At 43.2% G+C, this 126,908-nt stretch overlaps 9 protein-coding genes across 15 annotated transcripts in view; 7 read left to right on the forward strand and 2 right to left on the reverse strand.

Moving 5' to 3' along the window:
• Positions 1-2,660: 2,660 nt before the first annotated feature.
• On the forward strand, positions 2,661-8,392 carry syf2 (SYF2 pre-mRNA-splicing factor). Its single transcript, XM_079174994.1, has 7 exons — positions 2,661-2,710; positions 3,010-3,111; positions 3,230-3,355; positions 4,670-4,787; positions 5,936-6,026; positions 6,587-6,685; positions 7,951-8,392. Exons 1-7 carry the CDS (start codon positions 2,693-2,695, stop codon positions 8,114-8,116), a joined length of 720 nt encoding a protein of 239 aa, XP_079031120.1. The 5' UTR covers positions 2,661-2,692; the 3' UTR covers positions 8,117-8,392.
• A 2,672-nt stretch (positions 8,393-11,064) lies between these two features.
• Positions 11,065-14,252, reverse strand: rsrp1 (arginine/serine-rich protein 1). 5 transcript variants are annotated; one of them, XM_079175158.1, is made up of 5 exons: positions 14,158-14,252; positions 13,080-13,629; positions 12,804-12,979; positions 11,560-11,634; positions 11,065-11,422 (listed from the first exon to the last, which is right to left on the reverse strand). In XM_079175158.1, the coding sequence occupies exons 2-5, from the start codon at positions 13,606-13,608 to the stop codon at positions 11,264-11,266; spliced, it is 939 nt and encodes a 312-aa protein (XP_079031284.1). In that variant the 5' UTR covers positions 13,609-13,629; positions 14,158-14,252; the 3' UTR covers positions 11,065-11,263. The 5 variants fall into 5 exon arrangements, 3 of the variants coding, with proteins under 3 accessions (XP_079031284.1, XP_079031282.1, XP_079031283.1); XM_079175156.1 differs by having other exon boundaries at positions 14,044-14,252; XM_079175157.1 differs by having other exon boundaries at positions 14,030-14,252.
• Positions 14,253-21,189: 6,937 nt separating this feature from the next.
• On the forward strand, positions 21,190-22,897 carry mgst3b (microsomal glutathione S-transferase 3b). The gene is made up of 4 exons (XM_079174129.1): positions 21,190-21,419; positions 21,548-21,670; positions 21,968-22,040; positions 22,579-22,897. The coding sequence occupies exons 1-4, from the start codon at positions 21,294-21,296 to the stop codon at positions 22,677-22,679; spliced, it is 423 nt and encodes a 140-aa protein (XP_079030255.1). The 5' UTR covers positions 21,190-21,293; the 3' UTR covers positions 22,680-22,897.
• A 995-nt stretch (positions 22,898-23,892) lies between these two features.
• On the forward strand, positions 23,893-26,854 carry tmem50a (transmembrane protein 50A). The gene is made up of 7 exons (XM_079174115.1): positions 23,893-23,971; positions 24,490-24,595; positions 24,821-24,933; positions 25,400-25,467; positions 25,693-25,785; positions 25,949-26,009; positions 26,110-26,854. Exons 2-7 carry the CDS (start codon positions 24,494-24,496, stop codon positions 26,153-26,155), a joined length of 483 nt encoding a protein of 160 aa, XP_079030241.1. The 5' UTR covers positions 23,893-23,971; positions 24,490-24,493; the 3' UTR covers positions 26,156-26,854.
• Positions 26,855-26,902: 48 nt separating this feature from the next.
• On the reverse strand, positions 26,903-29,931 carry rhd (Rh blood group, D antigen; the record flags this gene model as incomplete). The annotated part of the gene is made up of 10 exons (XM_079174720.1): positions 26,903-27,084; positions 27,276-27,349; positions 27,628-27,707; positions 27,798-27,925; positions 27,996-28,133; positions 28,233-28,405; positions 28,572-28,719; positions 28,944-29,094; positions 29,298-29,484; positions 29,781-29,931. The coding sequence occupies 10 exons, from the start codon at positions 29,929-29,931 to the stop codon at positions 27,058-27,060; spliced, it is 1,257 nt and encodes a 418-aa protein (XP_079030846.1). The 3' UTR covers positions 26,903-27,057.
• Positions 29,932-31,173: 1,242 nt separating this feature from the next.
• Positions 31,174-43,257, forward strand: maco1b (macoilin 1b). 2 transcript variants are annotated; one of them, XM_079175328.1, is made up of 11 exons: positions 31,174-31,394; positions 32,757-32,898; positions 34,039-34,165; positions 36,257-36,380; positions 36,854-37,032; positions 37,836-38,427; positions 39,277-39,435; positions 39,631-39,813; positions 39,909-40,029; positions 40,664-40,838; positions 40,928-43,257. In XM_079175328.1, exons 1-11 carry the CDS (start codon positions 31,315-31,317, stop codon positions 41,128-41,130), a joined length of 2,085 nt encoding a protein of 694 aa, XP_079031454.1. In that variant the 5' UTR covers positions 31,174-31,314; the 3' UTR covers positions 41,131-43,257. The 2 variants fall into 2 exon arrangements, with proteins under 2 accessions (XP_079031454.1, XP_079031453.1); XM_079175327.1 differs by having other exon boundaries at positions 37,839-38,427.
• Positions 43,258-46,438: 3,181 nt separating this feature from the next.
• ldlrap1b (low density lipoprotein receptor adaptor protein 1b) lies at positions 46,439-74,015 on the forward strand. The gene is made up of 9 exons (XM_079174452.1): positions 46,439-46,660; positions 59,158-59,300; positions 60,059-60,171; positions 62,738-62,852; positions 63,908-63,980; positions 67,397-67,492; positions 69,683-69,816; positions 70,178-70,212; positions 72,626-74,015. Exons 1-9 carry the CDS (start codon positions 46,576-46,578, stop codon positions 72,762-72,764), a joined length of 933 nt encoding a protein of 310 aa, XP_079030578.1. The 5' UTR covers positions 46,439-46,575; the 3' UTR covers positions 72,765-74,015.
• Positions 74,016-75,869: 1,854 nt separating this feature from the next.
• Positions 75,870-88,799, forward strand: LOC306707385 (galactocerebrosidase). Of its 2 annotated transcripts, none has more exons than XM_079174824.1 (17): positions 75,870-76,025; positions 76,180-76,248; positions 76,322-76,385; positions 77,468-77,581; positions 77,887-78,026; positions 79,264-79,302; positions 79,531-79,658; positions 82,368-82,523; positions 82,863-82,987; positions 84,018-84,145; positions 84,340-84,429; positions 84,511-84,600; positions 84,689-84,833; positions 85,271-85,451; positions 86,018-86,181; positions 86,787-86,863; positions 87,974-88,799. In XM_079174824.1, exons 1-17 carry the CDS (start codon positions 75,885-75,887, stop codon positions 88,118-88,120), a joined length of 1,998 nt encoding a protein of 665 aa, XP_079030950.1. In that variant the 5' UTR covers positions 75,870-75,884; the 3' UTR covers positions 88,121-88,799. The 2 variants fall into 2 exon arrangements, with proteins under 2 accessions (XP_079030950.1, XP_079030949.1); XM_079174823.1 differs by lacking the exon at positions 79,531-79,658 and adding an exon at positions 81,255-81,385.
• A 14,529-nt stretch (positions 88,800-103,328) lies between these two features.
• Positions 103,329-126,908, forward strand: part of LOC306707056 (gephyrin-like) — a 31,057-nt gene continuing 7,477 nt past the window's right edge. The window contains exons 1-20 of the mRNA XM_079174345.1: positions 103,329-103,419; positions 106,564-106,642; positions 109,642-109,699; positions 110,117-110,209; positions 110,952-111,046; positions 111,209-111,275; positions 112,295-112,594; positions 114,728-114,829; positions 116,466-116,603; positions 118,412-118,454; positions 118,805-118,942; positions 119,117-119,209; positions 120,529-120,584; positions 120,983-121,102; positions 121,204-121,262; positions 121,899-122,052; positions 122,165-122,286; positions 123,142-123,229; positions 123,435-123,508; positions 124,695-124,759. Of these exons, the coding sequence (XP_079030471.1) occupies positions 103,356-103,419; positions 106,564-106,642; positions 109,642-109,699; positions 110,117-110,209; positions 110,952-111,046; positions 111,209-111,275; positions 112,295-112,594; positions 114,728-114,829; positions 116,466-116,603; positions 118,412-118,454; positions 118,805-118,942; positions 119,117-119,209; positions 120,529-120,584; positions 120,983-121,102; positions 121,204-121,262; positions 121,899-122,052; positions 122,165-122,286; positions 123,142-123,229; positions 123,435-123,508; positions 124,695-124,759 (2,008 nt within the window). The 5' untranslated portion in view covers positions 103,329-103,355. The remainder of the gene's footprint in view (positions 103,420-106,563; positions 106,643-109,641; positions 109,700-110,116; positions 110,210-110,951; positions 111,047-111,208; positions 111,276-112,294; positions 112,595-114,727; positions 114,830-116,465; positions 116,604-118,411; positions 118,455-118,804; positions 118,943-119,116; positions 119,210-120,528; positions 120,585-120,982; positions 121,103-121,203; positions 121,263-121,898; positions 122,053-122,164; positions 122,287-123,141; positions 123,230-123,434; positions 123,509-124,694; positions 124,760-126,908) is intronic.

The raw sequence follows: 126,908 nt of genomic DNA on the forward strand, positions 1-126,908 counted from the left end.
CAGGCCTGGTTTGCCTGAGTGGAAAAGTTAATATCGAGGAGTGACTGTTCAGCATTTTTGGGTGGCCCCAGCACATGTGAGATCCATGCCGCACTGCACCAAAGTTTAGTATCCCTTAACTGGCAATGACAGCGTTGCTTAGATCCTCACATTGCCTTGTCACGAAGCCAGTTTGGATTTCAAATTTAGATCAAGCCAATCTCTGCTGTAACATGTGAAGCTGTTGTCGGACCGATGACAAGCGCTGGCACAGGAATGAACAGAAAGACTCTTTTTCCTTTTTTGTGTTGGTGTTGTCACACAATATGTCTTTGAACTTAAAGGTTCCTCTATCGTGCAAATATTTCATATTCTCTAGACTGATTGATGTCAGTTATAATGCATGTGTTTGCGTAGCAGGTCCCCGAACACAGTTTAGTTATTTGAATCCCCATCAACTAAAATGGAAGCTACTAAACTGTACTTTGGGTTCATGCGTGACAAGAACATTAAACGTGACGTTACAATCTGTCCAAGCAAAACATGTTGGCGCTTCAGGGGGCAGTGAGTGAATGCACCCTGAGGGCAGTTAAGTTTACTTAAGAGAGTACTTGAGGACTGTTAAGGATGTGTGGGCCACGTCAACAGAGAGATTAACAGCTATGGAAGACAAAGAACACGCCCATAAGACATACCGTAAAACTCTCCCGCTCGCTTTGTCTTGATGTCTGGAAATATAAAAATCATCGACACGACTCTATTCCTGTTGCTTTACAACTGTTCTGCACTCTGCCATTGTAGATTGTAATTAAATAGAGAGGAAGTGCTCATTTGCTCTTTTCCCTGTTGCTTTGCTGTTACCCTCTCTTCATCTGAGAGTCATTTATTATGGAGATGTTTTCTCTTTTTGCATGGCAATAGTAGAGCCCTGCCCATTACTGGAGCCAATGATGTTTTGTTCTGTTGTGCTGTGCTCCCATCTGGTTTCCAGTGAAAATGCATCACTCCATTAACATTGCCTGTGATCTAGAGGATGCTTTAATCTAAGACTATAAACTCCACTTAATTACATCCTCCAAAAGAGCTCTATTAGTATAATGCAATCAAACGGGGAGCACAACCATTTTAGCAAGTCAAACATGCCTCGAATGGCTCTGGAAAGTGTTTACCTTTTGTTTTCTGTTCTGATCATAGAATCATATTTGGAGGTCCAAGGCCCTGATTGATACGTGTGTTTTTCTGTGGGTCAAAATAACATGCATTGCTGATACATATGAGATTCCATTTCTCTACAGCAAAAACAACCGTAACATTTGAGTTATGGGGAGTCTGAACGGACTCTCTGTGTGGCACACTGATGACTTTGTGCTTGACCTTTCATGCCTCTCACTGTATAACCTCCAGTCATATTCATAATTTCTTCCTGTGTGCATCGTGCCAGTTTCCATTAGCAGTATTTTTCAATGAATTCGAACTTCAAAGGAAAGCAAGATGGCCCAGTTTAAAATTATATACAAAGAATTTCTGTAGGATTCATGATGCCTGGCAATTCCTTTTGCCGCGGTGCTAGGATGAAAAGATCTTTACATTAAGGCAAATCATTGAAATAAGAGTTTCTTGTGGTGCTATTACAGGTTTAACATTGATTTTATGTCTAATAACTTGGCTCTGATGACATGATACTGGTTCAGGGTTGCTAGTTTTCAGATAACTCCAGACAACACTTTCTGAACATCATCTCCTGTCCTATACTTTTTTTCTTATGTTGTTGATATGTTGTTGTTTCTTATGTTTTTTCCAAGTGTCTCAATTATTATTGTTGATAATAATAATAACTGTAATTGATATTCATATTAGTATGATTTGTATTATTAACATTATTGATTTTGTTATCATTATTTCCATGCCTGAAAACTCAAAATAAGATAGAGAACATCTGTTGGAGTTGTGGGAAATGACAAAATACCATCTGTTTAACAAGAAAAGGCCTCCAGCTCTTTTGGAGAGGAATGATGTAAAAACTTCTTTCACATGACAGAATTTTCTGAATTGTCCATCGTTACTGGGAAGACCATTGGCATGCCTACTTAGTTACACACTTAGTTATAGCAGTACATTACATTTTTGTGATAGACTCCTTTAGACACACCACGGACGCATATTTCAAAATTCTTAGCTAGAGTAAAACACAAAGAGTCAGCTTGTTGAATTGTGCACAATGTCATACAAAAAGTTGTCGTTGACCTAAGAAATTGACTAATCGATTGGTTGATTTAATCGACAGTTCTGTAAAAAAGTTAAAATATGTCATTCAGCATGAAACAGCACCAAAATGACTAATCGACTACAGGTTTTAGTCATCCAAGACATCATTGGTATGTATATATATATACATATTATGTGGGTGTGTATATAAAAGAGGGGGGAGGGAGAGAGAATATGAAGAAAAATGAAGGTTATCTTATTGGGCAAAAATCAAGTAAGGTTGTAGAAAGGACTTTTGTTATTGTGATTTGAATCCACATTGCAGAAAGCTGTTTGAAAATAAAATCGATGCAGTAATTTGTATTGAAAGAAATGGAGCCCTCTCGCACATTTTATATTTCTGTTTAAATATTTTCTGACCGAATAATAAAGTCTAAAATGTTTATGTTCTGCGTAATATCCGGTGTGAACGTCACACTTCCTGTTTCAGCCTCCGTGCAGTGCAACAATGGCGTCCTGTGTTGAGGTTCGTAACTTCTCAATTTTAATGTCAAATTACCCAATTTATTTTATGTTGTGTCAAAATACAGTCCAATAATATAATTCCTTTACGGGCGATGTGTCATATTGCCGGCGGAGAGCGTGTTTCTGTTCCTCACTTGTTGTTTACAATCTCGCGTTGTGGTGCTAAGCTAACCGATGCTAGCGACTTCTAACTACCGCTAGTGCGTCACCATTTTGTCTGTAAGAGTCGGTCGTTAAACAGTCTCGTTTTATAATGTAGTATCCAAAGATAACGATAACGCTAACCGTCGGTATTTTCAGGAGTCTGCTACGGCCACAGAAGAGGAGGAGCAGACTGAAACAAATGCCTCCGAGAAGAGGGAAGCGAGACTACGGAAATTCCGAGAGTTACATTTCAAACGGGTGAGTTAAGAGTTTTAATTAAGTCACATTTACGTTTTAGAGGCCAACTCTTGCGTCATTACCGTGTACGTTTATTTCCGTGCACAACGTGTCATCGCGTGTTGTTCTCCCGTTGCAGAATGAAGCACGTAAGCTCAACCACCAGGAGGTCGTGGAGGAGGACAAGAGACTGAAGCTCCCGACTAACTGGGAGGCTAAGAAAGCCAGGCTGGAGTGGGAGCTCGCTGAAGACGAAAAGAAAAAAGTATTTAAGTATTCAAGTACTTACAAACTCTATTGTACTGTGCATATTCAGAATGATGACGCGATGTCCCTGATCAGTGTCAACATCTATATGTTGACTTGAAACACAGATCAGTTCACCGACTAAGTCATCTGAGCACATCCATGTAAGATGTCATTTCTCTCTTCACATTGACATGCTTGTGATGAAGCTGAAGTACCATAACATTATTTCTAAGGATCGGCGTAGTAAAGATATTTAGTTGACACCCTGCCTTTAAGTTAATACACCCCTATAATCCCTATGGCGCTCTGGGGATGCATATATCCAGAGCATACATTTTGTCACTGCTTTCTCCTAAGCCAGGGGTCGGCAACCTTTATTATCCAAAGAGCTGTTTTGCCCTATTTTCCACCAAATAAAATTTGTCTGGAGCCGCAAAAGCTATTTGATGTCAAATTTCTCGCCACATATCAAGCATACAGGTAAGCCAGCATCGTTGGCAGTGAAAGCAAATTTATACGTCCCCGCAAAATTAAACTCCATTTTCCTCCGTGACTTTTCTTCTTTTGGATTTATCCATTAATAGTCTACCGAGGGTGGAGGTCTGCAAATCATGATCAGCCAACTACAAGGAAAGGCACTTTACGTCGTAAGATGCAAGTGGCGGATCGTGTAGCGCGGCCGTTTTTGAATATATTACCATTTTACTCGACAGGGTTCGAATCCAGGTTGATGCGATCTTCCAATAAATATATTTTCTTCAATGTATTTCTTCATATGTGGCTGTGATGTAGTGCTCACTTATACAATCGTAATCCCCGCAATATATATGAGATGTGGCTTTTAGATCTCCAGCAATATGTTTGTGAATGTTTGACGAATCTGGCAACAGAGACAGAAAACAGCTGCTGCTGTTACGCGAACACAACACACACAGAAGGGAAACCAGTAGGTTTGAAAACCAGTAGGACGTACCACTGCATGCCCAGTGCACGTAAATAGTCACGTGATATTCGTTTTCGGACGTTTTAGTCTGGATCTCGAAAACAATGCTGAAACGCCGTGTGGATGGAGATAGTTTTTGTTTGTTAAAACTCGTATTAAACGTGTTAGTGTGGATGTAGCCTCAGGGAGCTGCAGCAGACGGGCCAAAGAGCCGCATGCGGCTCCAGAGCCGCGGGTTGCCGACCCCTGTCCTAAGAGAATGATGATGATTCAAAACATCTCCACCAGTGCATCTTGAATATTGCCACAAACTCAGCATAGGGGCAGTTTACTCACGACATATCGAATCATTTAAACATACGTAACGTATTTGTGCTTTTCTTTCAGGAATGTGCTGACAAAGGGGAGGACTATCACAGAGTGAAACTGCTTGAAATCACAGCTGAAGATGCAGAGCGGTTTGAGAGGAAGAAAAGGAAGAAGAACCCAGACACAGGATTTGCAGGTCGGTGCAAAACACACCATTAATAATTAAAAACAAGCGCCAATGTATGCAGCTCAAAGTCATGTGTAATACACTTCATAAAATCCTGTCAAAAACAATATTTCAACTAGCCTAGCAGCTGCCACTCAGCAGCGATGCACTCAGCAGCGTGTACACTGGTAGTTCCGGCAATAAAAGCTGTTTTGAGAAAGTGTGAGTTACCGCAACCACGAGAGGTCCTTGATCATGATCAGCCATAACTAGCCACTCAAGATATTACAGTTTACGGTAGCAGAATATGAGATTTAGCCGGGATAATCCCATTGAGGTTTTTAACATCTTTTCCTAAGGGAGTAACCAGCACCACATTGTTTTGCTTTGCAATGAACTTTTGTTGGTAGAAGGAACCAAAAGGATGCCATCTTTTAATTACACAACACATGTTGGCACCAACCTCATATTCACTTAAACAAATAAACAGCTGTCTGAAATAATAAAGCTCTAAGTACAGACTAAAGAATGTGGCCGTTTGAAAAGACATCTAAACTAATACACATTTCTCGATCAATCATTTGTCCCTTTCGCACCTAATAGAATCATTGTTTAACACACTGAAGTGGTTGTCACTGATTGTATTGACGCTGGAATGTTATCGTGGCGTCGGGAAGTAACTTGGAAGCAAACGGCGATTGAATCAAACTGCTTTATTTTAGGCATGACACCACAGAACCTCAGTCTACTCATTTAGTAAATTGTAATTTAATGCAGTTTACTCTTGAGGAAACAAGCGGTTCACCGTGGGTTCTGCTGTGCCATGGCATGTTTCCCCCACTTCCACCAAACAGGGAAGTGCTGCTGCCTAAGTCCTATGTAGCAGCAGTGTACAGAGCAATACTGGTTGCATGTAAGGAGCTCTTGGGATCTTAGTCTTTGTTGAACTGCTTGGAATTTAATCTCCTGAGTCTCATAAATATGACTTCCATCTGTTGCATCAAAACCTCTGAATTAAAACCTGTGGGGAGAAAATTATCACCAGAGGGGCCTCGAGAGAGGAAGGGAGTCTAACCAGCCGCGGGGTGTGTTGCTGAGCCCGGTGCCTGCTTGCTGTTTGTTCCGGTAATTATTACTCAATTTTTGTATTGCTCTCCGTCTCACACAATGGACTGCAGGTTATGCTGAGGCCCAATTCCGACAGTACCAGAGGCTCACCAGGCAAATCAGACCAGACATGGAAAGCTATGAGAAGCAGAGGGAGGATTGGTGAGTGACCAATACTGTATTTGTGCTCTTTATCCAGATAGACAAGACGGCTCAGCAGGGGAAGAAATCTGGCATTACTCTTTTTTTGTGCATTCCTACCAACGGGGGCCATGAGGAGGATGGCATGAGACCTCCGCTATTACGAGCGTAGCTGTAAAATCTCTCGTCAAGTGAAATGAATTGTAACATTTTGTCGTAATCCGCTCAGGGTTCACTCATCACATGTGAACAAAGCATTTTCTATATGTGAAGTCGTGTACCCCCTCGTTTGCCCCAGGGTCAGTTTTGAAACACTCCCGGAGTAATTTCAAGAATTTTTAAAGTGCAACGCAAGTTGGAAGAAGAGTTTGTTGCCTGCAGGTTATTCACCCTCAAAAGACTGTTGATCATGCAGAGCCGTGAAGGATGCACATACACATTTCCCCCCCGCGGCCACATTAGCTGCTTTCATTGGTATGACCATCATCACAATGATGGAATAGAGAAGTCTGTTTTAAGTATGTTCAAATTGTGATTATCTCTGGTTGTGCGTGTCTAATTCCTTTGCTGCTGCTCCACAGCGGTGAGGACTTCCACCCCACGTCCAACAGCCTGATCCATGGCACCCATGTCCCCTCAAAGGACGGCATTGACCGCATGGTGGAAGATGTTGAGAAACAGTAAGTCACACTCGAGAGAACAGCTAGTAAACGAGAGATGCCATATCCTCTCCTGACCCTCGCTTTCACGTCATCTCGCCCTCAGTCTGCCCATGAAGTATGTTTGACTCACTGGGCAGACTGGCTCTAACAAGAAGCGCTCAACCAGGCTAACAATGAACTGTAAAGAATGCCGGTCATTAGTCCTATGTAAAGAGTGTCATGCCCCCATGACTTCAAGTTTAATTATGATTGGCTTAAAGTAATACTTCACCCCCAAAATGACCATTTGTGTATCACTTACTTGCCCCAGTGTCCCCTTGAGTTCTTGAGGAGAACTTTATTTTTCTCACATGCCTCCACAGTGAACAGAGAGAAGTCTTGTCCTGTCGCATGCTCAGTACTTCAAAAACGCACGGCATCTTCGCTAAAACCGTAATATCTGAAACACTTTGGACTCTCACGGTCGAGTAGCGTGTCCGCGCAAGCGTGAGACGGTTTTTATTTGACCAGCGTTAACTTTTAATTGATATAAAAATGCTCACTTTGTGGGTGAAGTATTCCTTTAAGCAATTCTAACACCACCCCCTAAAAAAGACAGTGGGTACATTCAGGCCTTTTTTCCGGCACTGGTACACCACAAACAGAGTGTGAAGTCTGGGAATATGAGATTATCTCACTCACAATAAATGATGAAAGGAAACGGTGACTTTGTGACCTCTTTGCCAGTTTAGGAAGAGGGGGGGTGGTGTTTTGTGTGAACCGGGGCCTAGCTGAGCTGAAGAAGCCCGCCCCTCATACAGAGTGTTTCTCAGGGTCCTAGTGGGGGCACAGCTCCTGATCAGACCGGTGCCTTATGTCAAACTGATGGTCCATACCATAGTGTACGTGGCTTTCTGAGAGCTACCAATACCTTCACTCTTCTACTGTTTTTCCAGGTTTTTGTCCCCTCTCACCCCTTTGTTACCCTGTTTTTCCCCCTGAGCCCTGAGCTGTTCTATATTTGAGACAGTCTGAGGCTTGTGTTAGAGATGCGACTGTGGGGCATTAGACAAGGGTTCAGTTGCCAGGGTATGACGCATAACAATGCTTTGAAGACACATCGAATCAAGACCGAGAGCTCACAAATTGACAGTATTTTCCTCCCGAGTATGCATGCATTTTCCATCGCATCTGTTTGCCAAATTTAAATGCACACCCTCGAATTATTGCCTGTAGCCAATTATTGTCATTGGATATGCCGTTTATGAAGTCCTCCCTAAGCTGCTTTTATTTGCCATTGTCAGGATAGAGAAGCGGGCCAAGTACAGCCGCCGCAGGGCCTACAACGACGACGCAGACATCGACTACATCAACGAGAGGAACGCCAAGTTCAACAAGAAGGCGGAGCGCTTCTACGGCAAATACACAGCCGAGATCAAACAGAACCTGGAGAGAGGCACAGCTGTCTAGAGGGTCCATCACCTCAGCGGGCATGTTCATGTGCAGTTTTGTCTTCATTCAGGAGATGAGGATGCTTATTTTTCTTCTCTTTACTTGCTGCATAACTAGAACACGTGTATTAAAATGCTAAAAATGGATTCTGTATTGTAAAGCGGTAGTCTGACATTGTTATATGATGCTGAGGTTATCTGTAAGATGTGTGGTGTCATTTGTACAATACTAGAAGTTAAAACAACTGTTATGATTATTTTTATCCTTTCTTTTGAAATAAACCACTTCCAGTTATCTTGCACACTTGTTTGTGTTTGTTTGGGCTGAGTGCGTGTGGTCTCATGATGGGATATGTTGTGAGCGTGAGAATGATCTACCGTCGAGTACCATCAGACCTCGGGGCGCGTTTAGCCGACGATGCCAGCCAAAAGCATGCTTTTAGGTGCACAAAGAGACGAGGACCAACAATTGAGCAATTCAATTTCCTTCATTATCGTCTACATCTCAGTCTAACTAACTTGCCCCAAGCTGCGACATGAGCAGGAAAGCCTTGTGACTGGAGAAGAGATAACGGACAACAACAGGTTCCCATGCCTCAACTTCTGTCAGTGTGAGTCTAGGGGCATTGCCCCCCCCCCCCCCCCCCCCACCAAACACTGGTTTGTGTAGTCACACCAGCACTGAATCAAACATACCATTGTATACATATTTAGAACAACCTGTTCCATCTAATCTGGATGAATGAATGGTTGAAGCCCACAATAAATGTAGGATGGTGTGCAAAGTTGCCATGACACAAGTTGTTTATGTTTCACTGATGAAGGGTGGGGGAGGGCTTCAGGTGATTGCTTTGATACCTGACTCTGCTCTAGAGCGTTTAAGGGAGTGGATTAAACGTTCAGATGCATGATTATATTTTTTCTTATCTGATTAGCCCGTGGGACGTTGGCTGGGACTCGTACGAGGAGCAACACTGCATAAATTCACTGTGGTGTGTCACAGAAAACTCTGACACCTTTGATTGTTGCAAGGCCAACCGCCTGTTTATAGTGTTCCCCGTGATGCAAAATGGGTATGATTTAAACCCAGCAAGCAGAGGAAAATGTCTGGATGAATAACAAGTGTTAAGAGGTGAGTTTTTCCGTAGACACAGAGGCCTGCCAGTGGGGAAGTGGGAATTCTTATTAAAAACCTAGAATAAACAAACCATGTGTGATGACTTCATGAGGATGACTGTTACGTTACGAGTCTGTCTTGTCAAACTTGAGACTACACTATGATTTGTGTGCATATTGATGATCTTGATGCGTATCAGTTAAACAGTGCTCCACCCTCTGCTCCAGTCCCACTTAACACTCACGGCGTTGTGTTTTTGCATGTCTTATCTACCGTCAAGGTAATTAATCAGGATTACAGGTCAGTTTACAGCAGGAGACACACAGTCTGGGAGTCGGGCGTAATTAAAACTGTGATTTTTACCTTTTTATTACAACAGATTTTAACATGCATCTAAATAACAACCTTGACATTCAAATTTACTACCCACTTAATAGATAGTTATCCCCCCCCAATAGATAAGTTACCTTCTGGCAATAATACACCAGTATTTTTAACACGGGCCGAGAACCAGTCAATGGGAATAGACACACACACACACACACGCTTTAGGGTAAGTAGCACAGCAGCCACAACAGCAGGATATATCGAGTTACTCAAGGAGGAACATGTACAAATCATGTGTGAGCAGACAGATGATCACCTAACATCAATCACCAGCAACTGAGTCCCATCAGCAAACCAAAAAACACTGTTTAGTGAGTGCAGCTGTGATAGATTGCCACATTGTTGCAGGTGTAATACACAGCAGATGTACAATAGTAGGAAAAGCACAGGTGTTACTAATAACTATAACGACTACTCTGTGGCATTCAAGTGACCCAGTGAGCACAACGATGCACTACATCAGGAGCCCACAGCCTATAATGTTTATTATTTAACACCTGTGCTTTCACTACTGTGACAGGTCAAAGATGTCTTCCATTTAAACCAGACAAGAGTTGCCATTTTGTATCACTTTGTTCCTATTTAAATCAAAGATGTTGGTGGTGATTCACATCAACCTCAGTCTAAAGCATGACCCATCCCTAACGACGAAGTTATGAGCATGAGAAACCAATAGAAAGTGTGATAATAGTGACACCGTGTGGTCATCATAAAGAATGCAAGTGGATTTCGATCCATTCACAAGCACTCCGGCTGCAGAGTAGGATCAAAAAGTCCAGGAAACAAATTGTGTATTTTTGCAATGAGGCAAATGTGCCACTTGATTGTCTTAAATGCCAAATCTCTGTGTACCTGTTTATACATATACTACATTTTGTTGCCTCTTACTCTCAGGCCTTTCTCACGGCAGACATTTTGACCCCTCGTGGTAGGAAAACAGGTGTTGGGCCTACTACTGATAATGACGGCTCCGCTCTATTCTAGTGTTCCGAAGAGTGACAGTGAGCAAGCATGGACAACACCAGGAACCGGAAGTTAAAGCACCAAAATGGAAGTCGGCGAGTATTTATTTGTGTTTACATTGTGATTTAGTCCTTTTTTTACATTTTAAATTAAGATATCAATCAGATTTTAGCATGGCTGTCGTATCCTACGTAAATTATTTGATATTAAGTATTTTAAATACATTCAGTAGCACAGAGTTGTGTATGTACCCATCCTTAGTATCTATCATTATTTACTGGGATATTTAAGCATACCATGACTTTACTCTAGTCACTGGTAAGTAGTACAGTGTATTCCTGTATGGATAATTAACCTCGTCACTATTAGAGGTAAAACCTCATTTTCCACGGTGTATTTAGTCAGTGTTGGACTCTGAAGCCTCAATAACTTCCCATTTAAGCGTTTCCCTAAATAGTTATTCAAGGCTCAAGCAAGTACTGAGACTAATAAGACAGAAACACTTTTTATCAAATAAATATCTTTATTGAAGCACACTATACAACAAAGTGGAAAAAAACCCCACATAATCCCACCTGATCGAATTCTTCACTTCTTCTCACATAACCTTTTCATCTGAAATAAAACTTCTGCCATGAAATGGTCAAACATATGTACAAAGTATTTATAGTATTCACAGCGTCCATGTACTCTGCCACACTAGGGTGACCCGGCGAGTGTGTGTTTTCGTGCCCTGGAGGCGTGGCCTGATTTGACTGGCTTCCAGTGGCCATAGGGCTTCCTGCTTTCATAGCTGTCCATTCTGGAAGTTACCTTAGCACCGGATAGAGCTGCTGCTGTTGGTTTCACCACGGTGTTCTATCGGGACAACATCAGGAGAGAAAAAGACGTTAGGACACATCGATGTATTGTCGGCTTGATGTAAAGCAGTGTTTGGCTCTTAACATCAACAGGATTAGACAAATCACGAATAAGCTGCTATTTAGGTCACTTACATTAATGCTGAAAGAGATGGTCTTCCTTTTTGGGGACATCCTTGGGCTGAACATATCAAGGTCCTCATCATCGCTCTGTTTCAAAAAGACAAAGAAAAGCAGACCTAGTGAGCTATATGTGTAGCACTGATGCGGTGTGCTTTCAGTTTGTTATGCTCTTACAGATAGATTATAGTTCCCACTGGTAATATTGTAAAGCACTTCATTGCATAGTGAATTATTTAAGTGTTAGTTTCAACACTAACACCCCCCCCCCATCCCACTGCTGTCAAAGACTTGGCTCCGCCATTTAAAAACAGACATTGAAACAGAATAAAACAAGAAAATGCAAAAAGAAAAGAAAAGTATCATAGTAAGAAAGGATGTCTTCTCTGTCTACAGTGGCAGAATGATGGCGACGTAGGTTTCCCAGCCCTCAGCACACGGCTGGTGAACCAACTTATCTTTGGCACACGGAGAGGAGTTCTTCGTCTGTTTTTAGCTCTCTTGACAGGGATAGTCACTATAATGCAGTCCACACGCCTTTGCTCCATCAGCGAGTGAAGGATTCTGCTAAATAACAACGACCCATTTCAACTTCAAGCAGAAATACATTGGAAATGTCAAAATTCTACTGATCTCTATCAAGTGGAGTCAGTGTAATAACAACATCTGAATTGCTCATGAAGCGTCTATGTGAGGGAATTAGCATTCGTATTGACTGTGTGCATCATGTCTGATAATCTGCATGCGTTTGTCTGATTGCAAACCTCCAGTTAACTTTAGACTTTGTGAACATTGCAAGGGTTATCAGATAAACTTTCACGCAAACACGTATTGTTGTCACCTAAGTCACATGACAGCCCTTTAATCCCAGGTGCCGATGAGTCAAGGAGACCACTGTCATGTTATCTATGAAGACAGGAATAAATACAGAGAGTATGTATATTCCCTCAGGGGTCCAGAGGTTAACACAAGACAGGAAATTCAACACAGCATGAAGCTAATCAATAGACACCTGTAGACATTGCAACAAAGATAAGAGTAGATCAGGCAAAGTGTAACTTTGATCAAATTAAGTGACAGCTAAGATCAACTTATATTATTAAATCAACAGAATTCTCAACAAACCTTACCTTGTGTTTACATGTAGTCCTAGATGGGGGAGAAACTTCTGTCTGTTTAATAGTAATCTGTGAGACAGCCTGATCTTAAGCGTGTATTGTGTTCAATGTGAAGCTGATAGTCACTCTCAAGACACCCACCTCTGACAGAGTCTTTTCAGGGTCTTGTCTCACCCATCTTGACTCTGGCAAAACCTGTTTGGACTCCTCTGCTGGCTCTGACAGGATTGGTTTCACAATCTCCGGAAGCTCGAGCTTCTCCACTACTACGATGGTGGTAGCATTGGCCTTCGCAGCCTCGATGTGTTTTCCTTTATCTGGGGAACACACACACACACACAAAAGAAGATTTAATCACTTGTAAAATTCATAATTTTTGCCAGAGTAACAACTATTTACCTCATCAATTCAACTCACCATCACAACTCAAGTTGACAGAATGCTCTGAAGATCCGGACCCTGAGCTGCTTCTGTGGTTTCTGGGTGGGGACTGGGAAAACCTGCTCACGGCCCTTCTGTGCCGGCTCCGACGGCTGGATGGCTTGGAGCGGGACCTGTTGCGTCGGTTGTGGGAGTGCGTGGAGGCCGAGGGTGAACCGCAATGGGCCCTGTGGCGCCGCGCTGGGGATCCGCAGCCACGGCCATGCCTGCGATGATTGTCACAGCGACAGCGGGAGGAAGGTCGGTGGCAGCGGGGGTGAGAGCGGGACCGGCGGCGAGAGGAGGACCGGCTTCTGGACGAAGACGAATGAGACCGGTGACCTCCTTTGTGGCCGTTACGCCCCCTGTGGCGGCCAGAGCCGGAGGAGCGTCCGCTGCCGCCGCTGCTTTTGGACCGTGAATGGGAGCGAGATGAGGGGGAGCTTTTCTGGTCAAAGATGACATTGATGCCGTCATTCTGACGAACGTCGGCAATCTCCGAGTGAGAGTCTTCTCCTTTGGTCATTGTTGTATTTTCTGCCACAAGCTGAAATGAGACATACGTACTTTAAAAAAATAAAATAAATAAACCCCCAGCTTTTTACAACAATTAGTAGACCATAAATGTGCTGGTCATATTACAAAGAACGTAAGTTACACAGTCTATGTTAAAGCCTACAGGTAGTGTTGCACAACAGGTAGAGTATCGAGTAGAGCAACGGCTGAAAGAGGCCTACTAGCCAAAGCTAGCTTAACTTAGCTCGAGCTAACATCTGTAATCGCTCCAAAAGACGCCGTATGCAGTCCGTTTGCTTATCATGAAAAAAAGGTCGACATGACCTAAACCTAAACATTACAGGACACTACATATATATATTCACAAATAGAAGACACGCGACACGTTAACTCGTGCTATTTTGGCAAAACAGTTAGCCATGCTAGCTTACGTCATAGGTCTTACCAGGCCGACGGTAGTTTGAAGCCTTTGTTCCGATAACGTCGACGTAAACGCTATAACGCAAACGTTATAACAAAAGAGTCCCTCTTATAAACCTATAACGAGACGATTACTTACGAATATAGCTCGAATGGATAGAAATATGTTAGTTTGTAGCTGAATATTAGCGAAAGCGCGATCGTTGTATCTTCCTCGAAGTTGATCCGGCCGTCGCCTTTACTCGTATGAAGAAACGCGGTTTGCCTTGTGGGTGGAGCAACGGTCTCTGGAAATTTCCAGTCACGTGGCCCTGTTCTTGTTGTTGTGTCTCGTGGTGACTTTTAAAATAGCACAAAGTCCATTGCGATAAGATAACACTGAAAATGCTGTGATCAGATTTGTTTTCAATACCTCTATCCAATGTTAAAATGTCAGCAACACTGTTCAATAAATAAGACTGTAAGGTCTTTGGATCTTTTTATAGAAATGTAACATTAAACAACGCTTAGCTGTGGTTCAAACCAAATGAATCAAACTCTTGCTGTAACTGGCATTCATTTAAACACATCTTTTCAGATTCTCCATGATACACTTGATGAGTCTCATGTTAAACAATGTGCTTCTGAATTTCGCAAGTAGTATTAGCAAAGCCCCGAGGGCTGCTGGGTAGTTGAGTTTACAGAAGGGACTGGATAGTTCACATTCACTGTGCTGGTTTCAAGCCCAGCTGTCCTGTTTTCCTCGTGGCTTACTACTTCCCCTCTTTCTCATAAGACCAGTACGGACCTTTAACCTTTATAATCCTACTGGCTTAGTGGTTTAAATGTATACTATATATATCAGTATATTTATATAGCCGTGTATTGTATACCTGGGTCTTCAGCGCTGTCCTACTACAGTTGAACCTCCTCCTAATAACCTCATTATGACACCACGGCTACGGGTTATTCTTTTTTTCGTGTAAGAACCACATATTCACAGAACACTGCAACATTTGACAGGTGAAATAAAATGTTACATGAAGCTCAACATCTATCAGGGCTACAAATACACTAACTGCAGAGTGCAGATACATGAATACGCGCATAACTAGTAAGGATGCAGGTCTGTCACTATGACGCAGCATGACGGGATGCTTCGTCATAAACGGGCAATGCATTTAGTCAAAATCAATGTAATTCACTCAATGACAAGAACAAACTCACAAGAACTAGTCACATATAGTTAAATAAAAACAAAGCAGGTAGAATAACATAAACCCCAAATAACACGATTCAACAGGCCTAAAGCACGCATTCCGCCACACACTTGAGGATACCATTAAAATATTATTCACATCAGAGGGAACAATAGTAACCATATCATAAAAACGACATGATAGAAACATTAACACAGTAGTAAAGCTACTGCAGATGTAAAAAAAACTAAAGCAGTTCACTTACTAAAGCTGCTGTTCACTATTTAAAGACAAAGTCCATCCTCCTTTCTAAAGAGTTTAATCCCACGATTGTACAGAACATCGGTTAAGTTCCAGCAAGAAGTCCTTCTCGATTCATGGACGACATTGAAGACAGTCGAGCCTCCCCAGTTGTATTTCTTGAATAGGTTTTAAAGTGTTTGAGGGCTGAAAATGTCCGCTCGGCAGAGGCAGCAGATATTGGGATTGTCACCGCCAAGCATGCCAAAACACAAAAAATCTAATGTCACGTTAAAACTTCTTACATATCTGTAAACTTCAACTCTTACTACTACAGAGTTCTGCTAGCTAGTTTCACAACAGTCAGACTAGCCCACTGACCAATCAAGCCACACGTTAATGATGACGTACTTGTAGGCCAACTAGAAGCTCTGACATAGAATACACCCAACATGTCAAACTAAAGATCTGATTGGTTGAACACTAAACAATCAACAATATCGTCCCCATTTACTTAAACTGCAAAGGGATTCACTTGTAAGTCTGAAGGCCTCCGGGCAGATTGTTTTACTTAGAGACAGCATAGGGGCGAAATCTGATTGGATAAAAGCTCTACTTAAAAAAAGCTGTGCTGGAAGCAGAGCAACTGAGGAACACAGTAGCTGTGCAATGAGAAAATAAGATAATGGGATAAAATATTTATAATACATGTAGTGTATTTATGAAAAATAATGAAATTATACAATAGCTATAACTTTGGGATTCTGTCAGTGTATAGGCCAGCAGAGAAGGCCTTGCTTGCCCAGACGGCTCACCACTGCTATATACTGTGATTACAGCGTTCCTCGTTCAATTCTGGCTGGGAAACTTTGTTGTGTCATTTTCCATACCTCTCTCTCCTCTCATGACTTGTCACCTCTCTACTGCCCACTTATAAATAAAGGCATCATTCCATATGAAGAAATAATGAAATCTTGTAGAATAAATTCTAAATGTTAAAGCCCATCCTATAATCAGACAATATAACAGATCAAGCACAGACATTGATGTATTTTGGAAACACCCAGAAATTACTGCAGTGAAGTATTTTTCAGAACACAGCTTTATAATCTGACTGAAAAGTGAAAATGCTTCCACTCTTTAATATTCTTAAACAGGTCATTTGTAATTGAGCTGTGTCGTGGCCTCTTTCGACTGACATTTAAAGCGTTGTATTCCACAGCTGCAAGCATTATGATATTTAAACTGATTGAATAAACACACCAACGCTGCTTACGACCTGCAACGTTATATAAGCACAGGAAGGTGTACAAGCACATGTCTGTTGGGAAAAATCACAGAAGCTCAAACACAACATTATATACACAGGAAATAATCTATTACACAGTAACCATGAGCTAAACTCAGTACTTTGGATACTACAAAGCTGAAATAGAGCTTTCTAAAGCACTATTGCACTGAATGAAACCTCAAAGCCCGTCTGTGTGAAGTTTGCTCTCATTGACCCAAGTTGTAAAGTAGCAGCATGCAGCGAGGCGACAAAACCACTGCCGACAACAGACGACAGCCAGAGTTCACGTGTGTTTAACTAACAAAACACAACCAGCGAATAGAAACACAACGTTTCAGTTGCTCTCTGTCTCAATACACGTGATTTAGTTGAAATAGCGGAGCTGTCCTTTCAGCACCATCATTAGAAACAACGAGAGACAACACACACACTAACAACACACACACACTAACAACACCTGTTTGACATTAAATGTACTCACGCCAATCAAGCAACTGTATCGCTTAGCAACAAGCACCTCAGAATAAACCTAACACTTAAATATATTGCAAATGTCAAATGAAATGAGTCAAATTCCTTGTATGTGCATGCATATTTGGTCAAATAAAGCTGATTCTTAAGGGCTGTTTTACTGATGTGGAAAAAGTATTTATACACACAGGATGTACAGAGCTTTAGGGAGACTTTCCCTCGGGATGGTTTTGAAATGGGGAACAAGTGAGTGACAATGGATTTGAAGCTCTTTAATGCTTTAAGCATTCAGTGTATAAAAGGCTTGAGGAATACTACAGTTGGTAGTATTCCTCAAGGTAAACACCTCCAGTGCAGAACGATCGATCAAACAGAAGAACAGAAAGTTGTGTTTTTGCCCCCATAAACTAGCCAAGTGATGGTGTGTTACTGCAGAGTGTTAGAGAAGATGTGCATCTTGTACAAATCTCAGAAAAACAATATCAAAATAAAACCAGACTTCATATTCAGTGTTGCAGTCATTCAGCAGTGTCTGTCATCCCTGAGCATCTTACAGTAACTCCACAAAACTCCACCTGCAGATGAAGGCCATGTGATGTGACTGAAAGCTCTGGAAGAAACCTAGTAAGTAGATCTTGAGTTATGAATTCAAACAGATGAATTTACCAGTGTGAATACCAGTTTACATTCATTATAGAGAAGTCTTTATCGCCGTTATATATGGATTTGCTTTAGATGCAGTTTTCTATTTTTAAAAAATAAATCTTTTGTTTTTATCAATAATTCACGTAAGGTGCTCTTTAACAGACATGTTATAACATGTTGTGAGCTATAAAGTGTATTCTCTGCTTGTACTTGTTATGAACCTAATATATTGTGCAGCTGTCTGAGAGAGAAGAAGGCGAAGACGACCAGCGGGTTGTGAAATGAAACTCTTTCCTTTGACTTCTCTGACGCAGACACAACAGTGAGGAGCTGTTTCCATGGTAATAACTTCCTACAACACCAACTGACCGAGCGGAAACAGTTCATGTGATGGTGAGAATGACACCAAACAGTTCAGCACTAGAGGTGCTTTCAGTTAAAAGATGGAAATCATTCCGAGGCTGCTCATGTATTTAGAAAAAGACCAAGGGAAGACTAGAATGTACAAATATTTGGGTGGAGTGTAGTATTTTGTAATGCTTCAGACTGGCAGTGCTGAAGTACGTAAGATCAATTAATGTACAACTTATGTCACATCATCAAGTATCTGTTTAAAGCAGAAATAAGTGTTCTGTATGAGACTCTGTGGACGGCCAGTGTATTTGTGAATAGTGAACGTGACACCACCATGTGGGGAGATGTAGTAATTTAATTCTGACAGTTCATTGAGCGGAGCACGTTAGAAACACATTCACATGTAATAAAATCTATAAATGATTTATAACTTAATAAATGTGTTCTTGTTCTAAGGAATCTCATTTTCATATTTCGTGTGACTTAAAAAATGACACCACAATATTAGGAGAAGCACAAATGTCTTCCTGCAGCTTGTGTTTGAGGTGGCTCAGCTGCTCCATGTCGATGCTGCTGCCACCGCACACGATCACCAGCAGGGGGCCCAAGAGAGCCGGCAGCCGACCTACAAACAGAAGAGTAGTGCCACAAGACTGATCATCTTCTCCAGAAGTTTCCGCTCATCGGAAAGGAATTACTATAATAAGTAATCATAATCACTGTTTTTAAACATATTCTGCAGATATGGCTGTAGTCTGAAAAGCTCTGCTATAATGAACAAATGTAAAAGAAAAAGAACGACGAGAAAGCAAATAGCATTAAGAGCTGCCACAAGACACGTTTGCAATGAATTGTCAGACTGTCTCAAACATGATGTCACTGTTGCATCAACAAATGGAAGAGTTGTAGCTAGAGAGGCACTAACAAGGAGGTTCAGTACACGGACAACGGAAACAGGGTGGCGAATAAATAAGGGTGCTGATGACTCCGGAGTAGGCCCAGCCCTGCACAGGCCAGCCACCCATCTGGGCCTCTGACCCCACCGTCTGTCAGTGCGTGCCCTCCAAACAAGGCTCCTACAGTAAAGCCGAGTGTGTCGAGCACTGCGGGGTGGTGAATGATGGAGAGTTGATAAAGGACATGTAAAACACACTAAAAAACATACACACGGCATGTGATAAAAAAAACCATATCATATGTCTCTGCTCATTTCCAGAGAGAGAGCTTCTGAAGGCAAACTGAGTGAGATGAGGAAACATCATGAGGCATGTCCTCAATGTCCTGCAAATTTCTATCAGTGATGCATGCGAAAGGTCACTCCACAAAATGTGAGGTATAAATTGAAAATGTTATGTTTATCATGTTTTTTGGCTATAGTATATGTTTATGTCTAAAGTGACTAAAATACATGTTTGACTGTTATCATGTGGAGTGGAGTGGTTACAACCAGGAAGGGGGGCAGGTTATGTTACCATGATATTTTCCAGTAAATTTAAAAAACAACCGTTTGGCATTAAGGCATTGGAAAAATTCAAAAGTTTCTGTTTGAAATTGCTCTAGGTTTGACAGTTTGGAGAGGAAGTAGAAGCTGTCCACTCATACCACAAAGTACATGTCCAAAGCCAGTGAGTAGCAGATTTCAAGGTCTTCATCATTTTTGTGACTCATTCTCTCTTCAAGTCTAATCCTAAGAAGTAAAGCAATGGGTGACAGGGTTAATATATTACAGTTAGCTGTCATCTAACACAATACAAAAAAACAACATTGATTATTAATATTGTACATTATTGTACCCGAGTATAGCTTGTATTTTCGAAAATAAATTGATAATTTATTTGAAATATTTATTGAAATTTGTATTAATGGATTAGAAATGTCCCCATACAGGATATCATTTCTTGGAGTTGCAACACCTTCCAGAACATTATATAGCAACATAAGATGAATTGCAATACTTTTTTACATTTACATTACGTTTTTCAGTTTTTAGAATTTCTTTCTTTATGCAAGTATGTTTACCCCAGCGTTCCTTAATATTACCTTGCAGGTAGTCCACAATTTTGATTTGTCAAATGTCAAACATTGCAATGCTGTGAGCCATTAGACTCAAACATGATGTCACTGTTGCATCAACAAATGGAAGAGTTGTAACTAGAGAGGCACTAACAAGGAGGTTCAGTACACGGACAACAGAAGCAGGGTGCCGAATAAATAAGGGTAAATGTTGATTTGTCTGGCAGGTAGCTGCTTTATTTATTTTTTAAGCTTTGTTTTGATGGACCCCACTGTTCTACAGGAGGAGGATGAGGGAGAGGATGAGGTCTGGGATGGGGACCCTCTCACCCTTGACGCTGACTCTTCTGATGATGAACTAGATGAACCTCTTACAGACATGCCCCCTTCATGCTAATCCCTTGCAGTTTGGGAAACCAAAAAACATGTTTTTTTTCATGCAACATGAAAGTATTATTTTTACCTATTCTAAAATGATGTATGTTATTATTTCTGCATACTGGGTTTTATATTGCATTAATTGGGTTCGACTGGAAAGCTTTTGTGCATCCAGTGAGCCAAATTACATTATTCATGTGTGATGTTAGTCCCCATAGTAACCATTTAAATAGATATAGAGACTCATTTCTTTTTTTAAACTTGACATCACTTTATTAAATGGCCTGTTGCGACCTCTAGGATGATCACAACTTCATCAAACTGTATTGACAATAAAGGGGTTTCTGAGCACTTTCCAGAACAGAGGCACTTGTCATCCAATCGCCGAAAAATTCAGTTCTTGCCAAAATCTCCACGTGAAAAGGTTTAGATACCAAAGTCCACATAATTGTGAGCAAACAGCGAACTTCCCACCTGCAACTAAAAACGTATTAGTATTATTATGGTGGTGTTGCCCTTTAAATGGGTTATGGCATGGGCGGGTAAGCGATCTCGCGATATTTTATGTAACCTCGACTCCTGTTTACTGGATTGCGTCCTGCCTCCAGTCTGTCCTACCACTCCGCTTGGATAAGAAGTCACAGATCGTGTTGTGTGCAGGCCACCGACTTTTGACAACTTGAAACGCAAACATATCGAGCAGGCATGGACATTTTGACTGTGTTGCCGTCCCACTTTGGCTATGCCATATTCACCTACCTCTACAGCTGGATTATGCTGGGCTACTTGGCAGTAAAAGTCGGGGGTGCCAGGAAGAAGTACGACGTCCAGGTACTTTGACTTTGCTTTAGCGCACAATCATTTAAACAAGTGCACGCGAACTTAATAATAAACGCTCACAATTGCATTTCTGGTTATTATATAATGTGGGTTTTTTTCCTCTTCTTTCTACTTTGCAGTATCCCACAATGTACAGTGACAAGGAGCAGGTATTCAACTGTATCCAGAGAGCGCACCAGAACACGCTGGAGGTGTACTCTCAGTGGCTCGTCTTCCAGACCATCGCCGCTCTTGTCTACCCGGTATGTATCATTTCTACACACTCCATCCATGCATAGAATGACTTTGTGCGTGTGGATCTTTTGACCACGCCATTTAGGGCTTGGTAGTCAATTATTTTAGGCTGCTATGATTGTAACCTCACGCTATGTCAAACTGGTGGGAGGGGCAAACAATCCTCATGATCTTTGGCATGAATTCTCCAGATAGCAGAGTCAGAGTGATTAGGCATTTTCTTTTCCCCCCTCAAACTGGAACTTCCTCTGCATTTTTCTTCTAACTGTTTGTAATTCTTTCTTTGTGTTTGTGTATCATCTCAGCTATCAGCATCGGTGCTGGGGGCTATTTGGGTGACCAGCAGGTTTTCTTACGCCTGGGGCTACTACACAGGAGGTAAGACTGACATTCTGTTCATGTGAAAGGACTCAACGAAGGCCAAAAGGCCCTGAAACCAGTTCGCCCACTCTTCTTATCTGTCTAATAGATTTTTTTTTACCCAAATATTTCTATAGTGGCATAATGCATTGAAAATACAGACCACCAATAGTATTTATATGTAGCCTGTAAATGTACGCAGTATAATAGTACATGGGTCAAAGTGAGTGTAGGGGATCTTAAGGATTAAAGCTCAATCTAGCGCTGCACTGCTAGTAATCACAGAGGTGACGGTTATTATTGTAGTATTTGTATTACTCCTCGCCTAGTTTTGTTTAATCATTTACAGAATATAGCATTGAGCAAAAGATAATAAACGGAAGACATGCCTGGCTGAGGTCTGAATTATGGTAATTGTTTAAGATAAGTGGTCATTGAATGTATTATCAACAACATGTCAGTTATTGGCTTGTGAACAAGTTTAGTATTCATTGTTGTTTCATATAATTCTGCTTTGGTGAAAGTTTGCATTGTTCTGTTCTACGTTTTATTCCAGATCCGTCCAAGAGGATGCATGGTGCCTATGGCTACATTGGATTCTTTGGTGTCATCTTCCTGTCCATATCTGTAGCCTTGCAGTTGCTTGGAGTCTTTTAAGACAATTGCCATATTGTTCACTCATTTATACTGGCTTGCATGGCATTATCTAATGTATCAACTCTAAAGTAGCTGTACAATTCTTTGCATACTAATTTCAAATGATGATGCCAAACACATTTTTGTGGACCACTAACTTGCTACTTGATATCTTTTTATTCCATCTATTCGTTGTGAATGTCTCCATGTGATCGTCAATAAAGTAGAGTAGATTTGCAGTTGCAGGCATTACATTTTGTGAATAATGAATAGGTCTGCAGCATGCTTGAAGGCCCCATGTGACTCACACATGATGTCCCAGGCACAGGTCTCAGATCGGATTATACAGCAAACGGCTTCAAGAACACCAACAGGTTGTTTTAGCAATCAATAACAGATCTAAGAGAATGTTCTGTTGATTGTGTCAACTTCTTTCCTCTGAGATAAAATGTAAACTTTCAATAAACAGCCTGCTTCAAACAAGTTTTTAGCTGCTCGGCACCAGCACCACTGAAACACAGATTAAGCAAATAGGCCTATATTCAAGGAAATTAAATGCTCACACCCTCTAATATTTAAGTATTGTATTATTCGGTATTTTTTAAATATTTATTTTAATTATTTTTAAGTACTTATTGTTTTAGATATATGATGATTTGGTCACAAATGTAACCTACTTTTGTATTACTTTCAGTATCAATTCATGTGATTGTGTCTCGTCCACAAACTGCTCTTCCGCAGTGCTACCTTCATGAAGTAGAATTAAGCTCGTAGTTAGGCGTTACACGTAAGTAACGTGTGTGCTGCCATTTTTCTGAGGGGGTGGGGAATAACTACGAAGTCGGCTTTATATCATTTGGTTGTAACATAGGTAGCACCAGGGGTGTATCAGCAGAAGGGTTGCACATATATTGAGTACTGTATTCTGAAAACTGTTGCATTACACCGAAGAAAATGCGCACAGTAGGCCATGTTTTCTGTGTCATCCCTGTTAGTGTGAAGTACGAGGTGACACTGCCCGCTCCCATGAGCTCATTTATACGTCACGTCTTTTTCACATCCAAGTAATTGAACGTATTGATATCCCTACACACCACCAACTAGGCCTGATACTTTTTGAGTAGTCCATTCGCTTGCAATGTTGCACAAATTCCCATGTTGTTCACAACACCTGAATGCAACATTATCAACGGCGTCTCAGAGGTTCCCTCATCAAACGAGTGTGTGAACTGCGCATGTGCAGGACCGAGCTCTATCGGAAGCAAAGTCGGGCTTATCGAGGGGGGTTCACATCAGAAAAACGAAAATAAAAGGTATGAAATCATTTAAAAGAATGACATTAACGTAACAACCCAGTCGTTCTGACGGGGCGTGTGTTTTAGCTCGGTAATGCTGGTGTCTTTGGAGTTATGCTGTTATTTCTAGCAACTTCGTAGCGAGAAGAAACCTTCAAGGAAATGTTTGCTAATATCAAAGCGATGAACAAAAGAATCCAACGAGGCGACACAGCCCTGTTGTTAGCTACTGTAAAGTTCAGTGTCTTTACAATTACAAACTCCGACAGCCTTATTGTCGACTAGCGTAGACGTCATGGAGCTATAGTGTATAGATAGTTGGTAAATAAGCCAGCTAATTGAGCATCATCCGTACAGTACAGCGATTGCGCACAAACATAAAACGTTAGCCCACTTTTTACAATGTTGTCAGGTGGAGGGGGAATGTACATTGTCAGTTTTATATATATATATATATATATAATAAACATTTGTGATATCGAGAGGAGCTTTTGATGTTGATTTCACGCATTGTTGATCGTGACGCCCTTTCGCAGAGTCATGTCGGGTTTCCTGGACGGAATCCGGTGCGGAGACTGCGAGTGCAATGTGGACTGGGGAGAAAGAAGAAACACCATTGCATCTGTAGCCGCTGGAGTTCTGGTAGTACCCCGATGGTGTCAGTTATAAAGGCAGATACACACATAGCACAGGCTACACTGATCTGTCTTCCTGGTGTTTGCCTGTAGTTACTAATTCCTACTGTACGTGGAGCTGTGGGTTCCTGATTTAAATGGCCAGGATGCAGATTTCTTGCACACATTTGTTGACAGTCATGTTCCTACTAACGGGTGAAGTCCTCGGGCTGACTGTGTGATCTTGTTCTAGTTCTTCACTGGCTGGTGGATCATCATCGACGCTGCGGTGAAATATCCCGATGAAGGCCAGTTCCATCATGCCTACCACACGTGTGGAGTCATCGCTACAGTGGCCTTTCTCATGTGAGACCCGACTCTCCGCACACTGATTCCGTCACAGGAAATGTCTGATTCTCCAGTGTGACCAAACGGTCTCGTCACAAGTTTCAGTTATTTGGTGTTTCTTAAGCTTTAAGCCACATCTCCAGGCCTCTTTATTTTCCCCGGAGTCGCTCAATTTGTCACAGAGATGCTCCAGCTGCTGTCATGTGACCTAAGTGTCGAGCTTCTGATACACCAAGGAAGTGGACCCGGTGACGGTAATGTTTTGGTCGTCTTGCTGTGTCACCGCACGTTAGATGCTCCAGTTTGTGAGTTGAGGCCTTCATAATATGCGTATCCTTGTTACAGTCTTAAGGAACAGGCCTACTTATCGTACCCACTTATTACCGTGGGGGACGATGAACATAAGCGAGCGGTTGAAAGTAGCTTCGGACAAGTTTTGTAATGATTGTTGTTGTTTTTTGATCATCTCATTGGACACATCCAGGATAAACGCTGTTTCGAATGGCCAAGTGAGAGGAGACAGCTACAGCGAGGGCTGCATTGGACAGACAGGTGTGTATGATAGGATATGACGAACTTCTCTATACTGCTGTATCATACATTCCTATTTATAATGATGTTTTCCCCCACTGGGTATTTTAATACCGCCACCTCTGGTTTCCACAGTACTTGCGCCCTCATTTTAAACCGTTTTCTTGTTTCGCCGCTACGACATACATGCAGTAAGGTACAAACCCAAATAAAGTAACGCACCCTTTTCTTATCTCTGCTCCGCAGGCGCTCGAGTGTGGCTCTTCATCGGCTTCATGCTGGCGTTCGGCTCCCTCATCGCCTCGATGTGGATTCTGTTTGGAGGATTCGTAGTGCCTCGTAAGTCAGTCATGCAGTAACTTCATTGACATGCACTGTACACGGCGAGCAAAGTGCTGCACAGTCCAATCATGAGCAGCTCTTCATTTACTAAATGTGGTGTTCTGTCAACATGTAAATGCGGGCCTCATTTTGAAAGCTGTAAATCTGTTGTCTCTTGCAGAAAAGCCTGTCGTGTACCCGGGCATTGCTATTTTCTTCCAGAATGCGTTCATTTTCTTTGGGTAAGTCAGCGGTCCTCAGCATCAAACTCATGCTTACACATCTGCAAAGATGTTTTGTGGACATATTTGTCTCATACTGTCTTCTTGTTCTCTGATTTAGGGGTTTGGTCTTCAAGTTTGGACGTACAGAGGATCTGTGGCAGTAATGGACTCTGTGTGTCTTCACGTCCACTGTTTATACACTGCTTTCTATATCGTATGAGACGAGACGCTTTAGTGGTTATTCACTTTATACAAACAGCTTTTTTTTAGCTTTCAATGTAACATTTTTAATTTATGTTTTTTGCTGTATACTGGCTAGATCATAACTAAGCACAAGTTCTCATAGTTTCCTCCAAAATAATATTTTCAAATGTGGCTCAACATATTTAAATGTGTCTATTTGCACTCAGACGGTGTGGCCATGTTGTTGTTCTAACTTCTGTAAAACAAAATGTATTTTGGAAGCTTTACATCTCTGAAATGTCCACTTTGGGTATACTTTACTTTCACAGCATCCTTTAATTTGAACAGTCTTTTTAAGTGGAAACATAAATTATTACAATATATCTTTGAGGGCAATATTTCATAATACAGTACGCATTTCCTGAATTTAACCATTAGGCTTGTTTGTGTGTTTCCTGAAATAACAATATGTCAGCTCTGGCACTTTGCAGCCATCCAGATTTATTGTTGACGTTTAATTAGCTCACACTGCTGACATGATGTCCACAACGGTTTGACAAACTGTAGGTTGTTGTACATGTACTGGAGATTTGTATTATAACTCTCACCCACCTGCTTGTGTAACATCCGAACCATGAGGTCAGTTTCTGCCGACCATGGCAGCATTAAACAGACATACCGGGCAGAAAATGAGTCTTGCATTCATGCTTCCACAGTTCCGGGCTAGATTTGTTTTATTTTATGTATCCCAGTCTTTCACACACAAAAACATCTAATAGCTACTTTTCATGAGGGTAAGAAACTGTATGAAATGATATACACTGACATGAATGAACACCAGAAATTGTTAGTTCTTCCAGGATCCGCTTCTTTCTCCGTCCTCTTACTTCTTCACGGCAAGATGGGGAAACTGCATGAAACATGAAAATATTTTTGCACAATGCTAATTTAAGATTTGACCTTCAGTATGGCATGGCACAACACAAGACCAAGTCCATTACTGTTTAGTATCATTCTTGATAATTCTTGATCTTTTCGGTGCGGATATAGAATTATGTTCAGCTAGATATTTGTTTTAAGAAGATCGTCTTGATTGCCTACCTTCCAGAAAGCCTGGTCATCAAAACATTTCTTGTCTTGAGGCGGTCTCCAGAAGTTCCACTTGAGTAGGAGCCCTTTAATAAACAATGACATAAAAAGAAATGAGGAAAGCTTACAAATGGCAAGTCTACTGCACAATACAGTGTAGATACCCCTGTGGTTGTCAACCTGTATATTGTTACGCACTATAAAGACAGGGGGCCTCTGCATTTCACTAAAACACAGAAAAGCTAAAGTAGGACATGTCGATGGCATTCTGTTGCGACTGAATAATTGAGAATGGACCTTCTGTCTTCTGGTTTGATTGTGCCAGACTGTTAATAATGGAAACCTTACTCGAGAGAAGACTTACCTGTAATGATTCCCATGGACAGACTTAGACCGATGGTGATCAGGAGAGTATAAATGTGAAACACAGCAAACCGGATAGCCCTACGAAACAAAGCACCAATTACACAGGGCGTCGCATCCTTTTGTGTGTGTGTGTTGCGATGCAATTTCGAGTGACGGTTGCGTTCTTACGTTGTGTGATCGTCACTGGCTTTTATCTGTAGCAGGAGATGTGCCAGCCACCCCAGTAGACCAGGGAGTCCGTGTGTGCTCAGGACAGCACAGGTGTCATGGCACTCGAATGCCAGCAGCATGTGCGTCTGGAAAACAAGATCTTATGATGAGCTGTGATGGCTTACTTCAGGGGTACGTGGTGGTGGTGATCATCACCTTGAGATATTGCAGTCCAATGGTTGATATAACAGCCGCAGTGAATCCGATTGCCATGGCTTCCCAAGGCTGACGAACCGCTGACATGGAAACCCCAACAGCAACACCGCCAGCGAGGATGCATGACTGCATATGGATCTGACAGAGGAGAGGAGATATACGCCCCGTTATGAAGTAATCACGACTCTGTTCATAGAAGAGAAAGGTGTTGCGTTAACACATCAAGTGTTAGAATACCGGGTTGAGTTTTCCTCTGGGGCTGGAGAGCGCAGACAGAGCAGCTGCTGTTACAGCACTGACAGCCAGGGCCAGGTAGGTGCTGCACACGGCCCCCAGCTTCCTCCCAGGACTGTGATTGTCCACAAGGACTGAATTAAAACTGGGCCAAAACATCCAGAGAAACACAGACCCTGGAGAACGGAGAACATCGGCTTCAGATTCTTTGTTAACATGGTGGATTCATACTAACGCAGGGTTTGAACTTAAATCTCCAGTTGAACAATCCCATTTGCTGCGCCATCCAACAAAAAAACACAATCTAGCAGCAACATCAGAAAAACATAGCCTATGCCTTACCCAACATGGAGAATAATCCTGTTTGCCGGTCAAATTTCTCTTTTTCGAAAGGCTGCAGGGATCCTTTCCGAAACAGGATCCAGGTCAGCGCGAGTCCAAAGAAGGCCCCGAAGATGTGAAGCAACATGATGTTGTTCACTGCCGGGACCTAGAGTTAGAAAACAGGTGTACCCACTGTGCAACCGGTTAAGGTCAAGACCTCAAACCCAGATCTATCATCTTCTACTCCCCTGTCCTCATCTCCGTCTCTAATGGATGCTTTCCAGGATGTCAAGGAACTCATGTTTGAATAAGCAAATGTCTACGTGCTGCATTATGTATGAAGGGAATGCACAGGGCCTGAAGAACTGATACAAAGGATTGAAAGTTCACCTTCAGCAGAGTCTGGAGGAGCCACTCATTCAGGACAAAGCCTGACACCTCCAGCAGGCCGATGAGGACGAGCTGGACAGGGTTGGTCTTCCCTTGCACGGCTCCAATTGAAATAAGGGCCGAGGCTGCGCACATCTCAGCAACCACCAAGCTATATCAAAACATTGACCATTGACTTAAATATCAGATCTGTGAAATGTGTATTTATAGTATTTTCTTAATTTTATTTTTGTCGTTTGATACATCTCTGTTCAATTGGGTGCCATTTTATTTCGCTATACAAGCTGTAGATACTGGGACAAATGTATTGCACTTAAAAAAGTGAGAAAATGACTGCCTCAGCCGGTGACATACCTTCTCAAATCTGCCCTGATCTTTCCTCTGTAATACCAGGATTCAATTCCATTGAGAATGACAGCCCATTGGGTGGCCATGACAGCTACAAGAAGGTTGAATCCAGAGGCACTGTAACCATATCGCACTAGAAAAGTGCACAAGAAGCCGAAACCTAGAATCACCATCACGTTCACATCCTGGAACTCTGCAAAAGCAAGGAAATAGTACAAGCTTTACAAAAAAAACTCTCACATACTTGAATCACATTTCAGTTCTATACAATAGTCACTTCTGCTGTGTTTCAGCTAAACCAATTGTCAACCCTAGGTCATCTGTTCCTAAAGAACCAACAACTGTTTGATCTTATCACTGCCCAACAACTGCCGCCCCTCCCCATACTCATGGATCCTAGTAATTATTTAGCTTTTTAAAGAACCTATAGTTTTAAAATTATGTTTCCTTGATGGGTTATTCACCTTTCCAGACTCACTATAGGCCTACCTGGGTAAAAGCTGCTGAAGGTAGTCCCATCTGCTTTACTATTGCTTTCGATCTCAACGTAAACGGCATATATGACTATGAAGCCTATCTGCAGAAAAAGCAGCAAAGGTGCCAGACGGGATCGCAGACTCGGTGCGTACTGAGGAGCCATTGGAGACGTTCCCTGCGCACTGCTATTCCAACTGATGCAAGTGTAAGCCCCAGCGCTTTGGGCAGGGCGCAACCCTGAACACATGCACATCTTTTCGTATTTATCAGCTGCTTGGCAAGAACTGGTCTTTGACTGACAAGCCTTGCCTGATATCGGACAGAATCGTAAACATGTTACAACTCGGTGGAGTGGGTTGATTCACAGGTCTGGACCCAGGCAATGACGCTTTAGTCATTTCAGACAGACACCAAACAATGCAGCCCCAAATCACAAATGGATTGAGGTCATGAAAGATAACTGAATTAAATTTAAATATATTTTGCTACTTTTAAAAATGCTGTTTACAAGAAGAGTAACAGACCAAAATGCAGCATTATTTGCCTATAATAGTACCATATTTAGACAACATCGAGAGAGTTAGCATTAATTGGCTAATTGACAATCCCAAAATATGTATGACATGAAATAATACAGATCGCACAGTAAATAGTTGTCAATTGTATTTGTATACATTATTTCACTTCGGTTTTGGCCATACATCTTTAAAAATAACCCTCTTCTTCTTATATATTTATAATGACACTTTGTTTTGGTCATGAAGGCAATGGTAAATAAAAATATCGGGGCAAAGTTCATCACATAAAAAGCAACGACAAATGCAAGCCACACTTTCAGTCAAACGCACCTGCGCGCGTCCACTACACGCACATATTTCAAGCTGGTAACAAAACATAGAAGCTTTGGCGCACAAGGCCTTGGGTCAGGTCTGTCAATGAACCCCAAACAAAGGGACTGATATACATAACCCCGTATGCTGGAGGGGCTGTTTTGTACCTCGCACAAAGGGAATTTTGTCCTAAAGACTGCATATTTTCTGCCTATAATAAACCGAAGGCAAAAACCTCTAAGAAAAAACCCCGCCTCCGCGGTCAGCACATTGGTCAATCAGCGATGTCCGATTAGTCCACAACAATCTGATTGGTTACGAGCAGACGTTTCCATACACAGTGTCCCACCCTCGCGCTCCTCTGTTCTCTTTGGTGTAGGAGACCTGAGCGACCGGCCACGGTGCAACGTCAATGGCTCATCTCTGGATCCGTCAAAGAGATAGGCCTCGGCGGATAGAGTTGATTGGATATACCAGCCGTCTGACAAGTGGACGCACGTAAAGCACAGCGCGGTCTGGGCTTATTGAGTCTGCGCTAACAGAAAAAGAGGAGGTTCCCGAATAGAGTCCTTTATTTATTTCTTTGTTTCCACTGGGGGGAAATAATAACAGCGACATATACCGCAGGCACTTCATTTATTATATTTGTCCGTATACACAAGAAAACTGGATAAGATTACAGTGGTTACTCGAAGGCCAAAGCCAAGGGGAGGAGGATGAAGCGGCGCAATGCGGACTGCAGCAAACTCCGACGGCCGTTAAAACGGAACCGAATCACTGAGGGTATATACGGCAGGTAACTTATGTGCAGCCCGACCGAGGGGTCCTCCTCACGACAACAATGGGGGGCAATGAATGGGGGTGTTTTCCGCTTGATAGCTGCATAACGTGGAGCTTCCTAACGTCTCTACTGATATCAATGGACTGCCAACGCTAGCTAGCTTATTACCCTAGCTAGCTTCTAGTGGTAGCATAGCGTATGCTAGCGGGATGTTTTCGTACATAAGCAGGTAACGTTAGCTGTTAAGCTAGTCATAGCGCTAGGCCCCAAAACAGCCTGTTTTGCACCATGTCACAGGGTCTCTTTCATAGCAACGTTACTGTTTCTAATAAGCTGCACGGTGTCCTTCGACACTTCTTCAACAACACTGACTATCTACCGTCTGCTGACGTCAGTTGTCACCTGCTAGCCGTGTCAAACTTAGCAGCTTCCCTGTTAGCTGGGGTAACTTACGTTAGCTAGCACAACTCCAGCTGTCTGGTTATTTCTAACCTCACCACATGCGCCTTACATCTCCAGTAAAGGCGTAACATATGCTAACGTTCACTGTAAACACGAGTTGGCTGCAGGCCGTTTGTCTGACTTCTGAAGACCTCGTGTTTCGCTATTCAGACAACTTAAAAGTTGCTTAGTTGTCCTTCACAGCCACATCTGACAGGTCCGAACAGTTAGCTCTATGTGACATCCCATGTATCTCATAGACCAAACATTAGAGGCACCTTGTCTCACACGTGGCATCCAGACGTAGAGATGTGGGGCAGTACTTGAATTATTGAGCAGCTGACCCATCACAAAACAGCCATGCTTTCAGATCAAAGGACACCCCTACTGTGTCATAAAAATGTCAACTGCGATCAAATGTATCTATTGTATCAAATTTGAGTTGAATTGTGACACTAGGAAAGAAGCGGCAATAAATGAACACCTTCTGTGAGTAAATGTAATGCCCACCACACTTGAGAAAAGTACATATCGTAGTTTGGCACGGTTGCCATGTCCAAATGTTCAAAGCATCATCACAGAAGAACACGTCACATTATGTACGTGGACCTCTTCCAGAATGTCTTCACAAGTCTCTTACATTTCTGCGTACTTGTTCTGTATATATGCAGTTACATTTTATAACATCTGCCACTTATAATAAGTGCAATGCACACAGGCATTTCATCTGTTGAACAGCAGCAAAAGGTGCCAGACGGTGCAACCGTCACTTGATTCTCACACACACACGCACTTATAATAAAGCAGAATCTGTTTTGATGGTTTGCCACATATTGACTGTTAAATACGACTCCCATTCTTGTTAACACAAATCATCATTGCCAATATAAAGTACCAAAACATTTTGTGTAATCAAATGTTTCTTATCGTTTTCAGTACCTTCCTGTACCTGAAGTTCCTGGTGGTGTGGGCACTGGTGCTACTTGCAGACTTTGTACTAGAGTTCAGGTTTGAGTACCTCTGGCCATTCTGGCTCTTCATCCGGAGTGTATACGACTCCTTTAGATACCAGGGGCTGGTGAGTGGCTGTGTCCTTATATTTATTATGATTCCCTATAAGTGACGAAAGAGCATAGCCACTTCTTGTTTTGTTTTTCTGTTCACCACTCAACTTTTAGATATTGCACTAAAACAAGCAAGTGCAGACAGACTTAGATTATCAGCACCATGGTGCTGCTGTCACCGTCTCTGCATTTACGTGTGAAGTTAAGTAACCAGGTCATTGTGGCCCTTCTGCAGTAACTTGATTTCTTAATGTCATGTGACCAAGAAGCAGTTAAACAGTAGCTAGATAGCAGTGCGGTGAGATGAAAGGAAACATTAGTACACATAGTAGTGCATCTTTGTGTCCAAAGTAATAATTGGATCCAAAATCAGGCTCAACCTGAAAGATCAAAAGTCGAACCACTGTTTGTCATTCACCACAAATGTTTATTCGCCGACACGTGCACAAAGTGAAGATGTCTCTCACACTACAGAACCCGTCGTTTCACTGCATCGTCTGTCAAAATGCTTCGACCTAAATGTAAATAACTTATTGCTGTAGTGTTGTGTATCAGATATAAACTTAACATATGTCAGCTTTGATTCAAAGACGTTTCATCTTTCAGTCAGTCCGTCAGTTCTGATGCTATGAGGCAGCAAACAAGGTCATCAGATTTGATCAGGCTTGCACGTTATTAGTATTCCTGGTATCTAAAGTTTGTACGGTAATGTTAATCTTATCATAGTTTCATTTTGCCGTGGGTCCATTATTGATGCTGTACAGCGTGTTCTCATTGAAATGCATTGTGTGTGTGTTTGTTGGTGTGTCTGTGTCTCACAGCGATGCAGAAAAGGAGAAACAAAAATGTTATATTCGCATTACCATTCATGGTGCTATAATTCAACAATGAAACGTAGTGTTGCATCACCCAGAACGAGATCACTCCCATTATAGCGGATTAAGATTTGGTAGCCAGCCCTTCTGTGAACAGGCGTCTCAACATCTTAAGGCTTGTTGTTGGCCTGAAAGCGTTTCCTTTTTTCTTTGTGTTGTCACAATGTTTTAGGTTTCAAGCATGAAATATTAACGAGCACAAACAACAACCTACGTCTGTCCTTGCTGCATATGTTGCTGGTTTATCATGATCTTAACCACGTCTCCTCTCTCCTCCAGGCCTTCTCAGTATTCTTTGTGTGTGTGGCGTTTACCTCGGACATCATTTGCCTCCTATTCATCCCAGTGCAATGGCTATTCTTCGCTGCCAGTACTTATGTCTGGGTGCAGTATGTTTGGCACACAGGTAAGGCCCTCCCACGTGTAGGTGTCTCGATATTTGTTGGTATAAACTCTGGATAATGTCTGTGATTAACGGGGCTCCTGCTCTTAACGTTCCTCTCATTTGCGTCTAGATTATTTCTGTTTAACAATTCAAAAAAGAAGGAAGGAAGAAGCCGTCTGCGTATTTACAAGATGGGCTGAGATAGATCATTCTTTCAAGTCACAGACCACACACACATTCTTAGAACTGGCACTATTTGGTTTTGTTCTTCCACTTTGTGCTTCGGAGGAAAACCAGGTGTGAAAAGTGTGGTGCAGTTCCCATGCACATTGTGTTGTGTTTGTTTTTTTTACAAATAGACTTGCTTCTTAGAATATTGTGTAAGCGAGCTGCACTCTGCGGATTAGCTGTCAGTCTGATTTAGTGGTATCCCCCTGCGTTGACCAAAGGCCAGGTGTCAGATGGAAATCCTAGTGCCAGTTGGGGGAGGGAGCAGCACAGTGGTCCCCAGTCGCTTCACTCCCCAGTGATATTCACTGTAGTATTAATACCTCTGACCACTCCACAGCCTGCTGGGGAAATGTTCTCGCTGTTTATTGCATTCAAGGAGACTATGGGGGTAGTGTCTGTGTTCTTACCACCCAGTGCGTTCAGTGATAATGGTGGGTCCATAAAGACTTTATTAAGGTGTAGAGAAGTTAAAGGTTTGTGTAGAATGATGGTCTACACAGGTCTCATTTGTACGGACAAAATAGGGCCTAAAAGAGGCGCCCGCCACTTCCCACGCAAAAGTAGTGATCCATAAAAACAAAGTTGCCGGGAGAATGTGCGCACCTGCACGGAAACACTGACTCATGCCTACAAACCTTTTGGAGACACGGGAAACTGGCAACGCAGGTGGTGAATTGAGCGGCTTCATTACACGTATAATGATGCCTCTCACACTTTTAACTTCGCTTCATATCACACGTTACATTGCACTTATAGATCCTCTTTATCATAAACATTCAAACCAGCAGTGTTATTGGTGCGTGTACTAGTTAGCTATAACTATTCCATAAACACTGTTTCAAGTGTAAAAGATAAAAATCAACTCAAACCTTTTTAAATGGAATTTTGCTTAATCTTTACTCAGCGCTGTCTTTAGCGCAGAGGAGAGGGCTAAACTACCAACACTTGTGGTCAGCTGTGGAGCAAATAATCTAATACTGTGCATACATCTCCAAGTACGATCTCAGTTTTCATGTGGTATTTGTGAGTAGAATCGCTGCGGTGCGCACAACTTTATTAACAGATGGGACAGATGCACACACCATCTCCAGTCACCTCACCTGGCAAATCGTCACCACCTGCACATAGGGATTGTGTGAATTAGCAAAGTGTGGAAATAAAGCCAGTGACTGCTCTCCTCATCACAACGCCATAAGAAAACATAAATGAATAAATAATCAGTTTTAATCAGAGTGGTGGATGCCACTGATTGTCGTGATCACTTTGAAAGCAGTTAGTCTGAATGCTGCAAACATAAACAGTGCGGTGACACTGGTAATGCTGCGCGATAGATACTCTGGCACCGACATTGTTAGTACCGCGTAAATGGAAGAATTAGGAGGGAACGAGTGTTCAGGGAGCCCTTCATCCAGAAACAGCTGATCTTCTGTGTAAAACGAAACTTTTCTTGGTCTTCTTCTTGGATTCACCTTAAAGAAGCACTGACCAGCAGCTGATTGCTATGCATCAAAACTGATCAGGTGCTTTGCGTTGACCATTGAATGTGGGCGTGTAGAGGGCGGGATGTGAGGCTGAACTACATGCACACATTTACAGGTTGATTTGGGGATTTATAAAAGGAAATGTGTGTCCATATTTTCTTCAAAATTGTTTTCTGTCACAAAGATGAGCTCAGGCGCCTTGTTGTAACACAGACGGACATTAAAGAACTTTGCCTGAATACAACATAAAATAAAGATTTAAGCAGTTATGAAAATATAAGTAAACAATGACCAAGCACTCGGTTCCAACTTTGCCAGTTTTTGGTACTCATTGCAATGGACACAATTCAGGAGGTTCAATGCCCATTTCTAACATCTTTGTCCTGCGTTTTTGTTTCAGAGAGAGGTGTCTGTCTCCCCACCGTGTCTCTATGGATACTCTTTGTGTACATAGAGGCGGCCGTCAGATTCAAAGACCTGAAGAATTTCCACGTGGACTTGTGTCGTCCTTTTGCTGCACACTGGTGAGCCACCTGTTCTGTATAAACCAGGTAGAACTTAATAAATGCACTTAAATATGCCTTATTGTACAAGTAGGAAGTGTGGAGACGTTTGCTCTGCCTCGGCCAAACGCAGTTTTTTGCGCCACAGAAAACTGTTTGCTAAAGATTTCTGTGTACATTGAAAGAAAAAAGAAAAAACACACAAAAAAACAGTTTCTCTTGGATTCTCCACTAGACTCTACATATTTAATAACAATCCTGAAAGAGGTTTAAAGTAGCACCTCTACAGTTTAGGGTCTGTGTATTAGGCTAAGAGAGACATGAACCCCGAAGAGCTTCAAGCTGATTTTGTCTGTGCTAACCTGTGTTTTACCGTGAAGTTGAGCTGCAATAACTAGAGACCATCCTGGGATGGGATCACACCAGCCGTGACGCCAAATCGCTCCGACCCAACAGTACACTTATGAGTGTACTTCTTGTGTCCATCTCCGTAGCATTGGCTACCCGGTGGTCACGCTGGGCTTCGGCTTCAAGAGCTACGTGAGCTATAAGATGCGCCTTCGGAAGCAGAAGGAGGTACAGAAGGAGAATGAGTTTTACATGCAGCTTCTGCAGCAGGCCCTGCCTCCAGAGCAACAGATGCTCCAGAGGCAAGAGCGAGAGGCAGAGGACGGTAAGAATCAAACACACATACTGTGTGTGTGTGTGTGTGTGTGTGTGTGTGTGTGTGTGTGTGTGTGTGTGTGTGTGTGTGTGTGTGTGTGTGTGTGTGTGTGTGTGTGTGTGTGTGTGTGTGTGTGTGTGTGTGTGTGTGTGTGTGTGTGTGTGTGTCAGTCAGGAAATGTGAGACTTGCATACAACATCTACTAGGACTGAACAAAATACATCCCATTATTTGATTTATTTAAGTCCAGGAGAAACACTTCCTAAGATATTTTGAGTCCTCTTCATATGATTTAATGGATTTTGGCAATAAACATGGAACCTGGAAGTGGTACTGTGTTTTCAATCACAACCAGGCTCGTATCAAGTTTGTGTTGGTTTGTAACGAGTCTTGTCCAACGTACATTTGCAGCATTTGCCTCGCCAGCCAAAGTCTGTGGTTGAAGGTGTAAACCTGCCTCGCAGTTTAAACAAACACACCACATCACATAATGATCAAGAAGCTCTGCTCATTGGGTGGGATTAGGCAGAGATTTGAATGGAGCTCGCAGAGCAAGACGTTGGTGGAGGATTGTCAAAATTGCAGCCGGCAAAAAGATTTTTCCACCAGCCAACCAATACGAGAAAAATAGATCACTTGAAATGCAACGCAGCGTTGTGGTTTTGTTGTGCAGTCATAGGCAAAGTCAGGTCATTTCACTCAAGTAGCACTTAACCAACCAACGTGTGACTCCTCACAGTCGCTGCTCACATAAAGTCACGGTTCATAAATAATGTATATCTCCTTCACTTCCCCCCTTTTTATTCGCGCAGCAGCAGCGGCAGCAGCAGCAGCAGCAGCAGCAGCTACTAAAGGAATATCTGAAGTAGACACGCCTCCAGTGTCACAGAATGGCGCCCCAGCCAATAAAAAGACATCGGCAGCACTGCCGGAGTTAGAGTATAGGGAAAAAGGGAAAGAGGGAAAGGGCGGCGGCGGGGAGGCTAAAAAGCAGCACAACAGCAACAGCATCCTGCCATCGTCAGTGGACTCTAAACTCCAAGAGATGGAGTATATGGAGAACCATATGAACAACAAGAGACTGACCACAGAGCTGGGCAGCACGGAGAACCTGTTGCTCAAAGAGGACAACAATTCCTCTTGCTCCTCCTCGTCCTCGTCCTCCTCCAAAAACTACAAAAACGCCAGCAGCAACGCCGCGACGCTCAACTCCTCGCCCCGCGGCCACAGCGCCACCAACGGCAGCGTGCCCTCCTCCGCGCCGGCATCCTCCTCTTCCTCGGGGAAGAACGAGAAGAAGCACAAGCTGGCGGTGGGGAAGGGGACGACGGGCGGCTCCCACAGGGATCCCACCGACAACTGCATCCCCAACAACCAGCTGAGCAAGCCGGAAGCACTAGTGAGGTAAGAAGTGCACGCTCGGACACAGACGTGTTCATCCAGACACATGCTCATTACGACTACGCTATACTAACAAATACACTAACTAAAAATAACTATTCTGAGAGCAAATGCAGATCCCCCTTGGTCCTGGTACCAAATGTTTGAGAGCCGAGGAGCTCTGCATTAGGAAAACACAGCTGACCTGTGGCGGGGGGGGGGGGGGGGGGGGGGGTTTATGAAGTGCACCAGAGTGCCGAGCCTAAACAGATCCATCAAAACAATCCGTCTGTGACATCCTCAGTTGTGAAAACACATATTGCAAACAGATGGTTGTTAAGAGGGTCTCTTGCTGGTGGCATTCAATTGGGCTGAGTGATTAAAAAAAAACACATTAGAATTATGATTTAATAACGGATCGTCTTTCAGGTGTTAAAGTGGGTTTAGTGTAGGTTTGGTGGAAGGAAATATGAAGGCTCTTAGAAATGACGCTTTGAGTTATGCTGAAAGTTTGACTCGGACTGATGATAATCTGTCTTCAGAGTAGAACATAGAAATTATTATGAAGCTTCCTTCAACCCGCTTTCAATTCAGAATGAAGGCCAACACTCGGAAGCATAAAGTAAATGTGTAGTTTTCATTGTTATTTTATTTATATGGCTTGAATATGACCATACTTTGGCTGCAGTAATAATTCAGGGACTGCTTTCCTGCTACCGTGGTCTGGGACGTGTGTGTGTAATCCATGGGCGGACCGTTAGGCCACAAGATCTGGATTTATGTGTCCATGACAGCCTACATGTGTTGATGTACTGTATATGTGAAACACCAGTATATAAATCATGCTCTGTTCATTCTCCCACCCCGGGACAGGTTGGAGCAGGATGTGAAGAAGTTGAAGGCCGACCTGCAGGCCAGCCGGCAGGTTGAGCAGGACCTGCGCAGCCAGATCGGCTCGTTGGGCAGCGCTGAGCGCACCATACGCACCGAGCTGGGCCAACTGCGCCAGGAGAATGAGCTGCTGCAGAACAAGTGAGTGGGGCCGCTATTCGTTTGTGATAAAGCAAAGTCACATAAGAGATCCTTTTTTGATTTCGGATCACTAATAACTGGGTCATTGGCATTGTCATTGGCATGACAATAAGCCCTTATTGTCATGAATGAAGGCTGTAGGGAGAGAGCAGTGTTTCCTCCTTGTTTATTTGTGTGTTTTCTGTGCACTTGCAGGCTCCATAATGCTGTGCAAGCAAAGCAAAAGGACAAACAGGCCGTGGGCCAACTGGAGAAGAGGCTCAAAGCAGAGCAGGAGGCCCGAGGCACCGCCGAGAAACAGCTCGCAGACGAAAAGAAGCGGAAGAAGTTAGAGGAGGCCACAGCAGCCAGAGCGGTAGCACTAGCAGCAGCATCCAGGTAGGGGCTCATCTGACCACTTCACCGCTGACTTGTCGCTCGTTTCTTTTAAGTTATGGTCTGTTGTTATAATAAATCCAATATGCTTTTTTCAGAGGGGAGTGCACAGACACGCTGCGGCGGAGAATCACTGAATTAGAAACAGAGTGTAAAAAACTAACAATGGATATCAAGCTAAAGGAGGACCAGATCAGAGAGCTGGAATTGAAAGTTCAGGTAAGGTTTTTTTAATTTGTATTATTATTTTAAGTGTTTATCTGAACTGTCACCATCAAGCGCAGTAAAGTTTCTCCGGTATTGTTGCGTTTGAATGCACTCGTCTCGTTCATTTGGTCACGTGTAATGCTGTTATGCTAGCTGCAGTAGCCGGGGTTACAGCGTAGGATTTCAAACTTCAAGCAATTTATTCAGAAGCTTTTTGTTTCTGCTCAGCGATTCGTGAAAGCTTGGATTCCTGAAATGTGAACCCTATCGCGCGTTGTCTTGTGTACAATGCCAGTTCTGCTTTTGTCACTGCACGCAAATATAGCTAGTGTGAGACAAAGTGTCTCAATAAGTGTGACAAAGCTTCACAAAAAAGACAGAAGTGGTGCAGAAAAAGATCCAACAAGCGTATGTCTGTATCATGAGCGAGCGTTTCTCAGAGCCCCACCCCAGTGCTAGTGCCCCAGAGCTACTGTAGGTCGTACAGGGGAACCTCCATTTGTCCTTCATGCAGCACTGAATGAAATGGAGTTCACATCAGTTATGACAATGAATCACATTTGCTCTGTCACCAGTTTTGCTAAAGCGTCCAATCACAGGACAGTCCCCTCCTGACTCGACCCTGACTGTATCTGTTCTCTCGCAGGAGCTTCATAAATATAAGGAGAATGAAAAAGACACAGAGGTGCTGATGTCGGCGCTGTCAGCCATGCAGGACAAGACCCAGCACCTGGAGAACAGTCTGAGCGCAGAGACCAGGATCAAGCTGGACCTCTTCTCTGCGCTGGGAGACGCGAAGAGACAGCTGGAGATAGCGCAAGGTCGGTCTGATTGCCGTGCTCGGCGTATTTATTTAAAAAGAGATTGTGCAGGCGTGCTCATGCTGACCCGTTGGTTTGTCTGTGTTCAGGTCAGATCCTGCAGAAGGACCAGGAGATAAAAGATCTGAAGCAGAAGATAGCCGAAGTGATGGCCGTCATGCCCAGCATCTCCTACACAGCCGACACCAGCAGCATGAGCCCCGTGACCCCCCACTACTCCTCCAAGTTCATGGACACCAATCCCTCCGGCCTCGACCCCAACGCCTCCGTCTACCAGCCCCTCAAAAAGTGAACGCTTCGTCCCGCCTCCATCCTCCCCGTCATTTTTATTTCCCACCTTCCAATCTGCGCAGCACGTCTGCGGCTGATAGGTTGTTGTTGTTTTTTTCTCCATTTTTTTTTATTTTTCTCCTCGCCAGGTCAGAAGGATGTTGTATTGTGACTGTATTTGTTGTAGTTAAAACAAAAGACAAAAAAAACTTTAAACGGACATCACATGTCAACTAGGAAGTCGCAGTTTTTTTTTTTTTTGTGTCTAGTGAAACCTCACAGAATCGGGTATGTATCTTCATCTCAAGGGTGTTGCCCCCCCCCCAATGCATCCACCTGCCTCCGGTTACCTGGGGAATAGCTTCCTTCTTACTTTAGGTTGATTTTTGCCTCCTAAACCGAGTTCTCCTTTATCGTGCCGTCATGCAGCCTGACTTGAATCTCAATTTCTTTTGACGGATTGTTTTCTCCCAAAATAGTCTGGCGACATCTGTACAACCTGAGGAATGTAGTGCACAGTTGGCACAGACTCTCACCCCTTGTTTTGTTGTAATTTATTTTTTAAGGCACCAAATGAACCCTGATTTCAGCTGCTTTGAGGTATGGTGGTAAATCTTCTTTTTTTTTTTTTTAAGTATATTGTGTGGTTCTATTTGTTCACTCTTTAAAGATTCAAGTGTTGATTGCAACAAGTTGGAAAAATATATTGTGTTATGAGCAGAAACATAGACCTTAAAATGATATGAACCCAAGCAGCTCCTAAAGTTAGTCCTGAAGTGAGTTTTTGAGTTGAGGAAAGTAACAGAAGTGTGTGTGTGTGCGCGTGAGTGTGCGTGTGCGTGTGTTCTACAGGTGGACCGGCTTCTCAGTACTCTGCATAGTCTTTCATCGGTTGTCATGATCACAGTGCCTTGAGTTGAGGACAGAAAGTGAGTAATGAGATGCGGCCCGACCCTGATGAATTAGTTGTGACACATCTGGCTCAGCTGGACAGGATCAGAGTTTGACCTCTCCTGGTGAAGTGGGACAAAGTTGCCTTCAGTTGCTGATTTGGCTTTTGGGCTCTCTACCAGCGTCCACACCGGTAGAGCAGCTGCTCCATCGTGTCCACGTGAGGGTGGCTCTGCCCCCTTTTAAGTAAGTCACATTAACGGATACGGTAGACTGCACCTGATTCATTGTACTCCTATTTGCCTGTTCAGTATGGCGACACGATGTTGCCCACCACAGAGTCTGCTGTTTACACGTCCGCCCACAGAAGCTCATCTCTGCTGCTGTTAAACCCCCAAATCCCTCGGTTTAGCTGCTGCACCCCCCCCCCCCCCCCCCCCCCCCCTTATTGTTTTTGATTCCCCAATTAAAAGATGCACTGTAGAAAACACTCGCTGTTAGAAAGGGAAAAACCGTAAAGATGGACTGTGCAATGTAAACAAAGCTCTTGAAAAATGCCAACTTTAATATAACGGATAAATGATTTTATTTAATGAATCCTCTTCAGTTTGTGTGCCAAGACTGGGAATGCTGGTTTCCTCGAAGTACAGTGTTCAAGAATGTACTGCAAATACATTGGCTGACGTGTTCGTCAAATATCCAGTTGACTATCAGTCCATGAAAGTTGTCTGTTAAGCAGGTAGAGAAAGCGGTCACCTGTTCGTAGTAGACTGTGTAGTTAAAAGTAAGGGACTAGAAAGTCACATTTCTTTTTGTGAATGTTACAGTATTTGCAACTGTTTGGGGGAGGCGGCTGTTTCTAAAGCAGCTTCCCTCCCTCCTGTTTCTGCTGGTATTGTTGTTTTTTCCTGCAGGGAGAGAATCTCTAAAGTCCGATGTGGTTTTCACCCTCATCTGAAATGGTCATTGTTGTGCGCGTGGTTTTCACCGACTGTACATGGAGACGCTTTTCTTTCTTTGTTTTCTTCTTTTCGCTCAGATTGCTGTCGTTGGTTCCTGGGGAAGAAAAAAAAAAATGTTGTGAAAATGACAGTTCAGTCAGTTGTTCGCTCAACTGATTGTTGAGAGTATAGAGAAGTGTTTTGTTGTTTTTTTTGTTTTCTATGCCCACAGTCACTGCTCTGTTTTTCCCCAGGTCTGACCTTGGCTGTGCTCTCGCTCTGTGAGGTTTACAAGGAATAAACATTTTTTCTTGCAAATTGAATTTTCTCTGCTTGTTGTTGTTGTTGTTTATTTTACACATTAAGTTACATTTATTTGCTTTCCAAACTTTTGTCATCAGGGTTAGTTCAGCTTTGGCTTAACACAAAGCCTGTTTCACAAGCTGAAGTTGTGGTGTTTAAAAGAATTTAGGAGGCAGGGTACATTCTAAAAGAGGCTATTGAGTTGCATTATGGGAAGTGTAGGATCCAGTGTTTTTGGAGCTTGACTACTATCTCTGCATCAGTTGCTTCAATTGTGACCATTCTTTTATCAATGTGTGCCCCATAATGCATGTATGGCATCTCAAAAATACCATTTTCCTTCATTTCATTGAGTGATTTCTCTATGACTGACTACTACATTAATATAGTCAAAGTAAAAATATATAAATGGGTTCTGTTATTTGCGATGTGTAATTTGGTTTTCTGGTTTTCTGGTATTGTAAATCAGATGCACTACAGCTGTTGCCACTAGGAGGCAGTGTTGATCCATGTCATTTTGGGTTGGGAGAGATAATCTCTGTCCACAGTCTCTGGTTTTTAATTCTGTCAAGAACCACTAAGTCCCTCTTTTCAGGACCAGAAAATCTCATTTAGCTCTGACAAAAGGAACTTATGAATAATGTGTTCATGCAAACCACTAATCGCCGCTCATCAAAACACGGTGACCAGTGGAACTCCCACTAAAGCACACGGCAGCATCGGGTTGGTAAATGAAGTCAGTAATGTGCACCATGTAAATAACAATATTGAAGCACATCGTCCTCCACTTTTCAGATCTGGACATGATTACTCTGCGCTATGCTGACCTCTGGGCTTTGGATTTCAGTCAGTGGCGGAACCAATAAATGGGAGCACATTTTGGGGCTGCCATGCGTTTTGATTGGAATGATAATTCATTCATCTAATGCCCTTGGACATTTTTTGGGAGGCAGATAAAGAATCCTCATGCCAAGGCCGGCGACCTTTCAATGCACGACAGAAGCCCTCACCCCCTCAGCATTCTGTCCCATGCCACTCTTCCCCCAAATGCGCTCCATTAACCTGTGCAGCGAGACACGTGGGTGAAGCTCCTCACTTCGTTTTCTCTGCATCAACCGGTGCCGAGCTTGTCCATCAATCTGTTTCACACTCAATCCTCGGCAGTGTATCGCTCTCCTTGTCATAATTTGGCACCGCTCTGTTTGGCAGAGTCCAGCATGTGGAATTAACAGATTATAATAGGTCTTTTTCTAGCAGTCTGCATTTGGCACAGCTGTACTGACGATGCCATTAGACCTCACTAATCTTCAGTAAATCCAGCTGTTTGTAGAGAAGAAGAAGCCATGGAATGAGAAATTCCAGGTATGGCCCTGGTGTTTCTCTTGAACTACTCAGTGAACGTATAGGACCATGACAAAGACTTTCCTTGTGGGTGAATAGACGTGTGCATAGATATACTTGTGCTTGTCCTCATGTATAAATAAATCCTTTGTATTTGTCTTTCATCTCTGTTGAATGTTGCAGTTGTGCCCCTCTTCCCTCCTCCTTCCCAAACACACCTCCTGTACCCGTGTTGTAGCTGTAAACGTCGAGGTATGTCTTGCATGCTTCAGTAACTGGCAGATTTACTCGCAGAAGACTCCGCTCTTTTGTCTCCAGCCTCTCAGTGAAGCATGGCTGCAAACAAAGAAGCAGTGATTTAAAAGGAATGCACCTGCCAGGGAACAGAGGGGTGCTTTGGTTTACCCTGCTACCCTGATGTGGTGATATGTCTCCCTTGGAGGCATTGTTTGTGCAGAATAAACTCAATACTATGTAATTGCTAACTGAGCTTCAGATTGCTAATTTGTCCTTGGGGATATATTAGCCTGTTGCACTCTTGTATATCCGAGAAATGTGGAAGTGCAAGATTTTTTGAAAGCCATTCTCCTGAGTGACTCATTTAGTGTGTGGTGACGATGGAAGCTCAATGGAATTCAATACAGACATCGAGTTTGGTGTCATTTTTAAATGTATTATAAACAATTGACCCGACACAATACACAGGTTTTCGGCGCCAACCCCCAAATAATATCTTTTGATGTCATAGTTTGAGGATGAGGACCACTGAACAAAGTGCTTAATGTCGTCTCAACACAAGAATAACAGTCAGCAGCAACATTATGTAAATTTAGATGTTATCAAATAATTACTAAATAAGACTAAAGTTACTGTGAATATTGAGGTTGAACCCCAATCTCAAAACTCTTGACAGAAGGGGCTATAAAAGGTCACAAAGGGTCAATTGGATCTCTTGAGACATTTTCAACCATCAGAATCGTTGTTAGTGGACCGTATCTGGTCCTTTTGACCATTCAACATGTATTTTGAATCATGCACAACAAAAAGATCAATGTGAAGTGAATTGCTCTTGACTGCCTAGCAGGGTTTCCTCTTCAGGCCTCAAGAAATGAGGCATCTTTGTCAACAGTCCAGATCTCCCTGACCTCATGTTTCTTTCATCAGGAAACCCCCTTTTTCCTCCACATGGCCAGCGGGGACTCCTTGGCTTCCATTTTTTTTTAAATGACTCACTGACAGTGTGTATTTTCCAAGGAAGGACCCTCACGGCCTTTTCCTCCCTTGATGCTGTTCTCTTATGGGCTGTCAGAGCACTATAGGGGGGCTATAGGGAATCATACATTAATATCAAGTGAGTATGTGACCAAATCAGAGCATCCTGCTGACGATACATATGATTGTGGAGAATGACCGTACCGAAATCATTCATAATAACAAAATATGTTTTTTTATTATGATAAAAAAAAAAAAGGTGAGGCGACTGAAATGAAGTATCTTTTCCGCCCTCTAACCTATTTGTGCTCGTGACATTAGCCTGCTGACATTTCCAGTGGATAGACGTCGGATCTCGAGGCTCGTAGTAATGGTAGAAGCCATGTGGCTGAATTAAACATCAGAGGTGTAACCGCAGCCCGTGATGTGACTGACAAACCATTGGTCACGAAAAAAACACCGGTGGGAGTGAAACGCGGCGCCGTGTTTTAACAGGAACAGCACCGCCCGCTCGGGCTGCAACAACCACCTCCTCACTCGCGTGACTCCACAACCGGGCGTCACGCACATTATCCGGTTCATTTACATACAAAACGCCGCCCAGGGGGACGAACATGATAATCTACCATCGACTGAAAGCTATCCGCGCGGAGGGGAGGAAAAAACAGCAGAAAAAAAGTTTGAACGGGAGAGGGCTGTTCTAAAGGAGGAGAAGTGTTTCGACACTACACGAAACAGGCGCTCGTCGGGCTTTTTGCCCCACTTTTTGGATTTACGATATGGACGCTTTGAAATCCGCTGGAAGGGCAATTATACGGAGCCCCAGTATCGCCAAACAGTCGTGGACCGCGAGCAGACATAAAAGTGAGTATTCAGCTGTACAGTGCATTGCCGTGAAGGCGTTAGCTGCTGCTAAATTTGGCTAAATCCAGGCTAACTTGGCTAAACCGAGCCAAGCTAGCCTCGACCAGGAGCTAACGTTACAGCCGGTGTTTACTTAGCGCTACTTTACAACTCGGCTGTGGACGTCAGCTACAGTTGTTGAGGAGCCAGGATAGCTGTCAGTGTGCGGGGGGTGGGGGGGTGCTTGGTCGACACATTCACTAGAAACACGTATATTTAAACATTAGAGCGAGTATTTTAAGGCACAAATGGTTTGTTATGGTTTTCAACTTGACACTTAAACTGACAGCAGCGCCACGCAGCCCGTAAACTGACTCCTGTTGAGGCTTCTTCCTCTTTTCTTTTTTGTTTATTTTTTTTTGCGCACAGAGAAACAAGTTCAGCTCCTGAACTGCGTCTCCGCATATTTGACGAGTCCAATGAGTTTCTCCTTTTGTATTCACTCTGGACCAAAAGCGTGATAAAAGTTAGTGAAATCCTCTGCCACGTCACTCTGGCTGTAACACGGTGGTGACATGTACAGGAGGGGCTCAGCGGGGAGCTGAAATACATATACATATATATATATACACATAAATATGAATACTGTGATGAAGAAGTGAGGGAGTCACTGGAGCCAAAAGGCATGAAAAGATGAGTGCTCGTCTTCCTGGCAACGCACTGTTGCTAGGCGATATACTATGTGAAACAAAAAATAAAAACGAGAGGCTGTGTGAGGATGTGAGGAGCGGTTGCAGGGACAAATTATTATGGGGGAGCCGATAGTTCATCGAGTTAGGGGTTTAATCATTGGGGAAAGCCACGTTAGGTTTTATTTCACATGATGCCTGTAGCTACAACCACGATGTGTGCGATGATCCCCAGGAGGCTGAGCACGGTCCACAGGCTGATCTCACTGTGATAGCCGTCACATAGACCCTTTAATGTTTGCTCTACACAAAGGGGGAATGTCGTCGCCCCCCCCCCTTTATATTTCATAGACAATAGAGCATGGAGATGTCACACGTGCACAGTGCAATCGATGCTTTGTTTTGGTCCACCCCTCTCTGGGGGGAGTGATGCACATGGTCTGCATGGTCCGACCAGACAGTGGTCACTGAGGACTAATGGCCAATCAATCCCTGCTGCTGGAAGCCCAGGCTGATGGTGAGCCTCATCATGACTCTACATTTAATCTGTGGCAACAGACACGCACGCACGCACACACACACACACACACACACACACACACACACACACACACACACACACACACACACACACACACACACACACACACACACACACACACACACACACACACACACACAGAAGCTGGTCCCGTGACTGTCGACCAATGTGATATCTAGCATATAATTTCTTCACCCACATGGCTTATTCATACGAGCTTCCTGTTTTGTCTGCAATCAAGTAGCTGTTTATCTTCCTCTTTTTTTTTCTCTCAATCTGTTGCGGTAATAATTGTCGGTTTAGCTGTGTTTCAGTTGGCACCAGTGAACTGCAGAGTCATGAGTAAGAAGGCAACTTGTTTCATCTTGTAGTGTCATTAAGCTTCTGCTTTAATGGGTGGATCCTGCTTTTCTGCATGGGATGTATCCACATACAGTACAACTTGTAGTAATTCCTTTTAATAGTGTGACTTCTGGTTTGGGTTGTATGTGTAGATTTAGACCGGTCCATAATTTGAGACGGCATGTCTCCAGTAAGGTTGTCTTTCTTTCTCTCTCTCGTGTGTGTGTGTGTGTGTGTGTGTGTGTGTGTGCGTGTGTGTGTGTGCGTGTGCGTGTGCGTGTGTGCGTGTGCGCGCGCGCGCGCCTGCGCGCCTGCCTGGCCTCGTCAAAGCAGCCGGTCTTCTGCATTCATTGTCTCTCCCACTGTCAGTGTGGGATCCTAACAGGTTCCGTTGTTCACATTAAACTGGCCCATGTCTCTTTTAATGATCCATGCATGTCTAATATTTAAAGCAGGCCAACATTAGCACCTTGTTTTTCGTTGCTTTTTTGTTGCGTTGTGTTGTGCCGGAGTCTGCACGAGCAAGATTGTGTCAGCGATGTCATTTCCTGTGTGGTTTTGAAACAGCGCAGTTGTCTGCTGAGCTTAACAAAATGTTCCTGTGTGCTGCCCTCCCTTTACATCTGAATAGTTCCCATTTTAAAGGGGGGGGGGGAGTAATGGTATGTAACATCAACCATATTTTTAGGTCATGAAGACCTGTTTTTTCTCTTTTTTTTCTCTCTGTCTGAAAAGTGTGGGAGGCAGAAAATCCCTGTCTGCATTGAAGTGAGACAGCTCCCTCCCACAGATCCGTCTGTTCTGTGGGGTTGTCAATATTGAAGCAGCGACATATGAGGATGTCGGTCCACCCATGCAGACGGCTAATGACCGCCGTGTGATCTTAAACCATTGCGACTGCATCATTATAACCTCAGATGTGGATGCTAGATGGTGTAGCTGTTGACTAATTTGCATATTTTAACATTATTCAGATAGTGTCACTGCAGTGACGGACGTGGTTGGTGCTAAATTATACATCTGTAGCTGTAATGTATAAGGTATAATTGTTATTGAAAGCCTCAGTAGGCCTGTAAGTCTCTTTTATACCCTAAGTAGCCTACCCTTTGTTTTAAAGAATAGACAGTGTATGTGGTCTGCACTGTCCAGACCCTACTGCACTTGCACAAAGTCACCCAAAAGCGGGCTGCGAGGCTGTAATGGAGATTGCTTCCAGCAGGACTCCTTTATGGAGTTGTAAAGCCCTCACTGATTTATAGACCTGTTTAGATCTTCCCTATCTGTAAGCTTCTGTGTGTGTGGAGTCTCGTGTGGATAGGACTGCACAATCATGCTCAGTCACTGTTTCTCCTAGAGGACAACTTTTAAATCCTGCAGGGAAATGGGTGTTTGCCTTTCTCTTGTTTCAGCTGACACGGCACGACAAATAGGATACTTTTTAAAGCTCAGAATTGTTACTGTGACACCAGTAACTGGCACAGGCCAAGTTGAGCGGTAAACTGCAGAATAATTAATTTGTGAGGTAATCTACTTTCATCTCTGCATTCGGCTGCCTGTGATTAGAGAACTGTACATCTATTCCTGTGTTGTTATTTCAGAGTAAACACTCTCTTTCTCTCTGTGTAAACTGCATGAATTGCTCCAAAAATACACATTCATTGCTGAGGCTAAATTGGAAAACCAACTTCGCGATAAGATTGTTTTTTTTATTTGTTTTTTTATTCAAGGAAATAGACAGAACATCACATCTTTTATTTGCCCCACTTGTTCACATTATCGACTACTTTTTGAAAGATTATGGCATTCTGTGAAGCCAAAAGGGAATTCTGGGCAGGATGCACGGCGGCTAACCAGTTCACCTCCCCGGTAAGAAATAATTGATGTAATCTCCTTCAGCCATATGTGGAGACATATGGCCGGTGTGCTAGTTCTCAGTTCTTCAGCCTCATTGTCAGGAGGAAGACATATTGGTGGCGAAACGAATTACAGCAAGGAGGAAAGCCCACAAATCAGAATTATGCATATTCAGACGGCCATCTGAGCCGGGACAAAGTCACGCTGTTGGCCATTTTATTTTTAATCTTGTTATGCCCGGTCCAGGCATAACGATGGGTCTCGCTCTCTCTCTCTCTCCCACTCCAAATAATGACCAGTGCTGCTGCCATACAGCCGGAAGAGAAAAGAGAGAGAGAGAGAGAGAGAGAGAGCACCGGCCTCCACAGGGTCCTTCCTTAAATCCAGCCTAATCAGTCCAATCACCAGCAGATCAAAACACAGACACAATGTACACACAGCACCACCCTCAGGCAGGGAGGAGAACAGCATTCATGTTCGTTATCTTATGACCTAAGTCGTAACCAGTCTGTTCTGAGCGAGTGAGTTAATAACACTAGATTGTACTGCGGGCGTGTTAAGGCCGTGGCTCTACATTGCTGGTCTTTTGGGTGTTTAGTCAGTAGATGTGAACGAAACTCAAAAGTGGCTGATGAAACTTCCCCTCCCCTCCCTCCCTCCCACACACACACACACACACACACATTGGTGAGCATGTAATTCAGGTAAGACTTGCTCTTTTTTTTTAGCACCAAAACGTCCAAACAATCCCCGTCGTGTCCCGTCAGAGGTCTTGCAGTCTCATGGAGGCTCACATGACGCACCCTAAACTCCCCAGGAATGCAGGGGAGGGTTGTTATTTTTATGAATGGAAGATTCCATTACCGCTCATTGACCGTCTTTCTACCCTCCTGTGTCTGCCACTGCTGCCAACAATGACAAGTCGAAACGTGTCTGTGCAAAGAGGCACGTGGGAAAAAAAAATATCGGAGTGAGGCAGGGCAGAGATTTGCAGAGGAGGTGATGCGCACATCTCCAAAATCTCAGGGGCCCATTGCGCAAATCTGTGGTCGTACTGTGTGTCGAAACTGGTTCAACAAGAACTATGCGCCTCTGCCCCTGGGGCAATATGTGACTAGACAAGGAGTCAAACTGTCAAGGTGAGCGAACGGTTTATTTACTTTTCACTTTATGCCGTTTTTATTGTACTTGGCCACAGAGCAGCTAATACCCACTACAACATGGAAATTATATATATATATATATAATGTGTAGGCATGTTGCTAATTTGCATAGACTGAAGATATGACAAACCATTTGCATCCCTATTTGCCGGTCACATTTCAGTTGCAACAGAAATTCGCTCCTCCCGGCTAGCGTGGCTGTGCACAGGGTGCTTTTTAGGATCAGTTTCATAACCCGGCCTCCTGCTGAGAGTACATTGTGGCCTCAGCTGGTCATCAGCCGTAATCCCTGACTGGCAGCACTACTCGTCTCTCCCCCCCTCTCCCTCGCCTCACTTAGCCAATACCGAAAGACATGTCTCAATGTTATGACTTAAACCGTGACTCTTATCCACCGCAAACTCCTGAGAGCATGCAACACCTCCGTTGTGTTATTGGGAGTCCTTCAACAACATAGTTTTTTTTTAAGAATATCATAAGCCTGCTGGTGTATGACTTGAAAGAGGACACAGGCTGCTGGACATCAAGGATCCTCACTGACTGTTCATCTTATTTACTTTGTATCGATTTCTCCTTTAGCTAACTGGCCTGTAGTTTATGTCTCTGTGGTCATTTGTATCGATTGCTGTTTGTGTATCTCACACAGAAAGCCTTTGACCTGGTTTTTCCCGATAATATGTGAAACATTTCCTGTATCCTTTCCACAGAAGCGGACGTTTAAGAAGGGTAACAATAGAACCGGATCAGGCTTTTTGTACCAGGCAGAGACAGACAGTGGTCTCCTCACTCAGTCTCTGTCCTCTTAACAATGCTCCATCTCAGCGGTTTTCCCCCGAAAAATGGTGACGACGGTGCTCATCTCTGACCTGCACCGACCACGACAGAACAGAACAGAACGGTTACACAAGACTCAACCACAGAAAACAGTCTGCAATAGTGGATCTTAACTTTTTTGCGGCATAGTTAGAGGTTGTCCAAGGCGCTCTCTTAACAAGCTTTGTGCTGTGTCTCTGTGTATCCCTGCAGGCATCTTTCCTCATCTGAGTCTGCAGTTTCTAAATTAGCCCAAAGTGTCCTGATTGCAATCTAATAATGCAGGAATAGGTCTTTTTTTTTTTTTGTGCACGTGTCTTGAACCACAGACCGATGTCAGCTAAGGCCTTAAATGAGCACACTTTGCTTTGGTGTCTGTGATTGCAGTTAAGCTGTTCCGTATTGGGAACTAGTGATCTTTTAGACTTCTGTTTACAAAGGTTGTTAGAGATTTGTTTAGAGTGTATTGATACTGTCCTGCTGCTGGAAATACTAGCTCACCAAATGTGTATCAATCCCCTGAATTGCACATAAACCCACAACGCTTCTCCTTAGTTAAACACTGATCCCCTTGAGAGGACCACATGAGGGTCAGCTGTAGTACACACCTTTTCCCAACATCCCATAGTGACGCACATCTTGAAACCGAAGCACGAAATGAGGCCCCTGTTAGTTTGCCAAGTGTCGGTGCTTGGTTTTCCCCGGGCCAGATGTGTTTTTAGAACAACAGAAGCCCCGGAGCAGATGCATGCATTAGACTTGTTCAGGAGAAGGTATGCAGGTTGGTGGGCAGCAGTGTGTCACAGTCTGACACAGTTTGGGGTCCAGAGGGCTCTGATGTAGGCGCCCGGGATTCTCTCCCCTCACGCATTGGCTGATGCCAATGCGACACCACGCGGAGAGCTCTCAATGCTCAGAGCCTCCTTTCAAACCTCGACAAAGGGGGAAATTGTTGATGCAGCAGGCTCGACTCGTGGAGCCTTTGACTGTTGACCCGATGGTCTTTATTTGTGTCTTGTTTGTTAAACCAAGCTGGGCCACCGCTGCTGCTAGTTCCCCTGCGACCTTCCCTAGAAATATAATCATTCGTTCAGACTCTGTTGAATATGTAACTTCTGTAACCTTTCAACGGTGCGGTGGCTTACTCATACTCACAGCTTCGCTGACATCATCTGATGTCAAGAACAAGGACCGTGAAAGGATTTCACTGCGAGAACATCGACGCCTACTGCGTGACGTGACGGTTAATCACCGCGTAGGTCTCGAGACCAAACCAAACTCCCATCACCTGCTCACATTTCTCACCTTCAAGTTGGTTTTTGGTCGAGAAACGTCTCGCTGACTGCGAGGAAGAGCGTCTTCATCCTCGCCTTGTCTCGTTCCCTCTGTTGGGCTTTTATTTAAAGACTCATTTTCAAGCAGAGGAAAACTATTAACATTGGCAAGAAGGAAGCTAGATCGCACTGATGGCGCTGTGGTGATTAGCGCACACCTCCCTCTCTGAGTACTTTATCGAGCCTGCACCCACAGCACAGCACTCCCACTGTTTCCACAGCGATTACACTGTTGCATCTCCCTAATTGTCCGTTACATTTGTTGTGTGAATTTATGGTGGGAACGTTGACTCGCTGCCAACATTTGCATATGCCTGGTATTTATATTTCATGATCGCCTCACTTTCTCTTTCATCTGCTTCTTCCCCTCACTTGTGAACGCCTCGCAGCTTCCGCCCGTCTTGCCCCCCCCCCCCCCCCCCCCCCCCTTCTGAATGTCCGTCTGTCGTCTTCCCTTCTTAAAGCAGAGGCAAGGCCAGGAAGAGCCGATCCTCTCTCCTCATTACTATTGCGGGCCTCTCAGACCCTCCCGTGTCCAAATCGCCTGCTTCATCTCCTCTGTGTTGGCTTTGACCAAAACACCGCTTCCACCACCCCGTGTCATTCTTTGGTGCTGCGCGGGCTCATCCCTCAAATCCCTCTTGATTATATACTTCCCGAGACCTCTGTGCCGTCTTGCCTCTCCAGATCTCTGGTTGCAATCAAAAGGGCGCCACCGCCTCTGTAGTTTCAGCTTCATTAAAACTTCATGAAAAAGTCTCGGCTTCTGCATCGACTCAAGTGATCGGATGTTAAAGGAAGCGTTTTCGTCCACAGCGGTCTGATGAAGGCAGCCTGGTGTGACCCGTGGAGGTCTGTCTGGAGTCCTGCTCACAGGTTCATTGATGCACGCAGCTCCGATAACCTGCCTGGATGTTGAACACTGTTGGTAGCACACAGTACAGCCGGTAGTGGCCGTGGCTGGAGACGGTTGGCTATGGCGTAGGCCCAGTGTTGAATAATTACCACCGTCAAAGAGGTTGTTTCCAGTTTGGCTTCTTGTCTGTTTGTCAGCAGGATTACAGAAAAACGACTCCCCAGAATTCCATGAAACCTTTTGGAAGCTTGTAGCACGGGCCAAGGAAGGAGCCGATATATTTTGGGTCGAATTCACAAATTAGCTTTTGGTTTCACTGCGAGGAAAGTGAAATTTGAAGGCCAAATTAGCTTTTGGCCTTTTGAGGAGCTCTGCGCTCTTCCAATATCTTTTTAGTTCTTTTAGTTTTTGAAAATATATATTTTATATTGACGTCCTTGAAGTGGTAATTCAATTTAAATACCACCGATTTTTAGGAACTTGAAATGTGTGTTAAACCCATTGAGCCAGCAGACACAGTATTTGAGGTGAGCGAGGAAGTAGCTGCACGTACTTTTTGTTCCGCTTGTCTTCTCCTGGCCGAGCACTGAGAGGATGGAAGCAGGTTTCAGCCTGACTGGCAGAGTGGACGTCACACTGGCTGTGTGATTACAGGCCGATTACGCTGCCTTTGGTTTTTTGTCTCGGGTTGTGAGGACGGCACGCTGCTACACTAACTGTTATCACATTACACAATTGTGGACAGTTAAAACTAGCTAGCCTAAAGACAAACATTTCATAAACGCAAAGGAAAAAAAACGACCTTTTTGAGACTTCCTGCGACTTCTTTTCCTGGACAGATATATAATATCTTATGTTTAGTGGTTAACATGAATCTCCCAGTGTCTTGCTTTGAAGGCAAGTCGGCCTTCAAAGCATCCTTGATGAGGCTCGATAAGCCCTCAGTGTAAATATCGTACATGTTCATGAATATTTGATATCCTGCAGCTTACCTGAACAACCTGTATATGAAGTGTGTTTCAGGGTTTTCTTTAAGGCCGGAGTGTGTTTTTACACACTAAAGCCCAACAACAGAGCAAAGACAATGGTTACAGTTCTGTCTGGGGGGCTTTTATGTAAGAAAGTCTTTATTTAGACCAGTTTCCCCCCCCTGATGAGATTAGTGTCATCTGGGACTTAATCCAAGGTTGACAGATGCTGGGAGTGGTGAATTCTTTTTTCTTTTTTTTTCAATCCCCCATCACATCGTCACTATTTGTTCCTGTTCACTGAGTCTCCTTCCATGTTTCTCTGGTCTGGGGTGAGCGTCTCTGCTGTGGCGTGGTCTGTATTTATGTAGTGGGTTTGTGTGTTTTTAGAGGGGGGTGAGCAAGTCTTCCAGAGGCTCCAAGTGCAGCCACGTGGCCCCGTGAAGACCAGAACAAGACCCAATGACCCCCCACCGGGTCATTATCCACATTATACTTTGAAGATAATTGGCTAAACAAACCCCTCACACTTGGAAGCAGCCCCCCCCCCCCCCCCCCCCCCCTATACCTGCCTCCCCCGAGCCCATCCCCTCCCACTCGGCAAACCTCGGTGCTCCCTCCCCGGCTCTCCGGCTTATTTACAGGCAGTGTCACCCGGGCGAGCGGCGCTCTTTGACCAGCCACAGCTCAGTGTAGCGCAGAAGCCTTTTGAAGTTTGCTCTAATCAGCACCGCTGCTGCAGAGAGCCGCCGTGGAGGGGGGGGGTCGATTGGTTGTGTGAATGCAAATGTGACCAATATGAAAATGGATTATTATTCCATACAAAGCAGCACTCTGGGTATATGCGCCGGGTTTAAAAATAGCTCTGGTTCATGAGTTGCTCATTTGAACTGTTTTTAAAGAAAGCTGATGTTTCATTGCTCGGTAATATTGCACGTTTTTTTGTTTTGTTTTGGCATAATAGTCATCCCCTCGTGTATTTCAGGCAGCAATCCCATCATTTGCGTTGTCTGGTCTTACAGTAGCCTCCTCAGGATCTCTCCCGATGGGGGATTCCTAGGACTCTGCAGTCAGGGGGAGCTGCTGGTCCTCCCCAGAGACTTGCCTCCTGCAAGCAATAGTATGTGCGGGTGGAGGCACAGAGGCTTGCTACTGATACCTCTGCTGGACCAGCACGAGTGTGTTCTGTGTAAAGACATCTCTCCTAAGCCTCGAGTCGCTCGGAGCGTTTTCAAAGCGCTTTTTACATCCTGTTCAAACCCAGTGAAGCGGACCTGTCGGCAGTTGTTGATTTTTGTAAACACCGAAAAAAACCTCTCAAGTCGGCTTTTACAAACAGGAGCTCGCACTAAAGGTTCAGAATTCTAACCGAGGTTGAGCCGGCATCCCCCCCCCCCCCCCCCCCCCACATCATATTTGATTAGCCGTCCACAAAAGTCCTAAGTGGCCACACCTCGTAATGGACACTCGTAGACTGCTCGGTGACTTGATTCAGGTCGTGAAGGGGAGCTAATGATTCCTCACCGCGGGTTATATTACAGCGAGCGTGCTACTTATCCGGGGACTAATGCAACCACGGGATCAGCCTGATGTGTTGCCCACACTTAGGAGCTCAAAGACCTTGAACCCAGAGCGGGTGTTCACTTCAGACTCCTCCATTACTTAAGTATGGGTTCGGTTAGAGCTGCATTTAGACACATCCACAACCACTCACCGTTGGCTTGGTTTGTAATATTATAGGTTAACCTCTGCCACGGTTTCCAAGTGGTTCCCTAAGCCAAGTGATGGTGTTCACAAAGTATAAATTAATTTAAATAACTTTAAAAATAGTTCACTTATGGGCTGACTACTGGCTGTCAAGCTGATGGAGTGTGTGGTTGTAACATATTGAAGTCTTTTGTTGTACTTTTTCTTTTTGCTACAGTTTTTTTTAAACAGAGTGAACTGGAAATGCTAATCAATAATAATCCATAATTAAACGCTATATAATGTTTGCAGGTCAAATGCACTTTTCATTATCAATTAATCTGCTGATCTTTTTTTTAGTCTTTGAATTTTCAGAAAATAGACAAAAATGTCCAATAAGTTCGAAACCCCACAATATTTAGTTTCTTTACTATTGCGTAAGACGAAGAAAAGCAGCAAATATTAACACTTGAGAAGCCGGAACCAGTCATATTTTTTTTTCCAGTGACTTTAGTACAAGTATATGCACCATATGAAGGCCAAACTATTCATTGAAATATTCCAACAAAGCACAGGAGTCTATTGTGTTTTCTGATCCTTTTAGAGGAGACCAATGGATTCCTCTACTCACTATCACACACCTCGTAGTGGCAGGTCCATAAACCTTTTATGAGCCGAGTGAGGAGAAGTTAGCTCGTTTATTGTCGGACCAAACAGCTGCATACTGAAGAGGCGTTTTGTTGCCTATACGTGAACTTTTCACTCTGAAACCCCCCCCCCCCGGTTTGAAAGCGGCTGATTGCTGCACATCTATTGTGGACTGTCGGCGGAATTATAACACAGGTCTTAATGATTTGGCGTCATATGGAAGAAGGCCGCCCCCCACCCCCCTCCTCCATACTGATATCATATGAAGAGAAGCACAGCGCCTCGAGCAGCTCGCCAAGTGATGTCCTCTGATAAAAGAAATCAAAAACCACAGCCCGGAGTTTGATTCCAAAGACAGAATGTACAATACTGAGTCCTGAATAAATGTCATCGTCTCGTGCGCTGGAGGAGATAATCTTTTATGAATGACTTCGCCGGCAGTAGTTTGGATTGTAAATGAGTTCTGGCAGACAGTCGAGAGGGAGCAGTTCTATCTCTTCAACCTGTATTTGACACCCAGTTTAAAACCACAAAGACGTGTTCGTTCCAAATAGCACCGCAGACGTTCTGGTTGTTTTTCTCCTACATTTTGTGTGGTGATTGAAAAGTCTGTTGTTGTTTAAGGTTAGATTGCAAAAAAAAGCACCAGGTCAGCTGTGAAAAACATTCACCTCACAAACCTAAATTACAGTACGGTACCAGCGATGACATAATGTACAGAGTCCTCAAAGACTCATTTGGATAAAAGATGTTTAGTTTGCTGCCCGATTAACCTTTTTTTTTTTTACCTCGTTGCAATTCTGTTGCCAAATTGAAACAAAGATGGCGTCAAGAAATAACGCGCTATGAAGCCTCCAGCTTTTCTTGGTAAGACCCGCTCTGAGCTGTCCTGTCCGCAAATCACTCGAGGTCAATGTCCAACCTCAAGCAATTGCCTCTGCCTCAACCGGCTACAGAGAGCGGATCTTTCCAAAAAAAGCAGTGGGATTCATAATTATGTGGAAATAACAGACCACAGTTATAGTTTTTCTTTTTTTAGTTTTGGCTGGTGGATGCTGCTAATTTCTAACCTTGACATAAACCCCTGCTTCCTCTTTTACATCATGAACCAAACAAAAAAAATCTAAAGTTTTTATTGTCAGTTATTTAATGTTTTCATACATAATAACAAACTTGGATTTCTCCCGCAGAGACGAGTCATTTATGGAGTTAATATCGCTCTACCATGCCGTCCAGTTTATCAGTACTACAACTCAGATCACCATGTTAACTAACAGCATGCTAAACACATTTTGTAATTAACTTTTAGCCAGTGGAGTAAACATTCCATTGGAGCACATGCTCTTCCTGCCAAGAGGAATAGCTAAAAGCATGTGCTGCACACACACACACACACACACACACACACACACACACACACACACACACACACACACACACACACACACACACACACACACACCCATAATGAGGACTTGGTTTGGCTGTTGTTGTGTCTGATACAGCTGAGACGACATGGCACATGTCTGACAGAGAGTCTCTCAGCCCGCTGTACAAGAACAAGCAGCGCGGGGTTTGTCGCTGATGAGCAGAAGGGTCACCGATGCGTGTTTCTCATCCGCAGAGCTTCCAGAGAACTGGACGGACACGAGGGAGACCCTCCTGGAGGGCATGGTGTTCCAGCTCAAGTACCTGGGGGTCACCATGGTGGAGCAGCCCAAAGGAGAGGAGCTGTCTGCAGCTGCTGTCAAGAGGATAGTGGCCACGGTGAGAGACACACTCACACACACACACACACACACACACACACACACAACTGGAATAGCATCTAAAATCTCTTGTCTATTCGGAAAACTACTCCCAGAAAATGAGTTTTGCTCAAGCACGTATAATACTTTCCCCACATCACCACCTCCTCCACCACTCGGAGTCATCCAGTAGTTTTCTCCCGTCTGTGACCTGAATGACCCCCTCTGTGAAAAGTGACCGGTTGGCTGCCTTCTTTCCACCCCGAGGCACGGGCTGACATTTTAGAAGAGGATGCAATTAGTTTAGACACTGTTGCTCCGTATGTGGCTCAGCCAGCTTCATCATAGCAGAAAAGGGTTTTGTGTTATTGGATCTGGCAGCTCAGTGGATAATGAAGTTAGCGGCGGCAGAATGGTGGGACTGGAGACGCGGTGATGTGTGGAGAGGAAGGCCGAGGCTCTGATTGGGCCTAATCTGTTGGCTGCCCTCGGTGTCCCTCTTAAAAAGGATGTTAGGCTGCTGACTGGCATCATACTACGTCATAGATGCACTTGGGGGGGAAGTAATGTTTTTATATTTACTTTTGAGCTACAGTCTGGATTCCGTGTTATCCTGGTCTGATTTAAAAACATAGAAATGAAAAAATAGCAGCATTTACATAAATACAAGGTTGACACTTAGCTAGATTGGTTTTGCTTTGTTATCTCTGTCTCACTCACATACCCTCTTTTCTCTTTGTGGCCTCCACCCTTTCTGTCTCCTCTTCTTCCTTCCAGGCTAAAGCCAGTGGGAAAAAACTCCAGAAAGTCACGTTAACGGTCTCCCCGCGAGGAATCATCCTTTACGACAGTGCCTCCAACCAGCTGATAGAAAACATCTCCATATACAGGTCAGTCCTCTTTAGGCTGGAACACGTTCCGTGTCCCTGACTCAGTTGGGGCGGCCCCAGTTATGAAACACTCTCACCCTAAGTGTGTCCTTATCGCCCACAATAAAATAAAAGTTGTTATTTGCTGTAATCCATCACGGGACGGATACAAGCGCAGGTGTGGTACTCTAAGGCAGTGTAATGTGTTTCTGTGTGTGTGTGTAAGAGAAGAGAGTACTCTGTCTATCGGCAGTGTGTCTCATCAATCTCAACACTCTTGGGAGCACTACAACAGCTGTATGTCTGATCTTTACTCACACACGCACACACACACGTTCTCTCTAGTAAATGCCTACAGATCTCACTTGCCTGCCACAGCCTGCACGCTGAAAGCTGCCTCGCCTCTATTGGCCTCGAGCTTATGATCCAAGCTCGAATCTCTTTTTTCTAAAATTCCACATTCATGAGTCTACATATCAAGGAGAAATGGGACTTTCCATCATTTTTCCCCGAGCATGAAAATGCTTATGCTGAATAATTTGGCCCTGAAAGCTGACAGATTGAGGACAAGTCTATGAGTATACATAGTTGATCAACCGCCTCCTGACCGTGCATCTTAGAACAATCGGGATGGAGTTCATACAGGATTGATCTAAAAATCTGGGCTCGTCACTGCTGGGCTGTTGTCTCAGAAGTAACCTGAGGAACGTTGCACACAAAAGTCAACAAGTGTCTTACATCCAGACACAGTGAGATGGAACTGAACAGACACTGGTCAACATCACATTCACTGACAGTTAGCAGCTAACGATTGATCTGATGATTGTTGCCCCTCACAGTTCCTTTAAGTCCTCGTTCAAATTGATTGTTTTGCTTTGACCAACAGCTGTTGAGCTGATCCAGTAGCTCTACCTAATCTTCACACTTTAGTTGGCGGGAACCAGGGAATCGTTGGCATTTAAGACTTGAATGATCAGTTAATCATCAAATTTGCTGATACATTTTCAGTCTCTTGATTGATTGACTTATCCGGGGGCCTTCAAAGTCTGACAATGTCCCACATTTAGTTAGCATCAGTGCCGAATTAGCTAGTATCATTTCCTGTTTGCAATATGCACACGGGTGTGCAGACAGCCATCACTGAATTGGTTGATTCTGAAGAAAGCTTAAAAACATGATGATTCTCAGGCAAGTTTTGGAATATAAAGGAGCGTCTTCTTTGGGGGGGTAAGATTTCTGAGCATATTCATGGGTCTTTATTTGAATTGCTCCGAGGAGATGATATAAAATATGTGTGTCCTGTCCGTGTGTACAGATTTGACTGAGTTTCGGCTCTGAGGAAAAAAATGACAGAAAGTACTTTATTGGCCTCCAAGAGCTGTTTGTCACAGCCGCTGCCCCGGTATCTTTCCCCTCATCGCACATTTCACTGAACTGCATTAATGGATTCTCTCAGTGGAAGAGTGGAAGGTAAATACTACAGCAATTAAAAGCCCGACTCCGCGAGGTGGGTCCAGCTGTGACCTCGGGATGGTGTGGAGACAATAAAGCAGCTGGTTGTCTCTCCAGCTCTCCTCCCTGGACATCTGCAGAGAAGATGGACGGCCAATAAAAGAAATGGATTTTCCTAGACACCCTATTTCCCCGACGCTCTACCTCCCCAAAACATTTCACCGTAAATCTCGTGTTGTGCAGACTGCAGCTGCGGTTCTTGAACCTCTCCAAACTTTTCCTCCCCCTCTTTTATTCATTCATTTATTATATCCACACCTCATATTCCTCCGTCACTAGTTAACCGAGCGTGTTGCTCTCCCACAGACAAGTCTGAGCACAGCGCTGATGATTTCTCGGAGTGGAAAGGAAGGACAGATGGCAGACATTCATAATTGCCTTCCTCCATCGTTTTGTGTCTGGCTGCACAAAATTGCCAATGAGCCCGTCACTTTGGTATCGAGGTAATAACACCATGATCAGATAGTGGAGAAAATCGTATTTGTGGAGCATTACGGCCTAATTCCAATCTCTGCTCGGCACCTGAGACGGACGAGCGAGACTGGTACCTTCCTCAGGCAGAGCTCAGTGCAGTAGATGACCTCCCACACCAGGACAAGTCTTTTCATGTGCCTTACAGGGACCGGGCCCAGTCAAAAACATGTCCTTTAGAACTGTGCGCCATGGTCGTTAAGCAGGCGGACGCAGTGGGAGTGTGATGAAAGAAAGCAGGAAGGAACGCCATCCCATTGGCCAAACGGCACAGATGTGTGCACACAAGTTCAGTTCACATACATGAACGCCGTCCGGCTCTGTACCTGCACACAGCTGGGGGATGTATTTGATCATGTGCAGAGCTGTGAGACTGTGATTGCAGCTGCCTTCAAGAATGGCAGGAATTTTTCTTTTCTTTTTTATCGCAGTTTAGAGAAATGCTAGATTGGACCGTTTAGTCAGATTGCTGATATAGCTTAAGGGCTTAGTGTGCAGATTGAGTTGCACGATGGCTCCACTCGATCTGTGATGATTCTATTAAGTCTTAGAGTTTTAAAGCGTCCGCATCTGTGTTTTTTCTTTCTTTTCTTTTCTTTCTCAGAATATCGTACTGCACGGCGGACAAGATGCACGACAAAGTGTTTGCCTACATCGTCCAGAGCCAGCACAACGAGACTCTGGAGTGTCACGCCTTCCTCTGCACCAAGAGGAAAATGGTACGTTAAATGAGTGCAAGTACGTGTTGCACAACTGCTCGAATAACTTGAGGTTCACACATCAACTCATTGAATCTAAATATAAGATGTAATGGGAAAGAGGTTGCCCAGCTCTGTCCGAAGTCAACAAAATCATCATCTTATTGATTCTTCAGACAGTTACCGGCCAGGCAAAGAAATATTCCTGCATATATCCCCTTCATAAAACCACAACTTGTTTCATTTCTTTGTATAGAATAAAGAAACACATTTAAGGAAATAGCCACGCTATCTCTTTCCTTCTGCTTCCAGTCTTATTGCACTAATGAGCTATTCAGCTGCTGACCGTGGCTTCGTATTTAGCATACAGACATAGAGTGATATGTTCAATTGATTCTTAGCAAGAAAGAACATCAGCAAATTGGCCAAAATCTTGGACTATTCATTTTAAAGTGGTTACGTTTACATGAATATATAGTGGAATAAAGCTGCAGGCTGTAGCTACAAATGTAGAGCAACCGATTCTTCACGGTGCAGGATCCTGCATTCAGGTAATCCATTCAGCTTCTGCTGCTGGCAATCTGCGGAAAGCACTTCATGCAGGAAGTTGCAAGGAGACCTCAGAACAACTGCCCCTCCGGTTTTTTTTTTGTACTTGTATGTATGCAAAAGACCAAGTACTAAGTTCAGGAGAAGGATGAGGAGTGAGAACATGAAGGGCGGGGAGGCTCTCTCGCCCCTCTCTGGCATTCTCTCCATCCCTTGGAGGTTTGCAGCCGCACCCTCCTTTTCCTTCCCCTCACTAATTTAGTTCTGACCAAAAGGCCACGTATCCTCCCGGTTACATAAACAACTTCGACATGGAGCCCGCGGGCTTCTCTTCCTCCTGCTCAAGTGTCTGAAAGGAGCCTCTTCCGTCGTCGGTCACTTCCTGTTTTGTTTTTTTTAACCACGGTCACAGCTCTTCGTCGTCCGCGAGTTTCCCCCCGTGTGCATGAGATGCGTGTGAGTACGACTCATTCTTTCACACCCTTCCTGCTGTCTCACTGCCGCTCTCTTCTGCTTCCCTCCAACAGGCCCAGGCGGTCACCCTGACAGTGGCCCAGGCTTTCAGAGTGGCGTTTGAATTCTGGCAGGCTGCCAAGGAAGGTACGCATGGGAGCACGGGAGTGTGACGGATGAGTGAATACGCTCCTCTCTTCTCTTACCCTCTCCATTTACTGTACACACCCTGTACCTCCCTTCTTAATGGCCAAACAATGGTCCTGTATTTAATCCTGAGGTCTTCCTGGTCATGGCCTTGACACCCTCTTCAGGGAACATGTGAAATGGTGGAGAATTGTTCCACACACACACACACACACACACACACACACACACACACACACACACACTCTCACTACCATACAGTAGAGGAATGTCCTCATTGATTGAACCAGTTTCCCCCCAGAGCGGTTAAATCATCACCCATAAATCACAGAGACCTTTTTTCTTTCTTTCTTTAGTTTAGTGACGCCTCTTTATCACAGACAACTCGGTCATGGTTAAAGACTCATCTGGGTATCGACATGGGGAGGGGGGGGGGGGGGGGGGGGGGGGGGGAGAGGGGGAGAGGTTAGACTGGGGCAGAGGTGGGCAGGCCGGAGGTAAATCTTCTCCGTTTCCTTCTACAGTGAGAAAAGGACTTGGGATTTTCCCCGGATATATTTCATCTTTACTGCAAAAAGCAATGTTCCTTTTCTCCTCTTCATTCCACCTCTTTTTTTAAAGAGTAGCCTGCGCTGAGGAGATGAGCAGACAGTGCTTGTTCAGGCGCCACCTTGGACACAGCAGGCTATCAAGGTGCCGTGTAAGGGTGGCGTCACACGCATTCTTTCTCACAGCTCAGCAGAACACGCGTGTAATTTACTGCATGTATGACTCCAGAGTAAATGAGCGGCCACATAATGACCCCCCCCCCCCCCTACAATCTTTTCCATCTCTACATGTTTGTCACCCTTGTAGTCGCCCTTTTGAATTTTTAGTGATAATCCTTTGTTGCTGTCTTGTCTTGTTTTGCACCTGGCACCTTGAACCCCACCCCACCCCCGTTGAGTTATTTTCTGTTCCCTCTTCCCTCCTCCCATCGCGGCACTCGCTTCTGCTTATTATAGGGAAGGGAGCCGGGTGAAGAAGAAGAAGAAGAAGAGGGGGATGGGGGATGAGGAGAGAGGCCAAGGGAGCATGAAAGGCGGGGCGGAGCGAGGAGTGTCGGGGTTGTGGAGTGTGTAAGAGAGAAAGGAAAATGATTGTGTGCGTGTGCCAGTGGGAGCTCAACACCCTGACAGACTCGGTGTCAGTGCCATTGATCCTGTCTCACGCGAAGGCGAGCTTATTTATTCAGTCCTTTAGAGACACACACTTGCACCGTATGACAAATTCGAGCAGCCTCTTTTTTTTTTTTTTATTTACTCCACAGTTCTCCCTCTTCTTAGTTTGTGTGGGAATGTTTTCATGTGGGCACATTTCCATTCCCCCCCCCAACATCAAGGCCACGGGCTCCTTGCCTCGTGCCTCTTCACTTGGAGGTTTGTAACTTTGAGTTGAATATTTAATCGTCTGCCTCCTCACTCTTTCACCTCCTACTTTTTAGTCTCCCACATTTCTTTTCTTTTTTTTCCCCCTCATGTCTTGCTTGCTCACCATTCTTCACCTCTCCTAATAAGCCGTTTAATTTGCCGAGCGGCTCTCTTCTAGTTCTTCTAGTGCGCTGATGGAGGAGAACCGATGCGTAGCTGGTTGGAGGTTATGGGGGGGGAAAGGAAGAATATTATTTATATCGGTGCTCTTATGTGGCAGAGAAGAAGAAAGGGAGGTAGGGTGAAAAAGAAAATCCTTGTGAGTCTGTTTCATTAAAGTTACAAGACCCCGGAGGATCAGGGCAGGAAGAGCGGGGGTATCTGCTGTATGTCTTGTCTAGTGCGCTGCTTTCTGCTTCTGCTTCTCACAAACTCTCCTCCACCACCCACAGTGGTTCTGCAGAGCCCACCACACATTCCTGACCCACATTCCTCTGCATATTACTGCTCCCATCCCTGTTCATAAATCTGTATTCATAGAATATTCACTGTCAACACTACAGCTAGCTTTGAACTCTCATATCTTCTTAAAGTTGCTTCCGTGTTTAGCAGGCTGAAAACTGCACACTGGAAAGGCAATAGGGGGAAAGCGGGTACCCATGGGAAGGTTTTGTAACGCTGCCATCACTAAGCTACCTGGGCTCATGGGAAATGGCATATATATATATATGCCATTTACAGTATATATTTTTTTAGATCAAGGATGATGACGAAATGAAAAACACCTCCTTGCAGTCAGTCTTGTTCGACAGAAATCTCCTCCGTAGCCACAGTATTGAAAGCTTGAGTTCCAGTGAGTCAGCGTCTCGGCCCCTCCGGGAGTTCACACTTGTTCAGAGGGTCTCGCTTGAGCATCCGCTTAACCTTCACATCTTGGGACACGGTGACATTTTAGCTAGTATAGGCACAGTGAGTAGACCGGACCCGTATTCATCAAGCGTCTCAAAGCAGGACGTCACTTCTCAGGGTGACGCTTTTTCTTTTTTTGTCATGCTTCTCGAACCAGGAGTAAATACTTAATAACCTAATAAATCACTCCCATCTCTCCTCAAGAGGAGTCCTAACCTGTCAGAAGTTGCCTGGAGATGGCATGCGAGCAGAGATATTCTGTATGGAGGACAGTACTTATTGAAACTCGATAACATTTGAGACTGACTTTGTGCGCGATGCACAGGAAGAAGACGCGCTGTCCCTGCAGAAACGGGACATCCTCACAATGTGTCTTTAACGAGCAAAGTGCGGCTGCACAACAGGGATGATTACGTCTGAACCAGGTATAGCATGAGTATAATCGGAGGTCATGAATCAAACTTTGATGGCACTTATGCGCGCGGTGAGGGAGGACTTAACTTAATTACAGCAGGTAAAATATTTTTATAGGGCCTTATGTCATTCCTTTTAGTAATAGTAGTGCAGCTGTAATGTTTGAAAGGAGAAGATACACCATTACATCGCACTGCGTTCACATTGTTACAGTGCATTTCCCAAAAGTCTGTGACGTTACAGGAAAAGTTCCAAATCTAAAGTAATTGAGAAACTTCCTGTTACCGGCTGCCCGTGGTGAATCGGCACTTTGTGGAAAAGCTTCCTCTCCGCAGGTGAGACTGTTTGGAGAGAGCAGAGCCTGTTATCCATCTGACCCAGATGCCATGCCCACTCTATGTAAATGCCGCCGCGGCTGCATTAACTGCGGTACGAAGGATGTGCGCTGCAATCGTGGAAGCCCAGGCCCTCTAGGTTTTCGGCTGGCAGATGGCTTGAGTAATGGCTTTCACCTTATCTGCCAATTTACTGCTGCTGACTTGTTTACACTCATTATATGCTCGGTTAGGGAGACATTTTCAGGCAGCCAGAAAAGTAAACAGCTCCTCTAGTCACTCACCCCGTGGGTTACTAGCTCCTGAATCATAATTCACTCCTCTTGTTTTGTCCCCTCTCCCCGCACAGAGAAAGAGAAGCGAGTGAAGTCGGGTTCAGACGGAGAAGGAGCCAGCAACTCCCAGTCGGACAGCTCGGCCAGCCTGGGCAGCCTGAAGGCAGGAGGTGAGTCATGTCACCCATCATCACGTCTGTCTCTCTCTCTCTCTCTCTCTCTCTCTCTCTCTCTCTCTCTCTCTCTCTCTCTCTCTCTCTCTCTCTCTCCTCCTCACCCTCTCTGTCACAGTAATCGTAGCCTCGGGGAGAGGGAGGAGAGTATTCAGCCGCTTGTCAAAGCTTTGCTTACAGTGAGGCTGCAGGTCTCTCTGTTATTGTTTCTCACTAGCTTCATTACAATCATCAGCAAATTACACTTTTAGGTGATGGTGTATGATGACGATGATGATTTTAAACCCCCCCTCCCCCCTTGCCGTGTTGTAGATCCATTAAAAACAACACATAATAGAGAACTGTTCATGGACAAACAGCCACATTGTGTGTCTCTCTGGAAGCACAATTACAGTCCTGTTCGTATAAAGAGCATGAAAGAGGCCTACGTGTTCTCATTGTTCAATCAGATTTACTAAGATTCCAGGACTTGAGAAGCCATGACCCGCGTCTCAACATGCTTTTGACATCCAGTGAGCCAAACGACCTTTAGGCATTATTAGCGCCATGTATTGTCCACAGCCAAGAGACAATGAGATGAGGAGCATCCTGTTGCCAGTGGCACAATGGCTGCACACTTATTCCTCATGATGCATTCTCTGTGTTAGTCTGTCCTGTGCGTGCCTCTTCCCTGTCACACTCCGTGAGCGTCAGCCGCACTCTGATCCATTTGGTACTGGAGCTTTCGGTTTTTTTGCAGGCAACTCTGAAAACATCCGCTTTGTGCTGAGCTTCCCCCAGTACCCAGCTAGGTGGCCTCCAGCCAGAGAGAGATCTCTCTAAATCCGTCCTGACACTTTATTTGGGGGCTGCGGCCCCCCCGAACGTGTAAAAATGCATTTTTATGGCCGACAAGGGTTTTTAAGGATGATTCCTAGTGAGAAGTGTCAACAAAGCGACACAAGAGGCTCGGTGTGTGCTTTTTGGGGACCAACTTCATCCCACTGACCATTCGGTGGGTCATTGGTCTGCCAGCGCGCTGTACTTCTGTAAAGCAAATTGCCGTAATTGTACAGCAGAGCTAGAAGCCTCCGAGTGCCTTTTTAGAGCGTGTTTCTGTCCTGCCAGAGGTTTTCAGCGCCGGCCCTAAAGCAGCGATTGGGGACAGCAGAGCTTTAGAGCGAGGGGAAGGTTGTACCCTTCACTTTGGTCTGATCACATGGCACGCCGCTGTGTCAGAGGGACTCTCAGGACCAGTGGCGTGTTCGGAGGCGAGTCGGCTATACTCATGAGACATGGTAGCCTCGTCTTCCTCCCTGCGACCAGGCCTCGTACAGTGCCTTCAAAATACAAATACACTTCTAAGTGCCCGCTTGATAATGATCAGCCTTTCTAAGTCTTCTCCTCCTTCAAGAGGTTCAATGTGGTGCTGCAACAAGCTCATTGTTGTCATCAGTGCTTTATGTGTCAGTTTCAAACGTGTCATTTAGCTTGAAAGAAATGACAGAATCAATTGACCAGTGATCAAAATAATTGCTCATTTAATTTTCTTCCAATCGATCAATTGTTGTAGCTGTAGTTAATTGTGCCAGCTGGGTATTTGTTATGGTAGAAGTGATGCTCTGCCCCCCCCCCCCTCTTTCCCAATGAATGACAGCCCCACAATATTACCTTCTTCATAACAGCAGAATACTCAAGATGCCTTTGAGCGTTGACAGAGAGGACAAGTCGAGGAGAATTGGGATTTTGCGATGACTCGCGTGTCTGTCAGCTACTCTTTTGAGGAGCAAAGGAAAATAGGGAAACGTTTATTTTCAGCATAGAAGCGTTCAGTTGTGGTAGCATTAGAGGGCTCGTTGGGTTTCCATGTGCTCTAGGGATAACATTAGTCTAAAAGACGAGACAGAAATTAGTGTTGACGCACATTATTGACACGCATTAATCATCAGGAAAGGCCATTACAAGCCAATCCCATTACAGATCAGTGGTTCAGCGTGCAAGTCGGGGTTACCCCACACTCACTCATCATAAGTGACAATCCACAGATGGCTGCATCGGGGAGCTCCTTTTAGAGCTACGTTTTTACACAGCTCGATCCCCGGAAACGTACACAGCAAAATACTCGCAGAGGGCAGGGTCTATACGTAGTTTTTTTTTTAGGAAAATCCTAATTTAAATCTCTCCGACATGTTTGTTTTTGTGTTGCAGAGGTCGCCACAGGGGAACTTCTGGACTTGGCAGAGGGAGCCAACGTGGCGCTGGTCCACTCAGGAACAAAGCAGACGGAATCGGACCCCTTTATGGCGCATAATCACGCAACAGAGAACAACAATACTGTATGGGTAAGACAAGAGGCGGGCTTGATGAGATGGGAGGAGAAGAACGTCACGCAGGAAACTCTGATTAATTAGCCTGCTGATGTACTGTACATGTGGTATTCAAAGGAGCGGTTTCTGCAGAGTCAGACAAATAGCCTATTGAACAGAACTTATCAGATGGTCACATCTGATAAGTTCTGATAAGAGGGTCTGGGCTGCAAGTAGCCCAGATAAACCTCCCAGAACCATGTGAGGCTAGAGATGACTGTGTGAAGTAAATGTATTGTTAACGTATTAACACCTCAATGAATATGCACTGTTTACCCATCACCTCTTGAGACGTGAACATGATTTTTAACCAATGCCTGTGTGTTCTGTGTGGCAGGAGTTGGAGGACGGTCTGGACGAGGCTTTCTCAAGGTGAGAACCGGTGTGGATTTGGGGGTTTTCCCTAAAGGGCCCCCTTGGCTCTGCTAAACAGCCACCCCGGGCAGCTGTTCTTGAAATAGCCCCCCTGCGGGTTTTGGCTGCTCCAGCAATAAACACAGCCTCTCCCTCTTTCTCGGTTCAGCCCCGGCGCTCTCCCACGGGGGCGGGAGACTCGCTCGGTTTACAGGCGACTGACGTAAGGCGACACCCGCCCTGAGTCATGCTGCTTTTGTTGGGCTCCGTTAACCATCGTCTCAGGCCCGCACACCGACTCCGTATGGGCTCCGAAAGCCTGTGATTACAAATGGGTGTTGCTGAAGGGACACATTGCTTGGTATTTATATCACGAACCCACAGGAAAGTAACTTATTGTGCAGTGTAGTACTCCTTTGAGTGTTGCAGTTCAATAATAGCACAAGCGGGAGGAAAAAAGATCAGGTCTCATAATCTGCAGGTTGAAGGTTGTGAAGAATGTCCAATTGTCTGCGCTGATTGGAATTCCTTAAACTGCGTCTGCGCCGTCAACAAACTAATCTGAGAGGAGTCCACTGTGATTAATGTTTCAATTTAGTCTGAATAGGCCGCGCTGTCCGATAAGCTGCCGTGGTTCTGCTCTCAGGTGACACGGTGCAAAGGTTTACAGCCGTTTGTTACGGACTCGTTCGAACACGTTATTAGTGCATTCATTTCCTTCGGCCCTGCCTTTCACCCGCGCTGCTAATTGGACAGTGGGCTTCTTATTCTCTCGTTTTGTTTTAGTGAAAGGGAGAACGGGCTCCTCAGCCTCTCTAATCAAGCGCCAAGAGGCCATTTCAGCCCCGTTATCAGATGAATATTTGTCTGCACACACTGTAATTACACCCTGACGCCGTTAATCTCCCGCTCTGCGACTAATGAGGATGCTCCCAGCATGAGCGCAGAAGCATTCACATGTAGATTTCTGTAATTGGTCCAGGTTGACATCTTTGTCCACCACGAGAACCTGGTTGTATTGGTTAATGTTGGGCTACAAAAGGGAGGAAAGAATTCATGATTCTGTGAGCGAGAATATTACATGTTGATGGTTAAAATGACGACACCTGATGGTTGCCGCGCAGGTCAGATACAGTTTAGTGTGAGAATTTAAATGAACTGCTGATTTAATGTTATTTCAAATAAGAAATAGCAGATTCACATTCAGAGGGTGTAAGTCATTGTAAGCTCGAGAAACACATTCACCATATAAAGCTGCTTTAGGAGCTTCTTTTTTTTTATTCTTTATGCTTTACTAGTGACACTTTTAAATTTGATCAAAGCACCAGGGCCTCCTCTCCCTCCCCATAAAACAGTGATCATGTAACCGGCAGCAGTCATGGGCGACACGAGAAACATCTGCTCCCTTACTGCAACACCACACTTTTAATTCTGCCATTTAAATTCTCTTAGATGAGCACTTTGGTCCACTTTACTTTTGGCTATGAGCTGCAGATAATTCATGTGTTGAGAGCGTTTTCATTGCTATTTAAGAGGCTGCACTGCCAGCTGCTGGATCCACTGTTGTAGATGTTAAAGCCTCGTAAGTGCCTGTTGATCATAGTGAGGAAAACGCCAGGTTGATGTGCTTAATTTATGGTTAAACCCCAATGTCACAGCCTTATGTTAAAGCATAAAGATCTGGACATAAAGTCGCACCGCGGCCACATAAATGTATCCGCTTACTTTATTATGAGGCTGTTCAGAACAGTTCAATTGTTGCCTGACTTGTGATGTTTCCTTTGCACCCCCCCCCCCCCCCCCCCCCCCCCAGCCGCAGTCTGGATAGCTTTGAATCCTACTCAGGTAACGACGTCATTCACTGGATCTAATGACTTCCACCTCATTCCCTAGTCAACCTTCATCAGTCTGAATATCGGATCGATCAAGACTCTTAGTAGTTTTCACACTTTTCTTTTTAAGGCCACATACCATTAACAAGACTTTAATTAGAAAAACAACCTCCTCATCGTCACTCCGCAGTTTGATCCATCCCTGAGCTTCACTGCCACAGAACCTGGTGATGTGTGCCACTGTGTCCGCGTCTTCATCACAAGTGTTTTTATGTGTCTCCGCCTCACATCCATCCAGCTTTGCACATGAGAGATGTCGGGATGAATGAAGATGCCGTGTGCTCACATGTTGGTCCGACACGTTTGTGTTTGAATCGGCATTTTGAATGTCGGGTCACATTGGGTCGTCATGATTAGTTCACAAAGGGGAATGTTCCTGCAAAGTCATCATGTCACTGTGTTCATTAGTCATGCGTATGTCCATACCTAGTGTTCAAGAGTTCACAAGCTTTTGGAGTGTCGCAACATTTTTTTGATCTCTGCTCCGGTTTCATCGTATCAGCTGCTAATACAATGTCTGTTTTCCTCTGTTCCTCCAGACTCGCTGAGTCTCGCACTAACCCCCAGGTCCTGGACATTGGGGTAAACCCTCAGGACTTCAACACTGAAGAGTGCCTGTCCCCGGGCAAATGGGACCAAGAGGACATGGACTTCCCCACACAGAAAGACACGTTCTAAAGCGAACGTGAGGGAAAGTGGAAACGGGGAGGAAGGGGGGTGGGGGGGGGGAAATGGTGGAAAAACAGACATTGTTTGAGAAATCAGTACGGTTCCCCCACCTTCCTCCCTGCTGTCATACCTCGCGGTGGTCCGGTCCCGTGGCCCTCTGATGCTTCTGCATCTCCTCGACCAGAGAAGGACAACAAGAGCGGGCTGCTCGCAGAACAGGCCAAAGCAATACAAACCAATTAATCCCTTTTCTATGGAAAAAAAAAAAAAAAACATGCAGTCATTTAATGTTAATGTTTCCTTTTTGTGTGTCTGTTTACCCATTCACTGGTGTGTGTGTGTGTGTGTGTGTGTGTGTGTGTGTGTGTGTGTGTGTGTGTGTGTGTGTGTGTGTGTGTGTGTGTGTGTGTGTGTGTGTGTGTGTGTGTGTGTGTAATGTACACAGTGAGCTATGAGAACTATGATGTGTTGAGGTTGAGGAGGTTGTTACGTGAGGTAAAGCTCAACAAGGTGCTCTCTCCTATTTCATTACCTAGAGATGTAACCGGTTTAGAGGCCACCAAGGCACCGGTTCCAGTGTTGAAGTTACTACCTATGTGCTTCAAGGATTCAGCCTTTGGTTGGGCAACAAAAGCTTTAAAAAAAAGAAAAGGAGAGTGTATGTTTGGGTCAAAGAATGGATGACAACAAATTGACAATCCCCCCCCCCCTTTTTTTTTTTCTAATCAAAATCTATTTTCGCACTCAGCATTCATCCACTTTTAAAAGCACATATTTAATGTAAGGGAATTTAATGTCAAGAAGTATCATTATTCAAGCTTATATACAGTGCCTCTATTCACTCTTTTCATGTTTTATTGTTTGAACTTTGAGTCACAGTGGGTTCATTTTGTTTTCCCACAGAACTGGTAGGAAGCTGCGAAACCTCAAATACTGTAAGTCCTAGCTCCCACTCAGGCTCATGGACAGGACAGCAACTTCAAGTTGTTTTGTTTTACATGGCAGTCTCTCCTTTGACCATGTCGGCTAGTTTATCGTTTATCATCAGTGATTCATAGTTGAAAAAATGAAAGATGAAGTCCAAGGGTTTGAATGTGTTTTATCGGCACTATACTACTGTATGTTAAATGATATTGTTGCATTGACTAGTTTACTTTTTGTTGTTGTTGTTTCCGGGAAGGATTCCCAGTGTTATTTTTTTGGCATTTGTTTATGTATGAATTTAATTGAATTCATTAATTGACATAAAATTCAATAATAGTAAAATTGTGTGTGTGTGATATTTATTAATGCATCTTTAGTCTTTATGCAACCACTCCGTTGGCAGTCAAAGTCTGTTCTGAAATGGATCTGCCAAGCGGCCACTTTTGGTTTGAAGCGCTCACCGCTCGTGTGTAAGTTGAAGCTGCTTTGCACGTGTACAAAGAGAGGGATGTTGACTCCCTTCCAGAAACAGCTGGTCTGTCACCCATTATCTTTTCACAGAAAAATATTTTAATTGGCCATGTCAAACATGTATTGGACATTGAGATATATGATATCTCAACACTATCCATAGCAAGAGCCTGAATGTTTATTGCCTCAGCTTATTTAAATACACCCCTTGTCAATGCTCGTTTTAATTAAACCTCCTTTTTTTAAATTAAGGCTCTGCCGCTCGTACAAGCCTTTTTGAAGGCGAAAAAGAACATCGGGTTCCCTCTGCAGCCGCTGTGCTTCGGGAAAGCAACCTGTTTGAGATGGCGGGTCGAATGATAGGCCATTCCTTCCTGCATGGTGCTTTCTGTTTCTCAGGACTCAGTTTGCCTGTGGTGACCTTGTTGACTGGCTGACCCCTGTTCTTTTTGTGAATGTCTATCCTGGGATCTCCCTGTGCCAACGTCCACCAATCACGACTGGCTGTTCCAAGAACTGCTTTCACATGCAGTAATCATTTAATAAATTATCTTATTGAAACGATATAATTGTGACATAACAGTCTAACCCAGGGGTCGGCAAACCCGCGGCTCTTCGGCCTGTCTGCTGCAGCTCCCTGAGGCTACATCCACACTAATACGTTTAATACGAGTTTTAACAAACAAAAACTATCTCCGTCCACACGGCGTTTCAGCATTGTTTTCGAGATCCAGACTAAAACGCCTGAAAACGAATATCACGTGACTATTCACGTGCACTGGGCATGCAGTGGGTGCCAGTCTGACTGGTTTTCAAACCTACTGGTTTCCCTTCAGTGCGTGTTTTGTGTTCATTTAACAGCAGCAGCTGTTTTCTGTCTCTGTTGCCAGATTCATCAAACACTCACAAACATATTGCTGGAGATCTAAAAGCCACATCTCATATATATTGCGGGGATTAAGATTGTATAAGTGAGCACTACATCACAGCCACGTATGAAGAAATACATTGAAGAAAATATATTTATGGAAAGATAGCATCAACCTGGATTCGAACCCTGTCGAGCAAAATGGTAAAATAATCAAACAGAGCGGCGCTACGCGATACTCCATGATGTAAGGCGCCTTTCCTTGTAGCCTACTTCAGTGATCATGATTTGGAGACCTCCGCCCTCGGTCCGCCCTGGATAAACTATCAATGGAAAGAAGAAAAGTCACGGAGGAAAATGGAGAGTTTAATTCTGCGGGGAGGTATTAATTTGCTTTCACTGCCAGCGATGCTGGCTTACCTGTATGCTTGGTATGTGGCGAGAAATTTGACATCAAATAGCTTTTGCGGCTCCAGACGAATTTTATTTGGTGGAAAATAGGGCAAAACGGCTCTTTGGATAGTAAAGAACCTGCTGCAGTAAAATTAGAGTTTTTTTTAAACGGAATCCGGTGCTGAGAAACACTACCGCTTTTGACCACAATGACCTCCAAAATCAACACAAAATTGCAGTTCCTTGTAGCTTTAAATATTATGTTTTATCTTCAAAGAAACTTGATCAACAAAAAAAAAATGATAGTTTGTCATATTTTGTTATCTATTTAGAAAAAAAAACTGAACTAGTAAAAACTTTTTTAAAAACCGGAGGTGGTCTTGGAGATCACGTGAGTTCTCAGCATCGCAGTCACGTGATAGACACAATAATACACATCAGCCGCCGCGCACAGCGTCCAGCAGTCTGGCAGGATGAAGCACAGAGAGCTGGCGGCGGTAGCTCTGATTCTGGGTTTGTGTTTGACTCTGTGCTCCTCTCAGACTTACGTCCTGACAGATAAAGAGGGCTTGGGGAGAGCTTTTGACGGAATTGGAGGTTTGAGCGGCGGAGGGGTGAGTCCGTTTATACTTCCTACTTCCTGGTAACGTTACGACACTGTCCGCAGAAGGACATAAGTTAAAGTTAACGTCAGCTGCCTGTATATTTATGTTAGGCTATCGTTTCTCTTTTTCTCATGTCCATATTTGATCCACTTATTCCTTTTAGGCGACGTCTCGGTTGCTGGTCAATTATGCTGAGCCCTACCGCAGCCAGATATTAGACTACCTCTTTAAGGTAGGACCCGGCGAGCCGTTCATTCACTGCAGCGTTCACTTCCCAAAGTAAACCCGCTCTGTTTCTGTTTCAGCCCAACTTTGGAGCCTCTCTGCATATACTGAAGGTGGAGATTGGAGGAGACGCTCAAACTACCGGTGAGTGATATTGGTAACACTTCAAATTATGAATACAGTTGCAAAACCCCACATTTAAGGAGGTGGAAGCTTAAAAGCTTTTCCTTTTCTCTTCAAAAAATATCCGTGGATTTAATTTTCTGTGACTTGACTAATAGAGCACTAACATTTACTGGAACGTATGTTTCCTAATGTATCCCAAAATATGCTGAAAATTGCTAAATGAGTGTGTTTCACATTAAATACAGTGGTAAACAGGGCTGATGGGAAATGTGGTCTTACTGTGCACTCAGACAGAAATCACTGTATTGTCGAGGCCATATAAAAATGGATAAAGTATTAAAGTGATAAAATGTAAACAACTTGGGGTTATGTTCCTGCATCATGTGTTGGAGAGACTTGTAGATCATTTACTAGTGCAGGGCCCATTCACATCGGTTCAGAACGGCCGACTGCTTGACCTGCAGTGACCCGCGGTGGTGCTGCTGTTTGCCGCTTTCTTGAGAAAGTCTCATACAAACAACTTCACACTCAACGTTACACTTCCATAGGCCTTGAGCAATACACCTGTTCTGACTTGGTTGCATCCCCTAGCAATGCTGGAGAATAAGCGTGATTTGGGTGCATTAGGTTCTCTTTCTTCATTTGTTCTCGAACGTAATGTGGTGAGCGACGGAGAGCCAGCTGTACCCAGCATGCCGTTCAGAGGTTCAGTTAATAGGGGGTCCCCTTTCAATACACTACACGATGTGTACATAATACACTCCTAAACTATATGTCCAGTAGATCTGAGGAGTTTGCAATCGTCTGCACAGTTGTTGAGAAAAGGGAGGACCGACTCAGACAGACAGAGACTCCTATTCCAGTGTGATTGTAGTGAAACTGTATTGTTTTCCATCTAACTCATCCATGCTATGTTCAGAACAACAGACCTCTTGACAGGACACCAGAGGTCATATAGTGTATTGTGACTGCTTTGATATTCAAATAGAGAGATGAAAGAAAGTGTTCTGCATCAGGGCCCTGGATAAATCCTGGATCCTTAGACGACATACTGAGAAACGGGTTCTTTTTGTTGTTATCTCATGAATTTGACATTGCAGATGGAACGGAGCCGTCACACATGCACTATGAGAACGATGAGAACTACTTCCGAGGGTACGAGTGGTGGCTGATGAAAGAGGCCAAGAAGAGGAACCCAAATATCACACTCATATGTAAGAAAGAACAGTGTCAAACAAACTGCTGGTAAAAGTGAGCTCAATTATTGATCTAAATATGACTTTATTACCTCCTGTGAATGATATCAAGAACACCTGGTTGGATGTATGATGACTTTTTTCATGCCTTTTTACAACGCGTCATTCATTAGTGGTAAACAAGGCTGATGGGAAATGTGGTCTTACTGTGCACTCGGACAGAAATCACTGTATTGTGGAGGCCGTTAGTTTGACATTGATATTCCATTGATGCTACACAATGCATCTTCATCTCGCATGTGTCTGTTGGTGTCTTCACGTAGGTCTACCCTGGGCGTTTCCTGGTTGGGTGGGCCATGGTAAGAACTGGCCCTATGACTTCCCAGACATCACTGCAGCATACGTGGTGAACTGGATCCTCGGAGCAAAGCAGTACCACGACCTGGACATTCAGTATGTTGGGGTACGTACTCATTTACTTTGAATCTCATTCATGTTCTAACTCCACACTGCAAAGTAGAACGGCCTCCTTTTTTATCAGATCAGCCCAAACCTTCAACTAAGGTGTGTGTGTGTGTGTGTGTGTGTGTGTGTGTGTGTGTGTGTGTGTGTGTGTGTGTGTGTGTGTGTGTGTGTGTGTGTGTGTGTGTGTGTGTGTGTGTGTGTGTGTGTGTGTGTGTGTGTGTGTGTGTGTGTGTGTGTGTGTGTGTGTGTGTGTGTTACAACTGTCAAACACAGTTTATAGACTAACTTCCTGGTTCTACCTTAACATACTTACTGGAGTTGTGCGCTCACAGTATTCCTGTAGAATGACATAATTGACATTCCATGCCTGGGTAGGGGTGATGTTCTGAGAAAGGAACTCTGACACTCTGAATGCTTGAGGCTCTATAAGACATTGTGTATCTCTAAACTCTCTACAGATTGGTGTCTGCATGTCGTCACAGTTGTCCACAACTCTACTGTGACAGTTGTTGTCAGGAATTATTATTAAAAAAATTCCAGCAACCCAAAAGTCTGATAATGAAGATATTTCCCTCACAATTTATAGTGTTTTTTTTAATTTATCAGGCACACAGGTAACATGTTTTATACTGTGTGGGGTTTCAACCGTTCACCGAAGGACAATGTAATCCCTGACAACTGATTGACTAAACATGTGGTTCACAGATGGTGAAATGTCCACATGCAACAATCTTCTCTACAAATCCAGAATGTTTTTCTGTTGGGCGTGAAGAATTAAAAGAGACAGTTCAATCATCGACTAACTTGATAAGCTGCATATGTGCATGCTCCTATATAGTGCGTCCATGTGCATGGGAGAGTATTTTTCTATAAAGCATGGCATTTTTACCATTATGTATGAAACTGTACAGTATTCTGCTGCCATCGTGTAAAACAAAGCAAAATGTGATGTTGCAAGTGGTTTTAAAGCTGCACTAATCAATATGTTTAAGTTAAAGATGGGGTTGGTAATCTTCCTCAAAAACATTTGTGTTTTGATTACATCCTGACAGCAATCAATGAATCAATCAAATGCTCAATGCTTGGGACAATGTTCCAGTAAGTGTAGGTGCTGTTACACCATGCAGCTCTATAGTTCACATGGAACCCTTTTGCATGAAAAAGTTGAACATATAATGCTGCTTAATAGATTTGTTTTTTTGCTGTGTAACTGAAATTCACTTTCTTCTTTTTAGATTTGGAATGAGAGGAACTATGACAGCAAGTACATCAAGGTAACCCTAACCTCCTATCTTTTAATGCCGTCTCATTCATTTGACTGATGCATGTGCGTTATGGGTAAGGTCAGCCGAAACTGTAAATTAAAGGAGGAAAAACAGCCACCAACATTGAGTCGTGTCCCACGTGAGAGATGCATTTTAAATCTCACTGGTCCAGATCCTTCTGAAGCTGTAGCTTGACTTTTAGCTGGGTTGTTCTGAGAGCATGTCTCTGTTGCCAAGGTGCTCCGGAACACGCTGGATAAAGTTGGTCTCACCGGTGTTGGCATCATCGCAGCAGACGGCGATTGGAGCATCGCTAATTCTATGCTCGTTGACCCCTACCTTAATGAGTCTGTTGAGGTGATTGGGTGAGTACAGTTGGCTCGATGTCACACTCAGAAGTTGCAACATATAAAATTCTCACTGCAAAGTCAGTCGTTTGATCCAATGGCAGTGCAATCACAATGTAAAGGTGTGGGGTTTTCAACCGTGTGCTGCGAGTTCACCGAAGGACAATGTAATCCCTGACAACTGATTGACTAAACATGTGATGCACAGATGGTGAAATGTCCACATGCAACAATCTTCTTCTCTACAAATCCATCTGCTGTACTTCCTCAAAGCTGAATGTTTGTGGCTGTTTTTCTGCTAATTAAAAGAGACAGTTCAATCATGGACTAACTTGATAAGCTGCATATGTGCATCCTCCTATATAGTGCGTCCATGTGCATGGGAGAGTATTTTTCTATAAAGCATGGCATTTTTACCATTATGTATTAAACTGTACAGTATTCTGCTGCCATCACGTAAAACAAAGCAAAATGCGATGTTGCAAGTGGTTTTAAAGCTGCACTAATCAATATGTTTAAGTTAAAGATGGGGTTGGTAATCTTCCTCAAAAACATTTGTGTTTTGATTAGATCCTGACATCAATCAATGAATCAATCAAATGCTCAAAAAAACCCGGTATCTGTTGCGAGACTGTAACTGCATTCAGATGATGGCTGTCTCGATACATTCTGTCGCCAGTCATGTAAACTCTGATGTGAATAGTAGCCGTACACACTGTGTGGCTCTCTGGTAGCAAATATAGAGAGAGCATCTTTGATAAAGATGGACTGCAGACTGATCTGAGCTCTCGTGTTTGGTGATAGGATCACGTCTCTGGTTATCAGAGTTAAACAGGGTGCGATTTAGCGTTTGCTACCCATACGTAGCAGGGTAGCAAATGCTAGCTCACCAGATGTCTTCCAACTGGAAAACGTGTTTACAAGTTATCCTTTACTTACACTATTTTTATATTTTTATATCTTTCTCATTTTGTAATTTTGTGTTGAAAAGACAAAAACGGTGTTTCTTACGTGTGGAGTAACTTGAAATCATGTCCCCAGATTAAACTCTGGGAAGTGCTTGATATTTAGCCTCAACAATCCACTCTACAAAGGGTTTTAGCCTCGATTTAGTTTTAGTTTTAGTTTAAGTTTCCAGCCCACAAATTCTGTTCTAATAACTTAATTTTTCAATTGTAGCAGGCAGACGTTGTGTGCAAAAAGCTCTTATAAACCAAATTCACACCACCCATCCAAATGGCAGACACAGTTGGAGACGAGCTGGTGAACATAGTGGAGCATTCAGATCATTTTCTCAGTAGCTGGTGGAGACCAAACCAGGAGAGTGAATATTAGACATTTGTCAGTTTCCCAGAAATGAATTAATAAATATGATAGTCCACAGTGCAAACACGTTAGCCATATCAACTTAATCAGATGACGATATGTCAGATGCTTGGCTGGCTGCCCCCAAGTGGCCAAAAAAAAAAAAAAAAAAAAAGAGTACAAGCAGCTTTAAAGTCCGTTCTCTTTATTTCCAAAGTTCCAGTTTTACACGGTCGCAGCAACTACTGCTAAAGTCTGTGTGTTCCTCTGCTCTCTGTCTTCCTGTGTGACTGTCACCGGCTGTACCAGCTGCTGCGGTACACTCTGGATAAGAGTGGCCTGGAGACAGTCAGGATCATAGCCAGTGACAACCTGTGGGAGCCCGTAGTCCTGTCTCTGCTGCTAGATCCCGAGCTCAGCAGAGCCGTAGACGTGATAGGGTAGGACCATCGTCTGCATGCACAGCCTCGGCTGTCAGCTTCTTGTGAGAATTGTCTCTAACACTGAGCTGTTAACAGGAGATGCATGTGCTGAATCTGTGCACATCTATAAAGACTTGGGAATATAGTATGTACCTGCATGGTGTGATATACATTACTAGCAATATTAATGTGCCTGTGGTCTGCTGTGAGTGCATGAGCATCTTCTTCCATTTGTTTGTGTTTTTAAGCTACTAAAGAAACAGCAATCATATTTTCTGTTGCTGATTTTAATCACTTTTGTGTCGGTACAGAAATATCAAAGATATGTCTTGGAGCATTTTGAAACGGTGTCTTCTTTTTATAGTTTGTCCACCAGACAGCAGTGACACGTTTATCTTTCAACTGTATAATGTGTATACATATATAAATGTCCTGCTCTCTACATATGTGGATTCAAATTATATAGTTTCCGAATTTAAGGCATCCCAATCGTTAATGCTTATTTGTGTTAAGAGACAAATGTAAGCTGATCGGCAGATTGTTTTTTTGGGTACCTGTCTTCATTTAACAAAATAAGCACTTTGAAATGGGCTATATATTTTATTTATTAATTATCAAATCTTAAGTAAAAATAGGGCTAGAGTTAAAGAGGTTTTAAGGAAAAGCTGGCTGTTGAGATAGCAATGGCTACCCTTTGCTAACGCTAAAAGGACTTAGTAATTTCCTTTGCTGTTATCTGTAATTGAAAATATGCATTTGGATGAACTGACATCTGCGTATTTCAGTTTGCTATTCTACATAACTAAATGAGGCTTAAGTTAATCATGGTGGACGAAAGAAAACCCCACAGCTCAACTCCTGCTAAAGCTAGCTAACTAGCTTAGCAAAGTATAGTAACTGCAATGTCAGCTTAGAGCTCAGATCTCTTCTCATACTGACCTTGAGTGTTGGTGTGACACTGAGGGACCTTGACCGTGTGTGTTGTTGGTGTGCCATTCAGGGCTCACTACCCAGGCACCACCTCAGTGAAGGATGCCCTGAAGACACAGAAGAAGCTGTGGTCGTCAGAGGACTACAGCACCTTCAACGATGAGGTGGGAGGAGGCTGCTGGGCTCGCATCCTCAACCAGAACTACGTCAACGGACTCATGACTGCGTAAGTAAATACACAAGCAGCGCTTTGTGGTGGAACGACGAGCATTTATGTCCAAATGTGTTTTTTTCATTAGGATTGTAGAATTTCATCAAATGTTTTACTTTAATAAATGAAATATATGCTTGTAGGGAATTACTCGGCATCCATTTGTTTTTTATTAACTTCTGAGAGAAAAAGGAAGTTTTTTTGTACCCAGTTTCATATTGGTTTAGTTTCAGCAAACATAAGAAAAAAAAGCAGACGCCATGGTGGGGTAAGGAGTGACTGTAACGATGCAGATAGAGCCTAGGTTAAGTCGCTGTGTGCAGCTGTCTGCTTGATGACTGGTTCTTCCTCCAGCACCATCTCCTGGAACCTGGTGGCCAGCTACTATAAGGATCTGCCATTCAGCAGAGACGGGCTGATGACGGCTGAGGAGCCCTGGAGCAGCAACTATGTGGTGGAGTCTCCTATCTGGATCACAGGTGAAACCCATTCATTTAAAAAGGTCCAATAAGGCAAATATGTTGCTTATTCACCCAGAGCAATTATTAGAGAGGGGATGTGTGCATACATCCAAATGCAGCAAATAACAAGGATCATTTAGCCTGGCTGGCCAGTAATGCCGTGTTCACACCAAACATGATGAACGCGGCGCTAATCGTGTCATTCGCGCCGCCGGTCTCGCTGTGGACTATTTGTGTTCATTCTCGCTGGATGCGCCGGAGAGGGGGCGTGGCTTATCGGCCTGAAAGCCGTTCAACTGTCCGCCATCAACCGTGGAAAAAAGAACCTCTATTTCTGCCTAGTACGTGTTGTGGAAGTCCCAGATATCACGGGAAACTAAACGCCGTCATGTCTGGGTTAATAACATAGTCCAGAGGAGCTCCGTGGATTTCATCGAGCTGTATTCACTGTGTCTAGCAAGCCACACGTCGGCTGTTTACTACAGCTGTATGAACACAAAATAAACTGATTTGGCTGTGATTTAACGGCAATAAACCGACAAAAAGGGACTCCGAAATAACTACGTAATGATGCCCATTTGAACTTGTTTTCTCAATAGAGCTCAGATCGATCAGTGCTAGGCTATGCTAACATTGTAGCAGCTCCATCAACACTCACAATAACGTCATCTAGACGTAAATACGGCAGTGTCTATTCATTGTTTGCACCATATGGTTTACACACACACATTTATACACATAGTTTGGTCCGGTCTCTACTGATATGAGGTATCGTAGAGCTCTGGGTGAACACAGACGGCTACAGTATTTGTTTCCTGATTCAACAACGGCAGGACGTCAGTGATGACAGAAGAAACACCTCAACGCTGATAGGCTATCGCGCCACAGCGTCACGCGAATGAACACAAATAGTCCCCGCGTCCATCGCGTTTGGTGTGAACACAGCATTAAAGAAATAAATCTTTGTGAAAATGTTGATCAAATGTTGTTTTAAAAAATCTTTGTCATCTGAAACAGTTTATTAACTAAATGTTACAATGTTGTGCAGCCCACACCACACAGTTCACCCAGCCAGGATGGAGCTACTTGCAGACTGTTGGACATCTGGCACAAGGTGGAAGTTATGTAGCGCTGACTGACGGGAAAGGAAACCTTACTGTTGTCATAGAGACCATGGTAAGTTAGGCTTTCCGATTTAGATTTTGACTTTTTGCTTCCAAAGTTTTCCTCCTCTGGTTCTGTATTTTAAGAATGATGTTATAAAGTTGTTAAGGGTGTAGCTGAACAGAAAATAAAAGAGAGCTACATTTTTAAGTTTCATGTTTTAAGCCTCTTGTACTATTTTACACAAAACTAACAACAATTTACAGACTCACGATCATTCAGTGTGCATAAGACCTCCGCTCCCTCCCTTCAATGTGACATCCCAGAATGCAACTTTCCAGCTAAAGGGATCATTTGTAAGTTCCTCTGCGGTCTTCATCACACTGTTTACAATTAGCCAATGGTTCTTTTGTCTTATTCTAGGTTATTTTTCCTAGGCCTCCATTAAGGAGCTCCAAGTTTGGCGGTCACAGTTTAACTTCAAAACGAAAAAGTCCTCCTTCTTTGAGAAACTAACTCCACAGAAGGTAAAAGACTGCTCCTGCAAAAAAGTGTTTGCACCAAATAACAATTTGACCAGTTTTTTTGACACGTTTGTTTATCACATGATTTCAGCTTTTAGATGGATCATTCACTTTGGAGCTGGCTGAAGATGAGGTTTACACATTCACCACCATTACAACAGGGCAGAAAGGCCGCTACCCTGACTCCCCTCCCTCTGCTCGCTTCCCTAAAGTCTACAAGGACGACTTTAACGTCCGTAAGTACGGCATGTACAGAACCCAAGTCGCTTATTAAATTCTTCAAATATCATACAATTTTAATAGATTTATATCAGACAAGGAAATTATTTCACTGGAACAAACTACAACCTAAGTTATAGTACACAATAAGAGCAATAGATTATGTTTTTTCCCCAATTGAAGTGAAACCAGATAATTATATCCTTTTGGAAAGAATGGTATAATCAAAGACTGAATAAAATGCAGGAACCAAAGTTTAATTCCGAAAATAATTTATTTGTAAAAAGTAATTTAATGTTAAAGACAGGGCCATAGTGGAAACTATGAGCTTTCTCGAAGTGTGTTAATAAATATAATAACAGTTTGATGTAATTATTGTATTTCCCCATGTACTTTATCCTGATACCTTAACAGTTTCCATCCATCTTCTCTGTCTGTATGCGACCTCCTGTAGGAAACCCTCCCTTCTCAGAGGCTCCAGACTTCGCTGACCAGACGGGGGTGTTCGAGTACTACATCAACATGACCGACCCCGGACCTCACGTCTTCACCTTACGACAGGTTGTGACTGAGAGACCCGTCACATGGGTGGCTGACGCTGACCAGACCATTAGTGTCATAGGAGACCATCAGTGGTGAGGGGAATGGTACCTTAAAGTACCTCATATTGTTTGTTTTCAGCACTGGTGTCCCAGTGAGAATACATAAGATTACTTAAAGTTACTATACTAGGAACTTTTATGAAACAATCTTGATAAAATGCTGATGCCTCTATTCGACCCACATAAGTAAACAAGACCATCGTCAAAAAGATTGGCTATTTCTATATTCTTAATGCCTTTCACTTATGACACCGGGTCAGATTCCGTTCCAAATCAGTCGAAATCATGCAGGGTGACCAGAATCTCCTTCAGCTCAGACCATATTGGGGCCTTCGTCACTATGGGCTGACCCAGGTCTTGCTTCGCCGCCGCCTTTGACTCAAAGGAGGCACAGGAGAACCAGGGCAGACTGTTAGACCCTGCTGCTGTAAAATGAGAGGTTTTCTAAAGGGACTCTGGTGCTCTCAAACACTACTGCTTTTGTCCACAGAGACCGCAAAACTCAAGACAAAATGAAAGTTCCTTGTAGTAGCTTTAACTGTGTGTAATCCAGGAGCGTGCCAGAAGTCCATCCAACATAACACACTGTGATGTTACAGGGAGAACCTGACGGTCTCATGTGATGTCTTCATGGAGAGCGTTAAGGCTGGTGGTGTGTTCATAGCAGCCAGGGTGGATAAAGGAGGCCAGTCAGTCCGCAGTGCTAAAGGAGTCTTCTTCTGGGTGTTTGCGGACGGCACATACAAAGTTACCAATGATCTCGGTCAGTAGTATCACCCTCTGCTTCATACACATTTTATTATATCGACCAAAAATTTGGAAATATTTCAATTGGAAAATGTTCTCTGATTTTTGGGTAGACATTTAAAGATTACGGAAAGCAATATTCTATAATTCTTGTTGTCAACAAAGGAGACCAAAATCAACAATGTGTTAGTTCTTCTCTCAATACTTTCTGACTTTCTGTCTGTGGCTCTGGATACTTACATATTTAAAGACAGCTCACAAATGTATGTCTCATATTTAAAAAAGCCAAAGTGAATTCCAAAAACTGGCCACTGGCCATATTTCCAGTGGCGGGCTAATCCACATTTGGAGTATTTGGGGTAGTGAGTATGTGGGATTGCTTTAAAATGCCTGTCAATCACTGTGAGAGCACATTTCCACTTGTTTTTCTGTCTTGGTTTTGGTATTTTAATGGAATTAGTTGATATTAAGAAAAGTACAGATTACCATAAAACTAGTCCATTTTAAAGAAAAAGAAAATAAAAAGTAATCTGATAACAGTTGTAAATAAACATATTTTTGAAGATGTTGACTGACCTAAGTACATGCCATTCACTGTTTTTTGTTCTCTTTTGTCATCAGCTGGACAGACTGTACTTGCGGAGGGACTGTCTGGTACCCGAGCGTATGGTTGGCACACTTTATCACTCACTGTGGAAGTAAGTGGAGACTTAAGGTTCTTAATGTTTGGAAAGCTTTTACACTGACTGTAAAGTTACTATACTATACTTTGTGTCCAATTAAAAAATGTGGGCTTTTGGCAACTTGACATAATGATTAATATGTTGTTAAAGACCAAAGAATATAGCAGCTTGACTGAATCCAAATACTTTGAAGTCTGAAGAGTGCTCATGAAGACTTTGAGATTAGATTAGATTCAGTTTGATTAAACCACAATCGCACATTTTATTCTTTTTGCTATCTAGCTAATTAATTGACATTGAAAATAATCATTAGTTGTTGTCCTACTTGAGTGTTGTTGTAGTAAAATATTGAGAGTTCTTTAACGAGCTGATAGCTTTAAATGATTGAGCAGGTCACACTATAATTTCCATAATACAAAAAATAAACAAACTTTGTTTTTACCAGTAACATATGCACTGATATGTACACATATTAACAAACTATCACAAGTGTTAGTGTTATAATTCCATTGAAATTATTCAAATAGACCTTGTAGTTAGCAAGATAAGCCCCTTTGAGTGTGGGTATGAAATCTTCGAGCAGAGGGCTAAAGATAGGCCTGGGGTTCAAGAGGTTAAAATGAAACACATTCCCAGCCATAAGACGTGCAACGCCGTCAGCCAGGAACACCGTTAAAAAAATGAATCTACACCAAGCAAAATGCAAAAAATGTCATAACTTCTCTTACATATGTTTCAATCTGAACTCTTACTACTACTACTAACTTCTGCTAGCTTTCTGTTTGACAAAAGTCACGCTGGCCCACTGACCAATCACTGCTCACTTTAATGCAGACGTACTTAGCAGGCTACCTGGGTGGCAGTGGCACATCCAAGAATACGCCCAACATGTCAAACTAAAGATCTGATTGGTTGAAGACTATGACAATCAACAATATCGTCCCCATATTGGGTGATTCTGTTTAGGCCAGCAGAGAAGGCTTAGCTGGCCCTGACGGCCCACCACTGCCTGCATGTGACAAAGCAGATAGAGTCCTACTGTATCTAATGAAGTTGATGTGCGTATCTAATGAAGCGTATGTAGTATTTCCTGTAACTTGTCACTGTGATCCCTCTCCCCTGTAGGGTCAGTATGCGTCGGGGCTGCTGAATGGATACCCACTGTGGAAGAACGCTGTGGTACTAACACCAAAAAACGGCTGGGCTGCCATAGGAACACACTCATTTGAACTGGCTCAGTTTGATAACTTTGCTGTGGTGGCAGAATATTGATTTAACTGTGAAAAAAATATTTGCATTAAAATGTGAATATTTTGATCAATTTAATGTATCAACACCTCAGTGTAGGGCTGTACTGAATAGTTTGAAGCTTCATTAATAACGTTGACATTCAAATTATTAATTACTTACAGAAACATTGTGGTCTCTCACAGACACAGAGCGCAGCACTCAGTCCTCGTCTCTGTAATTGCCTCTGTCCGAATGTAGTGTAATATTCTGCGTCAATCCATATTTGTTGGCATTGGGCCTTTCAAAAACAACATTTTCAAAACGGTCAAACCAAGTGGTTGCTCTCCGGCTTGCAGCGCACAAAGGGAGGCACGCACCGGTGTCAGAATGTTGCTAAGCAGCCCTATATAACACCATAAATTACATCTATATCACCACAATAAAATATACTCAAGATTTGTCCCATCTTTTAGGGTGCTGACATTATAAAATGTGATGTCAGACAGTCAAAGCTTAATTCAAAAACATCAATGAAGGTGTTGTTTTTCTGTATAAAATGTGTGACAAGAATTAAGAGGAAATAATAGGCACATAATGTAATTTTAACACTGTGATATAATTGTAAATCAGTTTTTTAAGGAAGATTTTAAAATATATTTTAATGTTTTGCTTTGTAATGATCTAAAAATGTGTAAAATAAAAAGGGGTTGTTATTGTTTCATCTGGTTGATAAATAATTGGCTTCAACATTCCCTTGCCATTTCTTCACAACATCGAGAAGGCCTACATACAGAATGCAATATATGCAGTGATTTGTGTTGATTGCTCCATCTCCATTGCTGTCAGCCCTTATTTCTTTCTTAATGGCACTAAAACTTTTTTTATATATTTGGGTGGGTGCTTCATTTTGTTTAAAGAACCACTTTTAAACACTGGGCCTCTACTTGTGTGTGCTTGCGTTGAGGCTAACCGAGGAAATAGTAGTAACAGTAATAATAATAATCTACCACTGCTGAGTAGGCTAAATGTAGAGGAAACACTGCATATGGATCAATGTGTTGGAGTTCTGTAGACTAGTAGACCTACATAGGAATTGAATGACCAACCGTCGCCCCTGCCGGCCTTAAAGACATACTAAGTGTGGAAATATAAATATATATATATATATTCAACCAAACCACACCCCCTGGATATTCATACATGGACAAGCCACGCCACCATGGGCGTGGTGGTGGAATTGCCAACATTTTTCACAAAGACATCACCACAAGTGCAATAACCATCCCGGCTCCCTCCTCATTTGAACACCTTGTCTTTAAACTGCCTGGTCCCAAACCCCTGGTTACTGCAGTCATTTACCGCCCCCCAAAACCGAACCCTGCTTTCCCCTCTGATCTGTCTGAATTTCTCACACAACTCTGCACCATCTCTCCATCCATTCTACTACTTGGTGACTTTAACATACATGTCGACTCATCTGACTCCACAACCTCTATAGAACTCCTGGACAACTTCAACTACTTCCAACATCACCCAACATGTCGACTTTCCCACCCATAAAAAAGGACACACACTTGACCTGGTCTGCACCTCCGGCATTACCATCAGCAATCTAACCAGCATCGACCTCACCATCTCTGACCACCTGGCTATCACCTTGGACATAGACATCCCCACCCCCCATGTTAAGCAGAATCGCACCATAACATTCTGGAACATCAAGTCCATCAACATCCCCTCGCTCTCCTCCACCTTGGCTGCCACCGTCTCTGCCTCTGCCCCTATTTCGACTGCCTCCCCCACTGCCCTGGTCAATTACTATAATGATGCACTCTCCTCCTGTCCTGGTACACTGACCGACTTCGACACCTCAAAGTGCAGGGCCGTCAACTGGAACGTCTTGCCAACAAAACTGGACTCACTGTTCACCTTGATGCCTTCAAACTCCACCAACAACAATATAAAGATGCCCTCAACACCGCTCGCTCATCTCACTACTCCTCCATCATCCAATCTGGCTCCAACAACCCCAAAATGCTTTTCTCCACCATCAACAAACTCCTCAAGCCCATGGACACCATCTCCACCTTCTTTACCACCAGCAAATGCAACTCATTTCTATCCTCCTTCAACGACAAAATCATTGCAATACACAACCAGCTGGCTGCCCTCAACATGACCCTCCCCTACTTCCAAGTCTCTCTCTCTCTCTCTCTCTCTCTTTCTCTCTTTCTTTCTTTCTTTCTTTCTTTCTTTCTTTCTTTCTTTCTTTCTTTCTTTCTTTCTTTCTTTCTTTCTTTCTTTCTTTCTTTCTTTCTTTCTTTCTTTCTTTCTTTCTTTCTTTCTTTCTTTCTTTCTTTCTTTCTTTCTTTCTTTCTTTCTTTCTTTCTTTCTTTCTTTCTTTCTTTCTTTCTTTCTTTCTTTCTTTCTTTCTTTCTTTCTTTCTTTCTTTCTTTCTTTCTTTCTTTCTTTCTTTCTTTCCCCCACACACACAAGCGGAACACCTTTTGAGCCTTCACCTGCTAACCCCTGCACCCTGCCCTCCACTACATGACCCATTCTCCAGTTCTTCTCTTTTTTTTTACCAAAAATGTTCCGTTTGTTTGTTTTGTTTGCCCTATGTAAAGCGTCTTTGGGTACTTAGAAAAGCGCTATATCAAAATAAAATATTATTATTATTAGCTGTGTCCCAATCCTGCGGCTGCGTCCTTTGGAGGCTGCATTTGTAGACCGGTTACGTCACAGCGGCTGAGACGAGGCTGTCCCATTATGAAGACTCCTTCAAATGCAGCCTTCTGCTCCCAGATTCGGAGGACACAATTGATGGATTTGTCGCGGCCCACCATATCCCAAGATGCATTGCGTGCCGATGAAGATTTTATTTTAATCAACATGGCGGCGAGTGAAGCGGCAGATGGAGAAGAGGCAGTATTCACTTTTAAATGTAATTATTGGGTTTCAACTCACAGGAATATCACAGATACAAAAGTTAAACAAAAAAAGGGACCTTATAACATCACGTCTGTTTAAATGATCGGTTAAGTTACGTGATTTTCGTAGCTGACAAGCTAGCGGTCCTGCTTGTCCAAGCTAACGTTAGCAGAAGGGTTTTCAGTTGGTTGTAATCTGAAACCACAACAGTGATTAGATTATCTTTTTGTGATTTTATTGTTAAATTCTGTTTTCTTGAATATGGGTATTTTGGATTACGTTAAAGTAATTTATCTTCCCTTAAATGATAAATTGCACACTTGGTTTAGAGATTTCTTTTTATAGTATTTGTTTCATGTTATGTTGGTATTTGATGAGAATTTATTTCGATTTTTTTTGATGAATAAAAGTCGTCGTAAAACGTTATGGACATCTTTTTCTTTGGGTCATAGGAGAGCCGTCTGAACCCCCTTATTGCTCCATCGAGGACAGCAGAACGATTGACGTTGAACTTGCAGGTTATCCATTTTGTCACTGAGCTCTCTCAGAATTTGAGTAACGGGGAATGTGTTCTTTTGGCTGTAGTAACTGTGATATGACAAGATGACCGCGTCATATCACAATTTCATTTTGATATTGTGCAATTATTCAATGATCTATTCAGGCCGACAGTACTCTTGTACCTCTACCTCGGTTTGTTGCAAAGTAAAAACACAAATGTACCTTGAAGTTATTTTCTATGTAGTTCCTCATTTTGTCATCATCTGTGCCTCTCCAGTGTGGGTAAGTTCTATATGATCATGTTGAAATAAACTACAGCAGTGTTTAAAAAAATGATAATGTTATGAATTAATTAAGTTCCCACATTGTTTCCTCCTTATTCATTAATGTCACATCTTGTTCCATTGCACCTCCATGTATGCGTCATTACGTTCTGTACTAGTAAACAATCAGTACACATTTTAATTTTTTATGATTTAGTTATAAATAAATTGGGAAGAATTATTCTGCACGTTCCGGGCCGTAATCTAAAGCTTTCCCCATTTTATTTATATCAACATGTAATATGATTATCAATACTTAATACTTAACAGTAATGCCTTTGATGGCATGAAAATCAAAAAGATATTAAATTATCACTTGCACAATATTTACTGTATGTTATTTGTCATACATTGTCTGATTTTTTAAATAGAACAGAAATATAATCAGAATCAGCTTTATTGGCTGAATTTGTCTCCGGTTTCCACTCCGCTCTCAATGTACATACACACATTTACAATAAACAAGAACAAATATATATAAAGAATAAAAAAGGGAACAGAGGTAGTAGTGCAATATGACTTGTTTATTTTGTTCATCAGAGTGACGGCCAGTGGAAAGAAGCTGTTCCTGTGTCTGGTGGTTTTGGCGTACAGAGCTCTGTAGCGCCCACCAGAGGGGAGGAGTTGAACAGCTTGTGTCCAGGGTGTGGAGGGTCTGCAGTGATCTTTCCAGCCTGTTTCCTGACTCTGGAGGTGAACAAGTCCAGGATGGGGGGCAGGCTGGAACCAATGATCCTCTCTGCAGACCTACCAATCCGGTGTAGTCTGTTTCTGTCCCGTTTGGTGGCCGATCCAAACCACACCGTGATGGAGGAGCAGAGAACGGGCTGGATGATGGCTGAGTAGAACGGGATCAGCAGCTCCTGAGGCAGGTTGAACTTACCTCAACTTACGCAGACTCGTCACGTCTCTGTTGAGGTCGATGACCGTTGTGTCGTCTGCGAACTTCAGGAGTTTAACAGCTGGGTCCTCTGAGGTGCTGTCGTTATTGTTTCTAATATAAAGACATATTTAGAAAGTTTGTCACACATTTATTTGTATTGTGCTACTCTGTAAATAAACAGTATACATACAGTACATACAGCTTACATGAACATACGTATGTGACAAATTAAATACCTTAATGTTTTTAGAATTATTATTTGTCGTTCAGCCTGAAGCGTCTGTCTGCTTCTTGGTTTGTGATCAGATGCAAAGAGCTGCTGACGGCTTCCTGTGTGTGTGAGGAGCTTCCCAAACCCACCAGCACAGAAGAAGCAGACGGAGACAAACTACGTCCTCTGGGCCGGTGGGGAGGGGGCGCTCCTCGTCCTCTGGGCTGGCGGGTGGTGTCGGGGGTGGAGGGGCAGGGAGGACATAACCGTACTCACTGGGTCTCGGACTCACTGGGATGCTGAGAGTGGTTCAATGGTCTGTGGTGGGTCTGGGTCTTCCTGGGATGATGGGTTGGTTGACGTCCACTCTCAGCTGCCCCGGGAGTGAGACAAGGGCACAGAGGAGTCCTGCCCTGTGAGACACAAACACAAGAGATGAATACTTTTAACTCAACTATACAACCTTTACATTGTTCAATGATAGAATCTTATTAGTGAGCGATTACTTACTCAGCCCACTGAAGGACTGACAGTTCGCCGCTCTCCATCTGGTCCTCTAGTCCTCCATCCTTCTCATCTGGTCCTCTAGTCCTCCATCCTTCTCATCTGGTCCTGTGGTCCTCCATCCTTCTCATCTGGTCCAGAGTGAACACATCTTCTCTGTTGTCTAGGAGATCCAGGATGTTGCTTCCTGTGTTACAGCCATCGATACCTGAATAAAAGAGACTTGGAAACCTTTTCTTAACGTTAGTAATTTTTACCATACCTCTGGCTGGTACAGCCACCTTCACCTAACTATGAAAAACAGATATAAAGAGCACAATGAACAATCTTTGAATAACTGTAAAGTGAGACTTTGAGTCAGCGTGTGTTAATGTTGTTATTAAATGTTGACTTACCTTTGTCTGCTAAATACATCTAGACTTTAAAAAGAAAAATACACAACAGAATAACAACCATTCACTGTTAACTTACCTCTGGTTTCTGCATCTAGCATCAACCATTAATCAAACGGAAAATCAACAAAGAAACAATATTTAAAAGCTCTGCTGCAGGATGCTACCTATCGCCAACCCCGCCAGACGCAAGGGAAGGCTGTCTGGTGCTTTATCAGTCCTACCAGACACAAAGGTTTTACAATCCTGCTGCCGTCAGTGTCAATCCGACTCACTGTCTTCAGCCGACTGCCAGTATGGTCTGTGTGGGGAGAGGCTGAGGCCTGGAGTGGAGGGTGGAGACCATACGTAGTAACCTCTCCGGCTACAATTTGTGGAGGGACTGAGGCCTGAAGTGGATGGCGCCGACTCCCCGTAGTCCTCTTCTCTGGTCCTCTTCGTGGAGGGACCGAGGCCTGAAGTGGATGGCGCCGACTCCCCGTAGTCCTCTTCTCTGGTCCTCTTCGTGGAGGGACCGAGGCCTGAAGTGGATGGCGCCGACTCCCCGTAGTCCTCTTCTCTGGTCCTCTTCGTGGAGGATCCGAGGCCTGAAGTGGATGGCGCCGACTCCCCGTAGTCCTCTTCTCTGGTCCTCTTCGTGGAGGATCCGAGGCCTGAAGTGGATGGCGCTGACTCCCCGTAGTCCTCTTCTCTGGTCCTCTTCGTGGAGGGACTGAGGCCTGAAGTGGATGGCGCCGACTCCCCGTAGTCCTCTTCTCTGGTCCTCTTCGTGGAGGATCCGAGGCCTGAAGTGGATGGCGCCGACTCCCCGTAGTCCTCTTCTCTGGTCCTCTTCGTGGAGGATCCGAGGCCTGAAGTGGATGGCGCCGACTCCCCGTAGTCCTCTTCTCTGGTCCTCTTCGTGGAGGATCCGAGGCCTGAAGTGGATGGCGCCGACTCCCCGTAGTCCTCTTCCCCGTGGTTGTCGTCACCGTTCCCCTGCCTCTCCATACTCACCTGCTCTGCGACTTCCTCCTCTAGTTCCACTTCCACTTCCTCGTCTTCCACTTCATCATAGTACAATAAGGATCTGTACCCGGAATCGTCGCTCTCGAATTCGAACTCGTCCTCTTCCTCCTCGTCCTCTTCCTCTTCCTCCTCGTCCTCTTCCTCCTCCTCGTCCTCTTCCTCCTCCTCGTCCTCTTCCTCTTCCTCCTCGTCCTCTTCCTCCTCCTCGTCAAAGACGTGCACGGGAAGCAACTCACGCACAATGCCGGGGTCCACCTGAACTCCACCCACCATGCCAGGCAAAATCACAACCTCAGCTTCCTCATCGTCAAGGATCCGGATGACTTCAGGGAGGCCGTCTTGTGCAAGACGTTCAACGGCATAGTAGACACCTTTACATTTAAAAAAAAACATTTAAACTTTCAGTATTTCTCATAACATGAAATATTTCTGGATTACATGAAGCAATAATCAAAGACAGCAGAGCCATAAAGTAACTAGGACTGCACTACACACACACATAAAGTCCCCAACACGCAAGAGAGTTCACCTTTAAACATTTATACCAAACATAGTGCAGCTCTGCCTGTTAGTTTAAACAGAGAACCCATAACAAAACAACAACAACTATATTAATAATGATTAAAGCAATACATATTATTATTGTCGTTATAGGTATTATCCTTATTACAGTTATTATTATATGTTCGAAACAACAGAGTAGGGTCAGAGGAGCAGCTGGCCACGGGCTTTTCCCACGTTTCTGATCTGGATTCAGATTCCAGCTGCTAATCAGTCAGTCAGCGGGTCAATGAACCGACTGTAGTCGTGAGCTCTGGACAAAGACGTTCATTTTGCATTTGTGTGGACGAAACGGTAAATGGCTTGCAATAAACAGCGTGAACGTATTTGTTGAACTACGTGCGTCACGACGCACAGTGAAACGTGTCTACATTAATCCAACATGACTAACCTCTTTAGTTTATAACTCATTATTCTCCCGGTTTATGAGTTGCATATCACAGCGCGTTGAGGAGATGCAGCACGCGCACATGCAGCCCCGTACAGTTACTTAACAGATCGCTCTCTTGTCCCTCGAAAACCAAATATCACAACAACGAGCAAAGCGCATCTCAATGTTAAATGTTAAAGAAATAGTTTATTTAATGTGATAAAGTAAAAGGAGCAGATGTTTGTTCAATAACTCAATTGTCAACAGTCAAACCCACTCAGGGTCGCATCGTGGCCTGGTTTGATGACGTAGCTACGTCCTGACGTTCGCCTCTAATCGTTCCATATGGTTACCATGGTGCACAACTTGCATGCATTTAGCCTTTTATGAAAATGTTCTATTTTCAGAAATATACATTTTAATGTTAACATAGGAATATTTGATGCCTTAAAACCAAAATAACTGTTTAACAACCGCTACACTATTGTCAACATGTTCCACAGAAGTCCCGCCACATTTAAGACATTCTGTCACTGAAATAATCAGTTTACACGAGTGTTTCCAACAGGCCTGCTAACAGAGATGGGCAAAAATACATCAAAATGTATTTTGATACAAAATACAAAATACCCCCAAATAAATGATTACAACAAAATACAAAATACAAAATACTGGTGCCAGAAAATGTAACAAAATACATGTATTTTGTATTTAAAATATAGGAAATACTTTTTTCTGGATTTTCCGTTTTCTCACAATGTGGTATAGCAGAGCATTCAGGTTTATATAATGTACACAAAGCTCTGGTGAACCCCACAAAAAGGAAGAACAGTCACAGAATGTCAGTGTAACTTAGCAAAGCTATTGAAAGACAACAACTTGATTATGTATATATATATATTTTTATTAATGGGACTTAACAGCCCATAAACTTTGGCTTTGTATCAACAAGAACATATTTATCACATATGACATACAAGCTCCCAATCTCCCTCTTCCTATAGCTAGCTACTCGACTGATAAGTTAACTTGCTAAACACTGGCTATGCACTAGCCTAGACCACATGCTAGCGTCATTAGCATGTTAGCATTGATCGCTAGCTTGATATTATAACCATCACCATGCATATACAATAGGCTATGTAGCCAGACCCAGACATAAAGTATACATCAAGCTAGTTGACATCTGTCACACTCAGATAAAATATTTAACTTGACAGACAATCCGTTGAACTTGAAGATCTGAAGACTGAACTCGTGAACTGTTTTTTGATTCGTGGAGAAAGTATTTTGAGTATTTTAAATACAAAATTACTCCACTCTGAAGTATTTTGTTACAAATTACGTTCGACTTTTAATCGGCCCTATCAAATACAAATTACAAAATACTCAAAAGTATTTCAAATACGTATTTCAAATACAAGTAATAGAAATACTGCCCATCTCTGCCTGGTAATATAGTGTCAACACCTTTAAACTCAAAAAGTTTCACTGATTTCTAAAGTGAGAATGCTTTAAATGGTTTGAAGGGGACGAATCAAAAGACAAATGCTACATTAAATGTAAACGTTGTCTTACCTTCCCAGTAATCCTCACGGGCCATTTTCCTCAGCAGGTGCTCCTCCTCCTCCTCCTCCTTCAGCCGAGACCGAGGTCCGCGATGATCCAGTAGTTTAGTTCTCCAACAAAAAAAGTAAAAAGTAGCTTGTCTCAAGAAGTTAAAAACTCAAAGAGTTGGCTCTCCACAGTTTGGATTCACAAGTGTGTTCAGCTCAAGAGGTGTTCCGCTCAAAAGTTGTTCTGCTCGTATTGAAGTCCAAGTGCAAAGTGAGCGATCAGAAAGTTCTGAGGCCTTAAGTAACCTCGTTGTTGCCATGGCATTCAGCTGCGCGTGCGTTTGAGTGCGTGCGTGCGTGTGATTGGCCAAGACAGAAAGAGAGAAATAAGAATTATTTTCGAGGCCCGGAAAAAATGTTTTTTATGGAATTTAAATTCATTTTAGTTTGATTCGGATTCCCCTGAATATAATATAATGGGGCCTTAGTGTGTTTTTGCTTTCTTTATTTATTTTTTGAGAATCGAGAATCCCCGTATCTCTCATTGTTAAAAATAAAATATGAATGCCAACAGCGGCAAAGAAACATCACAGATGGAGTAAGAGTGTCGTTGTCGGCAAACAGACAGAAGCCCAAGCAAAGAAATCCAAATCCAAACAAATCCAAGACGAAGCGTTGCAGTAGAGTTAAAAACAGAGAAGAATGGCTATTTACGGTGAATAAACTTAACTACACTGTGAAAATAAAAAAGGAGGTTAAATTGTGATTACGGTAGGAAAATCAAACAAAACCTGTGCCAGACGGAGCGGCGTTAGACTCGCCATCGTCCCCGCAGGAATCAACTGCAGGTGTGCAGTCCAATCAACGCTAATGTCTGATGTTTATGCTTTCGTTATTAACGTCACATTATATTATAATAGATGTATATAATTGTTTAGTCTTCTATAGATAGTCCGACCATTTCATCATAATATTTGTACCTATTAGTTTAGTTTACTTTCTTTATTTTGCACAATTTAAACAATAAAATAGCATAGATAAATAAATATCACAGTGCAGTAAGAGGCAAAAAGCCTACTGGGCTAATTTAAAGCCTGCATATATATATAATATTACATGTTTACAATATTTCAGAGAACTTAATATGCATAAGCTATGACTGCGTAACATATTATTGATTCAGATGTTTTGACAAGATATGAAATATAATAACAATATCAATACATTACAAACAACAAAAGAAAATGTAATTGTGTTGAATGTGTGCGTGTGAGAGCATGGCTAATGGCCTAACCACTGCAGCCAACACCTTGGACCTGGCTGGCTTTGAGCTATGCAGAACAATAAAGACAAGAAGAGGGGGAAATGGCTTTGCAATGGACTGACTCACTACATGCAGTTAAAAGTCTGAAAACAAATGTTGCAACTTGTATGGAATAATGGCAATGTTGGCAAATGAGTGTTGCTGTGGGCAGAGGCTTAACCCGAAACTCAACACGCCACGTAAGGGGAAAATGACATGGTCATGTGTGCACAGGCATTTTGGTTGTTCTAAACTGTTGAAATGATGAACACTGGTTGGACTTTAGGATGGAACTCAATTGTGTTCCCAAATTGGGGCCCAGGACAGATGGCCACGAGAGATTCTGTCACGGGAGTTCAAGAGGAGGACCCAATAGCAAGACCACAGGAAACGGTCTGGTAAAACAGATTTTATTTCACCAGGATTAAAAGGCAGGGATGTGTGGAGCCCGTGGTCCGACACAGGTGGGCAGGCAGATGGACGATGCGAGTCCCGCGGTTCGAGACCGGAGGGCAGGCTGGTCGGCGGTGTGATGTCCCGTGGCTCGACACCGCAGGCTGGCAGCTCAGCAGGTAGCTACTCTACACCCGTAGCGGAGAGGAAAGAAGTTAGTCCAGGGAAAGTCAAGTGAGAACTTGAACGGCGGTAAGACTACCGAGGCAGAAGACTATACGGACTGACAACCCAGGCCTGCAGGACCAGGGTTGATAAACTGCCAGGCGGTGATCAGTAGGATCAGGTGGTAACGAGCCCGATTGTCCGCAGCTGTGAGCCAATCAGGGGTGTGGCCATGGGAATCGTCTGGAGGCAGGTCCAAGAAAACAAACACCGAGCACATGGCATATAATAACAAACAGGGGAATGACAGACACATGAGGAGAGGAGATTGGGGGGAAACAGAGGTTAACACACAATGGGTCAGACAGGGATGCTAACAGATTCAATCAATCAATCAACATTTATTTGTATAGCACATTTTGAAATACAACTAAGGTTGCCCAAAGTGCTGCACATACAGTAGATAAACAGTTATACCAATCAAAGACTGGATTAATAACAGTAAGTGACATTAAAATCAAGACAAACTGACACAAATCGCACAAAAGTGCCATGTTAAGATCAAAGGTGATAGGCCAGGGGAAATAAATAGGTTTTTAAACGGCTGTTAAACATTGTTTGTGATGGTTATACTTTTGTGCTTTCATACCTTATGATCTCTCAACAGGTGCCTTACATTAAATGTAACTTTTCCTCCAAAATGATTCTAGTCAGGGTGGGACACTATTTCTCTATAGATCTGGTCTTTATATTTCATTTTTACATCTATTTTGTCATGATCAAGTTGTCTCACTTCATCATTATTCTCAATTGAGAACAGACAAAAGAAGCACTTTGTCCACAGACTCACAAGGACAGATACAGGAGGTCATTCCTGCCCACTGCAATAGGTTTTTATAATAAATCACCTCTGGCCAAATCAATCACAAAACCATAACACTGTTATTGTTGTTTGTTTGTTAAATCTTTGCACTATTGTTTAGTTAGTTAATTTAATATTATTCTATTTTATTGTATATATTGTGCATTTTTATATTTGTATTGCTTTGCTTTACCCATACCTACAAATGCTGCTGTAGCAAAAAACATTCCCCTTGCAGGATTAATAAAGTATCTATCTATCTATCTATCTATCATGTTGGATGTAATAATATTTTTTGACAAGAATTAAAAGGTAAGTTAGACCTTGTCATAAAAAGACAGGCAGTGTTTTCCAACTCTGTGCGAGTATCTGGTTCTTGATCAATAATAATCTCAATAATCTTCAAATCCATCAATGTCTGTTTTTATTTTGTGTCGGATTCAAGTGGTTTCAGAGACTTTCCACGACAAGGGAGTCAAGCTTCTGTTTGTGACGGAATAACAGTCCCACTTCTTGTTTTTCTGATGTGAAGCAATCCAGCAATTTCAACCATGGTGTCATTGATTTTACCTTCAATTAATAGAATATTTTTTAACATTAAAGAATTGAACAAAATAATATTTTAGTTTCCCATGATTTGAAAAGTTAGGCACTAATCATTCCCCTGATAACCGTAACATATAAAACAAGCTCACGGCCTAAAGGCCTTCACAGGGACCGACAACAGGCCCAGAAGAAGACTGCAGCCAGCCAGCAGTCATGGATTTGCCGCCTTGGTGGAGGACTCACTGGAGGTGATGGCTGTCAGTTCATGAGCCAAAGCGCTGTACACTGCTGCCTCCTCGTGGACAGCCATCAGACACTGGCGGCCTGCTGGAGACCAGGCCGGCTCATTGAGAGGGAAGAACTTATCATGCCAACATTCTCATCCTCTGTGGTGATCAATGGGTGTTCAGTCTTTGCAAATTCATCATGGGGCAGTCAGAGCGAATGAAGCGGATATGGACATTACCACGGGCAAAGAAATAATATGGGCTTCACTCTATCTCCAAATACAAAAAAAATGCTGCCGAATCTGGTTGTAACTAATGGTCTTAACAATGCTTTATAGTTTAGTAATAAGCCATTAACAACAATGATGACACATGTAAATGCTCCTCCAGCATAACTTGCTTTGTCTTTTTAACTGCGACCAAAATGTATAGTTGAACCACTTTCAAAGCGATGCTAAATTATTAGTGGGTACTGTGTAACCTGTGACTGACAGCCGCTCAGTATTTAGTGCATCTTAACTTAAACCCATTGATTAGTAGCTTATTAACATTTAAGCCTCTTAACATTTTTGCCCACCATCATCTCCACCTGGGCCAGATAGGCCAAGAGGGTAATTGGGCTGACTAGAGGGAGCATGTGAGCTCACCAGACGGGAACATGGACGACCCAGGAGGACGTGTGTGTGGACCAGAGACTAGCTGGACCTATGAAAGGAACACCGGGGCTCTTTGGCCGACCAGAGCAGCAATTGAGCCACTGAAAGAGGCACTTAATACAACCAGAGGAACGCTCCGGCAAATCACAAGGTCACATAGAACAACAGGAGGGTAGTTGAGCTGACCTGAAGGATGTGGGTCGACTACAGGAGCACATAAGGGTCCAACAATACTTATAATGTGAAGTTGAATAGTAAAATATCATCTTTAGTTTTAATAAGGGGGCTATGAATAAGGATTTGGTTTGGTTAAGAGTAGTGCATTAGTGCATTACTCAGTTATATTTTGTGAGAAAAGACGACTATGCACTCGAAGACTTGTAAGACTTTGAGAAGATGAAAGTCTGACAACTTAAAGGCAATGTTGATACAATTGTATACGAGTACACAGGAAGTAAATGTTGGACGGTTTGTTCTTAACATGAAAGGCTGAATATTACTTTAGAGAGTTATACTGTCTTCTCTGTAATCTTCTTGTGTTGCAGTCGTTAGTTTTGTCCTCTCTTATTGTGACTCTGAATGTTAGATCTTATGGGTTCCACTTTTATAAAAGTACTGTAAATGTGTATAAATGTACCCAAAAAAAAGCGAATGCCCTTCTTGATGCTGTAGAACTGTTTTTGAGTAAACTAGGCTGGTAATCTCTCTCTCTCTCTCTTTTGGAGTCTGTTTGACTCATTTGGAGTTCCCATGAAGATGAATGAACAACTCAACTATTTCGCTGGGCATTGAAAAAGATACTGTAAATATGTCGGATGTAATGACCAAAATAAATATTCTGCTAACCCATAACAATCACTGCCGGACATTATGAATCTAAATGTAATGTGCAGGGTTGTCTGCCACATCCCTTTTGTGTCACTATACCAGAGGGAACGGCCTTTCTATCCAACAGTTAAAACACATTTCTCTCTATCTTGTGTCATGATTGGTCTGGCGATAATTAAATCCAATTGCTCATTGAAATTAGCACATTATTTTAATTAGTTTGAATTACAATTTTTGTTGTTCTTGAGCACCTTTAGACATAAAATTATTAGTTTTGTAAATCACCAAAACAATATTTTTTCAATTCAATCTAAATATTTGACAGCTCACTAGATGGCGCTCTGAGGCCAAACAGGGGGCTCCGGCCCAGTGGTTGAGAACAGCTTTTCTTGGGTGACCTTCCTGTGGAGAAAATAGCGCCCTCTCGGGTGCCCGACCAGTGGAGAAAATAGTGCCCGACCAGTGGAGAAAATAGTGCCCTCTAGGGTGCCCTTGAAATGGAGAAAATGCGATGCAGTGACATATAGGCTGCACTACATGCCAGAAAAACTTACTGTGCAGCTGGTGCCCTTTTCTATTTTGTTTTTTGTACGTCAGTGCTGGATTAACTTGTTAGGGGCCCCAATATAACATAATTTACCCCCAAATATAAGGCACCGAAGTTCCGTTTTTTGCTATTCTCCCAATGAATAGCAAAAAACGTTGTTCTGATCACCTGTTCTGATAGAGCTGATGCTATTGCAGCACCTACGCGAACCTCTTTAGGAGCCGCCATTGTTGTCTAAAACAAACAGTGGTCTCGCACACACCTAAGCAACGTCCATAGCTGCCAGTAGCTCCTCACAGGATGCTTATTTGGTCCGTCCTCTGGCTTACCGGACACAAACGCGTTACTTGAATCCTGACTAGATGGATTTTCGCGAGTATATATATATATGTGATCCTGCGATTCTCGCGTGATCTTGCCGTGACATCGCGAGAATCCAGCTGCCGTGCAAGGTAATTCTTACCCCGCTCTCCCCTATGTGCCGGCACAGTGCAGACAGAGGTTGTAAACATGGCGGCGGACGGGATGGTGCTCACCAACCACGACCATCAGACCCGAGTGGGGATTCTGACGGGTAAGGAGCCTGTTTTGGTCAAATGCGACAAGACGCTTCTCCGTAGTGCACCTGCGTGGCGTTTTGCCTTCGGTTGCCTGTGCACGTCGGTGTCACGATACGAGCTGTCTCCGCTGCCGACCTAGCTGTCGTTATCCAGTATGCTAAGCTAACCGGTTTCGTTGGCTGTCATTGCACTAACGTTAGCTGCCTTCCCTATTTGACAGGTTGGGCAGATGTGGAGTTTGCTTTGTAACGACGTAATTTGCATTTCTGTGGTAAATTATGTTATGTATATGTGTACGTGGGCAGACTGGCTGTCATTATAGCTATGATTATGATAGCTGCACGACATTGTAGTGATATATTTTAATCAGCGTCAAGTGAGACAGTAGGAAAAAGGACGACTTGCGAGGACTTTCAAAATTAGAGGGGCTATTCCTTTGGCGAGCTAGTGCTGCAATGAGTTTTTAACTAAGATTGGCGCTTTTATTGTGGAAGAAAAACCACCATTCTTCCGTTCTGGCTGTGGCTGTATGTTGCCACCTTGACGCAAGGGAACGTTATATTTTTCTTCCAGCAATAGCGATACCGAGCCTACATCAGCTGCATTATTCATGTCCCTTTGCAGATCCGATGTGTTGACCGCTATTCATTAATATTTACTTCATGGTTCCTTTGACGGCCGTTTAATTTGGACTTAACGTCAGCTTTTTTATCGTACTTAAAAAAAGTACATGTATGAATCATAAATCGTGCGTTTGGTAGCTATTAAAAGATTCTTAGCAAGCAAGGCCGACTGCCAAAGCCATTTTTCTCCCGTTGTGCAGGTTGTTTAGCTGCTTCCCTAATTAGCTCATCTGATGTTGGTCTTGAGTCGTGCAGAGGAGGACTGGGACCAGTATACAGCCGTGTGACAGTCACCAGTAGCCCCGCTGCCTCCTCGTCAAGGCGGGGGGAGACGTGAGAATAATGCTAAGAGGATGCGCCCCAGCAGCTGGCTGGGAAGTCTGTCGTGGTTTTGATGAGCGAGCATCTCGGCTAGCGGCAGCTAACCCCTGCTGTCCGTACAGTCGACAACCACAACCTCCTGTCACATGTTAACACACGTTCCTAGCCCATGTGTGTGCAGGGGGGGGGGGGGGGGCTTGTCTGGTTTTTACACGACACGGTTTTAATCGAGGAGTTTAGGTCATGTTTAGGGTCAAATATGCGGTTGGTAAAATGTGACGCAAGGCATGTTTAAGGTCACATATAGAGCATAATGTGTTGGAATATATGAAATAATGTTGACCATGAACACATAACAACAGTGGCTTCTACCAGCCAGAGTCTTTGATTGTTAAGTCAGCATAAGGGAAACCAAAGTAATTTAGCTTCTTGTGTTTACTGGGCAGAAAAAGCACACTGTTTGTGGTGTGCTAAATGTAGCTAAGATACTATTGGAAATACTTCCAATACACTAGGCCATGGCTTTACCAAAGAGGGAAGTGTCCAATAGGGAACTATGCTTCTGAAGACCCAAACCAACAATTAGTGAATCCTACTAACACGGTTTTTGTATTCATCCCTGATGCATCTTATTCCTCCAAAGAATTCAAAACTCTGCGCATTGTGCCAAGTCCCACAGTTAGGATCTCACTATATAGGCTCATCAATGGAGTTAGTACAATACAATAAAGCACAGATTAATAAAGCCAGAGTACTAATAATATCTATTGTATGGTGGAAGTCGGGGAGTCTCAATGTTGAATCCACAGGCAAATCGGTCACAACTGTATATTGATGCAGTTTGTTTATTTCAGAACAAGTCATTGTTCACATGGGGATGCAAATGGCAAATGTTTTTTTCTTCTTCCCGTGGTGTTAAACATGACTATCAGGGGTTAAAGTCAAGAGAAATGAGAGAAATCGTCAAGGATTAGCTGAACTCCACCAGTGACGCTCACTGCCCAGTGATCACGTTGACTTTACTTTTAACAATGTGTCAATACATAAAATGTCGAATGCATGTTTGTGTTCAGGTTGCTGTTCATCCAGAGCCACTCTTACCTTTTTAATGTCCTTTGGAAATCAACTATCCTACATTCATGGAGAATATTTAGAGTAACATTCTGTGGTACTGTTCTTATTAGAAACGGAGGTGTAAAACTACAAAACAATAAACACGAAACTATACTTTAGCCGTAGTAGTTTCACGTGGTCACTCTTGAGAACACACTCCCTTTCACCTGAATACCAGAGTTGATAGCCTGGATGCTCTCTAAATACTGTAGTTTTGCCCTTGAACCAAGGGCACCAAGGTTTCACAACAAGCTACATTTCTCTGTGTCAGAAGGACTGTAATGAAAATGCGTGAAATGCGTTATAAAGTGTAATAGGTTTTCAACAGCTTGGGTTTTCTGGTGAGAAGTCACTTGTGTTTATGTTCAGCAAAATGTAGGCCAACTTTTCAAAATGTAGTTAGATTTAAATAGAAAAAAAAAACAGAAATAGTTTGAAATTTCCGGAACGTACCATTCCCTTTCCTGCAATGGGTTGGATGACAGAACTGATGCCACTCTCATATCTGTCTGTTGAATACAACGCTTCAGCTGGTTAGCGTAGCTTAGCATAAAGACTGGAAATGGGGAGAAACCGCCACCCTAGCTCTGTCAGAAGCAGTCCATAACAAAGTCTGAAGTTTGACTGCTTGCATTGTAAGACTCACTGGGTAGACTTTATAACTCACCGTGTTAGTCTACACACTTTCTTTGAAGTGGATTTTGGACAATCTCAGGTTTTGACTTTAACAATTCACAATAGGTATAATAAAAAATATATATAATCCAATGTTCAGAGACCGTAAAGGACTACTGTCCTGTATATGTGTGTAACTATATTGTTTATATATGCCGTTTTCATTTTGAATGTGGTACTCTCCAGTTTCCTTCGGAAAACTGACAACATTGCATTTGAGGCCTGTGAAACATGAATGAGACACTGAGCTGCAAACAACCTCAATTACAATTCTGGGCAATAACATTATTTAAATGTCGTTGGATGAACGTCCATTGAAATGTCTCATTAGTATCGACCGAGGTTCCACCAGTCAACGTATCGGTGAACAGTTTTATTTTGCGTCACATTTATCTGTTGTGTAACCTGAACTTCTCTCTTCTTCAGTCAGTGACAGCTGTTTCAAGAACTTGGCTGAGGACAGGAGTGGAGTCAACCTGAAGGACCTGGTCCATGATCCCTCACTGTGAGTCCACACACAGTCTGTTATGGAGTCGGATCAGTCTCAATACTGATGAATGCACACTGAAGGATTCACTGATGTATAGTTCCTGATTTGTTTTAAAGTGACTTAAGTTATCTTTGTATAGAAATGTAAAAAAATATATACATATAAATAAAAAAACAAGGTTCACAAATATATTTCTGATGCACACACGCATTAACCTGAATTTGAATGAAATGTATGCATTTAAAAGGATTTGCAATTTTCATCAAATATACTTTTGGATGTTGTTCTGTTAATATACAGACGGTTGAACCCACAGTTATAACCTGCTTGTTATGAGTGAGCTTCACCGCGTGTCTGTGGGTCTGTTTTCTTTTTTTTTAACGCTCCCCAGCCTCGGCTCCATTCACAAATGCCATTTTTTCCACAGGGAAGTATCCGTAGCCAAACGGACGTCTCCCTCCGTTTCAGCCAATTCATTCGAGGGTACGATTTAAATTTGATCACAAAGAGTTTACATCTGCGCTCTCTGCAATTGTGAGCAGGAGGATGTTCATCAAACTAACTACATCCAGCTGGCCCGAGGTCAGAGGTCAACCTCAACATGGAGGCTGGTGGTGGTGCTCAAAAAGTGTTAATTAATAACTGTCTTGGTGTGCGTGAGTAAATGTGTTTGAGTTTTGAATGCTTGCTGCAATAGTGAGGGTAGTAGCTAGTGCAGGGGTCGGCAGCCCCTCGGTTGCGGCACCCTTGACAAAAAATATCATGGAAATAATTTGTAAAGGGAACACCTCTTATCTTGGAGTTTGACGTGTTACTGTGTGATGAAATTAGAAAATATCTTTAATATTTTGTCAGCGTCCTACTGTATGTGCGTCACATCCTATGACGTTGCTGTCAAGAGCCTTTCCCTGCAGGCGGCTAATCATGATTTGCAGACCCTCGGTAAACATCAATGGATAAATCCCCAAAAAAGAAAAGTCATGGAGGAAAATAGAGAGTTTAATTCTGCGTGGCCGTACTAATTTGCTGTCACTGCCAACGATGCTGATCTTGAAGCCGTCGCCCGTCAGAAGGCCGTCCTCGCTAGAGAGCACAAATGGAGCGATATTGAAAACCTCCCCAAACCCGACAAACTTATGTTTGAAGCATGGAATGCCGTTCCCGGCACTTATATGAACATGAAGAAGTATGCATTTTGAAGTCCTGTCCCATCTTTGGATCAAGTACTTATGCGAGAAGGTTTTTGTCAAGCATGAACTACATCAAATCTAAATATCGCTCGCGCCTCACAGACGACAGCCTGCAGTCCTGTGTGATGCTCAAAGTCACATCTTACAGCCCTGATATAGAGAAACTCTGCAGCAATGTTCAGAAAAAAAAAATCACATTAAACAGGTGAGAATCTAACTTGGAATTTATCTTGGACATTCTTTTTATTTTAGATCCTGAACTGATTGTTGTGTTTTTATGTTCAGGCGCGAAGGTTGATGGCTGTAAGTATCTCAGGAAAAAAACAAGATGTTGACAGCGCACTGAAATGGACTTTAGTCTTACTTAAATACAAACTGGCCTATTTTTTATGTTTACTCAAATATGGGGAAGAACTGAATTGTTCTGTGTTTAATTGACCTCAATGTAGGCCTACACATGCCAGTGTATTGTTTGATATTGTAAAATAACAATACAATGTCAAGAATTGTCTTTATTCTTGTTCTATAATTTCATAAATACAACAAACTGTAGTTTTTGTATATATAATATGACTAAAACTTTATAAGCTGTGATATCAAATAGCTTTTGCGGCTCCAGACATTTTATTTGGTGGAAAATAGGGCAAAATGGCTCTTTGGATAGTAAAGGTTGCCGACCGACTCAGGTAGTGGCATTTAACACTAGCGTTTGCTAACAAGTTAGCTATATATCACAAATAGACAACCTAGGATTATTAGCTAGCTAGCCATAATATGATCTGAGTAATTTTAGACAACATAACCTCACAGTTAACTCACTTGCAAATAGCTTACCTGTTTAAATATTTGCAATAAAGTAAGTTGCTAGCAAACCATAGTAAGTAAATGGGTAACTAGCTTGCGTTAGTGTTAAATGCCACATCACTAACGTAGCAAGCATTCATGACTCAAACATATTTAATCATTCTCGCCAAGACAGTTATTCCACTTAAACTTACACGTGGGATGCGATCGAATGGTCTTTATTTTTTGAGGAAGTGTCCTAACCGAGTGAAATGACCAGGAAGTATGTAAGCGGCAGCCATGATGAGAGCTGGCCGGATTCCTTAAATGCAGAGGAAAGGTGCCTCAGTGCTTCCTCTCTTATCTTGAGGTCAAGGAAAAGTGGTTAGGAAAAGATACAGGATGTAATCAAGACTGCAGCCATGGAGCGCCGCCACCACCAGACACCATGTCGAGGTTGACCTTTGACCTCCTGGCAGCTGCATGTAGTCAGTTTGATGTCAATCCTCCTGTTCGTAGTCGAAGACTGCACAGTGTCATTCACTTTCAAATCTTATTGAAAAAAATGGCATTTGTGAATGGAGCCGAGGCAGGGGAGTCTCAAAAATGCAACCCACACACACACAAATGCAGTGAAGGTCACACAAGACGAGGAGTTTATAAATGCAGGTTCAACAATCTGTATATGAATGTAACAACATCCACATGTTTTGGATGAAATTTGCAAATACATTCCAAAACATATGTTTTCTTTTACATTTATTTAAGATGTCAATGCATCATAAACACATTTGTGAGCCCTATTTATTTGTATGGTATGACTATGATAACTTTTTTTCTGCATTGAAATTGATTTTTGTGGAGAGAGTAATTTAAATATACATCAAAAAATAAATTTGTGAATCCCTTTGTGTGCATCCATTAATACTAAAACTGATCTGACCCCGTAGTCTGTGGTCTGCACACACACACACACACACACACGCATAACATTCACGTGCACGGACGTTACCCTCACTCTGTCTTTGTCCCCTCCTGCAGGCTAGGAGGAGTCATAGCGGCCTACAAGATAGTTCCAGATGAGATTGGTGAAATCAAGGTACGTGTCGTCGCTTCGAGCTCACTAGCAATCCCATCACTCCCAGTTTTAACGAGACACAAAGCAATGTGAGGTGAAGACTGGACTTTGCACACTTTCCCTCTGGCACTCAAAGAAAGTTTGAATCTGTCATAGAAGAAGACGCACTCGAGATACAACACCGAATGAAAACCGTGGCACATTCCTCATCACATACTCCCTGAATCTTTTTCCTTTTGACTTCAAAGTCTTATTAGCGGTTGCAGTGACCACCCGTCTATCATCCAACATTTAGCCACCCATGATCCCTCACTTCAATGCTGTTCTAGCCACTGAATGCAGTGAGGATGATCCTGAATGAAAGCTGGGCCCATAGCATTCCAGGTCAAGAGAATGTAGGTGTAGTTGTGTTAACCGTGTGTGTTTGCATGTGCACAGGAAACTCTTCTGGATTGGTGCGATGAACAGCAGCTGAATCTCATTCTCACTACCGGAGGAACCGGATTTGCACCACGAGATGTTACACCTGAGGTACAAACGCACAGAGCCACCGACTGCAACGCTTCAAAGTGAAAATGTTAATAAAATAAAACTGTAAACATGGCCGTGGTTACACTTGTATTTGTGATGGGGCGCTAGATCGGACATCAGCCGTGTCTGCATATGTGTGTGTCCACTCTTGACACTTCAATGCGACCAGCCTGATCAGATAGTGACTGGAAAAATTCCGTCACTCTTCCTCCCTGCAGTATTGGTAGAGGTTTGTTTTCAAGTTGAAAAATAGCCGCCAGCGAAGCTCCATTAAGTCAGCGCTAAACTCACTTTCCCATAAATTCTTCACAATAAAAGTCCCTCGTTATTTTGATGCAGCAAAATCAGGAAGAAACAGCACTGGTTCTGATCTGGAGATGATGGTGACCTATGTTTGATGAATTGTCCCGATTGTGTCCACATGCTGTCCACACCGTGTTCAGATCCCAACTCAATGCGGGCCAGGCCACCTCGGCATGTGGTCCAGCTGATCGGAACCCGAGGTCTGATCTCGTAGCGTACAGACTTGACAGTTGATGCGTCCTGGAACGATGGGACGACAAAAAGCACCAGAGAGACAAGCGTAACCACGGCCCTCTGATTAAAATCAGGACAATTAGAGACTAAACTAGTGAGCCCTGTCTGAAAATTCACTGAACAAACTTCAAAAATGTATTTTGTCTTCTAACCAAACCAGTGATTTTGATGTCTGAACTAGAGACCGGGGGGTTTTGTGTTGCAGGCCACCAGAGACGTGATCGAGCGAGAGGCTCCAGGCATGGCTCTCGCCATGCTGATGGGATCACTCAACGTTACACCGCTAGGCATGCTTTCCAGGTGAAGACTTTTTCACCACTACTGTCAAGTCAGTTAAAGACATGCTGTCTGCACCGGGATGTGCGGCGCTAAATCTGCTAATCTGTTCAATTCTAACCAGATTAGTGTGCCGCGATATCCTCTCCTGCTCTAATCTGCTTCCTACTTGCATTGTCTCTCCAGGCCAGTGTGTGGTATCCGTGGTAAGACCCTGATCATCAACCTGCCAGGGAGCAAGAAGGGCTCTCAGGTGGGATTCTGTCCTTATCTGAAATCTGCTAGAACCCTATACATGCTCACTCATGTAATGCCTGCTAGCTATTATGAGAATCTGTAGCCAATGATGATGCGTTTTGACTTATTAACTTTGAAATATAATGTAATTTGTCAAGTGTATATCATTTGAAAATGACATTGGTAAAGAATGCATACTGACTAGTGAAAGACTTGAGATTTACTTGGGACTTGGGGCAAAACATAGACGTAGAATAGAAGTAGAACGGACATTCCCATTTCTATCAACGTTGCAGGTTGGGTCAGAGCGACAGCCATTTCACAGCGGGCTAACTTCCACACAAACCGACTTGCAGCAAGTCAGACTCACTCAAGCCGGTGGGACTTGTAACACAACAGCATTGGCATCTGTGTGTGTGTGCGTGTAGTCCCGCCATGCAGGCAGTTCTCTCTATAAATACGTAAGTAATAAAGAAAGTGTAAATTGGCTTTTACAGCCGTTGATTGGGCTCTGTAACTACCTCCGCTTCCGGCTTCGTGGCGCAGCAACACTCGTTAAGGCCTCACTGACATTGGCATTGTCATCATAACAACTAACAACAACCAACATTTTCTTTTGACTTTGTCAAATGACCACGGCAAAAGTTCAATGTCTGTTGTCCTCCTGTTCTATTCATTTGTACACACTGTAATACCCCAATTTTCGGGACCCAAAAGTTATTAGAATAAAAAAAAGTAATTTAACCACTGTGTGGCAGTGATTTGATATGTCATCATAGCTATACAGTCGCCCTTTCCTGACAAAATATAGTGGATAGCTCCATTTGAGAGGGTTTTTGCAACATTAACTGTACTTTTCTGTTTAAAGCTGGCTGCTGTTTTCAGTGAAAAAGCTCTAAAAACCGTCCGGCATCAAATATTACCAATATATCAATAAACACAGTAACGTTTAAAGTAAGAAAGTGCGGGGCTACTACAATCAATCCAGTGTTTGAAAGTGGGAGTTTAACTTGCTCGTTGTGTTGTTTTCTCCAGGAGTGCTTTCAGTTCATCCTGCCCGCTCTGCCCCACGCCATTGACCTGCTGCGCGAGGCCACCGTCAGGGTGAAGTCCACTCACGCCGCCCTGCAGCAGCTGCCCTCCCCTTCCCCTCTGCTGGTCAACACGCACATCGACGCGCACACCATGGAGCGCGGCACCCAGTGCGAGGATGAAGAGGACGAGGACGACGAGGAGGAGGAGATGAGGCGGGGTCCACATGTGCACAACCACCACCACCACCACCATCACCAGCATGGCTCCTCCCACATCACCGCAGCTGCCATCGCTGCCAAGGTAAACCAGTCGCCATGGACGCCGCTGCTGCTGCTGGAGACTTGATAAAGGAAACTTTAATGATCCCTGTGGGGAAATTGGGTCATTGCAGCAGCAGGGTACTGTAATACAGACAACCGCTGCTCAAATGCTATTGGCTGCTGGAAGACTACAAACATATCACTTATTAGTATTAAAGGAAATAAGCAGCAGGGCATTTCAGAAAACTGAAACATCTTTTTTTTCCCACTATGATAAAAAATAAATTCTTGTCTGTGTCAAGCTGAGGAAAGTTGCTGTTTGAAGAAAGAGCGCTTCAGTATATTTTATACCATTCCTTGGGAAATTGAATGGAAAGTAATCCAACTTCAAACAGAGACTGTGCGACAACGTTTAAAGCTGTTTTTTAAATCTCTATCTGAACATTTTGTCTGCTGACCCCTCCTTTGCCAAACGTGGGGCCACAACGATGTGCAACACAAGGGTCCAGCAGTTGACTGACAGTCGTAAAAATGTTGTCGGAATCTTTTATTAGCCGTAATAAATGTTTTTAAGTTTGAATGATAATAAGACATAGGCCTATTTAAAGGTGGAGTCTGTGATTCTAATCCAATCAGTGAATATCTCCTCATGGTTGTATTCATACACAGACCTGGCTCCCTAAATGCTAAACAAACAGTGTGACTCAGACTTAGGCACTATGGCTGTACTGGATGTCTTTTTTTTTTTTTTTTACATTCGAAGCTTCTATTGGGTTTATGAATAAAGCTTTGAATGTCTGTTAATACAGGTGCAAGCCACTCTGTGTGTGTGTGGGGGAGGGCGACCAGTTTTAGACCGCAGTGAAAATGCCTTAACGCCAACAAATGTGGATTAAAGCAGAATATTTCGTTAGATAAAAACATGTTGGGAATTTTGGTAATGATTACATCTATCTTTTTTTGATAGTAATACGTGTGCGTGCTTGGCTTTGTCATTGCGATAGCTGTGGCCAAAGGCATTATGTTTTCGGGTTGTCCGTCCGTCCATCCGGTGCATTGTCATGAACACAATATCTCAGGAATGCCTGGACAGAATTTCTTTAAATTTGGCACAGGCGTCCACCTGGACTCAAGGATGTACTGACTAGATTTTGGTGATCAAACTGTGGTTTGACTCGAACATAGCTGAACCATGTCATGTGGTTTTAAAACATAAACATATTTATTTTTCTTCAATATTTCCAAAATGTTGCACTGGATGCATTTTTACTGTCTGCTACAGTGTTTTGATTGTGAATTTTGTAACAACTAGGTACAACTCAGCAGTGAGTGTTGACCAGGCGGCAACCTCCGGTTCTGCTAAGTGAAGCCAATGCTGAAGTGCCTTAAAGCTGCATTCTCTCTAGTGTCCACCAGGGGGCAACTCCTCTGGTTGTATAGAAGTCTATGAGAAAATGACTCTACTTCTCTCTTGATTTATTACCTCAGTAAACATTGTAAACATGAGTTTATGGTCTCAATCTCTAGTTTCAAGTCTTCTTCAATACAGCATGATGTTCATTTAGTAAATGATGGTCCATTTTGAGTCAAACAGACCAAAAAGCAGGGTATGCTTTAGGGCGGGGCTACACAGTGATTGACAGGTCTCTGCCGCTACCAGAGAATATACAGTGTCTCTACGTCACTCCTCCGTATTCCAAACATGGCAACGGCCCTATTCGAAGATGGCGAACATGAGGCTTCAAAACATCAGTCCACAAACCAATGACGTCACCATGACCACGTCCACTTTTTATAAACAGTCTATGATGTTGACACTCAACCCTACTTTCAGCTTGTGCAACAGGCTGCAGTTGTAAATGCAAAGGCCCATGGCGATGTCATTCTCCAGATAATGTACGAAGATACAGATGGCCTACTCTCACAATTCCAATTGCTTGATTATATTGTATGTGGAACATAACTGGTAGGAACCTTTAGCACTCAAGTTTGGTTAATATTGAGAAGTGTGCCGATGGAGCAGCTGTTACAAGAAAATGTCCACTTTTTGTGATTGTCATTCATTAACCAGATTGAAGCACTCCATTTCATCTCATTCCCCTGTCTGTCTGTGGGGACATGTGTCTGTCTGTATCTGTGTTTGTGCATGCGTGTGTGTGTGTCCATCCATCAGACGAGCCATGCTGCGGTCATGGCTAAGGGCGGTCCCTACCTGCTCGGCAACACGCCTGCCCCGCCCACTCATTTCACCTGCTCCTGTACCCATGACCAGCAGGTGAGACACTCCCACACACCCCTCCTCGCCCTGTCATTGGTCACTTCATCGTGTCTTTCAGGTACACACTGCCTGGCCCTGTTCTTCACACATTATTTGAATCTGCCTTTCTCTGAATTGCTTTAAATGTATCTGGAGCATTCGGCAAAAAAACGCTTTAACGATACTGTTGTACACTACCTGCCCAGCAACAGCAGACGGGCAAAGCTAGACACTAGAAAGTTGAACATTCGGCATTTAAAGAGCCAGATATTTCTTTCAGGAGTTGATGGAGACCAAAAAAGAGTGAAAATGTATTATTATTAGCTCACAGCCAATCATGGTTCTCTGCTCATGTTGCCTTTTAAGAAAAACAAGTAAATCTTCCAACTGCTGTTATATATATTTCATGCAGCTAGATAAGATTTGATTATTTTAGCCGGCTAACATTTAACCAGCGTTTATAAAAGCAGTTTGTAGGTGTGATGGCTATTTACTTTACACCGTGGGTAAAAACGCTTTTATGTATCTTAAGAATAATTGGACAAATATTGTGTCCTGTTTTGTGGTCACCTGGGCAATTCATTGATGAGAACAGAGACAATAAAACCATCCATTTATCCCTGGTACATGTTTGACTTAAATATGCTACACTTTAGCATTCATGATCAGATTGATTTCCAATTTCTCCCTGTTGACCAGTGGTGGAACCAGATGTAGCTCTTAAACAAATAGATCTGTGTGAATCAGCTAAAGTTTATATTAATGGTTGTTAGTTCCTTCTCAAAGGTGGTTTTGCATGTTTCTTACCTTACCTTTCAGGCCGCTCTTGGTTTCAGTGAATTCCAGCTTGTAATGAAAAATCTATTTGCCGATAGGTTATTTATCACAGCGACCATTCAAGCCCTGTTCACTTCTGACTTTTTAGTCCTCCATAAAATTTGAATAGTTCCAGATGTTGTGTTCTTAATCCACTACAAATGCCATGTACCCGTGATTCCAGCTCAAATGACCCTCTACGTTTTTTTCACACACTGAAATTTAAAACTCTTTGTGTTCCTCTCTTTTGTTCTGAACAATGGAAGCTACAGTGACATTATATTAATAAGAGCTTTGATAGTATTTTGGGTCCCGTTGAAAACCCATTGAAAGAAAGAGTAAATTCAAATGGAAGCCGTAGATAATCCTTCGGTCAGGTCGGTAAATTGAGGTGAAACAGACTTTGTTTATCCCACATGTGAATGTGCCACACATCGATGTGTTGGATGAAGGAAGTCCACAGTCCCTAGTTGCTTCTAAACAAATGCCAAAGTGCTGAAGCAGCGATCCTGTAAGGAAACATGGATGATTTCGGTGTCTATGTTCTCGTAACCTTTGGAGGAAGTTGGTTAAGTTGAATGGGACACAAGAAAAGAAAAAAAGTAACCTGAATGATAATGACAGATAAAGCAGTCCTCTATTTGATTTGTTGCAGCAAATGTTAAATTAGCGTGTAGAGTGTTTTTTTTCTTCACCAGATTAGTTTGTGTAGTTTGCATTCCCTAAAACCAAACACCAACACAAACTCTTTGACTTAGCATTAAGCGTGTGTGTGTGTGTGTGTGTGTGTGTGTGCGTGTGTGCGTGTGTGCGTGTGTGCGTGTGTTTGTGTGTGTAGATCCCGGACTCTATCATTTCTCGAGGCGTTCAGGTGCTTCCTCGAGATTCCGCCTCTTTAAGCTCCACCCCTTCTGAGTCACCACGGGCAACACAGGCCACCTCCCGCCTTTCCACCGCCTCATGCCCGACACCCAAGGTACACGTATGATTTCTCACACACACACACACACACACACAAATGAGCACTCAGAAATAAGAATCTCTGAAATTGAAAGTCTTTCAACCATAAAGAAATGTATATTAAAAAAACAATTTGCATGACATTTTAATTTTTTTATATATATGCTTTTCAAGACTCCTATGTAAATAACATTTGTATGCTATCTCAGCAGTTCCCAATAAAAAAGAAACCGATAAAGGACAGTTCATGCATGATTAGAGTTTTTGCTCATTTATTTTCTTATTATGACCCTTATCTAATCCCAGTAAAGATGAGGTTGCCAATTTGAATTCCTACCCTTAAAAAAACCAAGATTGCTTTCGGATTGTTTCGAGAGTTGTTTGGTCCCACTAAAACCACTAAGATCCCTTACCAAATGGTATAAGTGTTGAGGATGAGCAAACTAAATGTGACCCCTAATCCTATCTTACTTTGGCTTTCAAATATTTATGTGAGACCAAACTGAAAAGTTGGTAGTCGGACATGACTGTCGGCCTCTCTCCCCCAGGGATGGACTACCCATAGGTTAAAAGTCTCCGGGCCTCGTGTGCTGTTTGGAGTTGAATGGGAGTGAATGAGACTGTTTGGCAAAACTGAAATGTAAATATCTTCAGTTGTGGTACATTCACGTAAAATTTGTCCCAAATGATATCAAGAGATTGGATATGGGGGGGGGGGTTTCTTAAAGGTCATATTTAGATGACTACAAACTATCATATGATAGATAGTGGCCCCTATTTACCTAAAATGAAAAGAGATTCAGGCTTTGATTTATGCAACAAGCTTTTAGGCCTTTATTTGAAGGCCTCATTTCGTTTTTTCCTTTCATGTAAATACTGATTATTACATCATATTTTAGTAACAACTGTTTTCCCATCTGCCACTATTTTAATTAGGTTGTAATGCAAACTCAAAATTTTCCACAGCACTACTTCCATCAGTACAACAACACATTCATGTCTCACTCACCACTTTGCCGATCTGAATAATTGCAACCTTCAGTGCGTGGACTATCGTTCCTTTTCCTTTGTAGGCTTTTATTTTGAAATATGAGCACGGGAGGCATGGTCTTTCATTGAACATAAACTTAAAAGTAGAGATTGGAATTGATTAGCGAATGAACAGTATTTCTGTGGAAAGGAAGACGTGAGAGCAGCAGAGTGGTGAGTAGGACATGACTCATTAGTGCTGAGTTTACCAAGTTAGTCAAACGTATACAGGAATTTCCACGAATCCTCAGTGATTTTTAATTGTCCTTTATTGTTGACCGGCCTTCTTTTGCTAGTACCGGACATGTCTATTATTTGAATTCTGGCTTTATTCAAGAATTTACCTTTTTTTCTTTCTTTATATTCAATGGCAACCACGGTTATTAACATTTAAATCAAGACAAAGAGACAACTCAGGAAAAAGAGTGTTGAAAATGATAATAAAAGCCGTAAACAAGTATGGTGCTGAAGGTAAAATGTCATCACAGGTTTTACAAACTGTTTTGATAACGCTGCGCTAGGAGAGGAACTTCCACATCAGATGTGGACAACGCACCGGCAGATATTCTGTGTGCGATTTAAGGAACAGAATTGGACTGATACATCAATCAAGCGTCTCAGCTGGAATTCACGTTACTTATGTATCCATGTCCTGTGTCTTAAACGTTATTAATAGAACATGAACGCCTTTGGCCAGACTGTCCTGTTATGAAGGAGAGGCGTTGAAATCATCCCTTCCATATATTTGCATCAAACAATGACCAAATATAGAATAACTGTCCTGTCTCTCTGCAGGTTCAGTCACGATGTGGCAGTAATGAGAACATTCTGAGAGCCAGTAAGTTCAGCGTGTGTGTGTGTGCGTGTGCGTGTGCGTGTGCGTGTGCGTGTGTGTGTGTGTGTGTGTGTGTGTGTGTGTGTGTGTGCGCGCGCGCCTGTGCCTGTGCCTCTGCCTCATTAACATGCAAGCCTTGCAACAGTAACTTACATCTCTGTGTTTAAATGTTTAAACTTTGTGGTATTGTTTATAGTAACATATTCTCCACTCACTCACGTCTATTCGTGTGTGTGTGTGTGTGTGTGTGTGTGTGTGTGTGTGTGTGTGTGTGTGTGTGTGTGTGTGTGTGTGTGTGTGTGTGTGTGTGTGTGTGTGTGTGTGTGTGTGTGTGTGTGTGTGTGTGTGTGTAGGTCACAGTGCGGTGGACATCAGCAAGGTGGCACGTCGTCATCGCATGTCTCCGTTCCCGTTGACGTCAATGGACAAAGCCTTCATCACTGTTCTAGAGATGACACCTATTCTGGGAATTGAAGTCATTAACTACAGAGGTGAGTCCTCAGAGTGTGTGTGTCTGCGTGTGTGTGTGTGTGTGTGTGTACTGTAAGTATGTGCGTTCTGTTCAGTTCTATGCACAGATATGTAGATATTATTGCATTGTTTGTTTGTTGTTGGTAATAATAAAGTGTGCACTAAAACCGATATGGCTCGGCTCATCTCTGCAGACGGTTTGGGTCGAGTGCTCGCTCAGGACATCTATGCCAAAGACAACCTTCCTCCATTCCCTGCTTCCGTTAAAGACGGCTACGCTGTACGAGGTGAGACCCCTGATGCCAACCACACAATGTCAGGGGACGCGGCTGTAAAACGGGATCTATGAAAATGCCATTCAATTTGACCTGGCTGACATCTGCATTCATCCACGCATTTACACGCTTTCACTTCTTGGCATTGAGTGAATTAGACTGTTACACTGTTCTGTATGTAAGCTGTCCTCTTTGCTGCCACTTAAATATTAAAACATCTATTGTCGTGGTCTAATTTCATGGATCCCACGTTCCACTGTGTGACCCATCCTGTCCAGGCCACTACCACTTGATTCAAAAACGTCATCTTTCCTCAGTCCGCAGTCAGAAGATGGAACTCCCCCACGCCAGCCCTCTTTACCACAAGTTCCCCGTAAACTGACACGTACTGCTCTGCAGGCTCTGGACTGAACATGAACTGGACTTGTTTGCACCTAAATTGTATCCCAATTGATATCAAGGGATTGGCTATGTGGGGAAAATTGAAAAACTAAATTTCATTTTGTGAGAATTTTCTTATGTTTAAATGACTGAAAACTCTCATATGATAGTGGCCTTTATTTACCTTAAATGCAAAGAGATACAGGCTTTTAGTCATGCAACAAGCTTTTAGGTCCTTATTTCACATTTTGTCCTGTCGATGTACTAATTATTATATCATATTTTAGTAACAAGCCTCCCTGTTTTCCCCATCTGCTACCATTTTAATTTGCTGTTAGTGCAAACTCACAACTTTCAACAGCACTAATTCCATCAATACAACAACAGATCGGTGGACTTTCTGCCCGTTGAGTTACTTGGTATGCTGGGAGTCATATCATGTGTTTTCACTGTACATATTTTCACATTCAAGCGTCGGGATAAGTGTGCGTTTATTTATCAATACTCTTATCGGCTCTTTTTCATAAATAAATAATTGCATTTTTTATTTATTTTTTTAGAAACAGGATTAGAATGTATTCGTTCACACAGACAGCTTTTGTTTGACAACTTGCTGTTCGCCAAGCCAGCGCTCTGTGCTTGTGCAAACATAGCGACGGCGGATGACGGAGCAGATTGAAATATCTCTTCTCTTCATGTTTATGCTTTATGAACAGGTGTATTTATATAGTGTTGGCTTTTAAAGTACAGCAACAAGCGTAGTTGTCACAGTAATCTTCACCTCTCCTGGTTCACTTCACTGTCTCCACACGGACCACACTGCTCTGCTTGTCGGCTGACTTCCCGACTCTGCCGTGCCAAAAACAATAACCACTGACACAATAACAAAGTATCTTATCTTGTATTTTCCGTAATGAACCTAATCAACATGGTTGTCATTTAACCCGTAGCTGCCGACGGCCCTGGAGATCGCTTCATCATGGGAGAATCACAGGCCGGACAACAGGTCAGCTATTAATACTCTATTGGTAGTGTTACAGTCCAGAGTAATACAACCTAGCACCAGTAGTGTGCTTTAGCAGTACAGGTACCAGCACTGCTAACAATCACTACTGTTAGCACTTCTGCTCATACAAATCCCACCAACTACATCAAGCACTGTGAGTAAACACTGCTGATACTGTGATAATAAGGGTGTGATTTAATAAACACAGTCTCAGCCAGTCACATCACCAGTTTGATGGCCATGAAACAGTTGAGCCAAAGCATGACAACGATGACTCGACAAAGGGAGAGAGTCTTTTATATTAAAAGATGCCATATTAAAAGTCTGATCACATCATCCCACTGATGTTGCCAATCACCTTTTGAAACGCATTCATGATTCAATGTGCGCGTGTGCAGCCCACACACACAGTGATGCCGGGTCAGGTGATGAGGGTGACGACCGGGGCGCCGATTCCTTGTGGAGCCGACGCCGTGGTCCAGGTGGAGGACACGGAGCTGCTGAGGGAGTCTGAGGATGTGAGTACACGAGTGAGGGTGTTACCTTGAGTGCTGTCTAGTTTAACCGTATACGAGTTGTTGTCAGCAGGCATGGCGATATTGAGTCTGGCTTATTTCAGGGCACAGAGGAGCTGGAGGTGAGGATTATGGTCCAGGCCCGGCCCGGACAGGACATCAGGTAAAAACAGCACAATGTGCGAAAGGAACTAAGTGAAGGCTAATGACTTTTAGCCTGATTCGACTGTCGATTCTCACAGTGGGATCGTTGCAGTGACGGAAAATGTGTCCGAAACAAAGGATCATTCAATTCTGGCTACATGGGGGTGCTGAATGTCCGATTTTACATAGAACTGCTTGGTATCTCCCAACAAATCACGATGTATGGAATAAAGAATAAAGAATACATAAAGATACATAAAGCTCTTAAAGAATACATTGATTAATCAGAGCGAAGTGTATTTTGAATTTACGAAGATTCTTTGTCAGATCAGCATGCTAGTCTATTGATCTTGATCTTCGTGGCGCCGGGGCTGGCCAAGAGGAGAAAACGCGCCCCGTTATAAAATAATTTCTTACACAAAAGTGAATAAAAAGTATTGTATTATTGGGTGTTTCAGCTCTTTTGTTTGGTGTGGAAGAGATGAAAGCCAATGTCCCGAATGAGAATGTGGATCAATGGCAAAAAAAACGACATGATTTTTTGTTAAGCACAACCAATCAGATTCGACTGTAAATTCTAAGTGGTAATTCAAAGCTGCGTCAGAAAGCTACTAGCTTATTATGATGTAACGTGTTTGTGTGTGTGTCTGCACAGGCCCATAGGTCATGACATCAGGCGAGGGGAGTGTGTGTTGGCCAAAGGGACACACATGGGCCCGTCAGAGATCGGCTTGCTGGCTACAGTGGGAGTGACCGAGGTCAGCGTGCACAAGTTCCCCGTGGTGGCCGTCATGTCCACCGGAAACGAGGTACGTGCACATGAACGGCTCGGGAAAATACACACCGGCTTGGCTTTAAAATCTTTCCATTTAGAGTTTTTCGTGATTCTTCTGTCCTTGTGTGTGTGTGTGTGGTGTGTAGCTGTTAAATCCAGAGGATGACCTCCACCCAGGGAAAATCCGAGACTCCAACCGCTCCACCCTGCTGTCCACCATCCAGGAGCACGGATATCCCACCATCAACCTGGGCATCGTTGGAGACAAGTAGGAGCCTTATAGGTTTACACAAAAAATGCAGCATAGACTACATTTGATCGAGAGCTTTGCTACAAGTCCTTTTGACCCCAAAAAGAATAATCGAAATCAACTGAGGAAATATATGTGAAAGTATACAATAAAAAAACAAAACACAGTTTGCAGCGTGCAAAAGTACTCTGCTTGCTGCGTTTGGGCTATAAGGTGCGTATAATTTCATTCATCACCTTTTGTTTATAGAGATACATTGAATATACATACAATACATTTGTTCTCATTTCATTCCCGTTTCCATTTAGCGCATTCTCAGGCAGCTCCAAAACAACTGAAACACTGTTAATAAACTATTGGAGAAGTACTTTTTACTCCTGAAGAAGTTAATGCTCTGGTGAACAGGCAGTCTGGGAAATTTAGTCGACTGAAGATGAGGCATGTCAAAAAGAAAACTGCTACAAATTCAAAACCTTTTTTTGACATTTTACAAAATAACTAATAATGCAACGAATATGAAGTACTTATGAGTACTCATTTGATGTTGCACATAATGAAGCAGTGGGAATTGCAAGAGACGGAGTGAAAAAGAACGGTCAGAACTAGGAGTCCCTAGTACGGGTCAAGCTTCAGAAAAACATGGATCCTTCACTTCCCACACTGCCACTTGATTGCGTCTTTTTGTCAGAACCGTCTTTGCCTGTGTGAACAACCACATCTTTCAAGTTCCACATCTCCAGTGTGTAATGCAGGCTTTCCGTTAATGATGTGGCTTCCCCTCACAGCCACAGAAGATGTTACACAGCAGTGTCCGTAGGCAGCATAGTAGCGCTCCCCATTAAGTTGTAAACTGAGGAGCCTCTGTCGTTGCAGCCCTGATGACCTGCTGTCAGCTCTCCATGAGGGAATCAGTCGCGCCGATGTCATCATCACTTCAGGGGGTGTGTCCATGGGAGAGAAGGTAACCGTCTCACCTCTGACCCGTCTCCTCTAACTTACTGAATAATTCACAGACTCATTAACCTTTTTTTAAACTATGTATTTGTTTGCCGACTGTTTATCCTCCAGGTTACCTTTTCTGCTCTAACAACATCTGAAAGCAGCACTGTCTCACAGTTAATTCAGCTTCTACACTGTTCTCAATCTGTGTTTGTGTGTCTCATCAGGACTACCTCAAACAGGTGCTGGATATTGACCTTCATGCTCAGATCCACTTTGGACGAGTCTTCATGAAGCCAGGGTGAGATGGGGGAGGGGGTGGACGAGTCTGGCCGGGGGGGTAAATAAAAATGGGGGAAAGATGATTTTACATGCAAACTCGTTTTCTCATTGACTCACTCACCGTTCCTGTGAGTCATGCTGCTGATTGTGCTGCTAGTAATGCTAATCCTCCTACCTCTGCTACTACTGCTAGAGAGCTGCAAGGATGAAGTATTTTGGAAGTCCAACAGGAAGTTAGCATCACACTGGTTGCCTTTACAGAAAGCCAATGGGATTTTTTCCTTGGATTTTGGATTATTCCAGAAAATAAGCTCTGTGGCAAACAACTGTTTATTATACTTACACGTTTTGTTACGCAAGATTGTCTTCACAGATCAACACCACTTTTATGATTTTTGAAGCATAAATGCAATCGGCAGAAATAGAAAGCTAACATTAGGCTATACAGGAACTCCACCACGGTCACATGACTTCACGTCACCAAGCTGAAGGAGGACGAGTGATCTGCTGATGACGTTTAGTCGTCTCATTTAGACTCTTGTTAGCAGCATTTAAAAAAATAAATAAAATCTTCTAATTTCACAGGAGGGGTATTTACTGACTTATTTTATATTGTAAAACAAAACGTTAAAACATCTTCAGGTATCTAACCAAAAACACAAGTGCAAAAATGCTGAGTCATTCCTGGGTTTTAAGAGTCATTCCTGCACCATTCTACACAGTTTCTACTAGTACTACTACTATTGCTTCTTTTTCTTCTATTGCTGCTACTGCTTTAAGTACTTACACTACCAGTACATCACATTACATTACAGTCATTTAGCAGACGCTTTTATCCAAAGCGACTTACAATAAGTGTATTCAACATATAGGTATTCAAGAGAACTACTAGTCAGTACTGTTGTTGCTGCTACTCCTTCTATTTCTATTATTACTACTGCTTGTACCGCTTCAACTACTAATAATCTAATACTGTGGTCACTAATCCTTCTACAAATATTAGTGCTACTACTACTACTACTGCTACTAATGTTGCTGCTAGTACTGCTTGCGCTACCACCCCTATTATTGTAACTACTGCTGCTTTTATTTGACTGCTTTTACTGCTGTTTACTACTATTACTGTGGCTACTGTTGTTGATGCTACCACTGCCTCTGGTGACATCTAGAGGAAAAATAACGACCTGTGTGTTTCTGTCCCTCAGTCTTCCTACTACCTTTGCCACAGCTGACATCGATGGAACACGGAAACTTATCTTTGCTCTGCCAGGTAGCATATTTATGTCTCTAGTCAGTGTGTGTGTGTGTGTGTGTGTATGTCCTTGTTGTCTAATACCCTGGACCATCTCTTGACACCCCTCTGCTTTGCCCTGCAGTTATTTTGCTAGCATGTGTTGTCGTTCAACAGTGATGGTTCCCAACCCGGGGTCCGGGTCCCCCTCAGGGGGGGGGGGGGCGTCAAAGACCACAGTGGGTGCGCTGGGATTTGAATACAATCTTAACACATTTACTGGATAATTAAGTCTATAAAAGTATTTTAAAAATGTATATTCAATTTCTCCTCAGTCAAAAATAGTTCTGTTTAAAGCTGGTATTTGTGCACAGTGTTGGAGAACAGATCAGTATTAGTATTACACTATGTGTAGAATTAGATTCCAGTAGTGGCCGTGTAGGATTGTCTCTGACTCTTATCCAAACACTTCCAGTAACTCCAGAGCGTTTAAGTTCAAAAGTAAAATCTGTCAAGATGCCATCACTTCATTTACATTGACGAAAGTGACAGTATACATTCATTTATAAAAGTTGATTTGATAAAAACAGACTAACCCATTTAATACGCTGAACCTCATTATTCAAATTGAGGAGTTTGTTCAGGGATTTCTAATCTTTTTAAGGAGGAGGAGAATCAGCTTTTCATAGATACGAGTAGGGGGCGCTTCAAGGGGAAAAAGGTTGGGAGCCACTGGGTTCAGGCGTGATCTCTTTCATGATACAGTACATATTTTCAGTAGTATTTGCCCATTGAGACCCAGTTGAAGCTAGGGATTGATTCATTGAAGAAAAAACAACGAGAACGTACAAGAAAGAGTGGGTTTTACAGGCAGAACAAAACAAAAGAGTGACTCTTAACTTCTTTTGGCCCTTGTTTCTTTGGGGTTTGGGAGTTTTGATTTTAGGTGCAATTGATTTGTACCATTGCATTCCCCCCGCCGCTCAGCTTTAACATTATTTAAGTTGTTCTTTACTCTTCTATCATTTTTTTTTATGTTGTCGTTACAGCAGTGGCGGCTGGTGGAACATTTTCTAGGTAGGGCTGTGCCACATCCAATCAATTTCAGCAAACATCCCAGTATGATTTAATGCAAAAACAATTAAGGTATCAAACACGCATTACTACTTTGCAGTACTTTTACATTTAACATTTATTCAACATGGAAAAAAAGCAGTAAATAACACTTTGACAAACACGTCAATCTGACTTGCGTGAGCCGGACGTGGGTCGGTCCAGTCTGTAAACGGGTGCCCGAACTTCCCCGTTGGTTTAAAATGGTTCGCTTCTACCTCAGTCTACTGTAGCCAGTCAGGGCAACATTAGCCATTCCTCTTTTTCTCCCTCCAGCCCCGGAGCCACATATAGCATCAGCCCCCTGTCTTGTGTGTCTGTACTCTAGCTGTCCTCGTCATTGGTGTGTATGGTTTGTTCATGTACTGTTAGATTGATAATAAGCAGGAGGTTCCTCGTATTTGATTCATACAGTCTCAGTCCTGGCCTGTGTGTGTTAAACTTACCTCAATCTGCCTCTCAAGACCGTTCTTCCCATTTTTGCCTGGGACCCTGTATCTCTTCATCAGAGTTCGACATCCGCAGCACACACTGCATGTGCTTTACTATGGGGTCAGATCAGTCTCAATAATTGCAAATGCACACAGAAAGACTCACAAATGCGCTCAGAACAATTCACAAATATGTTCGATTTACACTACATTTAATCACCGTGTAGCCCCGCCCTAAAGCGTACCCTGCTTTATGGTCTGTTTGACTCTAAATGGACCATCATTTACTAAATGAACATCATGCTGTGTTGAAGAAGACTTGAAACTAGAGATTGAGACCATAAACTCATGTTTACAATGTTTACTGAGGTAATAAATCAAGAGAGAAGTAGAGTCATTTTCTCATAGACACACAACCAGAGGAGTTGCCCCCTGGTGGTCCGTAGAGAGAATGCAGGTTTAAGCTACTTCCGCATTGGGTTCACTATTTAGAACCGGAAGTTGCCGCCTGGGTGTAAACTGACGTGTAGAGATGCCACTTGGCTTGAATGGCAAACAATTGGCTGCAGTTTAGATGTCATACATTTCCAAGATGTGTTGCTCTTTAAAGCTGGTTAATACTTCTGTGCTGAATCTATGCATAG

Source organism: Pholis gunnellus, assembly GCF_910591455.1.
Source record: "Pholis gunnellus genome assembly, chromosome: 15".
NCBI lineage: Eukaryota > Metazoa > Chordata > Actinopteri > Perciformes > Pholidae > Pholis > Pholis gunnellus.

Bases quoted from the DNA above. Each gene is read 5' to 3' on its own strand.
- maco1b (XM_079175328.1), top strand. From the start codon at position 31,315: ATGAAGCGGCGCAATGCGGACTGCAGCAAACTCCGACGGCCGTTAAAA. The intron at 31,395-32,756 runs GTAACTTATGTG...TATCGTTTTCAG, and splicing joins ACTGAGGGTATATACGGCAG to TACCTTCCTGTACCTGAAGT. The intron at 40,030-40,663 runs GTAAGGTTTTTT...GTTCTCTCGCAG, and splicing joins AGCTGGAATTGAAAGTTCAG to GAGCTTCATAAATATAAGGA.
- mgst3b (XM_079174129.1), top strand. From the start codon at position 21,294: ATGGACATTTTGACTGTGTTGCCGTCCCACTTTGGCTATGCCATATTC. The intron at 21,420-21,547 runs GTACTTTGACTT...TCTACTTTGCAG, and splicing joins GGAAGAAGTACGACGTCCAG to TATCCCACAATGTACAGTGA. The intron at 22,041-22,578 runs GTAAGACTGACA...GTTTTATTCCAG, and splicing joins CTGGGGCTACTACACAGGAG to ATCCGTCCAAGAGGATGCAT.
- ldlrap1b (XM_079174452.1), top strand. From the start codon at position 46,576: ATGGACGCTTTGAAATCCGCTGGAAGGGCAATTATACGGAGCCCCAGT. The intron at 62,853-63,907 runs GTACGTTAAATG...TCCCTCCAACAG, and splicing joins TCTGCACCAAGAGGAAAATG to GCCCAGGCGGTCACCCTGAC. The intron at 63,981-67,396 runs GTACGCATGGGA...CTCCCCGCACAG, and splicing joins CTGGCAGGCTGCCAAGGAAG to AGAAAGAGAAGCGAGTGAAG.
- LOC306707385 (XM_079174823.1), top strand. From the start codon at position 75,885: ATGAAGCACAGAGAGCTGGCGGCGGTAGCTCTGATTCTGGGTTTGTGT. The intron at 76,249-76,321 runs GTAGGACCCGGC...TTTCTGTTTCAG, and splicing joins TATTAGACTACCTCTTTAAG to CCCAACTTTGGAGCCTCTCT. The intron at 76,386-77,467 runs GTGAGTGATATT...TTGACATTGCAG, and splicing joins AGGAGACGCTCAAACTACCG to ATGGAACGGAGCCGTCACAC.
- tmem50a (XM_079174115.1), top strand. From the start codon at position 24,494: ATGTCGGGTTTCCTGGACGGAATCCGGTGCGGAGACTGCGAGTGCAAT. The intron at 24,596-24,820 runs GTAGTACCCCGA...ATCTTGTTCTAG, and splicing joins CTGTAGCCGCTGGAGTTCTG to TTCTTCACTGGCTGGTGGAT. The intron at 25,468-25,692 runs GTGTGTATGATA...TCTGCTCCGCAG, and splicing joins GGGCTGCATTGGACAGACAG to GCGCTCGAGTGTGGCTCTTC.
- rsrp1 (XM_079175158.1), bottom strand. From the start codon at position 13,608: ATGACCAAAGGAGAAGACTCTCACTCGGAGATTGCCGACGTTCGTCAG. The intron at 12,980-13,079 runs GTGAGTTGAATT...TGTGTTCCCCAG, and splicing joins TGTCAACTTGAGTTGTGATG to ATAAAGGAAAACACATCGAG. The intron at 11,423-11,559 runs GTAAGTGACCTA...TTGTCCCGATAG, and splicing joins CCATCTCTTTCAGCATTAAT to AACACCGTGGTGAAACCAAC.
- syf2 (XM_079174994.1), top strand. The intron at 3,112-3,229 runs GTGAGTTAAGAG...CTCCCGTTGCAG, and splicing joins GAGAGTTACATTTCAAACGG to AATGAAGCACGTAAGCTCAA. The intron at 6,027-6,586 runs GTGAGTGACCAA...GCTGCTCCACAG, and splicing joins GAGAAGCAGAGGGAGGATTG to CGGTGAGGACTTCCACCCCA.